This window comes from Capra hircus, chromosome 19 (genome assembly GCF_001704415.2).
Source record: "Capra hircus breed San Clemente chromosome 19, ASM170441v1, whole genome shotgun sequence".
NCBI classification, from domain to species: domain Eukaryota; kingdom Metazoa; phylum Chordata; class Mammalia; order Artiodactyla; family Bovidae; genus Capra; species Capra hircus.
In genome coordinates, this window is record NC_030826.1 from 36,980,409 (window position 1) to 37,124,587 (window position 144,179).

At 45.6% G+C, this 144,179-nt stretch overlaps 4 protein-coding genes and 1 non-coding gene across 11 annotated transcripts; 2 read left to right on the forward strand and 3 right to left on the reverse strand.

The window, feature by feature from the left end:
• On the forward strand, positions 5,852-12,667 carry PHOSPHO1 (phosphoethanolamine/phosphocholine phosphatase). 6 transcript variants are annotated; one of them, XM_018064921.1, is made up of 4 exons: positions 5,852-6,195; positions 7,329-7,416; positions 9,169-9,279; positions 10,915-12,667. In XM_018064921.1, exon 4 carries the CDS (start codon positions 10,922-10,924, stop codon positions 11,792-11,794), a length of 873 nt encoding a protein of 290 aa, XP_017920410.1. In that variant the 5' UTR covers positions 5,852-6,195; positions 7,329-7,416; positions 9,169-9,279; positions 10,915-10,921; the 3' UTR covers positions 11,795-12,667. The 6 variants fall into 6 exon arrangements, with proteins under 6 accessions (XP_017920410.1, XP_017920414.1, XP_017920411.1 ...); XM_018064925.1 differs by having other exon boundaries at positions 11,036-12,667; XM_018064922.1 differs by lacking the exon at positions 9,169-9,279.
• ABI3 (ABI family member 3) lies at positions 12,830-22,461 on the reverse strand. Its single transcript, XM_018064920.1, has 8 exons — positions 22,029-22,461; positions 17,777-17,944; positions 16,526-16,702; positions 15,030-15,115; positions 14,743-14,838; positions 14,457-14,584; positions 13,787-13,924; positions 12,830-13,478 (listed from the first exon to the last, which is right to left on the reverse strand). The coding sequence occupies exons 1-8, from the start codon at positions 22,143-22,145 to the stop codon at positions 13,315-13,317; spliced, it is 1,074 nt and encodes a 357-aa protein (XP_017920409.1). The 5' UTR covers positions 22,146-22,461; the 3' UTR covers positions 12,830-13,314.
• Positions 22,594-27,435, forward strand: GNGT2 (G protein subunit gamma transducin 2). 2 transcript variants are annotated; one of them, XM_005693694.3, is made up of 3 exons: positions 22,594-22,975; positions 25,118-25,223; positions 25,685-27,435. In XM_005693694.3, exons 2-3 carry the CDS (start codon positions 25,140-25,142, stop codon positions 25,808-25,810), a joined length of 210 nt encoding a protein of 69 aa, XP_005693751.1. In that variant the 5' UTR covers positions 22,594-22,975; positions 25,118-25,139; the 3' UTR covers positions 25,811-27,435. The 2 variants fall into 2 exon arrangements, with proteins under 2 accessions (XP_005693751.1, XP_005693750.1); XM_005693693.3 differs by having other exon boundaries at positions 22,594-22,798; positions 25,685-27,430.
• TRNAQ-UUG lies at positions 38,366-38,437 on the reverse strand. The gene has a single exon. It is a non-coding gene; the product is annotated as a tRNA-Gln (tRNA).
• On the reverse strand, positions 53,046-92,038 carry B4GALNT2 (beta-1,4-N-acetyl-galactosaminyltransferase 2; the record flags this gene model as incomplete). Its single annotated transcript, NM_001314262.1, is given in 10 exon segments — positions 53,046-53,251; positions 53,797-54,016; positions 55,838-55,978; positions 56,730-56,917; positions 64,726-64,812; positions 65,797-65,977; positions 70,224-70,261; positions 71,415-71,521; positions 90,349-90,486; positions 91,837-92,038. Coding segments are annotated over 10 exon segments (1,508 nt in total), but the record flags the coding sequence as incomplete, so codon positions are not given.

Here is a 144,179-nt window from a genome sequence, read left to right on the forward strand (position 1 = left end):
GTGACTCCTGCATTGCAGGCAGAGTCTTTACCATTTCAATCACCAGGGAAGCCCAGTGTGAGGAGAGGGATACAAGACCCAACCACGGACACAAGGCAGACAGAGACTAAATCACTTTGTTCTCTTTAATGTGACATCTTGCAAAAACGAAGAGACAGGAGTGGCACATTTCAAGTTTCTGAAGCTGCTTTACAGGAGGGTCTGAGAAGCGAATTGAGAGGAAATACCCAACAAGTGGGATCTGAATCAGACAGCGCGGACTTCTGGCCCAGAGGAGGCCCTGCGGGATTATTTTGTCCCCACTACAGGGGATCTGCCACAGAGGAGAAAGAGTGCTTGCTTATTTTCTTCTCTGCCCTGTGGACCCTGCCCCCTTACTCCCCATCCTTCCTGCTAAGTGAAAGAGGACAGCTCAGTCAGGGTGAGCCTGTTGTATGGAGAAGGAGCTGGGGCTGGGGAAGGAAGTGGGGTAAATTTTACCTGAAAATCTATCTGATTTCGCCTCTTGGCTGGTGAGAAGCCAGACGTAACCAAACCAAAGAGCATGAGAAAGAAGGGTTAATTACTTGCAACTAGTAAGGAGAACACTAGGGATCTTTCCCAAAGCAGTGAATTTTTAAGCTAATGGTAAATGCCTATTCTTGAAGGGGCTTGGGCAGTATATGCACATTCTGGAAGAGGCTTGAGCAGAGATTCAGCATAGAATTCAGCAAAGGTGGACAGAGTTCAAGCTTTAGTTGACTGAAGTCAGAAAAGATCAGCACCATCACTCCTCTTGAACTCAGCATGTAGTTATCATTCTTCACCTGGGTGGGGGCCTTAGTTACTGCAGAACTCAAAGACATGGACCAGATTGTTATGTATATTCCTTAAGGAGGAATTAGATCTCTTTTATCTCTGAGCTATTATTTCTGTTCCTTTGTTTCTGCCCTTAATCTCAATGACTAAGACCTGTTTACTAGCATTCATTGTGACCAGGCTTAGATCACAAAATGGTCTAAGGCCAAAAATGACCTCTCTGATGTCAAGAAAGCCAGGTCTGATTCTCTTTCTCCAAGGAACCCCTACCTATCTGCTTACAGAAAAATGCAAGGGTAGAGAAGTGTTCTAGGGTATCTCCAGGCTGTTCAGGGAAGGCAGAAAAGAGAGGGAAGGGGACAGCCAGCAGGAACTGGGGTGGGCCAGGGAAGGAGAGTGGTCAGGATGGAGCATCTCTGGGGGATCCTAGCCCTGGATTATGAGTCTCTTCTTTTTCCTGAAGGGACCTCAGGTTCCAGTCGCCTTACCTGCTGAAGGACAAGACAGAATGGCTTGACAGTCACAAATAGGACAGATCTGCCGGTTGTCCTCTGACACTCTGACACTCCTTTTTTTTGGCCAGGCCACATAATACACATGGCACGTGGAATCTTGGTTCCCTGACCAGGAATGAAACCCATGCCCCCTGCAGTGGAAGCACGGAGTCCTAACCACTGGACTGCCAAGGAATTCCCTCTGACACCCTTTTGGAAAGAACTATTTGCTCGTCTGGGTCTTCTCTGTAACTTATAACTCCTGGATGGCAGGGTCTCTGTCTTGTTCAATGTCATATCTCCCCGTACTGGATGCAGATATTTGTTGAATGAATGAAAGCACAAACACAGGAATACTGTATTGTAGTGGTGATTTGGAGAGCAGGAGTCAGCCGGCAGCTGCTGATGTGACCTTACTGAAGATCTGAGCCTTGATCTATGTTATCACCAGATTCCTCCAAGGATGGGGGAAGAATCTATAAAAGAGCAATTCAAAACTCAAGAGACTTTTAATGCAAGTCATGTAACGTTCTGATTAAGAATAGAGACCGGCAGCTGACTGCCTGGGTTCAAGTCCTGTTTCTGCCTCTTCCTAGCTCTATTGACATAGGACAAATTACATACCACTCTGTGCCTCACTTTTCTCATCTGTAAAAAGGAAGAACTAATAGATCACAGGCTTGATGTGAGAATGAAGAAAGCTGAGGCTTTTGGAACACTGCTTGGCACACAGTGCACTCCATCAATGTCAGTAATTGTTGTCTAGGAAGGAAATGAGACACCTGGAAAGAAATCTGTCCAGCTCTGATCCCTAAGCCCCAGCACAATGCCTTAGACACTGAGCACCTACAATGCCTGAATGGGGTCACTCCCAGTAGTTTCTTCCACTGAGCCCACTAGCATCAGTTGTCAGATCCCCAAGGGCCCTGTGCCTTCTGCAGACAGAGAAATGCTGACCTGAACACTGGGGCTGACCACGATTGGGGTTGCTACACAGTGTCCTTGGGCAAGTTCTTTCTTAACGTGCTTCTGGTTTCTTGTTTGTAAGATAGAAATGCTAAAACCCATCTGCCAGGATTGATGTGGGGATTATGTGCCCGGCACCAGTTGGTGCCTGGTGTCTGAAACACAACTCTCCCAGTGGTGATCTGCTCCTCTCTCTGGTCTGTGGCCCTCCTGCCCACCAAGCTGACTGGAGAATCAGAGGCCACATTCCTGGCCTTCTGACCGCCCCAGCTCTACCACGGAAGCCTCCGGCAAGAATCACACCCTCTTTGTGAGCACCAGCTGGAAAGCTCCCTCCCTGGCTGCCTGAGTCAGAGTTCATCAGGGACTCCTGTCCCTGTCACCTCAGATGACTCCTGTCCCCACAAATTCTCTGCCAGATGGACTAGCCTGAGTTCTAAGGTGAACCCCATAGTGGGGGAGGAAGTTCAGCAGCCCGAACGCTGGGCAGAGGCCTCAACCTGCTGGGGGCAGGGATAGGGTGGGGCAGCAGGTAGGACTTCCCATTCCTTCTGTCCCCATCTTTAGACACATGACTGATCATCCAACTTGCTGACTCATTGGCACGATGAGAGGAGAAAGTTTAAAGAGAAATAGATTTGTGTCCTGAAATTGTTAGTGTAGGGAGAACTAGGAATTTCCACATTTATTCCACAAAGGCACTTTGCAGGAAGCCGCCATGAGCTTTGGTATTCCCAGCTAGTTCTCTCTACTTTCTTGACAGAGTAAGTTCTCTGTCCATCCCTCCCTCAGCCCCAGGGGTGAATCTGGAAACAAGATTAAAAGGGCTAATTGCATCAAGAGCCTCCTGGGAGCATGTGACCCTGGACAAGTCATCTGATCTCAATTTCCTGTTGTAAATAGGGAATAAATCTGAAGGGACCCTGGTGTGAAGAGTTAAGGAGGGAACATAAATGGACCACTAACATTGAGACAAGAACACAGCAGGGGATTTGTTTCATCCAATAACAAATATCCAAGGCCTACGGTGCCAGGGTCTATATTCTAGGGACTGCTAAGTCGCTTCAGTTGTGTCCAACTCTGTGCAACCCCATAGATAGCAGCCCACCAGGCTCCCCCGTCCCTGGGATTCTCCAGGCAAGAACACTGGAGTGGGTTGTCATTTCCCTCTCCAATGCATGAATGTGAAAAGTGAAAGTGAAGTCACTCAGTCGTGTCCGACTCTTAGTGACCCCATGGACTGCAGCCTACCAGGCTCCTCCATCCATGGGATTTTCCAGGCAAGAGTACTGGAGTGGGGTGCCATTGCCTTCTCCGATATTCTAGGGACTAGGAGACATTAAGAAATAAGATGAACTTGGTCTCCTTATGTCTCCTGTAGGAGAAGCAGGGTGGCAGACACTAAATGAGAAGGGATAGTGTGGGGTGATGATTAGGGCAATTAGGTTGGAGGCCCAGTGCCACCATTCACCAGCTGGGTGGCCCTGGCTCTTGATGCACTCTGTGCCTTGACTTCCCAACAGTAAAGTAAGCCATGCGCCCACTTCATAAAGTGGTAAGGATTCCATTAATTGACACATGGAAAAATATGTTACCTGAAAACTCTTGGTGGGTGTGGAACCACTAGACACAATCAAGCCAAAGAGAGGAAGAAGGAAAGATTTATTACTTACAGCAAGCAAGGAGATCTTTCCCAAAGCAGTGTCTCTCCGATCAGCAAAACTGGAGAAGTTTTAAGCTAAGGGTACATGTGTTCTTGAAGGGGTTTGTCTGGTATATGAGTATTCATGAAGGGGCTTGAGCAGAGGAGATTCAGCATAGAGTTGGGGCAAAGGTCAACAGAGTTCAAGCTGTACTTGATTGAAGTCAGAAGGGTCAACACCATCATTCCATCCTCCACCTGGGTTGGGGCCATAGTTCCTGCAGAACTCAAAGATATGTATCAGATTGCTATGTATCCCTTGAGGAGGAACTTGGACTCTGTTTTATCACTGAACTATTTTTTCTTGACTGCTTTTCCTGTGTTCTTTCCTTAAGCTCGTTAATTACTGAGACCTATCAGTGATAATCATTGTGGCCAGGCTAAGATCACAAAATGGCTTAGGAAAAAATGGCCTCTCAAAAAAAAAAAAAAAAGTGGCCTCTCACGTCAAGAAGGCCATGCCTGATCTCCTTCTCTGGGGCCCCCCTACCCTATGTGCTTACACTTGTGGCATCTACTACGTGGTCTGTTAGTACACATGTGGTCAGTATAATGAAAGGGGCTGCAGGATGCATAACAGGGCAAGAGATGATGTCCAGGCTGAGCTCCTTCAGCAAGTGGGGTGGACGTGGTCCTGAGGAGAGGGCCCCAACAGGAGAGCAAGAGAAAAAGGTGAGGTGTGAAGACAGGGATGTGAGATGCAGTGAAGCAGCCAATCAGTTGAAGGAGCTGGGACACTGGGAGCTACTGGTAAGAGTGTCAAGGGTCAGGTTTGGAGCTTTAAAGCGTTCGTTTCCTTTTGTATATATGGAAGCATGGCACGCATTTGTCCTGTTCATTGGTGAACCCCTGGCCCCTGGCACAGAGATTAGGGTACTCCCTGACTGACCCTGCTACCTCTGGTTTCCAGGCTTACCAGCTCCCAGATGACTCAGGCCCTTTGCATTTGCTCCTTCTCTTCTTCCAAGAGTGGAGCCAGGGAGACTAGGGAGGACTGAAGTTAGACCCAGGCACGGGGTGCCCACCTTCTTCCTAGCTAACACAGTCCTGTTGTGACCCCGTTTGAGTTAGCTGTGCGGGGGTTTGAACTCAATTTCTCCTGCTGTCAACATTCAACCGTTAAGTGCTGTGACCTAGTACTACACCGGGTTCATAGTGTGTTTTCAGTAAATTTATTTCCTCTCTAAACATGATCTCTACTCCTCACCAGGGTGGGAGGGCATAAGGGTGGAGCGGGTGTGGCCGGGAAAGGACTCAAGAAGCGAGGAGAAAGTCGGGGTTTTTATTTACAACGCTACTTGCAAAGGGGCAGAGTCTGGTCCCCAACTCAGTGCATACAGGATAGGAGAGCGGGAAAGTCCGCAGGCCTCTGTAACCTGTAACCGGGGCAAGGGTCCCAAGTAGCGGGGCGAAGCGACTGCGCCTGGAGGGCAGAGGGCACCCAGCCAGCCCAGCTTTGCGCACAGGGGAGAGGAACTGCTTTTCCCTGGGCGGGGTCAGCCGAAGCCTGCCCTCGGGCTTAGGAGCGCAGAACAGAATGAGGGCTGGAGGTGGGAGTGCATTTTTGCAAGTCCGGGGGATCTGAGCTCTAGAGGCGGGGGTGGAGAAAGTCCATTGCCCTGGCACCTCCAGGTGTGTGGGCGGGACTTACCTAGAGCCCAGGAGCCGCTCTAATGAGGGTGCCCCCCACCCACGCTCCTCTGAAGGGATGCACTACATCTTCACCCTCCTACCCTTCCCGGCGGCGCCCAATCCCACCTTCGCTCGCGCTCCGGGAGCCTGTGGAGCAGCCGGGAGGCGTGGCCTACCGGCGGCCCGCCCCTTTGATGTGCTCCGACGCCGCTGTGATTGGACAACCGCTTGTGACGTGCGGAGACTGCGGTGGGCTCCGGTGCTGCGGCAGCCGCAGCGCCAGCCGCGGCTCCGGCTCCGGCTCCCCGGTATTTAAAGGGGACGCGGTGGCGGCCCGGGGGGATGGGGGGCAAGTGGAGGGGACGGCCCAGACGCATATCATCCACGGCCCCTCCGGACTGGAGGGACTCGTGAGAGCCGAAGCCCAGAAATCCGGGGGTGGATAAGACACCGCATCCCCTCCAATTCCTGTAAGCACCCCTTGCTCCATCCTGAGCCCAAATACCTCAGCTAGCCCGTGTCCCCCTACTCTTCACACTCCAAACTCAGCCGGGACAGACCTCTGCCGCCGCCGCTCCCCACGTGAGTCCTGGACTCGCCGAGGTAGGGGAAGGCTGGGGTCTCAGCGTGGGGTGGGGGCTGCGCTGGGTCTGAGAGCGCTCCTTCACGCGCGTGTCCGTAGGGGAGTCGCTGGAGCAGAGGCATGAGTTCCTCTCCTACCCAAGGGACTAGGTGTCTGGCTATCGCTCCATTCCCGACACAGACAAGGCGAAGGAATCCGTGCTTCCTTGCTCCCTGCCACCCACGAGTCCCCTGGGCTCCCGAACTGTCCCCCCTCCACCACCCCCCGCCGCCCCGCACTGGAGCGAAGCACCGGCCAGCTGGGGGTGTGCCAGAGTGCCTGCTTTCCAGCCACCTCTAAAAATATCTCTCCCCAGACTCCACCGGCAGCTGCCACCTCCTTGCCCACTGAAGATCCCCTCCTAGCTTGTCTACCCAGGCAGGGAAACACAGAGGTGACTCCTGCTCCTATCTTTCTCACTGGCACCAGAGCTCCAGGACTTCAACTCCTGGTCCTATCTTTCTCACTGGCACCAGAGCTCCAGGACGTCAACCCAGCTGTCAGGACAACAAGCTCACAACCCAGGGGAATCTCCAAGGCAATAGAGGAAGTTCTGGCTGCAGTTTTCCCAAGAGGCAGCAGAGACCCTTGAGTTCTAGTTCTAATCCTGATTCTGATGCTGTGTGACCCAGGATGTTAGCTTGACCTCTCTGGGCTTTTGTTTTTCTTATTCACTGCTAGTGGTGAAGGAAGAGACCAAGGAAGAAACCATGGTGAAGTTGGGAGTGCTGTCTGGGGGAGGGGGAGAATTCCACCTTAGTGGTGGAAAGTGATTTCTAGTGATTGATGCTAGGAGACCTAGTCTTAAGCAGAGGACTTGTTACTGTAGTATTTCTGGGATCCTTGCCCTTGCCACATCCTTATCCTGCAGTTTCTTGTGGAACACTGCCCTGTGGCCTCCAACCATCCATTAATGGGAATTTTCAAACTCTGTTTCCCCATCCCAAAGGTGTCCTCCCATCCTATTCCCATGGATATAATGTGACAGCACTTGTGTAAAAAGGTGCAGGGGTGCGAGGGGCCAGTGTGGGGGTGGGGGAAACACTGGTTTTAGGTAGAACTAGAATATGGACTCCCTGCCAGCCCAATGAAACCCTTCTGTCGTTTGCTCTAGCCTGCTGGAAAAGCTCAGAGGTCCTGTCCCCCTTTTCCTATTCGGTGACCACAAGAGGATTCAATCACTCAGGAGAAAGCTTCCAGAGGTGAGTGACCTCTCTGAATGTCCCAAGAGCCAGATTTCAGCGGGGCCTGGGGTGCCTCTGACTATTGTGGGCTAGGGGTGGGTGTTGCAGCATGGCCTTCTCAATTTCGACGGGAAGACCTCTAGGGACTAAAACAAGGGCAACTCACCAACAATCTGGTTTCCCTGAATACTAGTATTAGATGAAAAGAACCTAACTTTTGCTGAGAAGTTTTAAACATGATTAAAAACAAGTAGACTATTCCACCAAATTAAAAAAAAAAAAAGAATCAAGGGCAAAGAAATGAAAGCTGGTCTCTGGGTGATTCCTGGAGATCCTTTTATCTTCATATCATTCTGGCATGTGTCTGTCCATGTTTGCTTTTACAAGGGGTGTGGCATCCTTTGACCTTTCCTCTTTGGACTCACCTGTCCCCTGGGGGACATACAATATCAGCCAGGATTCTGGAAGGCTGAAAGTCCATCTAGATGGGACCTGGGACAGCCCTTCCACCTCTAACCCCCCAAACATGCCCTTCTTTTACCTCACATGCCTCCCTCCCCTTCTCTCCCATATTTTTGACCTGTGTCTCCTCTCCCAATCCCTTCCCTCTTTTTGCCCACTGTCCCATTCAGCTTTGTCCACAACTAGATTCCTAGACTACAAATTCTTAGGGAAAAGTCTGAAATCCACATTGCATGTGTAGCCAGGGAGTGGGGACAGATGGGGTATCTCAAGATGGAGGAAGCCCTTCCTCTAACTGGTGCCCTGCTCCTGCGAAGTTCCCGTCTCTTTCTTGAGAAGCTGTTGCTTCTCCTTGCTGTCCTGGGATGGTCTGGGGAGAGTCACCTTGACAAAGTCAGAGGGGTACCCAGTGTCACCCACTTTCACCACCAGAGGGCAGCAGCCAGCCAGACCTTTGCTCCTTCCCCTGTCTAGTCTCCTGGCTCACAGTCGCCGTCCAGCTGTGTCCCAGCTGCATCTAGTCTCTCATTTAAACCCAGGGTGGAGGGCAGCAACAGGGACTTGTAGGTTTGAAGCAGCATTGGGGAAGCCCCCATGAAGCCGAATCCTGTCCCCAAAGTCACATAGCAAAATCTGGCAGAAATTTCAACCTGACTCCTAGCGGACTGCCAGTCTCTGGAAGCACCAGGGAGTGAGACAGTCCTAGATCACCTGTGGTACCCAGGGGTCCTAGCCCTCCAGCTGCAGTGGATGCCCATCCCTGGGCATCTGCCTCTTCCTTTTTTGAGGACAGAGGGCAGGCAAGGCTGTGGCCAGGAGTTCACAAACCAGGCTTTGCCCCAAGGAAACATCGTAGCCTTGGGCAAGTTATTTAATCTCTGAGTCCTTTTCATCTGCTGAATCCATGGAATTGTGATGAGCAAGGACAGAATATAAGTGAAGCTGATTTGTAAACCATGATGAACCATACGCAAGAAAGGGGCAATGAACATATAGAGAAAAAAAACACTGGTCTCAGACTCTGAGATCTGGTTTTGAGATCTGTCTCTGCCATATATAGTGGGTGATGTTTGTACAAGTTGGTTACCCTTTCTAGGTCTTCAATAATATCTGTAACCTTTCCAGCATCATGAGGGATTGTTAAGAGGATGCCTAGCAAGGGCCTTGTGGTCCTTAGCTTATTTGATGGGCTATTTTTACTGAGTGGTTCCTGAGGCTCAGGAGAGGGGATAGGATCAGGTGGATGTTGGTGGTAGAAACAACACCACCTGACCGGGCACCCTCACACGGACCTTGTATGGTTGTCAGGAGCTCTGGACCGACGGCTGGAGGCCAACAATCCCTACAGGTGGTGCTCAGGGTGATGTACTGACAATGAGCGGGTGTTTTCCAGTTGCTGGCCTCCGATGCCTGTCTAGGGTAAGTGGGTCCCTCCAGGGGTCTCTTAGGATGAGGCCTCAGCTCCATGTTCCCATCATAGGGTGGGAGGAGCCCTATCCAGCCTCTTTTAAGCCTGCTCTCACCTCTATTGAGCCTCCACTAATGCCTGAAAGCTTCCATCTCAAGCATGGGTCCCTGATGCTCTCTATCCTCAACTCCAGGAATCCTGGGCCACTGAAACTCAGATAGATGTTGGTGAGACCAGAGAGTGACTGCATGAAATTGAAGGGACAGTTCTGTTAGGGAGGCAGATAGCCAGGTTCAAATCCCAACTCAGAAGTTAGGAGCCTTGGACTTTCATTTTACAGGATGTGCCAGGCTGTAAACATCACAGGAATATTGGAAAGGGAGTTAGGAAGAAACTAGAAAGAGGAGTGGTTTTGTCTCAACTAATTGGGGTGGAATGCTGAGAGGGAGAAGACAACACAGTGATACTCGGAAGCTGTGCAGTCTGCTTGCTGTCCCTCTGGTGGGGGGGGGGGGCAAGCTGCAGAGGGTTTCTGCTCTCCACATGCTTGCCTTCGTGCCCTCACCCTTGCCATGTTGCCCCGCATCCTCTCCCTTATCCCCCATTAACATGACCATCCCAAGGTCTTGACTTCCTGGAGCTCCCCACCCCCACTCTTCCTGTCCCTTCTGCCCTGTGCTCCCCTAGCATGACGTCCTCCTGTCCCTCGTCTTCCCCAGCCCTTCCTCATCCCCTCCACCCCAGCCATGCCCCTACTCCCTCTCCTTCTGCCTTCTCAGCCACTGCCGCTCTCTTTCCTCTTCCTTACCCATCTCCCAGGTGTGTCGTGGCCTGGTGCGGGAGGCTCCTACTTCCCCAAGTCCCACTGCTTCTCCTGCTGCCTGCTTGCTTCGGACTCTGGCAGAAACCCCATCCGCTGACAAGTTCCTCCCAGGGAACTGGCAAGTGATTAGTGATGAGCTGTCAGACAGGGCCCTGAAACTCCCCAGAGAAGTTGTGTCCCATCCTTGGACCCCTGCCCAGGGCCACCTGGCTGGAAGCAGCTCACAGACCCTGCCTGGATTTTGGGTGGTCAATCCACCTAACTGGTTCCTCCAAGAGCTAAAATCCAGTTCTCTGGTCAATGCGGAAGCCCAGGCACGTCACTCTCCAGGTCTGGCACTGATTGCCCACATGCCTTGGGTAGTGCCAACAAGTCTTCCCTGGTTTCTACCGTCCATCACAGTCCTACAAGCCATCGGCTCTACATGGCTGAAAAGTGGAATGACAGATCTACTCCAGTTGAATGAATGAATGAATAGGGAAGAGGAGTGGAGAGTCCCTCCCACCTTCCCTGTGTCCACCACCAACAAGGGGTCACTGGAAGTCTCTAGAATGGTCTAGTCCAGAAACCTTCCCAACGGAGTGACTCCTTGGAAGCTGCTCTTCCACTCTCCTGAACCTTGGTTAAGCCCCCATGGCTCCAGATGAGAGTAGAAGGAAGGTGCCAAAGAAGCCCTTCAGGGTTCAGGAGGATGGTCCCCTGAGGATAAACCCCAGAGCAGTTAACACAGAAGTGCAAGAGGGTGGACAGGGAAGGCAGGGGTGGGGACGCCGGCGTTGCTTAACCAGCTTAACCAGCCTAACCAGCCTTGGGTCCTCCTCAGGTCTTCGATGTGCCAGCATCTCTGGCCGTGGCCCGCTAACCTGCCTCTCCCGGGCCGGCTCCTGCCGCGCCCCCTCTCGCTTGCTCCCTCCTCCTCCTGCTCCTCTCTCCCCTGCTCCCAGGACGGCGGGATGGCTGCGCAGGGCTCGCCGCGCTTCCTCCTGACCTTCGACTTTGATGAGACTATCGTGGACGAAAACAGCGACGACTCGATCGTGCGCGTGGCGCCGGGCCAGCGGCTCCCGGAGAGCCTGCGTGCCACCTACCGCGAGGGCTTCTACAACGAGTACATGCAGCGCGTCTTCCAGTACCTGGGCGACCAGGGCGTGCGGCCGCGAGACCTGCGCGCCGTCTACGAGTCCATCCCGCTATCTCCCGGCATGGGCGAACTGCTGCAGTTTGTGGCCAAGCAGGGTTCCTGCTTTGAGGTTATTCTCATCTCAGACGCCAACACCTTTGGCGTGGAGAGCGCGCTGCGCGCCGCCGGCCACCAAGGCCTGTTCCGCCGCATCTTCAGCAACCCTTCCGGGCCCGACGCTCGGGGGCTGCTGGCGCTGCGGCCCTTCCACTCACACAGCTGCGCGCGCTGCCCCGCCAACATGTGCAAGCACAAGGTGCTCAGCGACTACCTGCGCGAGCGGGCCCACGACGGCGTGCACTTCGAGCGCCTTTTCTACGTGGGCGACGGAGCCAACGACTTCTGTCCCATGGGGCTGCTGGCCGGTGGCGATGTGGCCTTCCCTCGCCGCGGCTACCCCATGCACCGCCTTATCCAGGAGGCACAGAAGGCTGACCCCAGCTCCTTCCGCGCCAGCGTGGTACCCTGGGAAAATGCCACCGAAGTGCGCCTCCATCTGCAGCAGGTGCTGAAGACGTGCTGAGGACGCGGCCTGCAGGGGGCGCCCGGCGGGAAGGGGGCTGGGGACAGGGAAAGACAAACCTAGTTTTATTATCCCCTTCCCCTTTCGTTTTGGTGGGTCCCTCCGGGAATTTCCGGAATCCGGAGCTCGTCCGTTTGGGGGCTGGAGGAGAGAGTTCGGAGCTGTCCCCATCTATGCAGTTAACCCAGCTTGGCTGTCTCCCCCAATTCCACTGCCAGCGAATTCTGGTTTGGCCCCGCTAGGGTGGTGCGCAGACCCAAGCAGGCAGCAGTGTTTTCCAAAAACCTTGTCCCCTCCCAACTGGGAGGAAAGGGTTGCCTTGCAGGGTAGAGAAGGAACATCTCCCACTGTGTTTCATTAACTGTTGCCTTGGGCCGCATGACTTCCTTCCCCTAGACTTCTGTCAGGGGGACCCAGGTCCTGAAATTCCTCTCCCCGTCCCTTCAGCCTCGCACTCCCCGCGGAGAGATGGTGCTCTCCACGGACGCCAGTCTCAGGCCTAGGTCTTGCTTTACCTTCTGTGACCCTACACTACACTCCTGCCTCCCCCAACGCACGCTGTCGGAGTTCCCACAGGAAGAAATGCCAGAGGGAACAGTCGCCTCCTGGTGGTGGAATGAGGTAGTACACTGTCCAGGGCTCGGGTCCGGCCAGCCAGGGACCTCAGAGAACGCGACGACGTCTCCTCCTCGCACCCCAGCCTCTTCTATGCAGCAAGAAACCAGGGACTTAACCAAAGTCGCCCCGCCAGCTGGACCCTCTGAACCCCTCCCCTCCCATATGGAACAGAAAGCCATGATGTTTTAAAGCACAGCCACTGAAACCCGACCCCCGCCCCTTTTGGTGTTTCAGAGCTATAAAGGAGGAAAAGGGGCAGAGGTGACTGAGATCTCTCGCGCCGCAGTCTGAGGGATGAGGGTGAGATGATCTCTCAGAAAGCCCCACTTAAGTGAGGGAGCTGGGCTCCACTCTTGGAGGAGTGTCCAGTTTGGGGAACCAAGACTGAATTCATAAAGCAAGGAACAGGCAAAAGAGCAGGGTGCAGCCTGTCTTCACAGAGTGGCACAAGGGTCTCATGGAGAGGGCTCAAGCAGGGAGGAGACGGGAGATATTCCTGCTTAGGGCAGGCAAAGGGACTCAGTCCCCGGGAGCCTAAAAACCGGGTTACCTTTCAATCTTTTGGCACACCCCGCACCCCACCCTGCAGGGCAATCATCAAGAGGTCACCAGTTTTATTCCAAGTTGGCACTTGCAGCTGGAGACCCTGTCTTGCATGGTCCAAGGGTCTCCTGTGGATAAGATCACCAAACACCTTGGCTTCCAGTTCTTTCCTGTCTCTAGCAGGCTTCTGGGTACCTCTCCCAGGACCCCCTCCCACTGCAGTGGGGGGAAGGGATAGACAACAGTTAACAGCCCAGAGGTGTGCAAGCCTGGTCCAGTCTTGAGTGAAGCTGGCTTTGGTGTGGGACTCAGGCTCACTCAAGGCAGTGCTTTGAATCAGCATCGCAGAGACCAGGCTGTCAGCTGATGGGCTCCACATAGTTCCCAGGGAAGAATCCAGACCCCTCGGAGCAGACACCCTCACACCATCCATCAGAGTAGCGGCGGGTGATGCAGATAACTGTGCCCTCAGAGAAGGAGAGCTCGTTGTCCTTCTGGCGGGTGTATGGGTACAGTGTCACCACTGGAGGGAGAGAGGAGAGGGTGCTGTGGGATGTGCCTCCTGCTGCACCCTGGGATGCTGGGGCCTACACCCTGAACTCTAGAGAGCACCATGGGGACTGGGGCAGGAGATGCCTTCTACCAAGCCCTGGGCTTCTCCCCAGCTGAGCTAATACTCAGTATCAGGCCAGCTGCTTTTCTGTGTGGGTGTGTGTGAGGAATAACAGGGTCACACCTTTGCAAATGGAAGGGAGAATGGCTCTGGGCTAGAAGAGTGGGGGGAAACCTGACCCCACGATCTGTTGCCCTTCAGTCCCAGGACTCAAGTACCTTTCTCCAAGTATGCATCAGGGACCCAGCTGGGCTCTTCGGACCCAAAGCCTGGTGGGGGTGGAGGTGGCAGCTCCAGATCATCTACATCCAGGGGTGGAGGAGGGGGCAGGTCGAGGGGCATGGGCAGCTCTGGGGCTGGGAGAGAAGCAGAAAGGCTGCAAGCGTGACACAGGCAACCCCATCCACTCCAAGAAACTTCACTGTTGGAGAGCAGGGCCCCGGGATCTACCCATTCAATGCACTCTGCCTGCAGCCCTTGTTCATCCTGCTCCTCCCACAGTGCCTCTAGCGGGTGGTAGGTGTTCAGTAAACACAGCAGTGTTGAACAGTGTAGGGTGATCAGACTCTGCCACTTGGCTGGGCAAGCCTTGAGCAAGTCACTTAATTTAACTTCACAGGCTCAGTTTCTTCATCTGTTGAATGGGAGTGTGAAGATCCTAAGCGGTCAAATTTACGCAAGAAAATGGATGAGAAGCTTTGACTTGGTAAAAAGCAGGGGCTCAATTATGTTAGCTTGCTTCCTCTGCTTTCTTCCTGTCCTACCTTGGACAAAGTATTCACTGACATAGGCCCAGCTGGATCCAACTAGGGTGAGGTGGGGTGGGAAGTCTCGAGAGGTGAGAAAACAACCCCAAACGTTGAGATAGGAGAAGGCGGGGCTCCTTACCCGGTGGGGGCAAAGACAGTTTCTCCAACGAAGGGGGTAGCAGGAAGAAGTCAGGGGCAACAGGGGGTGGAGGTGGGGGGGCGGGCTGCCCCTTGGCCATGGAGACCCCACCAACACCTTCGGCGCTGCTGAAGACCAGAGAGAGAGGGGCTTTGCTAGGCTGGGGGACAACTTCCTACTCAGTACCCAAGCTGACCCCGCCCCTTCAATCACAAGCTCCGCCCTTGTGGCCCGCAGTCTTAATCCACCTTCATGACCGCCCCAACCTAAAGCCTGTGGGGCTCACCAGGCCGAGGCCAGTGAGGAGGCAGAGGAGGCGGCGGAGAGTCTGCCGTCGGGCACCACGGGGGGCTGCACGGGTTCGGGGATCCGGGGCGCTCTCCTGGGGTGGGGAGATAGGAGGGGTGAAGTGACGTCGAGGGAGAAGGCATCAGGCGAGCAGGGGTTCGGGCAGGCGGGCTGTCGCAGGAGGAAGTTTGGCGCCCGGCTTGAAGGGGCGGGTGGTGGGGAGTAGTTTCTGGTTGAGGGGAGGGAGAGGAGGCGGGGCAGGTTACGACTGTGGGGAGACCTCACCCTAGGGTGGCGGAGGCGGGAGTAGCAGGTGCCTTGATGCTCTTACGAGACAAGGTCCCGGTCCGCGACAGCTGCGTGCTCAGATCCTGCGGGGGGAGCAGGGGGCGGGCGCTGACACCCACAGGGGCCTGCAACGGCGCCCCTGCATCCCAGAGAGGAAATGGGGGAGGGGCAGACGCGAACTGGGAGAGTGGGGAGGAGGGAGAGCAAGTGCCGACTTCCACTGCCCAGCCGGCTCTCCCACCCCACCCCTCTCAGTCTTGCTCTTGGCAGACCGGGCCTTAAATCTGCCATAGGCTCAGGCAGACAGGATCTGAAGGCCACTTCCTCTTGCAGGGCCTCAGCAGCTGAGCCCCACTCTCACCCAAAGATGCTGAGCGCTCGGCTTTGTGGGCCTTAACTCTGAGAAACCCCAGCTCCAGCCCACGGCTGAGGGGGTAGAGGTTGAGGTAGAAACCTCCCACCTGTCAATTTCGTGGGCCTGAGGAACTGGCCGTGGGGAGTTCAGGGCAGAGAGGAGCAGAAACTACAGTGTACAAGTGACAAGCTGTGAACTCATGTGCAAGAGAGCACTTCAGTTGGTGATGGAGTTTCCCTAAGAATAGGTACATGAGGAATGATGTCCTCTGCTATCCTCCCCTAGGGACAAGACAAAAGGGACCTGAACTCAGGCATAAAGAATTTAGGTTGGATAAAAGGAAGAGCTTACTGGTAAGAGGGTCTGGCGACTGAAGGAGGGAGTGTGCTTTCTGTTTTGGAGGGAGATGTGTTAAGGAAATCAAGGGGCCGTTTAGCTACAGGAGAGCAGCCAGTCTAATCTGGAATGTTGAAGTGTGGGGACAAGGAATGGATAAAATGGGATTAAGGGTGTGTCCTCTCCCACCTCGCAGAAGAAGGTGGGCTGTGAAGAAAATGCCAGTCTTCAGCATGTCCTCATTTGAGTGCCTGCATCCCCCGCCCTCCCCACCCCACAGCAACTCTGGGTGACTGTTCAGCACAGTGACCTCAAACCTCCAGACAGAGGAAGTTGCTGTGGCTGGGGAACCATTCTCATGCACCCTGACATTTCCCTGTCCGCTCTTCCCCTTCACACACACACCCCCATCCTGTACCCACAAGTGTGTATGTGTGAGCCCAGGTGGCATTGTCAGCAGGTCATGTGATAAGGGGAAAGGTCAGTTATTAAAAGAAAGGTTGTGATGAATTTTAAAGGAAGAAGATGGGCCCCCTCTCCTATAAGGGGGCCCCATGGGGAGCAGCAGAGCCTCTTAGGGCGATGGCTTCAGGGAATGAGGAAGGAAAGGGGCTGCAGGGTGGGACGAGAACTCGGTCCTGGAAGAGAACTGAGGCTCTAGAGAGAAGGGAGTCATGAGGCAGAAGAGGGTGGGGGACTTCCCTGCATGGGGCATGGACTGGAGGAACAAAATCCCCATGAGGTGTGGCCTTAAAAAAACAGAGGCTGTGCTGTGGAGAAAGAGGAGGGCCCCTCTCTCTACCTTGATCCCATGGCCAATGTCATCCAGGCAACTGAAGTTGAGGGGTCTCCGGTAGTAGGGCGTGAGGTGAGGCAGGTTCTCAGGGGCGATGATTTTCTGGCCAGGAGGCAGCCGCTGGATAGTGGCTAAGGTGCCAATCTCCCTTCGGGCCACTTTCTCCATATGCATGTTCACCATCTGTGTGACAGAGTTGGAGGTGACAGCGCTCTTTCCCTTAAGACTTTGGGGACGGGGAGAGGCCATGGGAGGCAGTGAGGTGCGGAGAAAGAGTGAGTTTTGTCCCTAAGGTCGCATAGCATTTGGGATAACAGTTGCCAGGAGAGGATGGAGCCACTTTGGAGCCACTTCCAGTGGAAGAGAACAAGAGCTATTATTAGCTGAGCAGGAACTAGAGGAAAAGAGAAAACACAGCATCCTTAAGGGGTGCTGGGAAGAGACTGGGCCAGTTTGGGAGCAGAGGGAGATAACATGGAGAATCGTGGCTGAACCAGCTCTCCCTCTTGCTGCTAAGTCACGTCAGTCGCATCCGACTCTGTGCGACCCCATAGATGGCATCCCACCAGGCTTCTGTCCCTGAGATTCTCCAGGCAAGAATGCTGGAATGGGTTGCCTTGGGGGACAATGCAAGCGAATCAACTTCCTCTTGTAATGTTCTTTGGAGAAACCTACATCTCTGAGAGGGTGGGAACTTCAATCTGGTGGGGTGAGAGAAAAAGACACACTCACACTGAACATGTGAGTGATGCACAGGCTGACGTGTAGCTTCGTGCATGTGGTTTATGGGGTAATTCCTCGGCCAAGGATTCAGGAAGGAAGGAGGAGGGTGTATATGCGAGATGGGGTGGGGCGCTGTGTGGTCATGGCAGTGCTTCCAGGGCTGAGAATGACCTTGCCAAGCAAGCAGTCTGACTTTGGGATATTTATAAAGTCACCGCCTGTGTTTAGATGAAAACAGGGTCCATTTGCCTCTTTTCTGTGCTATGTAGCCACTGTGATAGGGAGAGCGTACTTTCTATCATGTAGGAAGGAATTCAGAAAGAGTTCTGCCATCAGGGAGTTCCTGGTCCGAAGGGGCAGCAAGGCCCACCCCTGAGACACAAGGAAGCTCAAAAAGCTTGGCAAGTGCCAACTTTCTGGGATAGAGGTGGGTGTTTGGATGTAGAGGAAGGCAGGAAAGAACTTTTGCTACAGATGTCCTGGTGGGGCTGAAGAGTTAGGGGCTGAGGCGAGCAGCCTTTCCCCAGCTCTTACCTGGCCCAGTGTGCTCACGCGGGCTTCCACCTGCCGCAGGGCAGCCGCCTGAAGATCCAGCATACGCAGGGTGTGTCCAGCCAGGTTGCCCACCTGGTAGGCCACGCTGGCCAGGGCCTGGGTGGTGAAAGCCATGGTCTCCTCCAGTGCTTTTCGCTTGTCGGTGGCCTGAAATACACACAGCCCTCGCATGTTCCACTGGGTCCTTGGCTGTGGGCTGGGATGGGATAGGGTATGAAGAAGTTGGGGGCTGAGTTGGGAGAAGGCGATTACCGTCAGATGTTTGAGGAGGTTTCTGTAAGAACGACGCAGTAAGAAGGACTCAAGGGGTGTTAGGAAAGTGAACCTGCAGCCCTGGGAACTGGGTCCAAGGGGAGGTAAAGATACCCTTCTCAGATAGTCACACTGAGGATTAGCCCTACCACCCTCCTGAAGATATTTTGTTTAGGAGGATCATAAATGGTGAACAGTAGAAAGGAAAGAGGAAGTCAACACTGGCTGGAAAAGATATTATTGGACTTGAAAACCAAACAACCAACCTCAGGCCCTCATCCCAGACCTTCTAACCAGAATCCCCTGGGCATGCAGCCAGTGAGTCTGTACCTTGGAAAGCTCCTTAGGTGACTCCTGAGCTCCTGGCTTAGCTCTGGTCTGCAAGGTGGTGTTTGGGAACCAGTAATTTGGTCCATTTTATAGATAAGAAACTGAAGCCCAGAGGGGTAGGATAAAGCAACTTCTAACTGTAGCTTATATAGTGAAAGTGTTAGTTGCTCAGTTGTGTCCGACTCTTTGTGACCCCATGGCCTGTAGCCCACCAGGCTTCTCTGTCTGTGGAATTTTCCAGGCAAGAATACTGGAGTGGGTTGCCATTCCCTTCTCCAGGGAATCTTCCTGACCCAGGGATCAAACCCAGGTCTCTTGCATTGCAGGCAGATTCTTTACTGTCTGAGCCACCAGGGAAGTGTAGCCTGTATAACCAGAGCCTATATAGGGTCCCACAAGGCTGGCTCCTGTTTGTCTCCTCACCCTCATCCCCGTCCTCTCTCCCTCTCACTCATGGTCCTCCAGCCACATTGGCTGTTGGGTCTCAGTTCCTGATCAAGCTGAGATTGCTTGTACCTCAGGGCCTTTGCACTTGTTATACTCAGGTCTTCAGAGACACTTGCCCTCATCACCCTAAGATCTCCCCTAGCCCCCTTCTGTATTGACTTTGTATTAGATTCACTGTTTTCTTCATAGCACTTAGTACCATCTGAAATTTTTTATCTATGAACGTTATTATCTATCCCCGCATACACACACACACACACACACACACACACATCCACACACACTAGAATGTAAGCCCTAAGAGCAAAGGGAGCTCATCTGTTTTATTCTGTATCCTATCCTGGAATAGTTAGTGCCCAACATACAGATGAAACTTGATGAATATGCATTTGTGAATTAATCAGTGGGTTGAATGCAAACCCAAACACTTGCTGGCCATCTTCCTACTGCCTGCCAGGCACTGTGCCCGGTGCTGGCTAGGGTCACACTTCCAGGCAGTGGTGGTGGGGTGGACAGGGAGTGTCTGAAGACTGAAGAGAGTTTGTTTCTCTAGTCATTTGGTTCCCCAGGCAGCTTCCTCATCTCAGGTTGGGACACGAGGGTAGGGGCCAATCCAGGGCAAGTCTGGGGAGAGGCCAGCAGACTGATCAGTAAGGCTGCACCCTGAGGTCTCCTTGTTAAGGGCCTTCAGTTGCTCCTCAGGGCCTGTAGTGGAGAACAGACCTAGAATCTATCTAAGTAGGGTGCTCAAAGAGACCTGGAAGCATCCAGTGTAGCCCAGTGAAACTTGAACCAAAGGGTGGGCCCAGAACCAGACCCTCAGGTGCTTCTCCATGCCTTTCTGTTCCAGAGAGGCTAAGAACTGCTTATTTGCATCCAATTTACATCTCATCAACATACATAACTGAGTGCCTTGAAAAGGCAAAGAAATCAACCCAGAAAGAATAACAGGTCTAATTCTAGTTCAAGACTGTCCTTTAGTAGATGAGGAAATGAAGGCCCAGAACGGAGCAGTGACTACTCTGTATTAGCTGGCCTCTCTTGTACTCACCCCTCCCTGGACTGGCATGTGGAATTCATCACTGGATTTTTCCTGTCGGTCCAAACAGGAAACATGTCTGCTTGGGCCCAGCTCTGTCAGAGCCTGGATACCTACCGACCCCTGGCTTTGGTCTTAACCCAAAGTCAGGTCTAGAGAAACAAAGGTCTGGGATCCATCTTCATGGCTGACTATTTATTCATCATGCAAATTACCCTGTCTACAAACTCAATGGACCCTGACAGAGAACTCTGCAGTTGACCCCAGCCTGCCCCCCCCCATTCCCTAAGGGTTTCCTGACACCTGCTTGAGATGGAGGGGGCGGTGTGAGGAAGAGGGGGAGATTGTGGGAACCAGGTCTTATTTAAGACCAATTTTGAGAAGTCATCTAAATCCTTCCTAGGCATTTGCTCCTCAGAAAATCCTCGGAGAAGTCAGGGGAGGTAACTGGCTCTGTAGTCTAGTAGTTAGTGTTCTTCATGAAGGAAGCTGAAATCCAAGGATTCTGACCTGGGTCAGGGCTTCTGATGCTCTGAGGGTTTTTGCAAGGGCTGCTTCACCTCACTAGAATTAACTTTGAATATCTATATTTGTCTTTCATCCATCTGATGAAAGATGCTGATGATACTAACAGCTGCCATTTATCCTGCCCTTCTTAAGGGAGAAACACTGGGCTAAATGTGCTAATACATTATTACGTTTAACCCATGTGAACACTGTGATAAAAGGTATAAGAATCACAAGGGAAACTTGCCCCATGTCTAGGAGCTGGAAATTGGACTCAGGTCTTTCTGACCTCAAATTCTGTGTGCACACCATGTGTGCAAATGAGAACACACCCAGAAGTGCTTTCAGATGTGCACAAGTTATTGAAGGAATGGGAAGGAGGGCCTCCATCCTAGTCCATAGGAGGAGCTTGCCTTCCAGTGCTGGGGAAATGCAACTAATTCACAAGCCACATTCCAGCTCAGTTTCAGTACCCACAGTCACTCAATATCCACAGCGGGAGTAGCATTTTCAGCTAGAAGTTTGGGGGGGGGAATGCTCTGGAGTCAAAGTTGCTTGTTCAAATCCGGGTTCTACCATTAGCTTGGAGACCCTGGGAAAGTAAGTTAATCTTTCTGAAGCTCAGCCTCCTGACTGTGAAGTGGGAGTGGTCCTCACCTCACAGACTTGGGTGAGGACTGAAGGGAGCAATGAAGCCAGTTCAGGTGCAAAGCACTTTAACTGCTGTTACCATTATCTCTCTTTAAGCTGCCATTTTCTCATAAGCATTTTCTCCTTTTATTTATTTATTTATTTTCAACACTCACTCCTACGGAGCTGGGAGGTCCCAGTGCAAATAAACTGTCTTAAAATCATACAGCATGTCAGAGGGAAAGGCAGAGAGGAGAGGGTTCAGCTTCAGAAGTCAGGAAGGCTAGGCTGATGCCCAGCTCTGCCATTGCCAAGCAATGTGACCTTGGACAAGTCACCTTGCCTCCCTGAACTGCTGTCTCTTCATCTATGAAACAGGAATAATGATACTGTCTCACAAGGCTGTTATAAAGGCTGTCCTCTTGTGTTCATCCAAGCACCTACTCTCCGTCCTGGGACAACCCCACAATTTAGAAAACTGTTCTAAAATGCCACTCTCCTTGCATTTTGCTGGTAGTCTGCTGCATGCCGTCATATTGTCCATCCCCCTGCCTCTGAGTCAAACTCCATCTCTTTAACCCAACATAGTGGGACATCTCTCAGCTCTCCCTCAGATATCAGGGACAGTTTTCTCTCGTCCATCTCAAGTTCAGGACAATGTTTGGGAAGTTCTTCTGCAGTCTCACCTAGAGCCAGCATGAACACGGAATGATGGCACCAACAGGTGTGTGAGGACAAGTCTTTAGGCCTCTGGATCTGAGCGGGAGGTTCGGAAGGAGAGGAGCCTGGGGTGAAGCCTATAGCAGGATGGGGTAGCACTGCCTTCCCTGGGCATCTCTGAGGCTCTGGGAAAGAGGAGTACAGGAGGCCCTGGGAACACGCGTCAGCATGAGAATTTAAGGGCCTGGGATGAAGCCGACCTGGAGTGGGAGGATAGCTCAGCCAATGCCCAGGCCCAGCACCTGTCAGGATGGGCTCTGGGCCCCTGGGGGGCTGTGGTGCCAGGCCTGCACCCGCTCCACTTACCTGCACGTAGTTGTTCTCACAGTAGTCCGCGACTCGAAGCAGGGCGCTGTGGTTGCCCCTCAGGGCCTCCCGGCCCGTGGGGATCTCAAACTCCTGCAGTTGCTGTAGCTCCGCCATGGCCCCTGGCCTCTGCCCGGCTCCCCGGGGAGCCTGCCGGTTTTGCACCTCACTCTGCCCTTGATTGGTTGCTCTGCCTTCCCTCCCTCTCACTGCTTTTGGTTTCCTCTTCGTGAGAGACCCAAACCTGCTAGCAAGGGGCAGGCATGCTCATACGGGGACAAGAGGAAGTTAGTCCCCACTCCCTGAGCCTGTGCCACTCTGTCCCCTGCCCAGAGGAAGGGAGAAAATGGGGGGGCCCAGCCCCCCAATCCCTCCTAGCAGAGGAAGCCAAGGTTGGGGCGGCTGTGATTGCTGCCTGGGCCTGGAGAGGAAGCTGTGGCGGGGGCTGGGGTGGGAGACAGGAGGAAGGGGGCTGGCCTGCTCTGGGAGGTGGAGATGGATTTTCCACTCATGGAAGGGGAGGAAAGGGCAGAGGGTGGGGGCTTCCTTGGGAAGCTCGGGATGAGTCACCAAGAGACAGGGGACTGGAGGGTGGAGAGGATATGGAGACGGGTCATGCTGGGGGCCCATAGGGCGGTGGTGCCACAACAGTGGAAAACAGCCTGTGCAGCAGCCAGAGGAACCAGGCAGGACACTGAGAAGATACAACCAGAGGTCCCCTGAGAAGTGTTATCAAGTCTCCGAAGGGTTACCTGCAATGAAGATCTGGTGTATGTATATGATCTGGGCCTGGTGGAGGCAGGACAAGATGAAATTGACCAAGTGGAGCGTAAGGGACTCAGACTAGACAACAGGAAGGACTTGGCTTTGAGGAGCGCCAGCTTTAGATTCCAGATTAACAGTCATAGGAAGCGGCAGTGGCCAGAGCACCGAGCCTACTTCAGGAGGTATGTGCTCCATTTCCTGAATTCACAAGAGACTCAGACTGGATGATGTCCGGGGTCCTGTCCTGATCTCAAACTCTTAGAGCTCAGAGCTGTCAATGGGACTTGATTCCTGGAGTAAGGGAAGTTAGGAGGGACTCTGGGCCTCCTCCCTGCCCCTCTTACTGGGGAGTCTGTCATTCTGAAGTCAAGAAAAAAAAAGAATCCCTCACTGACCACATTGGTCCCTTAATATCTGCTCCTTGAGAGGGTCTCTTGCCACTGGACAGGCGTCAGGCTGAGCAGAAGCTCAGTGACTGTTAAATGACATAGCCCTTGGGTGCTCCTGGGAGGAGACCAAGAGAGAGATCAGGATGTGAGCCCTGTGCTCAGGGACTGCTGAGGGAGACACGTGTGCCGGGCTCAGAGGGAGGCATGGAGACAAAGAAGCATGGACATGGGTGTTGGCAGTGGCCGTGGCCCCTAGCTGATGGGCATAGCATCCTGAGTACATTTTCATGGAACGGGTGATGAAATTTGAGCTCGGAGAACCTTGTAAGGTGAAATGGTGGGGCTTGAGTGAGGGACACAAAGGCTTCTCGGATGAGGGAAGGTAGGAGGTGGTGTAGGACTTGCCTCATTGGAAATAGCCTCAGAGCAGGCTCAGATGTACGGGAGGAGAGGGCTTGAGGGAGAAGACTGGGGAAGGGGAGCAGGCAGGCCTGGAGGGTAAGAACGGGGAAATGAGCTCTAAGCCAGAGGGGTCACTATAGGAGAGGGGCTGATTGCGGGGGGGCGGGGCAGGTTGCCTGCAGTGGTGGTAGTCTGGAAGGCTCAAGCTGCTGGATGGGCTTAGAACCTTGAGCCTATGATCAGCTTAGGCATCAGAGATTTGGGCTTCCAGACCATCTGCTTTGTCTAAAGACTTTCAGCTGATGAGGAGCTAGGAGGCTCAAACGCCTTCGTCTGGGTCTTGAAGTGCACGCTCTTGCTTAGCAGGTGAGAGGGGCTGAGGTTGCACTGGACTGGGATCTAGTCTTAGAATTATTGAGGTTAGGAACCAGGCAGGCCTTCCTGATAACCCTGTGGCAGTGATAATGATGATAAACACATTGTGTTTATTACATGCCAGGCAGTGTGTTAAAATATTTCACAGACATTATTTTCTTAATCCTCACAATAATCATATAAGGTAGGTACCATTATTATACCATTTTGCAGATGGGGAGACGAAGGTTGAAGGAGGATGAGCACCAGCTTGGAAGCTGCCGAGTCACCGTCGAACTGGAGTCTGGCAGACTCCAGAGCCTTTCTCTTAATCACTAGGGTAGTCTTTCTTCTGGCAGGACCTGAATTTTCCTGAAAACTGCCTCATGAACTACCTGTGTTTGTGCAACAATAACTTTGCTTCCCGAATCTGTCTCACTGAAAGAAACTGCTCTCCTCTCCCTTCTCCATGCTCTTCCCGTGTTGAGTGTATGTTGCTTGGTTCTGTGTCTCGTCACAACAATGATTTGGAGTCTTGGATAAACCGCGTTATAGCTCTCAGGTCGCGAAAGGACCGTGTTAGAGCTCTTAGACAAATCAGTGCTACAGCTCAGAGTTACAGCTCTATTTTATTTAGAAGATAGCAAGAAAATCTATCTTCAAGGCATGAGGGCACGTCGATCCACAGATGCGAAGAGAAGAGCTCCCCAGCGTGCGGGAGAGAGCGAGCTAGCTTTGGCTCCTCTTTTTATGTTTTTCTCTCCCTGGGCCTGTCCTATGTAAATTGGGCCAGCCAGGAGTGTTGTTTGTTTTACCTGAGGTCTTCACTCTGGTCCTCGGACCTTTCTTTGTTCTATTTTCGCAGGCTTTTCCCTTCTTTGTCTTTTAGCCACCGCCACTTTGGGCTCCTTTTCCCTATTCTACCTACCTAACACTCTGATCCCCATTTTCTCCATAGACAGATCTTATCTAAGGGCAAAGACTGTGTGTGCCTGCCCCATCCTCTCCACCTGAGTCTAGCTCACAGTGGGGTAGGGCCAGGAGCTGCAGTGAATCCGTGGTGAGTGATGAGAATCTACGGTGAGCAGGGACGAAGTTAGAAGTTGAGGTATGGCAAGTACAGAGGAGGAGCTGGGGGTGAACAAGGGATTTAAAGTCCTGGCTGTGGATGCTTTCCAGGGCCTGGTCTCTCCAGGACAGGATGGCCCAGGAGCTCAGCGAGAAGGAGCTCTTAAAGATGGAGGTAGAGCAGCTGAAGAAGGAAGTGAAGAACCCAAGAGCTCCGGTGAGCCTCCTCGTTCACTCCCTGCTGCCTCTTCTCTATCCCTTTCTGGTCCTCATGGAGACGGGATGCAAAGGAAGGTGTGATGAACAGCAGGGTGGTGGGACCTTTCCAGGGCAGTAGAAAGAGTAAGAGGTGCCCCTGGAATGGGCTGGGAGGTGGGAGGAGGCAGGGTTTGATCCCACAAAAGTGCACAAGAGATAACCTCAGAGCCTGGAGGGCTTGGTGTGTCCAATTCGGTCCCTGGACTGAATATCCTGGCCAAAAATCCCTCACAGGTGAGAGTCAGGCTTTCTGGTTCTGGCCAAGGAACTCATACCCCTCTCACAGCTGCCTGTGCCTCTTGTCTTTCTCCTCTCTGGCCTCTATCCCCACCCTGCCCAGAAGCCTGTTTTGGGGGTCTGAGCAAATCATGAATCCTGAGCAAGAGAAAAGGGCTAGAACCACACTCTGCTTTCTCCCAGATTTCCAAAACAGGAAAGGAAATCAAGGATTATGTGGAGGCTGAAGCAGGAAATGACCCTCTTCTTAAAGGCATTCCTGAGGACAAGAATCCCTTCAAGGAAAAAGGCGGTTGTATGATAAGCTGATGGTGCTGGAGCCCCTCACCTTGAACGCCTGCCCCTCCTCAGCCCTCTCCCTACCAGAACCAAGTACCCTGGGATGTGCAGGGAAGCACTGGATGTTCACTCTCTCTTAGTCACAGGATGAGTAAAGAGGCCTGGCTGTACCCATTGTGAATCCATTCCCCAGTTCCACTGTGAACTCTTTCTCTCCCATTACCTCCATCACCTGCTGGCTCACTGCTGACCCCACCTGGAACTGCTCCCAGGAGAGCCTCCCTGGCTCAGGACGCAATTCCCTGAGAGCCTGGACAGTCCTTGGGAAACAGTTACTCCTCTTTAAAACTCCTATTTCCCCGTCCACTGCCTGCCTGGGAACCAGCGTTTCCATCAAGAGCTTCTGGGTTAAGGATTGGAGTTGGCGGGGGCCGGTGGGGGGGGTCTTTTGCCCCCACCTCATGTCTGGTCCTATGGAACTCCTCTCAGTCATTTAGATAACCCGAGATTGGCCTGGTGACAAAAAGAGCTTGTAAAGTCATGATGTCATGATTTATTGAATATTACTGAATGTCTGTTCCATGTTGGGCTAGAATAGAAGAGCAAGGAAAATTCAAGTGGCTCTTATTGTCATGGAATCTAGCAGAGAAGACACGAAACAGAGTTACAATTAAATCAGTAAGTGCTACAGTGGCAAAGAGGGAGTCGAGGCTGGTGTAGGAACACACAGCAGAGGGACATTCAGGGCAATGAACAAGGTCAAAGTGAACTGTTGCAGACAGTTGGGAGGGGATGGTGAGGACAAAGCCAGCAGGGGTAAAACATGGGGCTGGAGAGGAAGATGAAGTCCAGTCTAAAGGACTTTGCTGTGAGCTCAGGTAAGAACTTTCTTTTTCATTCTCATTGCAACAGAGAGCTGATGAAGGTATTTAAGCAGCAGAAGGCCAGGCTTTGATTAGCATAAGGGAGGTTGGATCCTGCTTAGAGCTGAAAGACTAATTCCTAGGCCTTGTTAGCAAGAAGATTACTGTCTAAAGAAGCCACAGACAGACATTCATGATACAATGTGTTCAGTGCAATGTCAGAGAAGTCTGTGTGGAGTATGAAGGGGACATAGGAAGACTACAGAATCCAGCTGAGTGGCTGCATTGCATCCTGGGAGAGAGTAAGATAGATGGGCCCCAGGCTGAACAGTTTCTCCCCTGTGGACAGAAATTCCGTAATACCAGAAAATCCATAAATGCAGGATGATAGAGGAGGCTGGGCCCTGCCCAGATAGGAGATAAAAAACCACATATTCCTCATTCTTCAAATTAAGGAGACCTCCCAGCCTGCACATGCATAGAAAGGCTCCTTGGAGGTCGAAAGAGAAGGGACATCACCTCATAGTAAGTGATGCAACTACCCATAGGCCTCTTCACTAAAATCTACCTTGGCTAAAAGATGTCTATACACACACGGGAAGACGCTGAGATATCCCAAATACAGACTCAGAACCCGGCAAAGCAATATGACGACCAAAGGAAACCCGAAAGAAATGCCTCATAAGTGATTGAAGCTCCCACGGAGGTGTGACTCTCTCTCTGAGCCCACCATGTGTCTATCCACATGTACTGGACTCCCTCCTAATAAACACTAACTGTTTCACTACTTTCCATCTCTATGTGGAAATTCATTTTTACACAGCTGATGGGCCAGGGCCTTGTCACTGGCTGCTGGTTTCTGGTGGTCTAGTGGCCAGGATTTAGCGCTCACTGCCACTGCCTGACCTGTCTCTGGCTGGGAGCTGAAACCCTGCTTCAGGCTGCTGTAGGCCAAGGCCACCTGAGATCGAGAGGACAGGAAAGACCTCAAAAAGGAGGTGATATTTGCAGCTGAGTCCTACAGGATTAAGTTGTAAATGGGTGATATAAATCTGGCTGAAGGGACAGTATTAACAGAAGAAAAGATGAAAAGAACAAAGGTTTGAACGCAAACACTCTTCAGGTCAGAGTTGTTGGAATGTCAAGGGAAAGGCCTAGATATTTAGGATCTGCTGCTAGAGAGGTGGAGTTGCAGGTGATCAGAGGATCTTGTTTGTGATACTAAACCACCATATCTGCTGGGAGTGAATTGGTAATGTTTGCATTTAGAAGGGTTTTGACAAGGCTTTTGACAAGATTGAAAGGGCAAAGAGTAGAATCAGAGAATTAAGGAGATGATTGGGAGAAGTGGGCTAGGGCAGAGGCTGTAAGTCTAGAGGGGAAGGTGGGATGAAGGGTTCTTTGGGAAATGAAGTTTTCAGATCTTGACATCTCATTAAGTGCTGGGCGAGGGACAGGAAGTGGTCAAGGATACCACTTCCGGGGTGAGAGAGAAGGATTGAAAACAAGTATTTGCAAACAAACCTAACATAATACATTCATCTGATTCAGAGCTGCAAACTCCCTCAGCCCCTCCCCAGTGGGCCATAGCCCTGGGGCTGTTCTGCTACTGGTAAGTTCATGGGCCACTGGTCAGAATTCAAGGTCTCCCAGGGACTGTCCACTTCTTTCCCAATTCCACAGTAACCCTGCTTCACCATTCTGCAATCTCAATAATAAATGCAGCCACTCCAATACACTCCCCAAGAGCAGGAAAAGAAGAGAGGTGAGAAAGAGAAAATATTTAAATACATCTTCTAATTTTTTAAAATGAAGAAGTGTTAATATTCCAGTAAGAAGGGAAAAACAGATGGGGGCTACAGTCACATGGGTGTAGATCATTGATTATAGCCTCCTTCTTGGTTGGAGTTCTTGGTTCAGGGGGCTGACTCCAACCTTCATTCCTCAGGGCTCTGAACCCTTATTGAGGATCCAGGTAGAGCAGTGGTTTCTTCTGCTAGCCTGTGTTACCCAAAAAACCCAGTCCACCTCTTGGTCAAGCTAAAAGATGTAACTAAGCCAAAGAGCAGGAGAAGGATTTATTACTTACAGCACAGTAAAAGAGAACACCAGGGATCTTTCCCAAAACAGAAATTGGAGAATTTTTAAACTAAGGATACATGCACATTTATGAAGTATCCACAAAAATCCAAGCCTGAGTTAACTGAAGTCACAAGGGTCAGAAAATGTCAACATCATCACCTCTTAGGTTCCAGTTGATCTGGTGGTTTGAGCGCTTAAGGCTAACTTTAACAGTGAAACAGACCTGGAAATCTTTACAACTGATATATTATCTTTACTATGGTAACTTCTCTAGCCTGATAATAGTCATTTGTTGTTGCATTCTTCTGTTCCCTTGAGATATTTAATTCAGGAGACCTGTCCAAAGGCAAGCATTGTGACCAGGTTTAGATCACAAAATAGCTCAGGCCAAAAACGGCTTCTCTTATGTCAAGACAGCCATCCCTGGTTCTCTTTCTCTGGAGACTCCCTACCTATCTTATACCTTACTCAGGGCTCAGTGCCCCAGGGGTTCTCTTGATTCCACCTATGCCCTTCTGACCCCCTAAGATATGATGACAATCATAGGACATCAAGGTCAGTGATAGGCCCAACACCCTGACCCCCTTGTGTTTTCCTAGAGCCAGAGGAGCATTCAGTGGCTGAGGGCAATCCCAGCTTTCACTTGGAAGGAATCAGTATTTTGTGCCCTGGTGGCAGCATTCCTTCCTTCATATTAGGAAGTTCAGCAGAGGAGAGTTTGGTGTTCTGAGAGGGTGGGTCATTGAAGTAATCTGAGCCACCCCTCTCCAGTTCCATCCCACAGATTCCTGAGCCTTTTGGCTGAAAGGAAGCCCCTGATGGATGTTGTTACCAGTTCAGGTCAGAGCACACCCAGGAGCCCTCTTCACCACCCCTTACTCTGTGGGCCCACCAAGTGTCCCGATGATGGACACATGATGAGACCAGCAAAACCCTAGGGACCTTTGCTTCACTGAAATGGAGGAACAGGGCAGTGAAAAAGCCAAGCAGGGTGGGTCAGAGGTATAAGGACTCCAAGCAGAGATGGAATCGCTGAAATTCTGATGACCCTGAGGAGTAAAATGATGCCAGGAAAAGGGGCAGGAGGGATGCCCTTGAACTCCTGGTTTCCAGGTCAGCTAACATCAAGCTGAGTGATTCCCAAGTTTCAAATTCTCTATCACCCTTCTTCCACACTGCACATTCACCAGGGGCTCCCAGAATGGGATTCCCAGGCATCAGAAGGAGGAGAGGGGAAGTGGGGACAGATGACTAGTTCATTCCGGACTCAGCTTCTAGGACTGCCTGCAGCTTGAAATCCTGCCTAGTGGATCAGGCAGCTTCACCTCGCACCCCCCTCCCCCCACCCCCCACCCCCCCGCACTCCCCTCCCCCCACTCCCCGTCCCCCCCAAATGCTCTCTTCTGGATGTCACTCCTGCACCCCTAGGGAGTGGAGTGGGGGTGGGGTCTATCTGCTTGGCATGTTGGGGCCTCAGGCAGAGAGCAATTACCCAATCTGGACCTCAGGGCCTCTGGGAAAGTTAGTCAAAGCCCCTGCTGCCTCCTACCAGTTCCCCACCTGAACCTAAGACCTGGAGACTAGACCAGCTTTGTGGGTGTATTATTCTACCTGAGCCGTCACACAGGGCCTCCTGCTTAGGAAGGCCCTTGCTTGGTTTAACACTCTGTTGCCTCCATCTCGAAATTCTTAATTTTTGACTGCAGGTCCTACACTTTCATTGCAGGTCTTGGAGCCACAGATTACGCGTCCGGCTCTGTGTGGGGAGACAGAGGCCTCCGCCTAGTGGAGAAGGCAGGACGCTTATCCAGGAGCAAGGTTTAAAGTGGGGTTTAAAATAGTGTCAAAATGCTGCTACTCCTGGCCCTCCTCGACCAGTTCAGAGGGTTAGAAGCCAGGGGTGGGCCGGTAGTGGAGGCGACTCTGCAGTAGTGTCTCAGCGTCCCCTTGGCCCCTCTGAATTTTCTCTATCAGACCACGGAAATGGGTGAAGTGGATGACATCACCTGCAGCATCAGAGCTGAGGAAACAAACCAGAGAGGCCAAGAGAGGACAGAAAGGCCTAGAAGAGCTGCAGACTGTGCCCACTCCCCCGTGCTGTGTAATCAGATGCAAATTCTTAAAGAGTCTACCTTCTACCTCCTTCACACATTGCTCTGTTTATCCCTTGGCTCCAACAGCCTCGCACAGAGCTCCCCTCACCCTGTCCCCTCCACCCCCACCCCTTGGCTGCTGTGTTTCTCTGTGGCTGTCTTGCTTACCTCCTGTAAAACCAAGCCAAGACTTGTGGTTTTAGCACCAAGGCCCGTCGTCCCACACCATAGGGTTGGGGAGGAGGGCCCTGCTTGCCCTTGGGCCTCAGCTCTCCCCACTGCTCCCCCCACCTGTCCCCAGGGCTCCATCAGTGGAGCTTTTCTTAATTTCTCCACCAGCTCATGCTGTGCTTGAGATACTGTCTGTATCCAGCTAATTCAGGTAGAGTCACACTGCTTTCCCATAATCTCTCCTTTATGGCTTAATGAATAAGTCATTCAAAATTAGGTAGTTCATGGAATCCCCTCCAGCTGTTATGAAACAGGAGGGGAGGGGTCAGGGTTCAACCTTTGAAAGAATGACATAGCCTAGGGGCACAACATAAATTAATTAGAACCAAATGGGTCCAAGATGGCAGACAAGTCAACCTGACTAGATCTTGATCCTCAGTGTACACTCATTTTAACACAGCAGGAAGCTAAAAGACACACCCAGAGGCACCATGACAGTTCCAAGGTCGACCATCAAAGACCAAAAAGCGGGCAGTGGCCGGACCCCTGGAAATCCCCGCCCCTTCCCCAAGTAACTGGAACAATTCTTCCACTCATTACCCTATGAAATTACCCAGCTCATAAAAGCTAACCACACCACATTTCAGGGCTACCGCACTCACCCTCTGCAATGGCCCACACTCTGTGAAGTGTGTTTCTCTCTGCATAAAATCCACTTCTTACCTATCACTTGGTCTCTCATTGAATTCTTTCTGCTATGAGATACAAAGAACCTGGACCTCAGTAAGTCCAGACACCAAGTGAGTGATCCTAATGAAAAAAATCACAGGTTCAAGTCCCAGGCAGGGTTTCGGCTGGATTTGAGTCCTGGCCTCCTCCGTTCGAGTGTCAGATTAGGTTTTGGCTGGGCTCAAGTGCTGGCACATGGGTTGAAGCCCCAACCTGAGATAAATGGTTTCAGTTAGGACTTTGTGCTCCCATTGCAGGGGCATGAGTTCCCTCCCTGGTAGGGGAACTAAGATCCCACGTGCCATGCGGCACAACCAAAGAAGACAAGAGAATTAGGTAGTGTAGGATTTGAGAGGTGTAAAAGGCATGCTATGAACAATCCCTCCCTCCTTTTCTCCTAGACTCCTTCCTGGAGAAACCAATGTTACCCACGTATCAGGTGTGCCCTTCGAGATCTTTTATGCATATGCAAGCCAACACATATAAACATTCTCCCCTTTTTCACACAAATGGTAGCATTTATATACTGTTCTCAGCTTTGGTCTGGATTTCCCTGTTTTTAACCTTACCTGGATGGATTTCATCTACCTTTGTGTCCACATGTACCCCCGAGCCTATAATCTTTCATTTTACTCTCATGTATTTTACATATTTATTTATTTGGCTGTGCTAGGTCTCAGCTGTGGCATGCAGGATCTTTGATCTTTAGTTGTGGCATGTGGGATCTAGTTCCCTGACCAGGGATCGAACCCAGGCCCCATGCATTGGGAGCAGGGAGTCTTAGCCACTGGACCAACAGTGAAGTCCCTCATTTTATGCTTTTAATCTTCCATTTATTAGTCAAGTTTTAAGCTCCTTGAGGGCAGGTATCAAGTCTTTCACTTTTTTGTTTTCCAGCACCTAGAACATAGTAGGTGCTCAACGAATGGGCGTGGAATAACTGTGTGGCTCTACTTTATAGGCTTATTATGGGCCAGGCATTGTGTGTTGACTACACACTATGTCATGTACAAATGAATAAACCAGATAATGAATGGACAGCCCTGGGCATCTAACAGAAGGAGTAGGCCGGCCTAGGCACAGACCTGCCTTCCCTGGAGGTCCTGAAGCTCTGCTGGTCCCTCTGCTGGTCACTCCAGGCAAGGACATCCTATAGGCAATATGTTCCAGACAGTGCTATCCTTAGGGGCCCTTCACTGGAATAAAACCAAGGGGAAGGGCTCCTTAGACTGTTGGAGAGGCGGAGAGAGTTCTCTCAGATATTGGGACTGGAAAGGGAAGGAAATGTGGGGCAGGGGGTGGGGTTGTCTCAGCAAAGCTGAGCTAGCAGGGGAAGAGGGGATGGTGGTGGGTTCAGAACCATTAGTGAGTAGTTGTGACATCAACTTAGTAGATTGTGATAAGCTTTAAAAAATAAAAACCATAGAAAATATCAGAGTGTACTTTTACATGAAATAAAGGTAAATATTGTTTCTCAAACTTCTATTTCCGCTTCGTGTATGGGTGAACTGGTTGGCAATATAAAACACCTTACTGAGGATCTTGGTAGAAACAAAAACATGGTGAAAGTCACCAGAGAAATGATGAGATAGGTCCTGGTGAGTAAGTCCTGAGTGGGTGCAAGGATTCACAGCAGAATCAGACCTTAGGGTGGAAGGCAGGGCACCTCTACTTCAGTGCAGCGTCCTCCTACACCCCTGAGTTTCCAGGCACCAAAAGCTCAAAATTTCTCAAGCCTGTTCCATTGATGGACAGCTCAGATTGTTAGAAAGTTCTTCCCATTTGCCCCTTTCTCTCCTTCTCTTTCTCTCTGCCTCTGTTACAACCAAGACTAGGAATAACTAGGCAAATGAACTGGCAACCAACAAGTGTCCTCTAAATTTTATTTTCCTTCCCATAAGAGTATTTATTCTTTTCTCAAGAGTCTGAGTTTTTATTATTCTGGTTATCTTTCTAGCAGTTATCGTTACTAAATCTATCATGGATGGGACACAGAGAAAAGGACTTTTTGCTTACAGTTTTACTAACTCTCACAGCACTGCTAGGTAAAAGCCACTGTTACTATCCTTTTACGGATGAGGCACAGAATATTGTTTCCAGCTTTATTGAGATATAATTGAAATATAACAATGTGTAAGTTCTAGGTGTACAACAGTCATGATTTTATCTATTATATACTGCCAGATGATTATCACAATAATTTTAGTTAACACATTTATCACCTCACATAGTTACAACTTCAGAGCATTTCAACTTCTTACCCAAATGCAGTCACCCAGGTAGCAGCAGGATGAAATTTATCAGTGCTTTTGTGTGATCCCTAGAATCGAAACCGATCCTCTGAATATGGTTCAGATGGCTCAGAACAGAGACAGTAGCTTTCTCCTGACTCCCTCTCTGTGGACAAACTTTGATCTCAGATTCCTTATCTATGACCAGGGCAGAAACACGTCTCTAGGCAGGGACTTTTTGACTTTTTTGTTTATTGTCTTGTTTTTTGATTTATTTCGTTGAAGCATAGTTGATTTACAATGTTAATTTCTGCTGTATAGCAAAGTGATTTAGTTACCCACATATATATGAATACATTTTTTTCCATATTCTTTTCCACTATGGTTTATCACAGGATACATTTTTTAAATGCTTTTGTTGATCTTTGGCTGTGCCTGGGCTTCATTGCTGCCCAGGCTTTTCTCTAGCTGCTGCAAGTGGGGGCTACTCTCTAGTTGCACTGTGTGGGCTTCTCATTGTGGCGGCTTCTCTTGTTGAGGTGGCCTGTGGTCTCAACAGTTGCTGTTCTGGGAGCTCTAGGGTTAAAGGCTCAGCGGCTGTGCCACACGGGCTTAGTTGCTCCACGGCATGTGGGATCTTCCCAGACCAGGGATCAAACCCGTATCTCCTGCACTGGCAGGAGGATTCTTTACCACTGAGCCACCAGGGAAGCCCCTACCACAGGATATGAATCTAGGTCCCTTGCTATACAGTAGGACCTTGCTGCTTATCTCACTTTTTGGCTTTCTAAATTGAGAAATATACCACAAGTTCAGAATAGTGCATACAACATAATGTCCATTTTAACAAAAATCTGTAAGTGAACAATTTATGTAACTTCCACCCAAGGACAAAAAATACAACAGTATTAGTACCCCTGGAAGACTGCTGGTGGCCCCCTTCCAACCACAGCCCTCTCTCTTCCCCAAAATATTCCATACCCTCACTTACATGTGAATTACTTCTTCGCTTTGCTGGATAATTTTACTATTTAAGTTTGCAGCTCTAGACAATAAAAAAGTTTTTCCTGTTTAGAAATTGTAAACAAATGGAATAATTTGATTTTCCTACCTATCTCCTTTTGTTCAACATATTTTGAAAAAATTATGCATCCATTTTGTTGCATGGAGTTGGCCATTTGTTTTGTTGCTGTGTGATATCCCATCGTGTGGCCTTACTGCAAATTATTCATCCATTCTACTGTAGGTGGACATTTGAGTTCCAATTTTGGCTATTATGTTGACAAAAACACTTTTACACGTCTCTTAGTGCACAGAAGCAAACATTTCTGTGGCTATATGTTGCTGTTGTTCAGTCACTAAGTGGTGTATGACTCTTTGTTACCCCATGGACTGCAGCTAGACTTCCATGTCCTTCACTATCTCCTGGAGTTTGCTCAAACTCATGTCCACTGAGTTGATGATACCATCCAACCATCTCATCCTCTGTTGTCCCAACCCCTTCTCCTCCTGTCCTCAATCTTTCCTGGCATCAGGGTCTTTTCCAATGATTTGGCTCTTCGCATCAGGTGGCCAAAGTATTGGAGCTTCAGCTCCAGCATCAGTCCTTCCAATGAACCCCTGAAGGGTTGATTTCCTTTAGTATTGACTGGTTTGATTTCTCTGCTATCCAAGGGACTCTCAAGAGTCTTCTCCAGCACCACGATTTGAAAGCATCAATTCTTCCATGTTCAGCCTTCTTTACAGTCCAACTCTCACATCCATACATGACTACAGGAAAAACCATAGCTTTGACTATACAGATCTTTGGAAGCAAAGTGATGTCTGCATTTTAAAATGCTGTCTTGGAGTGAATACACTGTCTAGGGCTTCCCTGGTGGCAGAGATGGTAAAGAATCCACCTGCAATTTGGGAGACCTGGGCTCAATGCCTGGGTTGGAAAGATCCCCTGGAGAAGGGAACGGCTCCCCATTCTGTGTTCTTGCCTGGAGAATTCCATGAACAGGAGACCCTGCAAGGTTAGAGTCCATGGGGTCACAAAGAGTTGGACACGACTGAGAGACCTTCACTTTTTTCAGGAGTAGAATTGGGCTTCCCAGGTGGCACTAATGCTAAAGAACTTGCCTGCCAATGCAGGAGATGTAAGAGACTCAGGTTTGATTCCTGGGTTGGGAAGATCCCCTGGAGTAACACACACCAGCATCCTTACCGGAAGAATCCCACGGACTGAGGAGTCCCCTGAGGTGGCTACAGTCCATAGGGTCACAAACAATCAGACACGACTGAAGCTACTTAACACACACACAAGTAAAACTGTAAGATTATAGGGTAGGATACCTTCAACTTCTCACCAACTTACACTCCTCTGAGAATTCACAGTATTCCATAATCTCGGTAGCATTCAGCACGTGCTGTATGTTTAGTCGCTCAGTCAAGTCCAACTTCAGGCAAGAATACTGGAGTGGGTTGCCATAGCCCTCCTCCAGGGCATCTTCCCAATCCAGTGATTGAACTCTGGTCTCCCCCATTGCAGGCAGTGGATTCTTTGCCATCTGAGCCACCAGGGAAACCCAACATTCAGCATTGCCAATCTGGTAAGTGTGTAATAGTATCTCACTGGGCTTTTAATTTGCATTTTCTTGATGATTGATGTGTTGCATCTTCTCATGTATTGGTTATTTTGGATTTCCTTTTTTTTTTTTAATGAAGTGCCAGTTCAAGTCTTTTGTAATTTTCCATTAGGGTTTTTTTTTTTTTTCTTATTGAGTTTTAGGAGTTTTTAATATACTCTAGATACAAATTGTCAGTTATGCATTACAAATATATTTTCCTTTTCTATGGCTTAATTTTTCACTTCCATATTGGGGTCTTTGGATAAGAACATAGAATATCATATTACTATGGTGATACATATCAAGCTTTTAGAATCTTTTGTGTCTTAAGAAGACTTTCTCTGCCCTGAGGTCATGAAGGCATTCTCCTGCGTTGTATTCCAAAACTTTATCGCTTTTTCACATTAAAGTCTATAATTCATCTAGAATGTATCGCTGTGTTATTGTAAACTGGGAGGAATTTGATTTCATATTTTTCCATATGGACACTCAATGATCCCAGAATAATTTAATGAAAAAAAGGCCCCTTTCCCACTGCTCTGTTGTACTATATTTATCATAAATCACTGTCCAAGTATGTGTGCGCCTGAATCCGGCCTCTCTATTCTGTTCGACTCGTATGCTTTCTCTGCCCTAGTACCACACTGTCTTAATTCCTACAGCTTAAGAGTTGATAATAAACTTTAATATTTGATAGTGCAGGTCCTCCCACATCTCATGCCTAGGTATTTTTGAAGCTGGGATCGCCCATACACACAAATCCATTCCAATGTTTAAGCAGTGTGTGCGGCGGGTTGGGGAGGAAGGGTGCTCAGGATGAGAGAAAGGAAGAGCAGAGCGAGTATTCTGTTTCCATGGCATTCTCCCAAGGCGCGCGACCACATAATCACAGTGCCAGCCACCCCGTAGGGAGATCACAAATGCGTCAGCGGGCTCCCTCGTCACTTATTCCCGAGAGACAGACAGCTCTTAAAACCCAGATACCAAGCCAGAAGACAACACTCCATTCCCTTCTCTTCGCGGCTATCTCAGAGGTACAACCTTTCCTGCAAATCACGTGCGCGTGCTCGGCACCCAAATACCGACCCTGGGAAAATTCGCCGAAAAAGATTCGCTCAGCCTTGTGGGTGAATCCCACGGTGATCCCTAGCGTCTGCTTGGGAGAAACAGCCCGTCGATACGACGAGAAAGCGCTAGCAGATAGCCTGACCGGCCGAAACGGACTGAAGAACGAATTCCTTGACAGGGATTTTTTTTTTTTTTTTTCGACTGAAAGACACAAACAACCTCGAAGTCTGCTCCCCGTGTGGCGGACAATCCAGACAGACAGATTTCAGTATCGGACCGGCTTCCGGGCGGAGCGATCCCCAAACGCCAGTTATTCCCTCGCCCTCGGCTCGCTCGGGCCACTTAGTTCCCAGCTACCGAGCAGAATGTTTGGCACGTTAGCCAATGGGAAGAAGGATTCCAGGCAGCTTGCGCGGGCAGGGGGCGTCTCCCAGCCCCGAAGCCTGCTGCGGTTCCCCGCCGGAAGCAGGATGCTGGAGACCCTCCGGGCGCCGTTGGCAGTCCCTGTGAGCTAAAGTCCCGCTCCGAGTCCCACAGACGCGCTTACTTTTCCGCCCGGGCTCTTGCGCATGCGTGCGGCAACCTTCTGGCCGACCCTGAAATGGAAGCATCTTGAGAAAGACCGAGGGAGCCTAAACCACGGTCCGACAGGTCACTGGGGAGAAGCCACAGCACGAGATAGGCACTACCGCCGGAGGCCTCCAAAATAGGAATTAAAGAACCAAAAGGCTTAGAGAGGTCCCACCGAGATTTGAACTCGGATCGCTGGATTCAAAGTCCAGAGTGCTAACCATTACACCATGGGACCTGCTGGCTGCTTTAGGCGGCCGGGAGTCTTCTCAAGCCACATAGCGGGCGCGTGAGGCTGCCTTTAGAAAGCAGCAGTAGATGCCTAGTGTCCGCCGGCGCTGAACTGTGGGCTCTCGGCCCCGAGCCGCAGGAGCGGGCCGAAGCGGAGCGGCGAGGGCTTCTGCATCCCCGGCGTCCCATACATTCCCGGTCCCGGGGTGTCATTTCTTGTCGCCTCTCTCTCTGCTGTCCCCCAGGGGTCCTCACCGGGTTTGGGGAAGCACGGAGTGCGGCAGGCTGGCGGGATCGGTCTTAGCAATGCTGGACCAGAGAGGGCCGGCCCTGACCTCCAGCTCACGAGCAGGAGGCTCGGCGCTCCCACCCTGGGCTTCTTATTGTTTATTTATTTACACAAAGGGTGCTCTAGAGAGGTTATCTTGGCGGAGCCGGGAGGGAAGCCGACTGGCGCGTGGGGCGAATGCGGTTCAAGGCCCTGGTGCCCCGAGCGCGAATCGCGGCCAGGAAGTGCGCCCCACCTGATTCCTTGGCGTTCCACGTGGCTAGAGCGCCAAGAAATTAGCCCAGAACGTCTCACTTCCATTTCCCTCTCCTGCTACTTGGTGGCTGGTTCCTTCTAACAAAATTAGAAGCAGATCAGTGAAAGACTGTCGATTTTGGACTTTCTCATAAGTTTTAGTTAAGGTGTAAATGGATAATGTCTCTTAAGGTCGATCTGGGGACAGATAATTTTATAGGCCATTTGCTTAGCAGTTTCACTTTTGGAACTTTATCCTTAGGGACTACTAGGATGAGTGCCAGTTGGTCAAGAATGTTCTCAGCTGTGTGGTTTATAATAGTAAAGAATAAAAATAAATGTCCATCGTGTGAAAATTGATTAAATAAATATTGACAATATCTATACAATACATACTGTACAAGAATTTAGGGGAAAAATTATTGTATTGGCATGGAAAGATACACTGTCCTAAACAAACCAAAACAAAAATCTACTTACCAATTAGTGTGTATAATAAAATCTCACTTCCACACAAACAGAAGAGCTGAATGCATACAATGCAATGAGTATTTTCCCTGGGCCCTACGATTTCTTGAGGGATTCAACGCTGGATGGGACTGGGTGACTGCAGAGCTGTGCGACATACTCTCTCTCCAGGCTCTTGGCTGCCAGAGTGAAAGTATGTGTCCTTACCCTAGTCACTTGGACTTAGAATCCAGAAGCAGGAACATTTTAGAACTTAGCTGGCTGCTGGTGGTGGCTGTGACGCCGAGTCCCAGAGGCAGTGATGGCAGCCATGCCATGTCCACTGGCAGCAGAGGCGGCATCCTTAGTAGATTGTGCAGGATCCTGACCTTGGCAGGTTCCTGGTTGCCTAGTTTCCCTTCATTCTTGCCCATCTTTCTGAGTTTGCTTTCCCTCTGCTGTTATGAACTATGTAAGATCCTCCTAATAAGCCCCTTTTCTATGTAAGGTACCTAGCGTCCTTTTCTGTTACATATAGTGAAGAACCTGCTTAGTCCAAATCCAAAAAGGTCTGTTGATGACAGTTATCTCCTGGGAATAAATTTATGAAGGCCTTTTCTTTTCTTTGTTTTGGTATATAACTCTTGTATATTGTTAGAAGAAACATTAACGATTTTCCTTTTTGAAGAAATAACCAAATTCCCTTTGAGTTTCTATGGTGAGATAAGGATATCCCTCTCTTGAGGCTGGAATGACATAAAAATATCAACTTGACTTAACAGCAAATGACTTGGGCAGCTCTGGACCTCAGCCTTCCCTTTCTAGTTTCTTCTTGAAAGGGTTCATACAGGCTAAAGTGTATTGCAAGTAATTTTTCAAAAGCTACTGCAGAAACTACTAAAGGGTGATGATTATATCCTTGGAAAATATACGCATAGTTCCCTCTCCAGTGTGAAGGAGGATTGACTGCCTTCCTATTCCCACTTCTCCCTGCTCTACTCCCTAGTTCTTCCTTTGCAGTTCCCCCCGCCTTCTTTCTCAGCTTGAACAAAAGCTTACTTTCTCATTCCCCAGGAGATGTAAAAGAATCACCTCGCTTACAACTTTTGTCACGACTCATTGGAATCATAAGAAATTTTGTTCTGTGTCTTGGTCTCTCCTATCTTCCCTCCCTCTCCTCCTTGGTCGGGCTATGAATTCCTTGGGACTTGCTTATCTTTGAGTGTGGCTAGTGCCTTAACAGGCATGTTCCCTGAACCCCATTAGAGGGCACAGGGGAACTTAGGAGGAAGAAATGACAATCGAGTTTTGTGTTCAGAGACCCTTTAGCATCACACATATATACACACTATATATAGATATATTTAATATATCTATTATACACTTAAAAAATATATATGTATGATAACAGAGACAACATGTAATCTCCCTGCCCCAGTATAATTCATGTCATCTTTGAGGATGGACTCTCAGGTGGCTCCTGAGCTAGGGGAGTTCAGGGCTCTGTCGGAGGTGGGGTTAGCGTAGCTTCAGCTGTGGCACCTGTGACTGAGGGCAGACTGTACCCCAGAAAGTACAATGAGGCCAGGGTTTAAGAAAACAGGGGTGAAGTCCAGGATTAGGAACTTTAAAGATGTTCTCCCACTTCTTATGAGCCTGTAAATGAACAGACCATGGAGTAGGGACGATAATGCTTTGAGTAGTCAAGGTGGAAAGTATTCATATTCACTCAAGGCTGTGTTCAGTCCGTTTCCTGACCATGTTAGGATGCTCACAGTTAACTGGGATAGAATGAGCCTGGCTCTTTTCTCTGGCCACCCAGGATAGGTGAGATCTGCCACAAGTCACTGTCTTGCCTTGCGAACCCTGATTATGCCGGGGAAGCCACCAGTGTCGACTTGTGCAGGGTGACATGCCCTGAGTCTCCACTAGCCACATCCCAACCCGTACTGTCCAGCCTCCTGCTCTGAGCCTGGCATTCCCCAGGCTCTGATGAGGAAATCTGAGCTATTTCATTCGTTTTGGCTGCCCTGGGTCTTCACTGCTGCATGTTGGCTTTCTCTAGTTGCAGCAAGTGGGGGCTGCTCTAGTTGTGGTGTGCGGACTTCTTTTTGTGGTGGCTTTTGTTGCTTTAGGGCACGCGGGCTTCAGTAGTTGTGGTTCCCTGGCTCCAGAGTACAAGCGCAATAGTTGTGGTATGTGGGTTTAGTCACTCTGTGGCGTGTGGGATCTTCCCAGATCAGGGATCGAATACGTGTATCCTGCTTTGGCAGGTGGATTCTTCACCACTGAGCCACCAGGGAAGCGCTCCATCTCACTTTTAAAAAATCATTTTATTGAGATATTATTTATGTTAAGAAAAATGCACATACCTTAACTGAAGAAATCAATTATTGCTTACAAACGTATACATTTGCATGATCGCCGACTAGATCAAGATATAGGGCATTTCCACCACTCCAGAAAGTTCTCTGATCCTTTTTTCCAGTCTTTACTGAAATCACTACTCTGGTTTCTATTGCCAGAAATTAGCTGTGCCTATTATTATAGCATACATATACTGTTTTGCAGTATCTTTTGTGTCTGGCTTCCCTGGTGGCTCAGATAGTAAAGAATCTGCCTGCAACGCAGGAGACCAGGGTTCAATCCCTGGGTTGGGAAGACCCTGGAGGAGGAAATGGCAACCCACTCCAGTATTCTTGCCTGGAGAATCCTATGGACAGAGGAGCCTGGCAGGCTGCAGTCCATGGGGTCACAAAGAGTCAGAGACGACTGTGCAATTACCACTTCACTTCACTGTTGTTAAAGATTTTTTCAAGATTCATGCATGTCATTTTATATACCAGCAGTATGTTTTTCAGTGCTGAGTGTTCCATTCTATGAGTGGACCACAGTTTGTTCATTCGTTTTTCAGTTGACGGACAGTTGGGTTGTTACCAGTTTGAACCTAATGTATCTGGATCCTTTGTCAAATATTTATACTGAAGATATTTTCTTCCAGTCTATGGCTTATTTTTCTACATTCTTAATAGTGTCTTTTTGGGAATTCCCTGGTGGTCCAGTGGTTACGACTCTACCTTTTCACTGCTGAATGCATGGGTTTGATCCCTGATCGAGGAACTAAGATCCCACAAGCCACACAACCAAGGAAAAATAGTGCCTTTTGTTTAGCAGAAGGTTTTAATTTCAATCAAGTCAAAATTATTCTTTTTATTAGTACCTGTGTTCTTGCATACAGAGATCAGGGATATTTCCAAGCACATGGGATAGAGGGGCTTGTGCAGTTATACAGACTACTCAATCACATAATGAAAACTTTGATAATATCTTGGTAAAATTTAAAGAGGTTTGAGGGATATAGGTTTTATATAGCAGACTTGTCTGAAGCTGGAACAGGGAGGCTGAAGGACAGAAAGGTGGCTGAAGCATCCAAGCAAAGGATTAAGAAAAAGAGCTGTATATAGACAAGAACACTGTGAAGGTCATTAGGTGTAGGTTTGAGCAGAAAAACTGGGGTAGACAGCAGTGACTTCCTTGGAAGCTGATCCTGAAATTGTTGCTGGGGTCTGGAACACAGACTATGGGCCTAGCAAGACTGTAGGATATCAATAATGGCAAATGGTATGAAAAAAACAGGATGTTGGCATGTGTTTGTGATTTTCATGCCGTCTTCATGATGGTCCTATGGAGACAGAGGAGTTTTAGGCTGAGGCAGCCTGTCTTAAAGCAGGTGTACTATGGCTTTGCTAAGAGTCGCTTGAAATCCAAGTTTACTGGATGTCCTATAATGTGGAGCCTTCAGGACTAGAAAAACTGAAATCTCCCACCCAAGAGAAAGCACAGCAGAGACAGAAGACTTAGCAGCAGACCAACTGGAGCAAAAGCCTAGCCTAACACATTGCAATCCTTTAAACATTTTCTACCCATGAAGAGGAAAGACCTGGGGGCAAAGAGATTATAGACGGTCTGTCTTGTACCTTTCAGTTCAGTTCAGTTCAGTCTCTCAGTTCTGCCTGACTTTTTGTGACCCCATGAATTGCAGCACGCCAGGCCTCCCGGAGTTCACAACTCCCGGAGTTCACTCAAACTCATGTCCATCGAGTCAGTGATGCCATCCAGCCATCTCATCCTCTGTCATCCCCTTCTCCTCATGCCCCCAATTCCTCCCAGCATCAGAGTCTTTTCCAATGAGTCAACTCTTCGCATGAGGTGGCCAAAGTACTGGAGTTTCAGCTTTAGCATCATTCCTTCCAAAGAACACCCAGGACTGATCTCCTTTAGAATGGACTGCTTGGATCTCCTTGCAGTCCAAGGGACTCTCAAGAGTCTTCTCCAACACCACAGTTCAAAAGCATCAATTCTTTGGCGCTCAGCTTTCTTCACAGTCCAACTCTCACATCCATACAGGACCACTGGAAAAACCATAGCCTTGACTAGACGGACCTTTGTTGGCAAAGTAATGTCTTTGCTTTTGAATATGCTATCTAGGTTGGTCATAACTTTCATTTCACGGAGTAAGGATCTTTTAATTTCATGGCTGCAATCACCATCTGCAGTGATTTTGGAGCCCCCCAAATTAAAGTCTGACACTGTTTCCACTGTTTCCCCATCTATTTTCCATGAAGTGATAGGACCAGATGCCATGATCTTCGTTTTCTGAATGTTGAGCTTTAAGCCAACTTTTTCACTCTCCTCTTTCAGTTTCATCAAGAGGCTTTTTAGTTCCTCTTCACTTTCTGCCATAAGGGGGGTGTCATCTGCATATCTGAGGTTATTGATATTTCTCCCAGCAATCTTGATTCCAGCTTGTGCTTCTTCCAGTCCAGCGTTTCTCATGATGTACTCTGCATAGAAGTTAAATAAGCAGGGTGACAATATACAGCCTTGCCGTACTCCTTTTCCTTTTTGGAACCAGTCTGTTGTCCCATGTCCAGTTCTAACTGTTGCTTCCTGACCTGCATACAGATTTCTCAAGAGGCAGGTCAGGTGGTCTGGTATTCCCATCTCTTTCAGAATTTTCCACAGTTTCTTGTGATCCACACAGTCAAAGGCTTTGGCATAGTCAATTAGATGACTGTAACTTAGATGACAGCATCACGGCAAAGGCCAGGTGTGGAGACCTGTGGTTACCAGAATGGATTTCCTAGTCTCCAAGACTATGTTTAGACAAGATGTCTGGACTGAAATAAAAGAAAGGAATTGCCAATGAGATCTCATTGGCAATCAAGTTTCCTTTAAAATCTGATGGATAACAGCTAGTGTGTTTTAACTCCTGTGGCCAATCCTGGGCTTGTGAACAGCACTAGCAGGAAGTAGGCAGTTATGGTTGTGGAGGCCTCAGAAAGGTCACCCTGCCCAATGCTCAATCAGATGGGGAACAGGAAGGTAATGGACACGGTGGCTCCTCTTAGAAGAACATGGATTGTCCTGGGTGGTGCTAGATGGGCTAAGCAAGGCGCCCCCTCCACTGCCAGGGCTGGGAATCCCTAGCGCCTGTTCCTATCAGTGACAGGAAACCTGTGGTCTGCTCCACCTCCGGGCTTCAAACTGTGTATGAGACAGTTTAAGACAGTTTGGGTCAAGTTTCTGGTACATGCAGACAAATGCATTCCCATAGATACCCTTTATAGTGGCTTGTTCTATTAGTACAAATCACTAGAAGTTTTCAACCATACATAATTTAAAAACATTCAATTCAATGGCTTCTTGTCCTTTAATGTAATCTGATAGATTTATTTTTTCCCCAACAAAAACCAACAGGATTGAGAGCAGAGTTTAATTGTGGTGTGATATACATAACATAAAACTTACCATTTTTAATCAGTTTTAAATGTACAGTTTAGTGCAGCATAAGATTTTAAATTCAGTTGTGTTTCCTCTTAGTTATTTGTCTCTGTTATGTTTTCAAGGTGAATTATTCTTTAGCATTTGTGACAAGAGGCGAATAACACTTCTAGGTTTTTTAAGAGCACATTAAGGTGGAAGTCGGAGAAGGCAATGGCCCCCCCACTCCAGTACTCTTGCCTGGAAAATCCCATGGACGGAGGAGGCTGGTGGGCTGCCATCCATGGGGTCGTGAAGAGTCGGACACAACTGAGCGACTTCACTTTCACTTTTCACTTTCATGCATTGGAGAAGGAAATGGCAACCCACTCCAGTGTTCTTGCCTGGAGAATCCCAGGGACAGTAGAGCCTGGTGGGCTGCCGTCTATGGGGTCTCACAGAGTCGGACAGGACTGAAGCGACTTAGCAGCAGCAGCATAGTGGCTTGTATATATTGTTGGTCAATCGATAATCAAAAAACAGTTGGGGAGATACCTTCTTGAGTCAGGGAGAGTATCCAAAAGGAGGCAAACCCCAGTCCCATGAAATGGACACATGTATGCAAGAAAAAGGCCACTAACCCAGTAGCCAACAGGATTCCTCTTTCTGAAACTCATGGAAATTTTCCTTTCCAGAGCTGGGAAATGGACTGGACCTGAGCTCCCCCTGGAGGCCCACACAATTATTTGCACCAATTTGTCCCCGGGCTTTGCAGGTGGGCTAGTGGTAAAGAACCCACCTGCCAATGAATGAGACCTAACAGACACAGGTTCAATCCCTGGGTCAGGAAGATCCCCTGGAGGAGGTTATGGCAACCCACTCTTTTTTCTTTTAATATAAATTTATTTATTTTAATTGGAGGTTAATTACTTTACAATATTGTATTGGTTTTGCCGTATATCAACATGAATCTGCCACAGGTATACACGTGTTCCCCATCCTGAACCCCCCTCCCTCCTCCCTCCCCGTACCATCCCTCTGGGTCGTCTCAGTTCACCAGCCCCAAGCATCCAGTATCATGCATTGAACCTGGACTGGCGATTCGTTTCATATATGATATTATACATGTTTCAATGCCATTCTCCCACATCATCCCACCCTCGCCCTCTCCCACAGAGTCCAAAAGACTGTTCTATGCATCTGTGTCTCTTTTGCTGTCTCGCATACAGGGTTATTGTTACCATCTTTCTAAATTCCATATATGTGCGTTAGTATACTGTATTGGTGTTTTTCTTTCTGGCTTACTTCACTCTGTATAATAGGCTCCAGTTTCATCCACTTCAGTAGAACTGATTCAAATGTACACTCTAGTATTCTTGACTGGAGAATCCCATGGACAGAGGAGCTACAGTCCACAGGGTCACAAAGCATCAGATACGACTGGAGCAAGTTAGCACGCGAGCATGTCCATGAGTCCAGGAATTTGTAATTTAGCAGGAAGTAGCAGAGGCTCTTCACTGTCCTGAAAGGATACCTTTGTTATTGGTTTGATCCAGGCTGCTCTTGGATCAAATTGTGTCTGAAATTTAAGACTGGAGGGAGGCCCATGCAGGGGTTATTCCCTATGACCTGATTTTTGCTTCCAAACTACCCAAAGAGAAAACATTTTATTTATGCCTGTTTTGAAAACACACAGATACACAGGATAGTTGTATTATTTAGGACACTTTGCTTGTAAGTCACAGGAACCAACTCAAGTTAAGAAAAAAGGAAAATTATAAGGATATAGTGTTTCACAAAACCCCAGGGCAGGACCATAGCCAGACCTCAGGAAAGAACCAGAAGGCTGCCAGAAGTCTCTCATTTCAGCTTCTCTTTGTGCTTATGTTGAATTCCTTTTCTCACTGCAGACTAGCCTTTTCTGCTCCCCAGTCCATATAGCATATGGGAGCACTCTGCTGTCCAGTCACCCACTTGATGGTTTCAGGTCTGATTCACATTCCAAGAGAGACAATTGCCTTGGGTAGCGGTTCAGCTTCTCTTGGTCCAGTATAGTAAGACCATGATGTGGAGTCACATACTCTCTGGGAAGTTGATCTATTCCTAGAGAAATTTTCTTGGAGAACTGGCTCATGGTTTAAGCAAACATCCTCCATTTTAAGAACTCCTCTTGGAGTCTTGGTTGGAGTAGATGGTTCCAGATCTTGGGAACAGGGAAGATTTTCCTGGAACCTACTGATGGTAACTGCAGCACATCACAACAGTCCCTGCTGGAGGATGCTGAAAGATGCTACAGTTGCCATGACCTCTATCTCCCTGTATCAAGAATGCAAGAGACCTACCTGGTGGTCCGCTGGTTAAGACTCCATGCTTCCACTGCAGGGGACAAAGTTTTGATCCCTGATCAGGGAACTAAGACTCCACATGCCATGCTGCAAGCAATTCATGAGAAAGACAGACTTTTTGCAGGAGGGTGGGGAACCAGGCCTGGGACAAATTAAATATGTCCCAGTATTTAAATATTAAGTATATTTTAATTATTTTTCTATATGTAAAAGCTATAATAACTAAAGCTAGCAAACTGTTAAAGTAAATGTTTCCCAGATAGCTCAGCTGGTAAAGAATCTGCCTGCAGTGCAGGAGACCCTGGCTCGATTCCTGGGTCCAGAAGATCTGCTGGAGAAGGGATAGGCTACCCACTCCAGTATTCTTGTCTTCCCTTGTGGCTCAGCTGGTAGAGAATCTGCCTGCAATGTGGGAGACTTGAGTCTGAGCCCTGGGTTGGGAAGATCTCCTTGAGAAGGGCAAAGCATAACTCCAGTATTCTGGCCTGGAGAATTTCATGGACTGTATAGTCCATGGCGTTGCAAAGAGTCAGACATGACTGAGTGACTTTCACTATCCTCTTACTTTGACAAATTTATCTTTAAAAGGCAAAATCCAAAATATTGTAAAGCTGTGGTTTTTATATTTAGATTTAAGTTTTGAAAACTTAACCATGATACAGCTAGAACCACATGTATAAAAATTGAAGAGTAATAAAAATTGCTTACTATTTTCAAATGTTCTGGGCTTCCCTGGTGGCTCAGAGGTTAAAGCGTTCTGCCTGGAATGCAGGAGACCTGGGTTCGATCCCTTGGTCGGGAAGATCCCCTGGAGAAGGAAATGGCAACCCACTCCAGTACTCTTGCCTGGAGAATCCCATGGAGGGAGGAGCCTGGTAGGCTACAGTCCATGGGGTCACAAAGAGTCGGACACGACTGAGCAACTTCACTTCACTTCACTTTAAATGTTCTTAAGCCACACATGCAGTTGTGAACAGCACACTAATTTTCTAGTACTTTTGTAACCATGCATTGAAAGGCAAGAAAATACACACTAGGTGGTGAGCAAGACTTTATTGTTATTTATTTTGAGAGGAAGAATTTGACAAATTTTAAAATGTGTCTTTTTCTTTTACCTAAGCACTTTGCCGCTCAAATCGTACCTACGTTTCAAAGTATTGTCCACAGATTTTCAGCGCATTTGGATGCAACTGTCTTTTGTTTTGAGAACACAGGGCAAGAGGAATAGAGAAGCATTTCTCTGGGGCCTGGACAGCGTCTAGTCTCAGAGGAGATATTTAGGGAAACAGGTTATGCTGTCCTGGTGCTGAGCACTAGATCCCGAGTGACAGAGATGCTCATCAGGAGTAAACGCATGTGTTTGTTCTTTTCCTTCAGCTTTATTGAGATATAACTGACCAACAGCACTGTAACAGTTGAGGAAGTAGGGAAAACCACTAGGCCATTCAGGTATGACCTAAACCAAATCCTGTACAATTATACAGTGGAAGTGACAAATAGATTCAAGGAATTAGACCTGATAGACAGAGTGCATGAAGAACTATGGCGGAGGTTCATAACATCACGCAGAGGTGGTGATCAAAACCATCCCCAAGAAAAAGAAACACAAAAGGGCAGAATGGTTGTCTGAGGAGGCCTTACAAATAGCTGAGAAAAGAAGAGAAATAAAAGACAAAGGAGAAAAAGATATCCATCTGAATGCAGAGTTCCAAGGAATAGCAAAGAGAGATAAGAAAGCCTTCCTCGGTGAACAAGGTAAAGAAATAGAGGGAAACAATAGAATGGGAAAGACTAGAGATCTCTTCAAGAAAATTAGAGATACCAAGAGAAAATTTCATGCACAGATGAGCACAATAAAGGACAGAAACGATATGGACCTAACAGAACCAGAAGATAATAAAAAGAGGTGGCAAGAATACACAGAGGAACTATACAAGTTCATTAAGATCTCTTAATGACCCGGATAACTACGATAGAATGATCACGCACCTAGAACCAGACATGTTGGAGTGTGAGGTCAAGTGGGCCTTAGGAAGCATCGCTATGATCAAAGCTAGTGGAGGTGATGGAATTCTACCTGAGCTATCTCAAATCCTAAAAGATGATGCTGTTAAAGTGCTGCGCTCAACATGCCAGCAAATTTGGAAAATTCATTCTAATCTCAAAGAAGGACAAGGTCAAAGAATGTTCAAACTACTGCACAATTGCATTCATTTCACATGTTAATAAGGTATTGCTCAAAATTCTTCAAGCTAGGCTTCAGTAGTCTGTGAACCCAGAATTTCCAGATGTACAAGCTGGTTTTAGAAAAGGCAAAGGAACCAGAGATCAAATTACCACAATCCGTTGAATCACAGAAAAAGCAAGAGAAATCCAGAAAAATATCTACTTCTGTTTCATTGACTACACTAAAGCCTTTGACTGTGTGGATCACAGCAAACTGTGGAAGATTCTTATAGAGATAGGAATACCAGACCAACTTACCTGCCTCCTGAGAAACCTGTATGCAGGACAAGAAGCAACAGTTAGAACTGGACACGGAACAACATACTGGTTCCAAATTGGGAAAGGAGTATGTGAAGGCTGTATGTTGTCACCTTGCATACTAAACTTACATGCAGAGTACATCATGCAAAATGCCAGCCTGGATGAAGCACAAGCTGAAATCCAGATTGCCAAGAGAAATATCAATAACCTCAGATAGGCAGATGACACCACCCTTACGGCAGAAAGTAAAGAGGAGCTAAAGAGTCTCCTGATGAAAGTGAGAGGAGAGTGAAAAAGCTGACTTAAAACTCAACATTCAAAAAACTAAGATCATGGCATCTGGTCCCATCACTTCATGGCAAACAGAAGGGGAAACAATGGAAACAATGACAGACTTTATTTTCTTGGGCTCCAAAATCACTGCAGACGGTGACTGCAGTCATGAAATTAGACACTTGCTCCTTGGAAGTAAAGCTATGACAAACATAGATAGGCATATTAAAAAGCAGAGACATTACTTTGCTGACAAAGATCCACATAGTCAAAGCTATGGTTTTTCTTCTAGTCATGTATGGATGTGAGAGTTGGACCATAAAGAAAGCTGAGTGCCGAAGAATTAATGCTTTTGAATTGTAGTGCTGGAGAAGACTCTTGAGAGTCCCTCGGACTGCAAGGAGACCAAAACAATCAATCCTAAAGGAAATCGACCTTGAAAATTCATTGAAGGACTGATGCTGAAGCTGAAGCTCCAATACTTTGGCCACCTAATGCGAAGAGCCAAGTCATTGGAAAAGACCCTGATTCTGGGAAAGACTGTAGGCAGGAGGAGAAGGGGACAACAGAGGGCTAGATGATTGGATGGCATCACCAACTCAATGGACATGAATTTGTGCAAACTCTGGGAGATGGTAAAGGGCTGGGAAGCCTGGTGTGCTGCAATTTATGGGGTGGCAAGGAGTTGGACACAACTGAGTGACTGAACAAAAACATCAGCTACAACTGTTTAAGTTTAAAACATAGAACATAATGACTGGACTCCCATATATCATGAAATGATTATCACCATAAGTTTAGTGAATATCTATCATCTCATATAGATACAAAATTAAAGAAATAGAAAAATAATATTTTTTCTTATGATGAGAACTCTTAGGATTTACTCTCTTAACTATTTTCATATATAATACACAGTAGAAGGAAATGGAAACCCACTCCAGGGTTCTTGCCTGGAGAATCCCAGGGACGGGGGAGCCTGGTGGGCTGCTGTCTATGGGGTCGCACAGAATCGGACACGACTGAAGCGACTTAGCAGCAGCAGCAGCGTTACTTATATTTATCATGCTGTATACTACAGCCCTCATACTTATTTATTTTATAACTGGAAATCTATACCTGCTGACTACCTTCATCCAGTTTTCCCTTCCACCACCTGCCTCTGGTAACTACAAATCTGATCTCTTCTGTGAGTTTGTTTGGTTTTTAAAATAAATACATGTGTCTGTGATATGCAGAGTTCTCTAAAGCACAGGCAGGAGCTCATCTTGCCTGGGTCTAAGGACAGTACTGAATAGACCAAGCCAACATTGCCTCCCTTTATAGCTATGATGTTATACACAAAATAAATATACTATTGTACTAAATGGTTATGCACATTAATTAAAGTTATAAAACTTTTGCAACAGAGGCATTATGATATATACAATGGAATGAGGTATGTGCTTTATATTCGTGTTTGGGAGAACAAAAAAATGATGGCCAGTCTGTATCTGTATCTGAGAAATGCTGAATAGACGTTAAGTCAATTTCTTCACAGCAGGACTTCTCAGAGCCTTGAATATACTAATAGGAATTGTGACTGTCAAAGAGGGAGATAGAGCACGCAGTACTTTTTAAATTTATTTGACTACCAAAACATGTTTCATGAATTAACATCTCACACATTTTTCAGAGATTTTGACCTACCATGGCTGTCTTTAGTAGGAAAGAGTAGAAACAAAAAGGCAGCGCAGCAGTGGGAGAATCCACTGGCTCCCAAGGTGACAGAGAAAACCCCCGTCATCATGACCGCTCCATTCTGCAGATGACGGCCGTCTTGAGTAGTAAGCAACTGATCTTAAGGCCCTGGAATTTAGTGGCTTGGCCACTGCGCTTACAAGGTACAAGGTCCAAGTTCAATCCCAGGCATTCTGGAATGTGTCTTTATGGTAGGTATCTGATGCCGGGGAAAGCTTTATCCCAGCACTGAGTGGACTACCCCAGTGATCTCTGCCCTCCACCTTCCTGCATCCCATCCATGTGCTGGACTCCAGGTGAGCTGACTCCACAGAGCCCTCCTCATCTGCATGGGCGCTTGTGAGTTCTCCCCACGCTCTGATCCTCTAAGCCTGGCTGCCCAGTGCTACTAGTGGAATGAACTGAACCAGACTGCCACTTCCTCAAGGAAAGGACTCTGGGTTATTCACATTATTTGAGTCCACAAAGTAGGACCAAATCAAAATTTGTGGATGATAATTCATGCTAGAGATGATCTGTGATGTAACACCCACCACATAACCCTCAAGGACCCAGAGAATACCGATCCTTTTGATCCTTTTGATCAAGGATACCAGTCCATCATGTGCTCTTTTGCATGAGACGATGTGAGACGAAAGTTGGACACGACTTATTGCCTAAACCACCACCACCACCATTATATGTACAGTTCATTGTACAGTTCAGTCACTGTCATGTCCAGCTCTTTGTGACCCCATGAACTGCAGCAAACTCCCGGAGTTTACCCAAACTCATGTCCATCAAGTCGGTGATGCCATCTAACCATCTCATCCTCTGTCGTCCCCTTCTCCTCCTGCCTTCCATCTTTCCCAGCGTTAGGGTCTTTTCCAATGGGTCAGCTCTTCACATCAGGTGTGTACAGTGATTCACAAATGGTAAGACACCAAACAATAATTATTATTAATACAATCGCCATTGCCCTGATCAGTGATTGGTCCATTTCTAATGACCTACAGTAACTGAGCCAGACCTAGCACTCTGCCAAAGTCCAAGCATCTTTATGTGGTACATTGGAGATGGTTCTTGAAGTAGTGGAGAGCTAGCTTGAACTGGACCTTATCATTGGTGTTGGCCCGGTATCTGCCGTAGGTCTTCTCCAGGGCTGCCAGCTCTGGGTCCGCCACTGAAGAATGGGGCTGGTGACCTATAATCACATCTGAGCAGGACCCCACGAGCAGACTCCCGAGCCCATCAATAAAGAACTCTGCCAAGAGAGGGGAAGCATGAGAAGGAAATGTGACCTTCAAGCCACAGACCTAGGGTCCTATTGCAGGTCCGGAAGGAGAGTCAGGGGGAAGGGACACGGTTTACATCCTTGGGGTGATTCCACCCATGTGAAGCCACCTGCCCAGGCTAATGAGTTGGAAGGACAGACAGACACAGATTAGCTTCCAACTAAACGGAACTGTGGACTCCAGGACTGAGGGCAATTTAAGACAGGAAGTTCACCAGCTGCAGTTACAGAGGAAAGGAAGTCTGGAAATGCAGGTGCAGCAGCAGGTAGGGGCCAGAGCTGTGGGGAGAGGAAGGGGAAGGGTATCTCAGAAAAGTAGAAACAGCCTGATGGAGGCAAGAAGGCAGAGAGAGTGGAAGGAGGCAGGGGAAACTGGGGGCTCCCCAATTTGGGGAGAATGGGCAAGCTGCCTGATCCGTGGCACACGGCCCTTCCTCCCAACCCCCTTGGGGGAGAGCAGACTTCTGAGGTCAGTCCACAGCCCAGCTCCCTCTTCACTCTCCCAGCCTCCCCACCTGAGTGAGCCACTCGCTGCAGGCGGGGGTCAAAGCCAACTCTTTGGAGCCGCTCTGTGTGGGCCAGGAAGAAGTTAACGACACCGCTGGTCACCACGCAGTTGGGGAAGCCATCCAGGGGCCCGAAAGATCCTGTCCGCCGATGGAGACAGTCCCCATTCTTAGTGTGCTCCAGGAACAGCTTAAACTGGAACGTATTTCCAAGCACACTGCCACCTACCTAGCCAATGGACGGAGAAACCTGCATTAGAGAACAGACGATATCCATGTAGCCCCTGCCAGGAAGCCTTACTGAATTGAACCTGTTATGACAAGAATGACTTCCCTGGTGGCTCAGATGGTAAAGCATCTGTCTACAATGCGGGAGACCTGGGTTCAATCCCTGGGTTGGGAAGATCTCCTGGAGAAGGAAATGGCAATCCACTCCAGTACCATTGCCTGGAAAATCCCATGGACGGAGGAGCCTGGAAGGCTACAGCCCATGGGGTCGCAAAGAGTTGGACACGACTGAGTGACTTCACTTCACTTCTTCATGACAAGAATAACACCCTTTCTCTATCTACCCTTCATACTAGGCCTACCCCAAGTCAAAAGGGCAGACAACTCTGCTGTGCTTACCCTCCTGCAAGCTCACTCTTTCCACGTGGCTCACTCCCTTCTGGTATGAGAAGCAGTGTTTGGGTGCAGGTGAGAGGCAGCCTGCATATGCAAGCGTCCCTATATGGACTTCCTGCAGCCAGCCGTCTGTCTCAAGCTCCTTCCTCCCATTCTCTGTTCTTGGCTCACCTCTCTGCGCTGCCTGTCCCTGCACTCATGGGAGATGAGTGCATCTCTATGTTGGAGCCTAGGCGAAACAGGACAAGCAAGTATATCTGTTCCTGAAACATCATAATCACCCAGAGGGACACAGCAGTCTGCTGTCCCCTGTTCTTTCTCTCCTCCTCTTAGTAAATGGACTGAGTTTTGATGGACTAAATTAAGATCTAGCTACTATCCCACCAAAGTTGAAAATTTCCCACTTCCCTTGCAAGTTTTGACCATGTGTCTAAGTCCTGGCTGAAAGGATGTGATTTAGAACAGATGCTTGCTACTTTTATAAATGTCACACTCTTAAAAGAAAACTGCTTGTCTTTCAATTCCCCTCTTTCCCCATTTCTTCTGACCATACAGCCGAGGACAACAAAAATGGATGAACAACGGGGAATGGAGCTGGTCCAGGATGTCTCTGGAAGGAGAGTCCAGCACCAGCTCTCATTACAGGGGCAGGAACTGCACCCTCTATGTCATTTACGCTACTGTGATTGGGTCTCTAGAGATATCTTAGTCAAGCCAGATGCTTTGGGGACTGTCCACTTGGAGTAAGAGATAACCATGGTCACTGTGCTACTTCTTATCCATTTTCTTTCTTTTTAACAGCTTTTTCTTTGACATATTAAAATTGTATATTTTGAGGTTATACATCTTGATGTTTTGATGGATGTATACATTGCGAAAAGATCACCGCACTCAAGCTAATGAACAGATCCATCATCTCTACACAGTATGGTTATCTCTGCAAATTTCAAGATACAACGCAGTATTATTTCCTGTCACATTTTTCCTCTCTTCCCTATATGTGAATGGATTTTTGATGTTTTTGTTATTTTTTCTAACTCTCATTAAGGCTACACGTGCTTTCACAGCTTTGTCCCATTTGCATGTTTGTAAGGGTGTGTGACAGCCAGAGCCACGCTTGCCTTCTCCCATCACTGCAGGGAGGAAGTCAGAAGGGATGCATAAACACGACATTTCAAAGACGGAACAATGGTGCGTTTGGGGATGGGGGTTGGTGTAATTTGCTCAAAGAAAAGTAAGAATGGCGGCAGAAGCAGAACTTCCACATCTGACTCCCATGTGAAGGTCTCAGCCCCAGCGGCTCCTCATCTCCTCCTGCACTGCCCCCCACCCCCACCTCCCCTGAACACTTGCCTCTCTGCCCTTCTCCTTCCCTTCCCCCCTGGCTTGTCACACAGAGGAGATAGAACCAGCAGCTCCCCCTTACCACATCCAGTTCGGTCTTCTCTAGGACATCCACCAGCACCTCAATCTTGGTCTTCTCATTGAAGAGAAAGTCATCGTCCACCCAGAGAACGTATTTGGTGGTGACCTGAGATATGGCCAGGTTCCTACCGGCAAACCAACCCTGTGAGTAGAGTGAGGTTAGATGGTGGTGGCCTCCCCTGCTACCTACCAGCGTTGCTTGGCAGCTTTCTCAGTTGCCAAGAGCCGCTGCACTGCACCCCAAACAGTGCTCAGGAACCTCTAGGTTAAAGGGAGTCCATGCCTCAGAGACACTGGGAGAAGGCCAGGGGCTCTCTGGGTCAGACTGAGACCAAGAAAGGTGAGAGAGTCCCTCCTTGGCCCTGTGGCCAATATGGACTGATGGAAGTCTCTTTTCACCTGGCAGAGTCTCTCTCTGGGGCTCTCAAGCCCTTTCCCCTCATGGAGCCTGGAAGCTATTGCGGGGGAAGAGGCACTCTGGTGAGTGTCACGTCCACCTCCTCCTTTGTTTGAAGGAAGGTGAATGGAGGAGATGTGTCAGAGAGGGTGAAATGATAGGGATGAGCGGTTTCTCTGCTCTTGGACCTGCAAGCCAGGAAACTAGACTGTCAGACACTGCAAGTCACTTAGAAGGATCCCATCAATTTCTAAACCACGCATGAGAAAAGGTGGATTAACTACCCTGTTAATGCAGAAAAGGGAAAGTGACCTGATTTCTTTGTGAATTTGAAGTCAGCAAAAGGATTCAGAGGAGAATCCCACACCCTCCCATGCCAAGATCTTGCTGCCTTGCGAAGTCTACTGAAGCTGGCCCCTCCAGGGTAAGGACCTGACTCTGACTGAGGCCCTCTTGTCCCAGGATTCAGGTGTCTCCCCACCCAGGAGGGACATACCTTGCCGTAGGGCATGGTGTAATACTCCACATGGCTGTCATTAATTTCCAGGGGCTCCTTGCTGTCATCAGCCACGATCACAGTCAAGTCTGGGTAATACTCACGAATGCTCCGGAGCATGGTCTTGAGCTTGTGGGGACGGAGGAAAGTTTTGGTGGCAATGGACACCAGGTTTCTGAGCTTCCTCTCTGAGCAAGAAAGGGTAGACATCAGAGTTCTGTCTTTGGGAAGCCTCACTGTCTTGACTTGTGTCGTTCTGAGGGTTTCTCTATATCATGACTTCTCAAGTGCTTAATAAGAGTTGGTTAGTTGGTTTAGAAAAATATATTTAAATATACCCTATTTGTTTTTCATGGCATCTGGTTCCATCATCTCAAATAGAGGGGGGCAAATAGATGGGGGAAAAGTGCAAGCAGTCTTGGGCTCCAAAATCACTGCAGATAGTGACTGCATGAAAGTAAAAGACACTTGCTCCTTGGAAGAAAAGCTATGACAAACCTAGACAGTGTATTAAAAAGCAGAGACTTCACTTTGCTAACAAAGATCTGTATAGTCACAGCTGTGGTTTTTCCAGTAGTCATGTACAGATGTGAGAGTTGGACCATAAAGAAGGTTGAGCACCAAAGAACTGATGCTTTCAAATTGTGGTGTTGGAGAAGACTCTTGAGAGTCCTCCCTTCAACTGTAAGGAGATCAAACCAGTCAATCCTAAAAGAAATCAACTCTGAATATTCATTGGAAGGACTGATGCTGAAGCTCCAATACTTTGGCAACATGATGCTAAGAGCCAAGTCATTGGAAAAGACCCTGATGCTGGGAAAGATTGAGGGCAGGAGGAGAAGGGAATGACAGAGGATGAGATGGTTGGATGGCATCACCAACTCGATGGACATGAGTTTGAGCAAGCTCCAGGAGATGGTAAAGGACAGGAAAGCCTGGCATGTTGCAGTTCATGGGGTTGCAAAATGTCAAACATAACTTAGCAACTGAAAAACAATGATAACGATTTGTTTAAATTTTGTCTGTGTTCTATTCTAAAGTCTCTTCCCTGGTTCTGTTGGTTCCGTTCTGGTGTTTCCTACTATCTACCTGGACATTTCATTTTATGCTTGCCTGTCTGTACTGGGCTTGTATCCTGCTTTCATACTAGGAGCTGAGATGCATAGAGCCTTGCCCATCAAGGGATTCGCTATGTAGAGTCACAGGTCCCAGGAAGAGGAGAAAAGCTCTAAAGGACTTGAGACCTGCTCTGTCATCAGCTGCACTCTTACGGAGAAACTTGCCTGATCTTTATCCTCTGGAAGATGTAAGAGGAAACAGGTCCACTTGGAGATCGGAAGAGGGTTAGACCAGGTTGTATGATTTATAGAAACAGTTAGAGAAAGGACAGCCTTTCTATGGAAGTGACCCTTGGGTCAAACAACAGTAGCTGCTGGTGTGTTTAGGAGATCTAGCCACAGAATGGAGCCATGCCAGCTGATAGGTAGGTGGGTCGTCTGGTGGGGTGGGATCAGCTGGAGTAAACACATGCTGACGGTCACACCCCACCAACTGTTTGTGCATGAGTGCAACAGAACCCCACTGCAGAGCCACCTTCTCAGAATGACAAAAGTCAGAGGTCATTCTGTCGCACCATTACCCAGCTCCTCCTGAGTCTTTGGGAGTGAGTGGAAGTAAGACAGGAAGACAATAGTACAGTCACTTCAGAAAAAGACTGGCCTTGGGCCCTTGGGGTCCAAGTCCCGGGGGGGAGAAACCAGGATCACAGGAATAAAAGATTAACGTTACTTTTGGTCCACTACTGAGTACACCTAGTTGCCACAAGACAAGAAGCTCAACTGTAAATTTTAACCATATCTGTTCCTGGGCTTTCTTGTAGAAAATTCTCATGCATTTCTTCCCCTGCACAGAAACACTCTCTATTCCTGACAGCCATCATGCAGCCACCTGCTGCTGATCCAAGAAATTTGATGATTTCTGGAAATTATCAGTGATCATGAGACAAACCATCCCTTTTGCTATAAAAGCAACTCACCCATTTTACCCAGGGAGCTGGCATTTTCCCTGCCTTCTCTCTTATGCACAAACTATCTCTGTGAATAAAAGGCTTTGCATGCTGAAGAGTTGTGGAAGTGATTTTCATTTCTGTGGGGTGGTATGGTATGGTCTGAGAATCTGGAAAGGGCTCAGTAACAGAAAGGGTCATGTAAATCAGGTTCAAGAGCGTGTCGAATGAAAGCTCTATCTTTTCTCTTCTCAGGCCACGTGACAAGTTTGGTTCTTTCATTACAGTAAAGACAGAATCAGGAGCCTGAGTTACCATAGGAGGTAGTCAAGATGGGAGACTCCTGGCCAGGTGGGTGGTATAGCATTCTACTTTGATATTGTTTATTGTTCCAAACACAGAGCAATGATGAAGAAATATGCAAAGACAGAGCCATGTTCAAAAACAAATGACATTTCTTCCAAGGAACAGGAATCAAAAGCAGTGAGCAGAGCTGGAGCTGGGTCTGCTGCTATCTGGGGTCAGAACAGCAGAGGCTGGGAGGCAGAGTTTGATTGTTAATGGAATAAAAGTGTCTCACGAAGTATGTGGGTCCACAACCAGGCTTTTTGCTAGAAACCATGGACTGGAGCCAGGCTGCACTCCCTCCAGCTCTCATGACATATAACCCACTGGGCAAGGAACCTCAAAGAGCCATCATCCCCAAACACATCTCTGGGTTCAGAGATGACACCATCTCACACAGCCATGTCCTGTGCCAAGCCACCCTCAGGCCCAGCAACTGGCTCTTTGGTGATGCCCATATCACTAGGGGACAGGGACCCCAAGACTGTTGTATATAATGATGGGCTGAGAATCTGTGGTAACTGTAAAGCTGTGAGATGGGAAGGAATCAGGAGAGAGAAAGAGGGAGAGAGGAGAAAACAAAACAAGCTTGTAAAGCCTCGTATTCAAGATGAGCCACCAGCAAAAATCCCAAGACATTCAGAGAAAACTAGTTTGAAAGAACAGCGGGCAAATCCACCCTGTGCTAGAAGTATCCACTCTAGACAGATAAACAACAGACGAATCTGAAAGGGATTTAAAGTGAGAATTTAAAATCTTTAAGGTGATAAATCACAGAATCACATATATGAAAAAGAAAATATGAAACAAAACAGGCATAAAAGAAATGAGAATATTTAGATATGAAACCAACTTAAAATTATTTAAGATATATACAAAAAATCAAAAGGGAGACATGACTTAAGATATTTAAAAAATTTTTAACAAGCATAAGAGAATTCTATGAACAACTTTATGACGAAAAAAAAAGACAATTTACGTTAACTTTAAGACAACTTTATAGAAACATTTAAAAAATTGACTCAATGTACATATAGATCAATAACCATTGAAGTGGTAGAACTGTTAGTTTTAAATTTCTTCCCTTTCTCTTACTCTTTCCCATTCACATTCCTGCCCCAACCACCTTCCCCAAAACTTGGACCAAAAAAAAAAAAAAAGACAAAAGGACAGACAAGTTTTAATAAAACCCCAAGAGACATTGCTGCTGCTGCTGCTAAGTCACTTCAGTCGTGTCTGACTCTGTGTGACCCCACAGACGGCAGCCCACCAGGCTCCCGAGTCCCTGGGATTCTCCAGGCAAGAACACTGGAGTGGGTTGCCATTTCCTTCTCCAATGCATGAAAGTGAAAAGTGAAAATGAATTCGTTCAGTCGTGCCCGACTCTTAGCGACCCCATGGACTGCAGCCTACCAGGCTCCTCCATCCATGGGATTTTCCAGGCAAGAGTACTGGAGTGGGGTGCCATTGCCTTCTCCAAAGAGACATTCCTATTTTATTACAATTCAATTCATTTCAACCAACAGTGAACAAAAGAAAGGTATCTAACTTGTCTTATGAGACTTGTATAATATTGATAACAAAACTGAGCAAAGACATTACAGAAAAAGACAGTCTCAGTTTTGAATACAGATATAAGAATCATCTATAAAAAGAGCAACAAATTTAATTCAGCATTTAATCAAATAACCCACTGCAATCAAGATGGGTTAATCCCCAAAATGCAAGAGCAATTTCAACAGCAGAAAATCAATGTGGTGGATTCATGTCAATGTAGGGCAAAACCAATACAGTATTGTAAAGTGAAATAAAGTAAAAATTAAAATTAAAAAATAAATAAATAAATAAAAAGAAAATCAATGTAAGTCACTCCGTGAACCGAGTTAAAGGAGAAAAATTATTTCAGTGGGTACAGACAATTTCTTTGATAAAATTCAATACTTATTTATATAAATATGAAAACTCTCAGCAAGGAAATAGAAAGTAGAAATAGAAAAATTCTTAGAACAGAAGGAAAGAAGGAAACTTTCTTACCCTGACACCACACTCCTGCCCAGCAAACGAGAATAGTGGCATAACATTGGAATGGTCTTAGAGTCAGGAACAAGCGAAAGCGTGTGCTACCACTGCTACTATTCAACACTGTACTGAAGATTTTACCAAAACGCATTAAGACAAAAAAAAGAAACAAATGATGAGAATTGTAAAGGAAGAGATAAAAAAATCATTATTTGTTTAACAGACTCTATGTGTTAAAAAAAAATCACTAATATGTGTGCAAGAAGGATGCCTATTAAGTCCAACATTCAAAAATCACTAATGTCTTATATACTAACATCAGTTAATACGTAGAACAAAATCCAATTTATAAAAGTAAAATAAAATATAAACTACCTAAGACCAAATCCAATAAAATGTACAATTCCTTTACAAATAGGACTACAAAATAAATTACTGAAGAACCTGTGAAGAGACTATGACATGGAGAGATACAGCAGATTCATGGTTGTGAATATTCAACCTCATAAAACTGTCAGTTCATCTCTAATTAATCAACAAATTTTAGAAAATTCTAATCAAAATCTCAAGGCATTTTGGAGGATCTTGATGAGCTGATGCTAAAACTCTAATGAAAAAGTAAATGACCAAGAAGAGCTAAGAAAATTTCACTAAATGAAGTACGGTCATCCTGCAACACAGAATTTATCTGCACTAGATAGAAAACCTGTTATAAAGCATATAGAAATGTAAAATGAGCCCCAGGATACAGATCAAAGTGCCTTAACAAAGGCTGGTTCAAACTCCTACATGCAAGAAGCTGTGTGTGTGAGGGGCTGGCTGTTCAAGCGGGGACAAGGCTGGACCACTTGGTCCATGGTGGCGGGACAGTAGGCACTCCATGTGTAAAATATTAGGTCCCTATCACATGCCATGCATAAACATAACTTCTAGGTGGATTAAGTATCTAAATGTGAGAAAAAAGCATATGTAACTTTTGAAAAAACATACAGGAGAATATCTTTACGGCTTCAGTGTAGGGAAGAATTTCTTGAATTAAGGCAAAAGAGCAAAAGCTAGAAAAAAACAATGAATCCATTTTATTAAAGGATAAAGTTTTATAACACAAAAGACCCCAGAAGCAAAACCAAGAGACAAGCCATGGACTGAGGAAAGGCCAGAAACTAGAATTTTATGCCATACAATGTGATAAATTTTATGAAAAGTTCAAAAATGCATGGTACCTCTATGTGTGCACATGTGTGTAGGAATAGAAATCTACATATTAAAATGTACAGAAACCAGGAAAAGAAAGACCATGACTGTTGGAAGGAGACAGGGAACTAGGACTATGGAGATTTCCATTTCATGGGTAATACTTCACCTTTAAGACAAATCTGAAGCCAAAACAGCTTTTTTTGTGAACTTCTTGTGCTGATTTATTTTTGAGATAGTTATGATGATATGAAGCACCTACTGTAAATTCCTCTCCGTAGATATTTAATCCTATTGCTTTTAAATAAGTTATATTTTTAATAGAATCTATCTGAATACGTTACATTTTGAATATATAGGAAATATCATAAAAAATGCCAATGAGCTCAAAATTCCAAATATACTGAAAGTTATACCATGAAAATACTTCTTCCCATCTCTGTCCCCAACATTTTGGTTCCTCCCCAGGAGATTACCAGGTATTACTAACTTCTTGTTTATTTTTCTGTAATCAAGCAGTTATGTCTTCTTTACCCCTTTCTTTTCACAGAAATAGTAGCTTACTTTTCACTCTTTTCTGTACCTTGCTTACATCTTGGAAAGCATTTTGTATCAATATAAAAAACACTTGCGGCTCATGTTTTCCTCCTCTGTCCTTCTGAATGTCATTGCGTGGCATTTCATTATACCCATGGACCACACTTGGTTTAAGCCCTGGTGACTCAGATGGTAAAGAATCTGCTTGCAATAAGGGAGACTCAGTTTCGATCCCTGGGTCGAGAAGATCCCCTGGAGAAGGGAATGGCAACTCACTCCAGCACTCTTGCCTGGAGAATCCCACGAGGTCGCAAAGGGTCAGACATGTCTGAGCGACTAACACACACAACCATTTTTTAAGGTTTTTGTCATTGCAAATAATGCTGCAATAAACAAACAAATGTCTTTTCACACAGATGCAAGCATCTATAGGATAACTCATACAAGTGGAATCGCTGACCCAACGTGCGTATACATTTAAAATGTTGACAGACGTTGCTAAGTTGCTCCAGAAGGGTTGTGCCAATTTATATTCCTACTGGCACTTTAAAAGAATGTTTCCTCACTCCTCCTCCAATACTTTTTGATATGGATGTAGTTTTCATTTGCACTTAGTGTGAGACTGAACATATATTTTAATGACTGAAAGTATTCTTGAATTTAACTTTTTGTGAACTGGCTTATTCTTCTCTTATTTGTTCTTTTCTTATTGATTCACAGCATCACCGATTCAGTGAACACGAGTGAGCAAACTCCGGGAGATAGTGAAGAACAGAAAAGCCTGGCATGCCCAGTCTACGGGGTCACAAACAGTCAGACATGACACAGCGACTAAAAAACAACCTACTTGATAGGACTACAGTGAGAATTTCTTCATGTATTTGGCCACACTGTGCAGCGTGTGGGATCTTAGTTCCCTGATCAGCGGTCAAACCAGTACCCCCTGCACTGTGAGCATGGAGGCTTAACTGCAGGACAGCAAGGAAAGTCCTCACAAGTGCTCTTAAGTAAAATTAGATCTTTGACTTTGTGTTGAAGGTATTTTTCCCCCAGTTTGTCCTTTGACTTTGCATATGGTAGATTTCTGTCCAAAAAAAAGGTATTAAAAATTGGGAATACCCTGGCAGTCCAGTGGTTAGGACTCCATGCTGTCACTGCTGAGGGACCAGATTTGATCCCTGATCAGAGAACTGAAATCCCACAAGCCGTGTCAGAGGCCACAAAAAAGAAAAACAATTAAAAATTGTTATGTATATTTCCAGTCTGTTATGGCCTTTGGGTTTTGTGTAACATTTAGAAAAATCTTATAATCCAAAGTTATTTTTAAATTCCTTTTTTTTCTTTCTAGCTATTGTTTAGTTGCTAACTCTTTGGGACCCCATGAACTATAGCCTGCAAGGCTCCTCTGTCCATGGGATTTCCCAGACAAGAATACTGGAGTGGGTTGCCATTTCCTTCTCCAGGGGATCTGCACAACCCAGAGATCAAACCAGGGTCTCCCGCTTGGCAGGTGATTCTGAGCCACCAGGGGAGCCCTTTTTTTTGAATACTTATAAAAAAAAATTAGGATTTTCTCTATTGGGAATTTATCTTGATGTGAGCTGTGAGATATATTCAACTTGTCATTCTCCATATAGCTACACAGTTATCCCACATGATTTCTTGAATAATCCATCTTTCCCCCCCTTTAATTTGAAAAATTACCTTTATCATATGGTAAAATTTCAACTTGTCTATTTCTAGATTTCTAATTTGATGCTTTGATATATCTATTCCTCCTCCAGTACCACTCTGTTTTTATAATTATTCTCCCACTCTGTCTCAGAGAGGATCCCTTCGGAATTTCATCAGTAGTCTATAGGACCCACTACGGAGCCCCAGGAACAAGGGCCTTACCTGGTCCAGGGTCATATAACTTAGGCATAACAGGAAAGCGGATGGTCACTGGAAACTTGGCCACTGAGGAGTTGGACTCCAGACTCACTGGAGGGAGAAATAAGGTCAGAGTTGTGTACTGCGTGTGGGTCACTCCCTATGCTGCCCAGGAAGCCAGCGAGATGGGGGAATGAGAGATTGGTGGGAGGAGATTGAGGACAGCGTAGAGGCTATGGCATTTGAGCTTCTGAAATCACTGTGTGTCCCTGGGGCAACCCACTGACTGCCTCTGAAACTCACATTTCTTCCCCGTGCGGCTCTGTAGGGTGAAGTGGGCTTGGAATCAGAGGGGTGGGTTAAGTTTGACTTTGTTATTTATTATCTGAAATACCTTGCGTAAATCATTCATCTCCTTCACCATCTACAAAACCAGGAAAACTCTACCTGCCTCATTTGACCTCTCAGGGTCATTCTGTGATAAGAAACATTTGAACACCTGAAGATGGAGGGAACTCTCTCCCTAGTCTGTGTTCCTGGGAAATCTGTCCCACAGTTCATTTTGTGTGTGTGTGGGTGTCCTGAGAATGCATCCTGTGGAGCTGCTCAAAATGGGAAACAGTGCCTTTAATTCATCCCGAAAGAAATTGGGGCTGCACTTAGTCTCAGCAATTATTCTCCCAGGAATTCTGGGGCTGGGATGGGAGGAGGAAGACAAAGCTTCTGCCCTCCTCACTGCAGGTTTCCTCACACCCCACTTTCCGGTTAGTGCCCAGGACAAGACGCTGGGGCACAGACTGCACCCTCTCTACTGCAGCTGAAATCTTCAGCTCTGCTTGCTGCTGAGAATGAGGAACAGAGCTGGGCACATAGCAAGAATGATCTGCCTTCATGGAGAAACAAGCGGGCGTTTGCCTGTCCTGTGGGGTCAATGGCAATGGGTGGATATTACTGGATACAGTAATTGGAAAGTTCAGTATTTAGAGTTAGAAATAGAAGCCAGGGAGGCAGGCTTCTGGGAGGAGGAAGACTTTGAGGGCTGGTGGTGTTTTTCTGGGTCCCTAAGCATTTTGTCATCCAAGGAGAGGCTCTCACCCACATCCACCCTGGGGTGCTGGTACTCTGTGCTGGTGTATGTCACGTGCTGGAGGATGAAATTCAAAACCGTCCGGCTACTGGTCAAAATGGTCAGCTCCTTCTGGCCTCTGCCCTGCACCACAGTGTCTGGGGTGTCAGCGAGGGTGTTCAGTGTCCCCAGAGAAGCTTTCAGGGTGACCTAGGGTGGATGAGACACCAAGACTAAATGCAAAGAATAGCACATACCCAGGATGGCCAGCAGGGGGCAGAGCACATAAGGATGAGAGGATAGATAATGCCCCTGAAATTTAGGGTCTGTCTCTGCAGGAGTTACTGCCTCAGCTTCAGTAAGGAAGAATCTAGACCTAAGACTTGGTGTGTTCAAGGGACACTTCTGAAACATTCTTAACTCTTGCCGTGCAGGATACCATGTTTTTTTTTAAACTAGTTTATTTTTATTGTAATTAAGTATTTTTGCCTGCGCAGGGTCTTTGTTGCTGGGCGTGGGCTTTCTCCAGGTACAGCAAGTGGGGGCTACTCTTCGACGCTGTGGGTGGGCTTCTCACTGCAGTGGCTTCTCTTGTGGAGCATGGGCTCAGTGGCACACAGGGCTTAGCTGCCCCGAGGCATGTGTGATCTTCCCAGACCAGGATCAAACCAGTGTCCCCTGTATTGCAAGGCAGATTCTTAACCACTGGGCCACTAGGGAAGTCTCAGGATACCATCCTTAAAGATTTCTTCCTACCCCTGCTGGCAGCTCCTTGAATTCCGCTTGCTAATTCCTCCTCATCCATCAGACCTCCAAAGAGAGTTTTTCAGGGCTTGGTTCGAGTCCTTTTCCCTTCTTTATCTTTTCCCTTCTTAACTTTTCCCATTTCAGTTGGGCTATTCCAAATTCTAAAAGATGATGCTGTGAAAGTGCTGCACTCAATATGCCAGCAAATTTGGAAAACTCAGCAGTGGCCACAGGACTGGAAAAGGCCAGTTTTCATTCCAATTCCAAAGAAAGGTAATGCCAAAGAATGCTCAAACTACTGCACAGTTGCACTAATCTCACACACTAATAAAGTAGTGCTCAAAATTCTCCAAGCCAGGCTTCAATAGTATGTGAACTGTGAACTTCCAGATGTTCAAGCTGGTTTTAGAAAAGGCAGAGGAACCAGAAATCAAATTGCCAACATCCACTGGATCATTGAAAAAGCAAGACAGTTCCAGAAAAACATCTATTTCTGCTTTATTGACAATGTCAAAGCCTTTGACTGTGTGGATCACAATAAACTGTGGAAAATTCTGAAAGAGATGGGACTATCAGACCATCTGACCTGCCTCTTGAGAAACCTGTTTGCAACTCAGGAAACAACAGTTAGAATTAGACATGGAACAACAGACTGGTTCCAAATAGGAAAAGGAGTACGTCAAGGCTGTATATTGTCACCCTGCTTATTTAACTTATATGCAGAGTACATCATGAGAAACGCTGGACTGGAAGAAGCACAAGCTTCAATCAAGATTGCCGAGAGAAATATCAATAACCTCAGATATGCAGCTGACACCCCCCTTATGGCAGAAAGTGAAGAGGAACTAAAGAGCCTCTTGATGGAAGTGAAAGAGAAGAGTGAAAAAGTTGGCTTAAGGCTCAACATTCAGAAAACAAAGATCATGACACCTGGTCTCATCACTTCATCGCAAATAGATGGGGAAACAGTGAAAACAATGGCTTACTTTTTTGGTGGGGGCTCCAAAATCACTGCAGATGGTGACCACAGCCATGAAATTAAAAGACGCTTACTCCTTGGAAGAAAAGTTATGACCAACCTAGACAGCATATTAAAAAGCAGAGACATCACTTTGCCAACAAAGGTCCATCTAGTCAAGGCTATGGTTTTTCCAGTAGTCATGTATGGATGTAAGAGTTGGACTACAAAGAAAGCTGAGTGCCAAAGAATTGATGCTTTTGAACTGAGGTGTTGGAGAAGACTCTTGAGAGTCCCTTGGACTGCAAGGAGATCCAACGAGTCCATCCTAAAGGAGATCAGTCCTGGATGTTCATTGGAAGGACTGATGTTGAAGCTGAAACTCCAATACTTTGGGCACCTGATGTGAAGAACTGACATTTGAAAAGACCCTGATACCAGAAAAGATTGAGGGCAAGAGGAAAAGGGGACGACAGAGGATGAGATGGTTGGATGGCATCACTAACTCAGTGGACATGAGTTTGAGTAAACTCTGGGAGTTGGTGATGGACAGGGAGGCCTGGGTGCTGCAGTCCATGGGGTCGCAGAGAGTTGGACATGACTGAGCGACTGAACTGAACTGAACTGAACCTTTCTCACTAGAGGCATTGGCTTTAATACCATTCATATGCTGATGCTTTGAAGATGCACACCTTTAGCTCCTATCTCTCTGAGATCCAGCTGCCTGGCTGATTGCTCTGCTAGGAAGTTTCATGATCTTCAAAACTTGAACTAAAGATTGTTTTCAATAAACCTGTTTTCCACCCCATCCATGGTTTTCCCTACCTTGTGAATAGCACCTGTACCCACTCAGCTGTTCAAGTCCCCAACAGAAGTCACTCCTGTCCTGCTGTTTCCCTGACACCTGCAGTTTCCCTGACACCTGAAATCTATGAGTGAGTCCTGTTGGGTCCACTTTCAACATGTAGCTAAAATCCATTTGCTTCTCTTCATCCCCACTGCTATTCTCTTCCTTTGCCTCCTTGTTTTCTGCAACAGCCAGTTATCTTTAGGAAAAGTAACCTAGATAACTTATATGCAGAGTACATTATGTGAAATGCCAAGCTGGATGAAGCTCAAGCTGGTATCAAGATTGCCAGGAGAAATATCAACAGCCTCTGATATGCAGATGACACCACCCTAATGGCAGAAAGTGAAGAGGAATTAAAGAGCGTCTTGATGAAAGTGAAAGAGGAGAGTGAAAAATCTGGCTTAAAACTCAACATTCAAAAGATGAAGATCATGGCATCCCATCCCATCCCTTCATGGCATCCCATCCCATCCCTTCATGGCAAATAAAAGGGGAAATACTGGAAACAGTGACAGATTTTATTTTCTTGTGCTCCAAAATCACTGCAGATGGTGACTGCAGCCACTAAATTAAAAGACGCTTGCTCCTTGGAAGAAAAGTTATGACAGACCTAGACAGCATATGAAAAGGCAGAGACATCACTTTACCTACAAAGGTCTGTATTTTCAAAGCTATCGTTTTTCCATAGTCATGTACGGATGTGAGAGTTGGACTGTAAAGAATGCTGAATGCTGAAGAATTGATGCTTTTGAACCGTGGTGTTGGAGAAGACTCTTGAGAGTCCCTTGGACTGCAAGGAGATCCAACCAGTCCATCCTAAAGGAAATCAGTCCTGAATATTCATTGGAAGGACTGATGCTGAAGATGACGCTCCAATACTTTGGCCACCTGATGCGAAGAGCCAAGTCATTGGAAAAGACCCTGATGTTGGGAAAGATTGAAGGCAGGAGGAGAAGGGGACGACAGAGGAAGAGATGGTTGGATTGCATCATCGACTCAATAGACATGAATTCGAGCAAACTCTGGGAGATACTGAAGAACAGGGAAGCCTGGTGTGCTGTGGTCCACGGGGTCACAAAGAGTGGGACATGACTGAGCCACTGCTCCACAGCAACCTGGATAATGTCATTCCTGCTGAAAATGCTTTAGTCAATCAACAGATACTCTGAGATCCAAACTACAGGTGCTGGGAAAAGAGCAGACTGACTTCCTGCCTACAAAAAGCTCACGTTCTAGTGGGGAAGAGTGGCCATAAACACATCATGACACATATAAAGTACTCCAGGTATGATAAGAGCCATGGAGAAAGTGACACAGTAGAAAGTGACGAAGGCGGGGGAGGGAGGAGGGGGGTGAGGGTACTTGGGAGCGAGGTGGGCAGAGATGTCCTCTGGAGAACAGAGCAGCTCCATCACCACCCATTCCGGCCTCTGCCTGGGAAAACTGAAACTACACTTCCCAGACTCCTTTTCAGTTAGGATTCTGGATGCAATTTGCATCCCACCCCTCAGACATGCTTGCAGATACCTTAATTTGGAGCTATGTTAAGCAGCGAAAGAAGGACAGGCCACAGAGCATCCACCTTGCTGGTGCTGACCCAAACAGAGGCAACACAGCCCAGCTGTGGCAGCAGCTTCCCCTTGAGCTGAAGCCAGAAGGAGCCTTGGTGGTCGCTTCTTTGGAAGTCCTCCCTGGAACTTCAACCACCCCATGGCTGGAAAACTCATGACTTCTATAGGCACCCTTCCCCCACTCCCCACCACGGGCTCATGTCTTATACTTAATCAGGATAGAGGTTCTGTCAAAATCTGAGTTCAGCCACCACTGGAGGAAGAAAGCATAGGTAGTGAGACGAGGACAGGATGCCAAGAGCTAAAGGAAGCTGGGAAGGGGACTCTTGCCTTATAGATGGGAGCGTCTGGTCCTTCAAACTGGACACCTGGAGGACACAATGAAAAGGACAATCAACACCATTTGAGAGGATGCCCTCACCTTCCTGTCCGACTCCTACATGTCCCTCCAGAGTCATCTCAAGTGTCACCTACCCAGAGTGTTTGCTGGCCACCCCTCCTTCCCTGGGCTCCATTAGATGGTTTCCCATGGTCCTCCTCAAACTCTGGTGGTGCTAAAGCCTCTGCTGCCCACCATCAGTTTTGGATGGGTGCTGTGAATTAATCCAGTCCCTTCCAGATATCTCTGATACTGAAGGGAAGAAAGCGATAGATGAATAATGAATCATCCATATATGAGTTTCCCTAAATAGTCAAATTCAGAGAGACAGAAAATAGAATGGTGGTTGCCAGGGGCTGAGGGGGAAAAGGGAGTTAATGTTAAATGGATACAGAGTTTCTGTTGGGAAGGTGAAACGTTCTAGAGATTGATGCTGGTTGGAGAACAATGTAAATATACTTAATGCCGCAGAACTGGACACTTAAAAATGGGTAAAATGGTGAATTTTATGTTATGTGTATTTACCCACAATAAAAGAAAAAGAACTATACGAAATGGCAAATCCCTTTAAAGTGACTATTCAGACACACTAGCAATTTATCCCAAATGGTTTTCACTTTAGCATCTACCTCTATTCTTATAATAGGACTAATTCAAGTTCTAATTCAAACATATCCTCCCTATGCGCTCTTAGATAACTTACTAAACTCATCTGTGAAGTTGGCAAAATAATATTTGCCTCACAGAGAAGTGATGCTGAGCTAACTAGAAGAGTGTGTAAAAACCACTCGTGGAGGGGAGTTTTAACTGGCATAGACATCCTTTTCCTATGCACTCCATGGAGACGGACTCATGCTTTGATGCTGGAGGACACCAAGCAGTCCATTACTCCCTAAGGTTCCTCAAGGCACCTAGGTTTCCGTCCTCTTCTATGTTATCTCAGATGCCCATGGAGGTCACAGCTACTAAGGGTGATTTCCAGTGATGGAAAGAGTGAGACCAACATTAAATGAAATCATGTCAAGCTTGGTGCATTGTGCTGGATACACGGCATGGATGACTGTTGCCTTCTGCTCCCACCTTTTGCTTGAGAAGGAAGAAGAAGAAAGTTGTTTCAGTCTTCTGAATGGAGAGGCACCTACCTGGGATGGGAATTGTGTTCAGGGGCATCACTTCCACCCCGTGGATGGGGTACCCAAAGGGGAGGTTGGCCTGAGCCAGCAGGGGCGGTGGGCGAGGCAGCCCTTCTCTGTAGGGAAATAAAACCATTAGCAGCTGCCTTGACATCTGTCCCTGGTTAGTTCTTAAAGTGATGTCTGTACCCAGAGCTTTGTGCTGCCAATGGGGAGGAATCATTCATAGATGCTCCCAATCTGCCCTCCATTCTCTCGCCTCCTTTATTTCTGCTCCTCTCTCCAACCTGTAACTCCACAAAGAATTGAAGCAGATTAAAACAAAGCACCTTCAAAATCAAAACCACAACTAGCAGGACTTTCCTGGGGGTAAAGAATCTGCCTGTCGGTGCAGGGGACTCGGATTTAACACCTGGTCTACGTGCCACAGGGCAACGAAGTCCATGTGCCCCAACTACTGATTTCACACTCCCTAGAGCCCATGCCACCACAATAAGAACCCCACACACCGCATGTAGAGAGTAGCCCCGCGCACCACAACTAGAGAAAACCCCATGTAGAAATGAAGAACCAACACAGCCAAAGCAAAACAAAACAAAAAAAGGTGAAAGGGAATTCCTTGGTGGTCCACTGGTTAGCACTCTCAAACTGCCGATGGTCCAGGTTCAATCCCTAGGTGGGGAAATAAATTCCACACGCCACCAAGAATGGCATAAGAATAATATGGGCACTCAGCATTTGCAGCTATTACTGAGGTATCATCACCAATGCAATGAACACGAACTTGGGCAAACTTCAGGAGATAGTGAGGGACAGGGAGGCCTGGTGTGCTGCAGTCTATGGGGTTGCAAAGAGTTGGACACGACTATGTGACCGAACAACAAAAATTCCTGAGGCAGCAGGCATCCCAGGCAGTATCAGTGGCACCACCAGGCTCCTTTCCCAGGAACTACACACAGCATCTCTGCATCAAGCTGCTGCAGCTTTGGCATCTGTGGTTTATCTCAACTTATTTCGTGCATTCCATTAGCAAGATGCGTCCAGAGGTAGTTGTTTCTTCGCTTTACACCATTTCATTTTATGAAAAATTTCATAGAAACTGTCTACATTCAGATAGCAAGGGAAACTTGTATATGTATAGAAGGATATTGTTGTTTAGCCCTTAAGTCATGTCTGACTCTTTTGTGACTTCATGGACTGTAGCCCACCAGGCTCCTCTCTCCATGGGATTCTCCAGGCAAGAATACTGGAGTGGGCTGCCATTTCCTTCTCCAGGGGATCTTCCCAACCCAAGGATCCAACCCAGATCTCCTATATTGCAGGCTGATTCTTTTTTTTTTTTTTAATATTTATTTATTTGGCTACACCAGGTCTTAATTGCAGCATGTGAGATCTTCAGTCTTTAGTTGCAGCATGTGGGATCTAGTTCCCTGACCAGGGCTTGAACAGGGGCCCTCTGCATTATGGATGCAGAGTCTTAGCCACTGGACCACCAGGGAAGTCCCCTGCAGGCTGATTCTTTACCGTCTGAGCCACCAGGGAACACTCCTGAGAAGCCAGGGCAGCCCATAGAGAATGGTACCTTTGGTATAAAAGAAATATTCTCAACCACAGATAAGATTAAGAAAGGAGGGGAGAATTAGGAGTAGATAGAAAGAAAACTAAACAAATGAAAGAATGAGACAGTTAATTCCAGGCAAACCGAAACATTACATACAAAAGGAAATGTAAGAAAGGAAATGCAATTATAGTACAACAACCTCAGATAAGCAGATGATACCACTCTAATGGCAGAAAGTGAAGAGAAACTGCATAGTCTCCTGATGAAGGTGAAAGATCAGAAGAGTGAAAAAGCTGGCTTAAAGCTTAACATTCAATCCCTTGAAGGAGGGCATGGCAACTCGCTCCAGTATTCTTGCCTAGAGAATCCCCATGGACAGAGGAGCTGGGTGGGCTACAGTCCATGGGGTCACAAAGAGTCAGACATGACTGAGTGACTAAGCATGCGTGCATGCACACACACACACACACTTTTTCCTGTAGTCATATACACATGTGAGAGTTTGACCATAAAGAAGGCTGACAGCTGAAGAATTTATTCTTTCAAACTGTGGTGCCAGAGAAGACTGTTGAGAATCTCTTAAACTTCAAGGATGAAATCAGACCAGTCCATCCTAAAGGAAATCAACCCTGAATATTCACTGCAAGGACTGATGCTGAAGCTCCAATACTTTGGTCATCTGACGTGAGGAGCTGACTCACTGGAAAAGACCTTGATGGTTGGAAAGATTGAAGGCAGAAGGAGAAGGGGACGGCAGAGGATGAGATGGTTAGACAGCATCACTGACTCGATGGACACAAATCTAAGCAAACTCTAGGAGACAGTGAAGGCTAGGAGAGCATTCCATGGGGTCACAAAGTCTGACATGACTTAGGACTGAATAGCAAACAGCAACAACATGTGGCTTAACTGGGAGTCCTGGTCATTCAGTCATAAAATGGAAATATTAAATGTTGAATTAACCAAAAATTATGTGGAGTGTGAGAGTGTACAAGAGGAGAAATCAAGAACTGAAGGGGGCTCTATGTTCATCTGCTATAACAAGTAAAATGGATTATGTCTAATGTTGAGAAATTTGGAGTCAACGGTATAAGCTTTTTACTTAGAAATATGGTGGTAATTCCAGAGGAAACAGCTCGAAATGCTAGATGAGAATAGTGGCCTCTGAGGAGTAGGGCTGGGAAGTAGGGAGTGGGGTTGGGCCTTTTAGCATCATTTGCCTTGAAACACTATACACATATTATTTGACTTTTAAAAAATGCTTTTTAATTAAAAAAAAAAGGAAAAGAAAAGAATAGGAGACTCCATACTAGCAGCAAAAGCTAGCAGAGTGTGAAGAAAATTGGGGAACCCCCTTCTGTTCTCACTTTGTCAAACCACATTCTATGACCCTAATTTCATCAAAGACTGCACAGAGGGGAATATTACTGGCAATTATTTGACCACATCCTGAAATGTCTTGGTTTTTTAAAAAAACAGAACAAGGTCTTAGCTGGTGGTCCAGTGGCTAAGACTCCTCATTCCCAATGCAGGCGAGGGGTCTGAGTTTGATCCCTGGTCAGGGAATGCTGCAACTAAAAAAAAAAAAAAAGAATCCCACATGTGGCAACTAAGACTCCACGCAGCCAAATAAATAAATATATTTAAAATAAAATAAAAATAAAGCAGAACAAGAACTTAAGTTGGGTTCTCCAGGAAGCAGACGCCAAGCAGCTTTTGAGGACATAGTGTTATTGGGTGACAATTCTAAGAAGCATGGGCAGAGGCAGGGTGAGGGGAGGAAGCCAACAAAGGTGAGTTATGAGCTGATGGGGCTGCTGTGGGCAGTTGGATTCAGTCCTGAACAGAACCCGTCTCAGAGTTCTCCTAACCACGAATGAGGCAGCTGGGGTATTTATCCACTAACTCCCACCCACCATCAACTGAGGGCCACCCCCAGAGCTGTTCATTCCCAACCGCTGCCCGTTTTTAGCCCACCCCAAGGAGGCCAGCATGCTTCCACAGCAGAGCGGGTCTCAGTGGGAGGGTGCAGGTGTGTGAGGTAAAGACCTGTCGGTGTGGAAGGGAAGGTCCATGAGGGCAGAGTGGATGTGCAGGGGACACAGGGGAGTGCTGACGCTCTCTGCCTCAGGACTGAAAGGAGCAGAGCCTGCCTTTCCTTTGTCCAGGGCTGGTTTCTCAAGAAGGGGCTGGGATGCCCTGTACTGTGTGTCCTCCAAGAGGGAAAAGGGGAGAGAACTGAGGGGGCAGAGGAAGCTGAGTGAGAGGCACCGTCCACGTTAAACACCCTCCCGTCTAAGGCCCAGGACGGGAACATCCTTCCCTTGTATGGTCTGAGGGAACACACAAGACAGGATTACTGCCTGCTTTTTCCCACTCTGCTGCTCTTTCGAGTTCCTTTCTTCATTGTGGCCTGGTGTGTGTTTCGTGAAGGGAAGATAGGACCATCAGCAGACAGGGGTCTTCTGTTGCTCTTGTTTTCAGTCACTCAGTTGTGTCTGACTCTTTGCAGCCCCATGGACTGCAGCAGGCCAGGCTTCCCTGTGCTCCATCATTTCCCGGAACTTGCTCAAACTCATGTCCCCCGAGTCGGTGATGCCATCCAACCATCCCACCCTCTGTCATGCCCTTCTCCTCCTGCCTTCAATCTCTCCCAGCATCAAGGTCTTTTCCAATTAGTCAGCTCTTCTCATCAGGTGGCCAAAGTATTGGAGCTTCAGCTTCAGCATCAGTCCTTCCAATGAATATTCAGGACTGATTTCCTTTAGGATGGACTGGTTGGATCTCCTTGCAGTCCAAGGGACCCTCAAGAGTCTTCTCCAACACCACGGTTCAAAAGCATCAATTCTTCAGCATTCAGCATTCTTTACAGTCCGACTCTCACATCCGTACATGACTGCTAGAAAAACCATAGCTTTGACTAAACAGACCTTTGTTGGCAAAGTGATGTCTCTGCTTTTTAATATGCTGTCTAGGTTGGTCATAACTTTTCTTCCAAGGAGCAAGCATCCTTTAATTTAATGGCTGCAGTCACTACCTGCAGTGATTTTGGAGTCCAAGAAAAGAAAGTCTGTCACTGTTTCCATTGTTTCCCCATCTATTTGCCATTAAGTGATGGGACCAGATGCCATGATCTTAGCTTTTTGAATGTTAAGTTTTAAAGCAACTTTTTCTCTCTTCTCTTTCACCTTCATCAAGAGGCTCTTTAATTCCTCCTGGCTTTCTGCCATTAGGGTGGTGTCATATGCCTATCTGAGGTTATTGGTATTTCTCTCAGCAATCTTGATTCCAGCTTGTGCTTCATTTTGCATGATGTACTCTGCCTATAAGTTAAATGAGCAGGGTGATAATATACAGCCTTGATACACTCCTTTCCCAATTTGGAACCAGTCTGTTGTTCCATGTCCGGTTCTAATTGTTGCTTCTTGGCCTGCATACAAGTTTCCTGGGAGGCAGGCAAGGTGGTCTGGTATTCCCATCTCTTTCAGAATTTTCCACAGTTTATTGTGATCCACACAGTCAAAGGCTTTAGTATACTCAATGAAGCAGAAGTAGATGTTTTTCTGGAATTCTCTTGCTTTTTCTATGACCCAACAGATGTTGGCAATTTGATGTCTGGTTCTCCTGCTTTTTCTAAATTCAGTTTGTTCACATACTGTTGAAGCCTAGCTTGAAGAATTTTGAGCATTACTTTGCTAGCATGTGAAATGAGTACAGTTGTGTGTTAATTTAAACATTCTTTGACATTGCCCTTCCTTGCGACTGGAATGAAAACTGACCTTTTCTAGTCCTGTGGCCACTGCTGAGTTTTCCAAAGTTGCTGGCATACTGAGTGCAGCACTTTCACAGCATCATCTTTCAGGATTTGAAATAGATCAACTGGAATTCCATCACCTCCACTAGGTTTGTTTGTAGTGATGCTTCCTAAGGCCCACTTGACTTTACACTCCCAAGATGTCTGGCTCTAGGTGAGCAATCACACCATTGTGGTTATCTGGGTCATTAAGATCTTTTTTGTATAGTTCTTTGTGTGTTCTTGCCACCTCTTCTTAATATCTTCTGCTTCTGTTAGGTCCATACCCATTTCTGTCTTTTATTGAGCCCATCTTTGCATGAAATGTTCCCTTGGTATCTCTAATTTTCTTGAAGAGATCTCTAGTAGTCTTTTCCCGTTCTATTGTTTTCCTCTATTTCTTTGCATTGTTCACTTAAGAAGGCTTTCTTATCTCTCCTTGCTGTTCTTTAGAACTGTGCATTCAGATGGGTATATCTTTTCTTTTCTCCTTTGCCTTTCACTTTTCATCTTTTCTTTGCTATTTGTAAGGCCTCCTCAGACAACCACTTTGCCTTTTTGCATTTCTTTTTTCTTGGAGATGGTTTTGATCACTGCCTCCTGTACAGTGTTGTGAAACTTCATCCATAGTTCTTCAGGCACCCTGTCAGATCTAATCCCTTGAATCTGTCACTTCCACTGCATAATTGTAAGGGATTTGATTTAGATCATATCTGAACGGTCTAGTGGTTTTCCCTACTTTCTTCTATTGAAGTCTGAATTTTGCAATAAGAATTTCATGATCTGAGCTACATCTTTAACTCTGTTAGCCTTTGCCCTGGTTCATTTTGTACTCCAAAGCCAAACCTGCCTGTTACTCTAGATATCTGTTGACTTTGCCTGTTATCCAGGTATCCTACTTTCAAATTCCAGTCCCCTAGGATGAAAAGGACATTTTTGGGGGGTGTTAACTCTAGAAGGTCTTGTAGGTTTTCACAGAACTGTTTAACTTCAGCTTCTTCAGCATTAATGGTTGGGGCATAGACTTGGATTGCTGTGATATGGAATGGTTCGCCTTGGAAACAAACAGAGATCATTCTGTCATTTTTGAGATGGCAACCAAGTACTACATTTCTCTTTTGTTGACTATGAGGGCCACTCCATTTCTTCTAAGGGATTCTTCCCCATGGTAGTAGATATAATGGTCATCTGAATTAAATTCGCCCATTCCTGTCCATTTTAGTTCACTGATTGCTAAAATGTCGATGTTCACTCTTGCTATCTCCTGTTTGACCACATCCAGTTTACCTTGATTCATGGACATAATATTCCAGGTTCCTATGCAATATTGTTCTTTATAGCATTGGACTTTACTTTCGCCAGTAGTTACATCCACAACTGGGACTGTTTCTGCTTTGGCTCAGCCTCTTCATTCCTTCTGGAGCTATTTCTCTGCTCTTTTCCAGTAGCATATTGGACACCTACCAACCTGGGGGGTTCATCTTCCAGTGTCGTATCTTTTTGCCTTTTCATACTGTTCATGGGGTTCTCAAGGCACAAATGCTAAAATGGCTTACCTTTCCCTTCTCCAGTGGACCACATTTTGTCAGAACTCTCCACCATGACCCATCCATTTTGGGTGACCCTGCACGGCGTGGCTCACAGTTTCACTGAGTCAGACAAGGCTGTGATCCGTGTGATCAGTTTGGTTAGTTTTCTGTTTGGTTAGTCTTCTGGTGAGATAGCCAAATTTCTAGGTTGAATACCTGCTAGTTACCCCTTGATGGTGTCAGCTTTGCCTGAAGACTTTCTTCTGTCACGGCCACGAGGCAAGTACAGCAGTTCCAGGCATAAATTCCAACAACAACACCCAGTGTAAGAATGTTTATTTATCCTTTCGATCCAAAGTGGGGAAGATCCCTTGGAGGAGGAAATGGCAACCTGCTCCAGGCCTGGAGAACTTCATGAACAGAGGAGCCTGGTTGGCTACAGTCCACAGAGTCCCCAGAAAAACCAGCTGCCAATACAGGGGGACACATTTTCCATCCCTGATCTGGGAATTTCCCACATGCCTTGGAGCAACTAAGCCCCTGTGCCGCAACTACTGAGGCCACGTGCCTAGAGCATGCACTTCACAAGAGAAACCACCACAATGAGAAGCCTGTGCATTGCAACTAGAGAGCATATGCCCCGCCCTCCACAACCAGAGAAAGCCCACATGCAGCCACAAAGACCCAGCACAGCCAAAATAAATAAAATTTTTTTAATTAAAAAAAATCACAACCAATGAAGAAGAAAAAAACGATTAGGTCATATCAGTCAAGCCAGCTTTTTTTGGAAATACCAAAGTCACATAGAATTTCCTGGTAGCCAGGGTACAAAGTAATTGACAATCAATGTGCTGGATTTATTATCAAAAGGACAAAGCAGACCAACTGAATGGGGTCAAACTTCCTGGCACTGAACTAAAAAATAAAATATGTCACAAACTTTATCTCAGAGTTGATAATGTCTAAATATGTTCAGAGCAAACACAGTGACAATTTTCAGATGGTTTTGTTGTCAAGGACATAACACAACCTTCAGTCAAGGATATAGGACAGCCCAATGATACTGACTATTTGAGGGACTAAAGTAATCCAGTTGAAATGGAGGCTTCAGGGATCCGCTTAAACATGGAAATCATCGAGATTATCTGGAAGAGAGATTAGACTACTTAAGTATTTACGAGAACATGCAGAAGCCAGAATTTAAAAGGTGAAAGAGACAGAAATAGGTAATTAACAGAAGAAGAAATACAAATGGCCAGTAAATATATGGAACACATTCAACTTTAATATTAGTCACGGAAATGAAACTTTAAGAAAACAACAAGGCAGGCTCCCCTGGTGGCGCAGTAGATAAGAATTCTGCCACAGGGAACAGAAGGTCCATCCCCGGTCGGGGAAGATTTCACATGCTGCGGGGCAACTGAACCTGTGAGCTGCAACTGCTGAACCTGTCTGAACCTGTACGTCACAACAACACAATAACACCCATGCACTGCAACAAAGAGTAGCCCGCACTAGCCGTAACTAGAGAAAGCCCCACACAAAGCAACAAAGTCCCGGCACAGCCCTAAATAAATAAATAATTTGTAAAAAAGAGGACTTCCCTGATGGTCCAGTGGTTAAGAATCTGCAGGGGATATGGGTTCAATCCCTAGTCAGGGAACTAAGAACCCATGCCATGGGGTAACTAAACTCGAAAGCAGCAACTACCGAGCAGGCACATTATGGAGATGGTGAGTCAAATGAATAAATAAAAACCAGTACCTTTTCCTTGAAGTTTTATAATTTGATAATAATGAGAGTTGATTAGGCAGAAGGTATATATATAAACCGGAGAAGGCAATGGCACCCTACTCCAGTACTCTTGCCTGGAAAATCCCATGGAAGGAGGAGCCTGGAAGGCTGCAGTCCATGGGGTCGCTGAGGGTCGAACACGACTGAGCGACTTCACTTTCATGCACTGGAGAAGGAAATGGCAACCCACTCCAGTGTTCTTGCCTTGAGAATCCCAGGGACGGGGAGCCTGGTGGGCTGCCGTATATGGGGTCGCACAGAGTCGGACACGACTGAAGCAACTTAGCAGCAGCAGCAGCAGCATATATATAAATAGGGCTTCACAGGTGGCGCTAGTGGTAAAGAACCCGCCTGCCAATGCATGAGACTTAAGAGACGTGGGTTCCATCCCTGAGCTGGGAAGATCCCCTTAAGGAGGGCATGGCAACCCACTCCAGTATTCTTGCCTAGAGAATCCCATGGACAGAGGTGCCTAGCGGGCTACAGTCCATAGGGTCGCAAAGAGTCAGACATGACTGAAGTGATTTAGCCCGCAAGCATGTATATAAACAAGGCACTACATTTATCAACTCTTCATTAAAGTGTCAATTAATATAGGTCCTCTTGAGGGCAATCTGGCATATTTACTAAAAGCAGAAATAAGCATATCCTGTGGTTGAACAATTCAGATGCTATAGGTAGCGGGAGAAACCTGCAGTTGTCAACAGCAGGACATGCATAAAAGGAGGTTTGTTTCAGCACTGTCTGAAATGAACATCCTTATACACATCTTAATAAATGAAGGAAAGAATGTAAGTACAATGTAAGATCATAAATTATGAAATTGCATTCATGAAAATTTTATAAAAATCGGAGTCTCTTTCAATAGGGCAATGGCTTAATAAAATTCAATGCATTCATACTCATAGCTATATAGCAATTAAAAAGAACAAACTAGATGTATAGATAACAATTAAAAATATATCAGACTCTCCTGGTGCTTCTTACTTCCTCTTTTGAAAAGCAGCAACAGGAGACTCAGAGCTGACCCACAAAAATCCCAAGGAAGGAGCCAAAGCTGAGAACTGGCAATCATGTGGTTTGAAGGAGGCGGGCCGTTTGAGACGAAGAGGCACACACCACTCAGCAAACCAGTGGAAGTTTATGTGACTGGCAGGGTTTGTCCACAAGGCAGATCAGACTCTGATTTGATGGGCAGCCAATCAATGAGAAAAACGCACACAGCTGGATACAGAGGCTGGAGATACCACTGAAGCATCCCAGTAGCAGACAGGGGCTGTCCACTAGAAAGGAAACCTGCTGCTTTGTTCCTCCAGACCAAGGAGCCATTGCAGAAATCAGAGAAACTGCAATTTGGTTCTACCACCTCCTGATCACTACAGTACTGTTTTCTTTATTCTTTCATTTTCCCCTTCTCCATTCCTGGTGTGTGTGCACATGCACGCTTACTTATTTGTTTGCTTGTTTGTTTATTGTTGAAATGAGGGGATTGTGGGATCTTAGTTCCCTTACCAGAGATGGCACCTAGGCCACTTTAGTGGAAGTATGAAGCCTTAACTACTGGACCACCCAAGGAATTCCCCCGTGTTGAATTTTTTAAAATTAAATAGCCAATACCATGTTTTGATCAACATCAAATGGAGATGGGATGGGGAAATACTGGTTATGAGAAAATATCCCTTTCTCCATTAGCAGCAGGCTCACTCAGCTCTTGTCTTTATATTCAGTAAGTTATTTTGCTTTCGAAGTTTAACACAAGACAGAAGTCGTTGCATACTTTGACCTATTGGAGAATTTTATTTTTTAATTTTCATTGATTTGGCTGCTTCGGGTCTTAGTGGTGTCATGCAGGATCTTTGTTGTGGCACATGGACACGGACTCGCTCGTTGTGGTGCACAGGCTCAGTAATTGCAGCAAGCGAGCTTAGCTTCTCTGCAGCATGTAGGATCTTAGTTCCCTGACCAGGGATTAAACTCATGTCCCCTGCATTGCAAGGTGGATTCTTAACTGCTGGACTACCAGGGAAGTCCCTCTATCGGAGAATTTTAATGTTTTCATTTATCATCGTAAAATCAAGGATAATTTTATGATTCTTTTATACATAGCTGTTACAGGTAGAGCAATCTGTATTTAAGGAAGGATGAATCACTAGAAAAGAAATGAATCTTGGATAGTTTTCCACCAAGTCAAACATCTTGTTGTTTCTTTTTATTTATTTATGGTTGTGCTGGGTCTTTGCTGCATTATGGCGCCTGGGCTTAGTTGCCCCGTGGTATGTGGAATCTACCTAGACCAGGGATCGAATGCATGCCTCCTGCATTGGCAGACAGCTTTATAACCACTGGACCATCAGGGAAGTCCAGAAATCTTATCATTTAAATAAACTTCCTGTTTAAAATGGGAAAAAAAATCATTGAAGGAAAAAGCAAATTTCAGAGTGATTTGTTCTTATGGTACTAATTACATTAAAAATATACAACTGAGTCCTAGAGCTGCAACTGATGAAGTCTGGGCACCTAGAGCCTGTGCTCTGCAACAGAGAAGCCACTGCAGTGAGAAGCCTGCCCGCCGCAGCCAGGAGTAGCCCCCACTCACTGCTGCTAGCAAACCTGGAAGACTCAGCAGTGGCCACAGGGCTGGCAAAGGTCAGTCTTCATTCCAATCCCAAAGGCAATGCCAAAGACAGTTCAAACTACAACACAGTTGCACTCATCTCACACGTGAGCAGAGTAATGCTCAAAATTCTCCAAGCCAGGCTTCAACAGTACAGGAACGGAGAACTACCAGATGTTCAAGCTGGATTTAGAAAAGGCAGAGGAACCAGAGATTAAATTGCCAACATCCGTTGGATCATAGAAAAAGCAAGGGAGTTCCAGAAAAACATCTACTTCTGCTTTATTGACTACGCCAAAGCCTTTGACTGTGTGGATCACAACAAACTGGAAAATTCTTCAAGAGATGGGAATATTAGACCACCTTACCTGCCTCCTGAGAAATCTGTATGCAGGTGAAGCAGCAATAGCTAGAACCAGACATGGAATGGACTGGTTCCAAATTGGAAAAGGAATACGTCAAGGATGTATATTGTCACCCTGCTTATTTAACTTCTATGCAGAGTACATCATGAGAAACACTGGGCTGGAAGCACAAGCCGGAACCAAGATTGCTGGGAGAAATATCAATAACCTCAGATACACAGATGATACCACCCTTATGGCAGAAAGTGAAGAACTAAAGAGCCTTTTGATGAAAGTAAAAGAGGAGAGTGAAAAAGTTGGCTTACAATTCTACATTCAAGAGACGAAGATTATGGCATGTGGTCCCATCATTTCATGGCAAATAGATGGGGAAACTATGGAAACAGTGACAGACTTTCTTTTCTTGGGCTCCAAAATCACTGCAGATAGTGACTCCAGCCATTAAATTAAAAGATGCTTGCTTCTTGGAAGAAAAGTTATGACTAACCTGCTGCTGCTAAGTCGCTTCAGTCTAGCCCGACTCTGTGCGACGCCATAGATGGCAGCCCACCAAGGCTCCCCTGTCCTTGGGATTCTCCAGGCAAGAACACTGGAGTGGGTTGCCATTTCCTTCTCCAATGCATGCAAGTGAAAAGTGAAAGTGAAGTCACTCAGTCGTGTCTGACTCCTAGCTAGACAGCATGTTAAAAAGCAGAAACATTACTTTGCCGACAAAGGTCCATCTAGTCAAAGCTATGGTTTTTCCAGCAGTCATGTATGCACGTTAAGAGTTGGACCATAAAGAAAGCTGAGCACTGAAAAATTGATGCTTTTGAACTGTGGTGTTGGAGAAGACTCTTGAGAGTCCCTTGAATTGCAAGGAGATCCAACCAATCCATCCTAAAGGAAATCAGTCCTGAATATTCATTGGAAGGACTGATGCTGAAGCTGAAACTCCAATACTTTGGCTACCTAATGCGAAGAACTGACTCACTGGAAAAGACCTTAATGCTGGGAAAGGTTGAAGGCAGGAGGAGAAGGGGATGACAGAGGATGAGATAGTTGGATGGCATCACCAATTCAATGGACCTGAGTTTGAGTAAGCTCTGGGAGCTGGTGATGGACAGGGAAGCCTGGCATGCTGCAGTCCATGTGGTTGCAGAGTCAGACAGGACTGTGCAACTGAACTGAAACGAACTGAACTGCAACTAGAGAAAGCCTGCACAAAGCAACAAAGATCCAGTGCAACTAAAAATAAATAAATAAATATATATATATATACAAAACCTGTAGCCTACCAGGCTCCTCTGTCCATGGGATTTTCCAGGCAAGAGTACTGGAGTGGATTGCCATTTCCTTCTCCAGGGGATCTTCCCGACCCAGGGATCGAACCCGGGTCTCCTGCATTGTAGACAGACAGAGTTGGTCTGAGCCACCAGGGAAGTCACAAAACCCCAGTAGTATATATTTATATATGTATACACACACATAAATATGTGATTATGTGTGCTTATCTGTGTAACGATATAAAAATTATATGGAATAACATCTTTTTTATTACCCAGCTCCCCCACAGCACCCCCAGAAAAATCTCTACGTGCTGTTACCAAAGAGCTGTAGAGTCCCCTATTTCCGTCGGTGTGCTGGGACAGAAAGTCTTTGGGGAACCTGACCTTGGGCAGACAAGTTTGTATTTGCTGCATTGAGAGAGGCAGGTTTCTAGCCTTGAAGATGACAAATGAAACTCAGAGGAAGAGAGTGTGTGAAACAGAGAATGTGAAAGCAATGTGTGCTAACTGATGTGTTTTGCTACGAACAGGGCTAGGAGGGTCTGGGTAGGCCCTTAGAGTGTCTTTGTCCAGGCTCCGGCCTGAGAGTCGGCTGGTCCCACTCAGCTGCTATCTACTGGAATGCAGCACCCAAGTTCTGATAGCTTGGCTTACGCCCGTATTGATACATTAAAAACCCGGGGCTGAGTCCTATCCATCCCGCAAGCTCCAGACCGGCCTCATTCCAGCAAGAAGCCACTGGACTGTCAGCAGTGTGGAAAGGAACAGTGAGACAGCAAGTGCCTCTGCCAGTAGTTTATCCAGAGTGTAATTACAGCTGAGGCCGGGGGGGTGGGAATCCCTCAGACTGGAGGGGGAACCGAGCCCTAGAAGGACTTGGGCGAGGAGAAGGACACTGCTAGCCTCAGGCAGGATCTTTCTTTCTGAGGGGATTGAATAGCAGAAAACTCTTCCCAGAGTTGGGGCTCTTGGATACCCCTAAATTGGTAGCCAGCATACCGGCCACTGAATACGAGTGCCTCAGTGACTTGGCCCAGTCCACTGTCCATCAGGAAGCTTGGAAACTGTGTGTGAAAAGGGCTTGTGAGGCAAAATCGCCTGCCTACCACAAAGGGACACCGAGCCATTGATATTCATGTGTAACAGTGGTGTGGGAGAGCCGGCCTGTACCCACACAGGGCAGTCAACTGTTGAATTTTCAGAATTTTTGCAAGCCAGCTTTTAAATGCAGTCATTAACAAAAATTAAATTATGGGAACACAGCTGAAAAGCAGTCAAAACTCACCACTTCCTAATTATTTTACTACATCTTCCTATTATCTCTGCTCTGCAGGTTATTTTCATCTATCGTATCTAAATGGTGGAGATATTTTATAACCGGAATCCAGTGATATCTTGTCCATAGCTTGAAATCAGCCACAGTGTGGCTGTTGAACCACAGAAATTAGCAAACGCTGCAAGCTACTATCAAAAGCCCACTGTTACACACCATCACTGTCCACCCTTCTCCCTTCAACATATATAAACATGTCTCCGCACACATACAATCACAGAAACACTCCCTCCTCCTTTAAGCACAAATGTAACACACTGAACAAACCGTCTGCATCTTGCTTTTTTGACTAAATAAATGAAGGGAGCTCTTTCCCCTTTCTCATTTAATGCCTGAAGCTTCATCCTCCAAATTGCTTTTCTTCCCTCAAGGAGTGAGCCACACCCAAAGCTCGGTCTAGAGTCACACATCACCCCTTGCCTCTTATTCATTTCTTCCTTGACTTGCCCAGCCTTGTGCTAAACCCAGGACAAAGATATCAGTAAAGTCCCTTTCTGCGAAGGGTGAGAACCCAGAGCCAAAGTCCAATAACTAGAACACAATGTTATCGGTTCAGTAAAAGAGGGCAGGCCAGCTTGAATGTCACCTTCTTCCTGAATGTTCTTTTTTTAATTCTCAGACCTCCCTCCTAAACCCTACCACATCCCTCCCTTTGACTGCTATTATCATTGAGCTGGGGATGGAACTCTTGAGTTCCATGCAATTTGCTGAAAACACTCCCCAGGCCACAGACTGCCCATGTGCACTCAATGCTGTGTTCTTCGCACCCAGATAATGGTGGTGCAGGGAGGCTGTAACTCAGAGAGTAGCCACTTGACCCCAGGGGAGGACACACTCTATAATCCTCTATAATCCTCTATAATCCTATAAGTTCAGTGTGAGATGTTAAAGCAGAGACATTACTTTGCCGACTAAGGTCCGTCTAGTCAAGGCTATGGTTTTTCCAGTAGTCATGTATGGATGTGAGAGTTGGACTGTGAAGAAGGCTGAGCACTGAAGAACTGATGCTTTTGAACTGTGGTGAGAGTCCCTTGGACTGCAAGGAGATCCAACCAGTCCATTCTGAAGATCAGCCCTGGGATTTCTTTGGAAGGAATGATGCTGAAGCTGGAACTCCAGTACTTTGGCCACCTCATGCAAAGAGTTGACTCATTGGAAAAGACTTTGATGCTGGGAGGGATTGGGGGCAGGAGGAGAAGGGGACGACAGAGGATGAGATGGCTGGATGGCATCACTGACTCGATGAACGTGAGTCTGAGTGAACTCCGGGAGTTGGTAATGGACAGGGAGGCCTGGCGTGCTGCGATTCATGGGGTTGCAAAGAGTCGGACACGACTGAGTGACTGACCTGAACTGAACTGAACAGATCTTTGTACATGACTCAGTGCCTTGCCCTGCGCTGAATCTCCCCACCCAGCTACTTCCTTCCTGGCCTGAGACCCAGTTCACGTCAATTATCATTATCGGACCACTTTTGTTCATACCTGGATTGCCAGGTATAATCCCAAGAGAGCTGGGCATTTCAAACAGGCAAAGGAGGGGAAGGTGAGAACACAGCCAGTCCTTGGCCTTTCCTGTTTGGAATCTGTTCCTTCTGTGATTCCTTCGGCACTGATTCCTCCAGACGAGCCCACACTCCCAACTAGTACCTCCTCTTATCCCTTCCTATCCCCATCTTACCGGCTCTGATCTCTTCAAAGTTCCCTTCCTGCTCTCCCTTCCCCCACTATGCACTGTGCGCACCTGGAGCCCTCTCCTGAGGGCTCTGTGACTTCTCTCTCTTTCTCTCTCTGCAGTCCTGTGCCGTCCCAGACAGAGATGGAGCCGTCTTACGTGTTTCCCCTCCCACCATTCACTAATTCTACAGATGCCTGATAGCCTTGCTCTGTGCCAGGAGCTAACAGTCCCTGAGCACAGGGACCTCACAGACAGTGACACTCCCTTACTACCCTATAATTTCACTGAGGTTGTTCAGGCCTTTCATGGATCACCTTACTAAACGTCAACCTGAGGCGCTATCACCATTCCACCCCGTACCTCTGGCCCCCACACAGAGGAAGTTAAACTGCTTGCCCATGGTCACCGATCTGAGACATGGAGGACGCAGCTGGTCTGCCTCCCTTGGCAGCACTGTTAACCACTGAGCCCCACGCTCCTCGCATAGCCGTGGGGGCCCAGGGCTCAAACCCCAGCCAGGATCACCTGCACACTGCACTGGCTTCCTGACCTCCAACACTCCCTTCTGCTGCTCTTCCGTCTTCTGGGGAGTCTTCCGTTTGTATGGAGTCTGGGGTAGCGACTCATTCTAGAAATCAAACCTGCAAGGGCGAGAGTCCCCTTTTCCCTTCCTTAATTCAAGACTTAGGCTCAGTGAACTGAGCAGTAAAGCCTGGGGACTGGTCATTAAAGCGGCACATATAATTGTCGCAGCAGTAGAAAATGTTTAGCTTCTTCCCAGCACCTCAACTGATGTCCCTGCCCTCCCTTTACCTTCCCTCCAGCTTATCCTCCACAGAAAAGCCACAGTGGTATTTACATATGAAAGTATCTCATAGAATGGGCTGGTGGTGGTAAAGAACCTACCAACACAGGAGATGTAAGAGACACAGGTTCAGTCCCTGAGTCTGGAAGATCCCCTGGAGGAGGGCATGGCAACCCACTCCAGTATTCTTGCCTGGAGAATCCCATGGACAGTGAGGCCTGGCAGGCTACAGTCCATGGGGTCGCAAAGAGTCAGACACAACTGAAGCAACTTAGCATGCACCTGTCTCATAGAATAAGTTGCCAGTTTTAAAAACTGTTCAAGGATTTCCCTGGTGGTACAGTGGTTAGGAACCCACCTGCCAGTGCAGGGGACACGGGTTGGATGTCTGGTCCGGGAAGATTCCACACGCAGCAGTGCAACTAACCCTGTGCACAACTGTTGAGCCTGTGAGCTGCAGCTACTGGAGCCCATGCGCTCTGGAGCCTGCGCTCCACAATGAGAAGGCACCACAAGGAGAAGTCAGAGCAACGAATAGCACCTGCTCACCGGAAATAGAGAGTGCCTACACGCAGCAAGGAAGACCCAGTGCAACCCAAATAAATTATAAGCAAATAAAGAAAAACTGTTCAATTCTTTGCATTACCCAGAAAGCAAAATGCACACTCCACCTGCTGGCTTACCATGGCTGCCACCAATGGCCTCTCTGGGCTCAAACCTCAAGCCTCCCCTTGACACGCTAGGCCATAACGGTCCTGGCCTGCTTTCCTGTCATGCAGCCATCAGGAAAGGACTGTTTTCCTGTCATGTAACTCACTCTGGCTTTGGACATTGTTAATTCTTCCTTCTGGAATGCTCTTTTATGGGGGATCGTGATAGACAATAAAAGATAACACAAATCGGAGTTCAAAGTAACCTTCTTTCATTGTCCCATTAAACTTTATGCCATCGACCATGATATTTTAATTTATCTCCCATAGCATTGATAACAATCTACTATTTAGGTTATTTATGTGTTTTGTTTCTTTTTGGCTATACTGCACAACATGTAGGATGTGGTCTTAGTTCCCAAACCAGGGGTCACACATGTGCCCCCTAAAGTGGAAGCGTGGAGTTTTAATCACTGGAGCATCAAGGAAGTCCCTCTTACTGTATCCTGTACTGCCCATGAAGAACTGTAAGAATAATAATGTCAATAATAAACCAAGCAAAACAGGTAATATTTTTGCAGAGCTTCTATACGTCAGGCCCTGTATGAGTTGCTAGCTGCATGTGAACAGTTTTTCTGACGAATAATCTATTACAGTAATAAACTGTTATTACTGTAATAAACTCTTATTACTGCAATAAACTGTTACAGTTTTTCATATGAAGATACGGAAGTCTGTGACATTAAGCAACTTGCCATCCAGCCTGTTCCACAGTTCAAGTCCTTAAATGGTATTATTTATTACAGTACGCTTGCCACTGTAACTCACAAATGATTCCTAGGGGAAGAAAGAGAAAACCTGCCCAGCCATTCTGTGCTCCCCTGGGTCTTGATTTCCCAACCTGGTCATCCTACCACCTATGGATATGGGAAAGTACCAACATCTTTTCTACAGATTCCCTCTTAACATAACCCAGCCAGAATCCATTTCTCCTGTTTTCAACCAACAATCCTGGTCAACACATCCCCAAAGTTTAACTCTGGGCTTTGCACACAGCAGAGGAACAGTACATTCTCAACATATGAATGAATCAGAGTGCAACGTGGCGAGACTAAAGGCTCTGATGGCCTGGGTGCATGGAGGCTGTGCCACCAACATCGCACTGATGTTTCAGGCTTTTCCTTCCTTTGCTCTTTCTTTATTATGAAATGCTTGAGACATGTCAAGTGTCTTGGGGTTTCTTTGGTTTGTGTGCTTGTTATTGGCCTCACAATGTGGCTTGTAGCCTCTTCGCTCCCCAGCCAGGGATCAAACCCAGGCCCCAGCAATGAAAGTCCCCCACTAGACTGCCAGGGAATTTCCAAGTTTTATAAATATTCACTGAAGGACTATTTCCCCAGTTCTCTTTACTTGGCTTATTCTTAGGAGTTCCTTCCAGGGACCCTGCAAGAGTGGGAGTGCCTTTCTTCTCTCCCTGGCCCTACACCCTCAGGAGAGAGCAGGGAGAGCTTCCACACCACCTCAGGGCCCAAGAGCCCCCGTGATCTGCATTACCTTCTCTGAAAGTGTTCAAATTCAGCTTGTCTCCTCATTTTCACCGCAGGGAGTTCAGTTTGGCCATAAGCATTTTCAAAGTAGTAGCTTTGCTGAAGTTTCCAGGCTTCACATTTGCACTGGTTTTTCGGGAAGAGCCTAAAACAAAATGAGGATTAAGATCACAGACTGGGTGGGCTGGTAGGTGAGGCAGGCACTTGAAGTCTAACCCACTGTGCTGTTCCCCCCAGACTCTCCTTTCTCACAGCCACCATCCAGGTTGGGTTGAGACTCTAGAATCCCAGCAGTAGCCATTCCCAAAGACACAGTGAGGGGAAGGGATAAGAAGGCCCCCTCTCAAAACCAACTTATAGTGATCAAAGCAGACATGTGGCAGGAGGAGGGATAGGAACTTGGGATTAACATACACACACTACTGTATATAAAACAGATAACCAACAAAGACCTACTGTATGGCATAGGGAAATCTACACAATAATATGTAATAACCCACATGGGCAAAGAATCTGAAAAAGAATGAATATAGGTACATGTATAACTGAATCGCTTTGCTGTACACCTGAAACTAACCCATCATTGAAGGTCATTATACTCCAATAAATTGTTTTAAATAATAAAAAATAAATTTTGTAATTAAAAAAAAAACCCACCCCTCTCTTAAATCATCTCCTGCACCAAACTTCTACTTAAGATCCCACAAGCCATGTGGCTTGTGCGATCTTAGTTCTCTGATCAGGGATTGAACCCAGGCTCAGCAGTGAAAGCTCCAAGTCCTAACCACTGGGCTGCCAGGGAATTCCCTAAACTTCTTTATGTGTGTGTGTGTGTGTTTAATAATTTTCATTTATTTATTTTTGGTTGTTGCTGGGTCTTCATCGCTGTGCAGGCTTTCTCTAGTTGCCACGAGCAGGAAGTAACTGTAGTTGCGGAGCTGGGGCTTCTCATTGCGGTGGCTTCTCTTGTTGCAGGGCACACGCTCTAGGCGCATGCGCTCACTAGTTGCGGCTCACAGGCTCTAGAGCACTGGCTCAGTAATTGTGGCACAGGCTTAGTTGCTCAGCGGCATGTGGGATCTTCCTAGAATGCGGGATCAAACCCTTGTCTCCTGCATTGGCAAGCAGATTCTTTACCGCTGAGCCACCAGGGAAGCCCTCTCCAAACTTCTTTAAACTTGAGAGTCACAATGGCATCTCAGTCCCACCCCCTTGAAGAGGAGGCCAAAGGGACAGAAAGGCAACGTCTTTCCTGTAGTTTGGGTTAAACGGGCCCTCCAAAATCGCCAGGGACTTTGCTGGGTGTTGTAGGGAACAGAGTCTCTGCCCTGCAGACCGAGAGCTTTTCTGGTCCTGTAGTTTGGAATCACATTCACAATCAGCACAGGTGCAGGAAGGTACGGAACTGGCTGTAAGGTGGGCACAATAGAACACTCAGCCACAGGAGGAGGGAGGGGGAGAGGTCAGACCAAGGGGGAATAACTGGCTGTCTCACCAGATTCCATCGTGGGTAAAGAGGCTCTTGATGTGTTTCTCAGGGAGAAGCTTCAGCATTCCGGCAGCCACACTAGGCTGAAGGAGTGGTGCTTTGTAGATGCTGAATTCTGAATACAGGGACACACTTCTGAACATAAATAATACAATGCCCAGGGCCAAGAATAAGACGGACATCTTGAGGATCCACAGATATCTAGAGCTGTTAGGACACAAAAGAGCAAATGCTGTGTAAATCTTTTTTCCTTGATTACATAGGACCTGATTGTATAATATAGATGGGAACAGTAACTGCAGGGAAAAGGTCAATTAAACCTACATCTTCTACTACTTGCCAAGACTGATTTCTGATAAACAAAAGAGAAAAGAATTAAGTTGCAACAGACACTCAGAAAAATCACAAATAAAAGAATGTGCTAAAGCCCAAGGAGGGAGAGTGGAAGAGTAAGGCTTGCAGTATTAATGTCGACATAGTTGAATTTGAGGCCAAAAACAAAAAAATTAAATGGGGCTAAAAGGATCACTTACTGTGATGTCATGAGTGATCTACAAAACAGATGTAGATCATGTAGTGGTCATGAACGGTATCCACTAGAAAACAGCATTATTTAAGCAAAGAATGGCAGAATATGGGAGGAGAAAGATTACAAATCCAAAGGTGGTCATGGATTCTAACATCTCATTCCCTAACAAATCAAGTCTCAGAAATATATAAAGCAAGAAAGCAACTAATTTTTTTAAAATCAATGTATTTTATTTATTTTGGGTTGCACTAGGCCTTCATTGCTGCAGGAAGGCTTTCTCTAGTTGCGGCGAGTAAGGGCTACTCTTCATCGCAGTGTGTGAGTTTCTCATTGCGGGGGCTTCTCTTGTTTCAGGGCGTGGGCTCTAGAGCTTCGGCTCAGTAGTTGCGGGTCCTGGACTCTAAAGCACAGTCTCAACAGTTGTGGTGCACGGGCTTAGCCGCTCCGTGGCATGTGGAATCTTCCCGGACCAGGGGTTGAAACCACATTCCCTGCATTGGCAGGCAGATTCCTATCCACTGTACCACCAGGGGAGTCTGCAGCCAAATTTTAGATCTCATATTCTGTTAAAGAGCTTTTAGGACATTTACAAAAGTTGGCCACTTATTTGAACACAAAGAAAATCATAATAAAGTAGAAGTCATACAGATTATACACTCCACACACTGACAAGTGCAATCAAAATGTAACCGACAGGGGCTTCCCTGGTGGTTCAGTGGTAAAGAATCTGCCTGCTAATGTAGGAGACACGGGTTCGATCCCTGGTCAGGGAAGATTCCACATGCTGTGGAGCAATTAAGCCTGTTCACCACAACTAGTGAGTCTGCGCTCTAGAATCCAAGAGCCACAACTAGTGAAGCCTGCGTGCCCTAGAGCCTTTGCTCTGCAACAAGAGAAGCCGCCACAATGAGAAGCCCGCGCTCTGCAAGGAACGGTGGCCCCTGCTCACTGCAGCTAGAGAAAAGCGAAGCGAAGAAGACTCAGCACAGCCAAATATAAATACATAAATAATTTAAATATAACCTATAAGAATAGTAAGCCCCCTCTTCCACAACTTGGAAAAAACGATTTTAAGCTTTCCAAAGCAACGGTTTGAGTCAAGGACAACATCAGAACAAAATTATAAAGATAATGAAGATACTACATACAAAACTATGGGCAACACTAAAATTATGCTGAGTGGAAATTTACAAATTTCAGATCACAAGACATAAAATTAATAGATTAAACAATCAAATAAGTTTGAAAATGGATAGCAAAATGAATCTAAGAAAAGTAGAAACAAGAACCTAATAACAACGCAAATGGAAAGTGGCAAATTAGAAAACATCTGAAATGGAATAATTATTAAACCCAAGCACGGAGGAGACAACTTTTGAGATATCTGCCTACTTAATAACCTCCCTGCTTTAAGACTCTTCTCCTCCCTGACCCACAGAGGTCACACCTATGAGCTGGTTGTATCACATGATTCTCCCCTGATCATTGGCTGATTGGACCAAAGGCGAACACCTCTGAGGTGGGCCAATCAGCCAGAATTTCTTTCCCTGGAATTGGTAAGCAGAGATCAGCTAAATCTGGCCCCTTGAACTGAGAATAGAGGAAAGGAAAGAAGGAAGAGAAGATAGAATAAGGTAAGAGACACAAGGAGAAGCCTAGATCTTGAATACCTAGATGAAAGAGATGATATACACAGATCCACTAGAGTGAAAAAAAAACAAGGAAGTTGTCAAAGGCCTCACAAAATCCGAAATCCCTATTTCATAAGTAAACAATTCCATGCCAATTTACAGAAACCAGTTTTACAGTGATGCAAGTATAAGTACTGAAGAATAATGCTGTAAGTATGCTGAACAAATATTAGCAAATAGAGTGTAATGGCATGCTAAGTGAAAGATTCATCACTAACAAATGAAGTTCTTCTAGGAGAGCAAGGATGACTCAGTCCTATGGTGTGGCTGAACCACTCTGACTTTATCCTAGGCCCACAATCCTACCTCTTTTCTTTTTTTTTTTTTTAAGAATAACAGTGTCATCAAGTTCATTACACAATTTTCAACCTAACAGAAAGAAACAAATCAAGAACAACAGAGGGATGTGGTCTTGGTCTCTTTGAGGGTTTGGTTCTTTTCCTTCTGCTAGCTGGAGAAGGCAATGGCAACCCACTGCCTGGAAAATCCCATGGACGGAGGAGCCTGGTAGGCTGCAGTCCATGGGGTGGCTAGGAGTTGGACACGACTGAGCGACTTCACTTTCACTTTTCACTTGCATGCACTGGAGAAGGAAATGGCAACCCACTCCAGTGTTCTTGCGTGGAGAATCCCAGGGATAGGGGAACCTGGTGGGCTGCCATCTATGGGGTCACACAGAGTCGGACACGACTGAAGCGACTTAGCAGCAACAGCAGGAAATGAAACTGTGTGTCATTGAGTGAAAACAAAACAAAATGAGGAGAAAAAAATTCTCTGGGTAAATGACTTTCCTTGTATTCCATATAATTTTTTTCTCCTTAAACTGTTACCTGCTCCCCTTTCTGCAAGACAGAGCTTTAGCCTACTCACAAGAAATGTGCCTAAGCCAGGGGAGTTTCCTATTAAGTTTTCCCCTGGCCTTCATCTGACATGAAAACTGCAAGAATGCCTTTCGCTGATGTGAATGGTTAATGGTCATGAGAACCTCCCCCTAACATACACAAAGGGAGTGAAAAACACCCATTTCCCATTGATATGGACGTGATTCTCCCTAGTAGTCAGATTTTATTTTCAGCTTTGGTCTTTTAAATCTTCTGTACCCTTTTCTGCAGCTTTGAATGCCTCTGGATCGTCTCCCAGCTCCTGCCCATGTGCAAGTCACCCACAATAAACTTCAGAATTGTTCTTCATGCAGTTGCCTGTTTTGTTTTTGGGTCTCAAAGTTCCTTCTCAGTTAGGAAGATATTATTCCATATCTCTGCCTTCCAATAATTATACAATTTATTAATAAATTTCACCATGTGGAAATTCAGGTCAGGAGAACACCCAATATGATTATATTGACAGATGATTTTTAAATCACTTAATAAAATTATCCATTCTTTTTTAAAATTTTATTTACTTTTTAATTGAAGGATAATTGATAAATGATCAGAATTTTGTTGGTTTCTGCCAAACATCAACATGAATCAGCCAGTGCAGGAGACTCAGTTTGATCCCTGGTCGGGGAATTAAGCTCCCACATAGTGCTGGGCAACTAAGCCCATGCACCACAACTACTGAGCCTGCACGACACAACTAGAAAAAGCCCACACGCTGCAACAAAGGCCCAGCACAGTCAAAAGAAAAAAAAGAAAAAGAAACTAAAAATATAGCTACCATACGATCCAGCAGTCCCACTCCTGGGCATTTATTCACACAAAACTATAATTCAAAAATATATATGCACCATGTTCACAGTAGCATTATTTACAATACCCAAGACACGGAAGCAACCTAACTGTCCATGAATGGATAAAGGTCTGGTACACCTTTATACAGTGGAATATTACTCAGCCATGAAAAGAAAATAATGCCTTTTGCAGCAAATTGGATGGACCTAGAAATTATCATTGGAGAAGGCAATGGCAACCCACTCCAGTACTCTTGCCTGGAAAATCCCATGGACGGAGGAGCCTGGTGGGCTGCAGTCCATGGGGTTGCTAAGAGTCAGACACAACTGAGCGACTTCACTTTCACTTTTCACTTTCATGCATTGGAGAAGGAAATGGCAACCCATTCCAGTGTTCCTGCCTGGAGAATCCCAGGGATAGGGGAGCCTGGTGGGCTGCTGTCTATGGGGGTCGCACAGAGTCGGACACAACTGAAGCGACTTAGCAGCAGCAGCAGCAGCAGAAATTATCATACTAAGCAAAGTCAAAAAGAGAAAGACAAATACCATATTATATCACTTATATGCATAATCTAAAATACAACAAATGAACATATCTGCAAAACAGAAAAAGGCACAGAGAATAAACGTGGTTGCCAAGGGAGGGAGGGTGAGAGAGGGAAGAACTGGGAGTTTGGGATTAGCAGACATACACCATTAGAATGGATAAACAACAAGGTCCTACCCTATAGCACTGGGAACTATATTCCATATCTTGTGGCAAACCATAATGGAAAAAATAGGAAAAAGTATATATATATAAATATGTATAACTGAATCACGTTGCTGCACAGCAGAAACTGACACACAGTAAATCAACCATGCTCCAACAAATTTTTTTTAAAAGGGAAGAACCTGGAAGAAATGATACCACACTAATAATTATGAGCCACATCTAACATCTGGATCTTGGTTTACATACAGCATTCCCCTCTAAAGAAAATCAGAGCCCCTTACAGAAATGGCTGATTCTGGCTTTGGGTTAGGAAAATTCAAAGCAAGTCTAGAATATCCTGTGATGCCAGAAGGGAAGGGGGCGATCTAAGAAGACCACAGTTATATCCATGAAAGAGGAGCCAGTTTAAAGGGTCTTCTACCAGTCATATTTGAGATAGTTGATACATCAACAAGAACAATGACTATAATTAACTATAACATATTAAATAAAATAAAACCCATAAAGTTAATGATACTCCAAGGGAAAAATGCAAGGGGTGATCAGGGTACTTAAAAAAAAACTTTTTAATTATAGAGAAAAATCCGAAGTACATACAAAAAATAAAAAGAACAATAAAATGAATTTTATTATACCCATTACCTACCTTCTACTCCTGGACAAAATGGATTTATCTGTTTCTTCACCTATTCCCTCACTTCTCAAATCATTTTGAAGAAAATCTTGACATCTTATCCTTTCATCAGTAAATATTCTATCTTTGAAGGGTAATGTGGCAGTTTTGTACTCAGATGAACCAAGCTGGAATTCCCTTCCCTGTGTAATGCCACGTTAGGGATGGCCACAGAGAAATTTGCATGAGATTCAGAGGCAGTGCAGACGCTGGCAAGTTCTAGCCACCTGGTCCTCTTTCCCTAAATTCTGTGTCCAGCCCTCCTTCCCAACAACTGGCCCTGCTGACCAACTACCTCAGGTTCACTATAAGAACTTTCTCTGAGAACTCACAGTAGTGGTAACCATGAGGAACAAACAACCTTTCATAGACTTCCCCCAGCAACTCTCTTTGTGGCTGTACTCCAGAAAACAGATGTTTCTGAATTCTTCCCAGTTCCAGCTCATTCACCTGTGATGAGTCACCTGACTGGTGACTTTTCTCTAATTTTTTTTTTTAATTCATCCCAAAATTGTGTTAATTCCTATAATAAATTTCTTATTGTGCAATCCTCATTGAAGTTCTGCTTCTTTGCTTAAAGCTTGGGGGATTCAGATAAAGGTTCTTACACACACAGAGACACCCAATACCATTATCAGCTAAAAATCTAACAATCAGTCTTTATTACCATCACATGTGCACAGAGTTCCCTTCTGTCTTTTTTTATTTTTTATTTTTGTACAGACTGAAATAGGTCGGAAGGAGAAAAACAAATACCGTATATTAAGGCATATATATGGAACCTAGAAAAATGATGCTGATGAACTTATTTGCTGGAGAGGAAGAGACTCAGACATAGAAAACAGACTTGTGGACACAGAGTGGAAGAAGAGGATGGGACAAACTGAGAGAGTAGCATTTGGCATATATAGAGAACCATGCATAAAATAAATAGCTAGTGGGAAGCTGCTGTATAGCACAGAGTTCAGCCTGGTGCTCTGTGACAACCTAGAGGGGTGGAGTGGGTGTGGTGGGGTGGGAGGCAGGCTGAAGAAGGAAGGGATATATGTATACATAGAGCTGATTCACGTGGCTGTACACAGAAACTGACACTACATTGTAAATCAATTATACTCCAATTAAAAATAGAATCAAAGCAGAATCTAAATAAGAGCCACACAATGGTTGATATGTTTCATCAGTTCCTTTTAATACAAACATTCCTCTGTATCTCTTCTTAGCAACATACTTGTTTAAGGAACCACGTTGTTTATCCTACATAATTTGGATTTTCCACATCTGGACTGTGCTGATTTCAGCCCCCTCCCCCCACTTCCCTCCCCTCCCCCGAGCCATGTTCCTTTGTTCCCTGAAATATCTATAAATCTGTAGTTATATCAAGAGGCTTGATCAGATCCAGGTTTGATTTCTGAGAAAATCCCTTCATAGGTGATGGTGTGTGCCCCTCCATCAGAGAGGCTAGGCACAGCATTTCTTTTGCGGAATATTAGTAGGCATTTGATGACTGCCCAGATCATTGGTTCTGAGTATTCTGGGGCTCAGGATCTGTATTCTTTAAAAAAAATTGTTTTTGATGTAGACCATTTTTAAAGTTTTTATTTAATTTGTTACAATATTTCTTCTGCTTTATGTTTTGGGTTTTTAAAGCCATGAAGCATGTGGGATCTTAAAGCCTCCACCAGGGATCACACGCCCTGCACTGAAAGGCGAAATCTTAACCACTGGACCGTCAGGGAAGTCCCTGGACCTCTTCATAATCTTAAAAATTACTGAGGACTCCCAAAGAGCTTTTGTTTTTGTGGGTTATATCTGTCAATGTTTACCATTTTGGAAATTAAATTTGAGACGTTTTTAAAAGTATAATAAGTTTTAAAAGTTTTGAAACATGATAAGCCCATTAAAAGCTAACACAAATAACATGTTTTTATGAAAAATAATTACATTTTTCCAAACAAAAAGTAGTGAGAAAAATGGCTTCATTTTACATTTTCGCCTATCTCTGTAATATTTAGCTTAATAGATAAAATGAATTCTTATATTGTTTCTGCATTCAATCTGTTACGCTGTTTGGTTGAAACATGTGAGGAAAATACAACCCCACACAGATATACAAGTGGAAAAAAGATAATTGTGGATATTCATCTTTGATACCATGCAAAAAAACAAATAGTAGCAGTTTAAAGGTTAACAGCAATGTGGAATCTGAAACCTTATCAATGAACTTTTTTCATTGGTATGATCTGGACTTTGAATGGGTCTTTTACCTACACTTGATTTTATAACACCATGCATCATTCATATGGAAAATATCGGTTCATTGAGCTATGCTGAGCCCCCAAATGCATTTTTAATGCAATACAGAGAATTCATTCATTAATATCAACACCAGTCTCATCAGAAAGGTCTCTAAATAATATGACTTTCAAACTCATTGCAGTAGAAATAAGTTTTACAAAGTTCTAATTTTTTGGAAAGCTTGAATTTTATGATTGGTAACAAATACTACCAGTTGTTTTCTTCAAATGGACAAGATCACTTGGTTGATTTTTTTAAAAAGATATCTACCAAAAACAGAAGTCTGAATAACCAGCTTATTCTTCATTTTCATTCATTCTTTAAACAAAAAATATTTCAATTAAAAAGCAGCTAGTTCAACTTGATGGCATAAATCAAAGCAAGATCCTCTATGATCCACCTCCTAGAGTAATGGAAGTAAAAACAAAAATAAACAAGTGGAACCTAATTAAACTTAAAAGCTTTTGAACAGCAAAGGAAACTATAAACAAGGTGAAGACAACTCTCAGAATAGGAGAAAATAACAGCAAATGAAACAACTGACAAAGGATTAATTTCCAAAATACACAAGCAGCCCATACAAGTCAATACCAGAAAAACAAACAACTCAATCAAAAAGTGTGAAAAAGATCAAACAGACATTTCTCCAAAGACATACAGATGGCTAACAAACACATGAAAAGATGTTCAACGCTGCTCATTATTAGAAAAATGCAAATAAAAACTACAATGAGATAGCACCTCACACCAGTCAGAACTGTTAAAATCAAAAAGTCTACAAACAATAAATGAGGGAGAGGGTGTGGAGAAAAGGGAATTCTCTTGCACTGTATAAACTGATACAGCCATTATGGAAGACGGTATGGAGATTACTTTAAAAATCTAGAAATAAAACCACCATTTGACCCAGCAATCCCACCACTAGGCATATACCCTGAGGACACCAAAACTGAAAAAGACAATGTACCCCAGTGTTCATTGCAACGTTATTTACAATAGCTAGAACATGGAAACAACCTAGATGTCCATCAACAAATGAATAGATAAAGAAGCTGTGGTACATATATGCAATGGAATATTCCTCAGCCATAAAAAGGAATGCATTAGTCAGTTCTAATGAGGTGGATGAACCTAGAGCCTATTTATACAGAGTGAAGTACATCAGAAAGAGAAAGATAAATATTGTATACTAACACATATATGTGGAATCTAGAAAAATAGTACTGATGAATTTATTCGAAGGGCAGCAATAGAGGAACAGACAGAGAGAACAGACTTATGGACATGGCGGGGATGGGGAGGAGGGAGTGGGTGAGATATACATATAGAGTGTAACATGGAAACTTACATTACCATATGCAAAATGGATAAGCAATGGGAATTTGCTGTATGACTCAGAACTCAAACAGGGGCTCTGTAACAACTTAGAGGGTGGGGTGGGGAGGGAGGCTCAACAGAGAGGGGACATACATATACCTGTGGCTGATTCATATTGATATGTGGCAGAAAACAACAAAATTCTGTAAAGCAATTATCCTTCAGTTAAAAAATAAAAACTTAAAAAGTGGTTATTAAAAAAAAGGCAGTTAGTTCAGCTCCCTGCTCAAATTACACAAGCACTTTTTCTTGAGGCAACAACTGCACTTCAGTCTGTAGTAGGAATGTTTTACTGTTCATCAAAAAATATATCTTAAATTGTTTGTTTTTTCTTCATGCCACATGCAGGATCTTCATTCCCCCACCAGGGATTGAACCCTCACCCCCTGCAATGGAACTACAAAGCCTTAACCACTGGACTGCCAGGTAAGTCCAAATTGGTATTTTTTTAAAAAATCAATTGATTTAACCATTTCATCAAGGATATTCTGAAGTTTCCCCTGGGTGTGGTGGGAAGAATGCAACTCCCACCAGTTCAAGCGAAGGTACGAGCAGCAGTTTTCCATCATTGCCCCTGCATCATCAGTGTCCAAGTCAGCATAGTGAAAAAGGCAACTAGCATCTTAATACTATCATGAAACAGTTCTGACCTTACAGACTCCCTGAGGAGGTCATTGGGGCCCTCAAGAGTCTCTGGCCCACAATTGAAGAAGCCCTGCTCTAGCCTTTTCTTCTACAAGGGTTCTCTCCCTGATTTTAGGAGCTCTTGATGTTCCTGTAACAGAGCAGGAAGAGCACAGCCCTTAGCAGGTAGCCATTGCTGTGCCTTATTACTCTGCTCCCCCCACCAACCCCCTCCCCCCCGTTACTAGGCATCAGGTCTTGCTCAGCCATTGCTCTGTGCCTCAGTGGGCCCTGCCCACAGCAACCAACCATCAGTGAGTGACCGTTAGTTATCTTGCTCAGCTATTGGTCAGGGCTGCAGTGTGCCCCGCCCACTGGTACCTGTCAATCATTGTGGAGGTGACTGGGTCAACAGCGATGGTGTGGTGGTCGTCTGGTGGAGAGTGACAGAAGAGGCAGATTCAGGCCTTCTCCTGGAGGCCCTCCAGCTTACCCAGACTTGGGCCAGAAGGTGAGTTGGACAGCCCAGGGAACAGACTGGAGACTATGTCCTGTAGGGCTCCAGAGCTCTCACTAAGGCCCCTTCCACTAGCCTTGGCTCAGCCCTTGAGGCAGCAGTGAACCTCTCCCCCATCTCTGTCTCTGCAACCTAATAGCAGTGGCCATCTGTGTGAGCTGCAGTCTGAGAGACCTGGTCTCCCCATTTGGGTGGCCTGAGCAAACTGAGGGCCAATTGGGTTGGATGCCTGGCTCCCTCAGGGGTGACAGCTGGGCAGGATGTGGGAACTTGGCCCTGAAAGAGCTGCCAACTGAGATCTGCCTCCTCTTAGCAAGGACTGGGGCTTTGGAGTGAAAGTTGTGCCTTGGGACTTAGTCCTTTCTTGTCAGGACAGACAATAACATTTATCTGGTAAAGATTTACAGGAACATAGTTACCTGACCATGACTGGGCCTCAAGAACAAAGGATCTGACAAGGAGAAGTCTGTAACAACTAACCACACCCATCCCTCACCTTTTGCTTTTAAAGGGACTTGCTGAAAGCTTTCAGTAACTTTGGGGATCTTAGGGCATGAGCCACTCATCTCCTACGAATCTGTAATAAACCTTTCTCTATTCCAGACTCTAATGTTGGATATTGATGGGCCTCACTGCGCATCAGGCATATGGACTTGCAATTTCAGTAACAATAGCTTTGACTATATGGACCTTGGTCGGTAAAGTGATGTCTCTTTTTAAAACGCTATCTAGGTTGGAAACAGCTTTTCTTCCAATGAGTAAGTGTCTTTTAGATTCATGACTGCAGTCACAGTCCGAAGTGATTCTGGAGCCCAAGAAAATAAAATCTGTCACTGCTTCCCCACTTTTCCCCCCATCTATTTGCATGAAGTGATGGGACCAGATGCCATGATATTAGTTTTCTGAATGTTGAATTTTAAGTCAACTTTTTCACTTTTCTCTTTCACCCTCATAGGGGGCTCTTTAGTTCCTCTTCACTTTCTGCCATTAGAGTGGTATCATTTGCATATGTGACGTTTTGATATTTCCCCCAGCAATCTTGATTCCAGCTTGTGCTTCACCCAGCCCAGCATTTTGCATGATGTGCTCTACATATAAGTTAAATAAGCAGAGTGACAATATACAGTCTTGAGGCCCATCAATATCCAACATTAGAGTTTGGAATACAGAAAGGTTTATTACAGATTCATAGGAGATGAGTGGCTCATGCCCTAAGATCCCCAAAGTTACTGAGAGCTTTCCTAATTTTGAACCAGTCTGCTGTTCCATGGACGGTTCTAACTGTTACTTCTTGACCAGCATACAGGTTTCTCAGGAGGCAGGCAATGTGGCCTGGTATTCCCATCTCTTTAAGAACTTTTCACAGTTTGTTGTGATTCACACAGTCAAAGGATTTAGGGTAGTCAATAAAGCAGAAGTAGTTTTTTGTGTGGAATTCCCTTTTTCTCTATGATCCAACAGATGTTCTCAATTTGGTCTCTGGTTCCTTTGCCTTTTCTTTTTTTTCAATATTTATTTATTTTATTTATTTGGCTGTTCCCAGCCTTAGCTGCAGCATGTGGGATCAAGTTCCCTGACATGGGATTGAACCCTGACCTCCTGCATTGGGAGCACAGAGTCTTAGCCGCTGGACCACCAGGGAAGTCCCTCCTTTGCCTTTTCTAACCCCAGCTTGTACATCTGGAAGTTCTCAGTTCACGTACTGCTAAAGCCTAGCCTGAAGGATTTTGAGCGTTACCTTGCTAGCATGTAAAATGAGTGCAACTGTGTGGTAGTCTGAACATTCTTTGGTATTGCCTTTCTTTGGGATTGGAATTAAAACTGACCTTTTCTAGTCCTGTGGCTACTGCTGAGTTTTCCAAATTTTCTGACATATTGAGTACAGCACTTTCACAGCATCATCTTTTAGGATTTGAAATAGCTCAGCTGGAATTCCATCACCTCCACTAGCTTTGTTTATAGTAATGCTCTCTAAGGCCCACTTGACTTCACACTCCAGGACGTCTGGCTCTAGAGAGTGACCAGACCATCATGATTATCCAGGTCATTAAGACCTTTTTGTATAGTTCTTCTGTGTATCCTTACCTCCGCCTCTTAATCGCTTCTGCTTCTGTTAGGTCCTTCTGGTTTCTGTCCTTTATTGTGCCCATCTTTGCATGAAATGTTCCCTTGTTATCTCCCAGTTTTCTCAAAGAGATCTCCAGTCTTTTCCATTCTATTGTTTTTCTCTATTTCTTTGCACTGTTCACTTAAGAAGGTTTTCTTATCTCTTTGCTATTCTCTGGAACTCTGCATTCACTTGGGTATATCCTTCCCTTTCTCCTTTGCCTTTTGCTTCCCAAACAAAAAATTGGAGAATATAAAAAGAGACAGAAATTTTAGAAATAAAAAAATAACAGTACTGAAAACTTAAGTAGATGAATTTAACAGAGAATTTGACAAGACTGGAAGATAGGTCAGACTATAACTACCAAGGAAGGGGACAGATAAATTAGGAACTGGGATTAATAGATAAACACTGTTATATATAAAATAGGTAAACAGCAAGGATTTACTGTATAGCACAAGGAACTATATTCAGTATCTTGTAATAGCCTATAGTGGAAAAGAATCTGCAAAAGAATAGATACATATGTATGCTAGTGCTAGCGCTAAGCTGCTTCAGTCGTGTCTGACTCTTTGCAGCCCCATGGACTATAGCCCGCCAGGCTCCTCTGTCCATGGGATTCTCCAGGCAAGAATACTGGAGTGATTGCCATTTCTTACTCCAGGGGATCTTCCCAACCCAGGGATTGAACCGCATCTCCTGTGTCTTCTGCATTAGCAGCTGGGTTCTTTACCACTAGGGCCAACTGGGAGGCCCATTACAGGCCCTTCATAACCTAATATCCAAGCTACCATTTTCTAAGCTAATCTGCATCTACTACCTCCAAACATTCTCACAGAGCTTGCTATGACATTCTTAGGATACCAGTTTATCTACCTTGGGATTTCTCTGATAGCTCAGTTGGTAAAGAATCTGCCTGCAGTGCAGGAGATCCCAGTTTGATTTCTGGGTCAGGAAGATCCGCTGGAAAAGGGATAGGCTACCCACTCCAGTATTCTTGGGCTTCCCTTGTGGCTCAGTCTGTAAAGAATCTGCCTGCAATACAGGAGACCTGGGTTCAATCTCTGGGTTGGAAAGATCCCCTAGAGAAAGGAAAGGCTACCCAACTCCAGTATTCTGACCTGGAGAATTCCATGAACTGTATAGTCCATGGGGTTGCAAGAGTCGGTCATGACTGAGTGACTTTCACTTCAATCCACTTATCTACCTTATTGGTTTTCCAGCTCTACTTTTTTATGTATGTATATGTATTCAGTTCAGTTCAGTCGCACAGTCGTGTCTGAATCTTTGCGACCCCATGAATCGCAGCATGCCAGGCCTCCCTGTCCATCACCAACTCCCGGAGTTCACTCAGACTCATGTCCATCGAGTCAGTGATGCCATCCAGCCATCTCATCCTGGGTCGTACACTTCTCCTCCTGCCCCCAATCCCTCCCAGCATCAGAGTCTTTTCCAATGAGTCAACTCTTCGCAGGAGGTGGCCAAAGTACTGGAGTTTCAGCTTTAGCATCATTTCTTCCAAAGAAATCCCAGGGCTGATCTCCTTCAGAATGGACTGGTTGGATCTCCTTGCAGTCCAAGGGACTCTCAAGAGTCTTCTCCAACACCACAGTTCAAACGCATCAATTCTCCAGCACTCGGCCTTCTTTACAGTCCAATTCTCACATCCATACATGACCACAGGAAAAACCATAGCCTTGACTAGATGGACCTTAGTTGGCAAAGTAATGTCCATTTTGCTGTATACCTGAAACATTGTAAATCAACTATACTTCAATAAAAAATAAAATAAAATAACTACCAAAATGGATAATATAGGAACAAAAGATCTCAAATTACTAAAAGAATCAAAGACACAGAGGAAACAGTAAGTATTCGAGTACTGGAGAAGAGAGACCGGGACAGAGGAATACTTGAAGAAAGATGACTGAAAATTTTCAGAATTAATGAAGGAGCTTTTGTGAAGTTCTATTTAAGCCACAAGGAAGAAAATTAAACATAAATACACATCAAAATGCATTATAGTAAAAATTAAAACACAAGGAGAATCAGGGCTAGAGTCACGCTTGGGTGTCAGTTACTGCCTGAGTGCAGTGGAGTCCTCCAAAAGTAACTGCTGACCTTAGTCACTGGCTGTGGCCCTCATGACACAGTCACCAGGTTAGTGACGTGCATCAGACTGACCTACACAACTGTTAGATCCATGCATGTCTGCAAATTAGGGGGAGGTTTAGGAGACCACTGTTACAGGAGTAACAGCTGTAGAAGCTATCAAGGGACCTGAATTCTAGCCTTGGCACTGCCTCTGATCTTCTCAGTGACTTACTCTGGTTCCATGAAAAAACTAGTCTTTTCCACTTGATAGCTTCGGTGGCTTTTTAGAGATCTGTTTTATTTGAAAAGTGGAGTAATTGCTATGTCACTCTTTTGCATGAGTGAACAGCTTGCACTGTAATGGGGGAGATGGGCTGTGAAGATGATAAACACAGCTTTTTAATCGTAGTGAAGTAATGACAATGGTTGCCTTCTCTCCCCAGTCACGCAAAATTGGTGAGGCATTACTACTTAAAGAGGAACCAGAGCTTCTGCCCAACTGTCAACCTTGATAAAACGTGGATCTCAGTCAGTGAGCAGACACAGGTAAACGCTGCCAAGAACAAGACTGGGGTGAGTCCTAGCATGGATGCGGTGCAACTGGGCTACTTCCCCCTTCTGGGGAAGGGGAAGTTCCCAAAGCAGCCTGTCATGACGGCCAAATTCTTCAGCAGAAGAGCCGAGGAGATTTAAGATGTGGGTGGGGCTTTTGTCCTGGTAGCTTGAAGCCATATGGTGGGAGAGGCATAAAGTTAAACAAGTGCTTTTCAAAAAACAAATAAAATACAAGAAGATAATCTTAAAAGCAGCCATAAAAGATTACCTTTAAAAGAAGTTGCTAGTTAATTTTCCAACAGAATATATGGGAAGCCAGAGATGCTGAAATATCTTTGATATCACCAGGACTATTCAAAAATGAAGGTGCCCATAAAGGTGTTTCTAGACAAGCAACATTTGAGGGAACTGATCACCAGCATACTTGTACTAAAATAACTACTAAAGGTAGATTTCTCCAGAAGGAAGATCATAAAGAAATAAGGAAGAGAAATAAAACTGAAAAGTGGGTAAGTCTAGATGCTACTGACTATATAAAATAATACTGTTTTGTTTAGCACAAAACAATAAGAAAATAATAAAACACAACAGAACCAAAAAAGGGTAAAGTAATGACACGTAAGTCAGGAAAGGAGTAAGCAGACTAAAAGTGTTCCAAGGTCTTTACATTCCCTGGGAAGAAGATTTAAAAAACCAAGTGAGGACTTCCCTGGTGGTCCAGCGGTTAAGACTCTGCTCTTAAAATGTAGGCAGCATAAGTTTGATCACTGGTTGGGGAATTAATATCCCACATGCCACACACCACAGCCGAAAAATGAAAATAAATAAAATAAGAATTAAATAATTTTTAAAAACAACATTTTAGACTTTGATAGGTCAAGAATCTTATAATCTATAGTGTAACTATTGCAGAAATAAAATACAAATAATAAAGCTAATAGACAGGAAAATGGGATAATAAAAAAAAAAATTCCAAAAGTGCAAGAAGAGAGAAAAGAATATAGACCAGGCAGAACAAATAGAAAGCACTCACTGAGATGTTAGATTTAAACCAACTATATCAATAATTGTTGCTATTCAGTCACTAAGTCATGTCCAACTCTTTGTGACCCCCATGGACTGCAGCACGCCAGGTTTCTCTGTCCTCCACTACTCCCCAAGTTTGCTCAAATTCATGTTCAATGAGTCAGTGATGCTATCCAACCATCTCATCCAATAATTACATAAATTGATTAAATGCTCCAATTAAAACCTAAGGTAATCAGACTAGATGGAAAAAAGAAATCCAAATATATGTGATTTGCAAGAGATACATCGAAACGATATAGAAATGTTGAGAGTAAAAAGGAAGTTAAATACACTAAGTGTAACCAAGATAAAGTTGCTCTCTATATTAATATTAAAGGAAGTTGACTTAATTAATATCAAGGGACGCCTACTTCATGTGACATTAATATAGAGATATAAAGCAAAACCACAGATAGAGGAATACCTCAAGTTATAAAATACTCAGCTCACAGAAAGAGATAACAATTCTTTATCGTAATAACATACCGTTAAAACATTTAAGGCAAAATACTGAAAGAATTACAAGGAGAAACAGACGTATTCACAATCATGGTGAGAGAGATTTTAACCTGATCAACAAAGCAATCAAAAAATTAATAAGCATTTAGATGATTTGAAGCAGACAATCAGCAAACTTGATATAAATGGACTATATAAAACCCTACATATAATGACTGCAGAATATGAATTTCTTCCAAACATACACAGAACATTTACAAAAACTGAACATATGCTGGGTTATAAAACAAGTGTCCAAAATTTCAAAGAATTTCAGTAATATAGAGTATATTTTCTAACCCTGATGCAATTAAGTTGGCAGTGAACAATAAAAAGATAACTAGAAAATCCTTGCTTTTAAAAATTCAGAAATGCCCTTCTAAATAACCATGGGTCAAAGAAAACATCACGATGGAAATTAACTTTCATTTGAATTACATGACAGTGAAAATACCACAAATCAACACCACTGGAAAGCAGCTAAAAAGTAATACTCACAAAGAAATTTACGCCTTTGAATATCTCTATTAGAAAAGAAGAAAATCTGAGAGTCAGAAAGTCAAGCATCTACCTCAGAAATTAGAAAAAGATCAGTTAAATTAGGCTCAAAATTAGAAAAATATCAGTAAATTAGGCTCTAAATAAAGTAGGAAGAAGAAAATAATAAATATGAGAGCAGAAAATAATGTAATAGGGAACATATACTTTAAAGTATCAGCGAAGCCAAAAGCTGTTTTACTTTAAAAGTTTAAGTGTTAGTTCGACTCTTTGTGATCCCCATGGACTGTAGCCCACCAGACTCCTCTGTCCATGGGATTCTCCAGGCAAGAATACTGGAGTGGGTTGCCATTCCCTTCTCCAGGGGATCTCCCCTGGATCGAACCTGGGTCTCCTGCACCGCAGATGGATTCTTTACCATCTAGCCACCAGGGAAGCCTTTATAAAAGGAATAAGCTCATTGGAAGGAATTGAGATCAAAACACAAGCAGGCGCAAATCACCAAAGTCAGGAATGTCAGGAGCATCGCTTGAAACTTAAGACTACTAAGGAAGTAATAAGAGAATATAAATGAGTAATTTTATGACACTAAACTTGAAAATTTAGAGAAAATAAGCAAGTTCTTAGAGAAGAATACAGCTTTTACAAACTGACACAGGGAAAAATAGAAAATTCTGAATAATTCTATCAGCCAAATTTTCATTTGCAGTTGACTTCCTATTCTTCCAAAGACTAGGGAAAAAACTACAACTTAGGAAACAGCATAAACATTTCACCAAAACCTTACAAAGGTATAAGAAAGAAAGAGGGACTTTCCTGGTGGTCCTGTGGCTAAGACTTTAAGCTCCCAATGCAGGAGACCCAAGTTTGATCCCTGCTGGGGGAATGAGATTCCACATGCCACAACTAACAGCTCTAATGTCACAACTAAGGCCCAGAGCAGCCAAATAAATAAAAGCAAATATTTTTAAAAATTTTTTAAAGAAAAAAATCACAGGCAGTCTCATTCATGAAAATAAACACCAAAGTCCCGTGGTAGCCAGTCTCCTGGGTGGCCTTTGGGTGGTCTCAGCTTCCAAGCAGTCACACCTTTGCGTAACCCTTTCCACCCTGGGCAAAACAGCACAGAGTGGAAGAAGCCCCTTCTCACACGAGTCTGGGTGGCCAATATGAAAACAACATATGTCACTTCTGAGACTGCTAATTTGACTATCACCTTGGTGACACATTCTCAGAGGATCTGCTCTGGAAAAGCCCACTGCTATGCTGTGAGTTGCCCATGCAGAACCACGTGGAGAGGAACTAAAGTCCCCAGCCAACAGGCACTTGAGTGAGCTAGGAAGTAGATCCAGCCATCAGCCCCAGTAGAGTCTTCAACTCATCACAGTTATTTCATCAAAATCTGTTATGTTTCCATTGGATAGGTTTATGATTATTATTTTTAGTGGCTTTATGTATTTTTAGATTTTTCACAGCTTTAATTTTTAATATGGTGATAGGAATAGATACAACCCACCTAAACAAAAGTTCTCTGGGGTCCTCAATAATTTCTAAGCATTGAAAGGGTCCTGAGACCAAAAAGATCAAGAACTGCTGATCTAAGTTCTAAGCAATTACTATGGTTCTTGATAATATAGATGAGCTTTTACAAGGACTTATAGTACAATACAGGGAATATAGCCAATATTTTATAATAAATATAAATGGAATATAATCTTTAAAATTCGTCAGTCACTGTAGAAAAGACCCCTGATGCTGGGAAAGATTGGAGAAGCGGATGACAAAGGACAAGATGGTTGGGTGGCATCACCAACTCAATGGACATGAGTCCAGCAAGCTCTGGGAGGTAGTGAAGGACAGGAAAGCCTGGCATGCTTCAGTCCCTGGGGTACGAAAGAGTCAGACACCACTGAGGAACTGAACAACAAAATGTTGCACACTTGAAACTTACTGTACATCAACTATACCTCAATAAAAATTTTAGTAAGACAATAATAATACAGATGACCTTTTAATTAGCACATTACTTATCCTTTAATAAAAGTTATGTTCTATGTGCAAGTTAATCTGAAGAACTCACAGGCACAGGCACAGGCACAGCTGGTTTCCAACACATACCTGGCTCAGCTACATAGATTCACAGGAGTAAACGTGCAATCAGAATAAGTATTCAGAATTGCTCAAGCCCATTTCTTCATGTAAGCAACAGACGTAAAATAGACACTAATAGCACAATGATTTTAAAGACACAACCAAGTGTCTGGTTACTTCTATCTTTAGTGGTGACCACTTGAGTTTTTCATTTCTGTTTAAAATTTGAAATAGCAAAAACAGTGCAAACTGCCAAGTATATCTTGTTTGGTATGAATTTACCAAAACTAAGATCATGGCATCTGGTCCCATCACTTCATAGGAAATAGATGGGGAAACAGTGGAAACAGTGTCAGATTTTATTTTGGGGGCTCCAAAATCACTGCAGATGGTGATTGCAGCCATGAAATTAAAAGACGCTTACTCCTTGGAAGGAAAGTTATGACCAACCTAAGTAGCATATTAAAAAGCAGAGACATTACTTTGCCAACAAAGGTCCATCTAGTCAAGGCTACGGTTTTTCCTGTGGTCATATATGGATGTGAGAGTTGGACTGTGAAGAAAGCTGAGTGCCGAAGAATTGATGCTTTTGAACTGTGGTGTTGGAGAAGACTCTTGAGAGTCCCTTGGACTGCAAGGAGATCCAACCAGTCCATTCTAAAGGAGATCAGCCCTGGGTGTTCTTTGGGTGCTAAAGCTGAAACTCCAGTACTTTGGCCACCTCCTGCAAAGAGTTGACTCATTGGAAAAGACTCTGATGCTGGGAGGGATTGGGGGCAGGAGGAGAAGGGGATGACCCAGGATGAGATGGCTGGATGGCATCACCGACTCAATGGACATGAGTTTGGGTGAACTCCGGGAGTTGGTGATGGACAGGGAGGCCTGGTGTGCTGCAATTCATGGGGTCACAGAGTCAGACAGGACTGAGCGACTGAACTGAACTGAATTAATTCATATATAAATTATTTTACCCAATTTGAATATCTTAAAAAATTGTTTATTTTTAATTGTCTGCAAATGAAAAGAAAGCATGACAATAGTAATTATCATTGGTATTATATATTATTACTGAAGATAATTCTGTAGAGAAGGGTATTAAAAAATGATCAACTGATGATGTCAAATATGCTAGAGTCATAACTTCTCCAAGAGGTCAGGACAGTTGTGTTCCCCGTACCTGGTATAATGCCTCTCACATGGTAAGATTATCAAACTTTCGTGGAATGAAATGCTATGAGTAAATCAAAAAAGTACTGACTATCCTCAGAGTTAGAGTCCAACCTGCTCCTTTCAATGTAGCCCTTGGACAACCTTTAGTCTCCATTTCCACAACTGTAGTTTGGACATGACACTTCAAAGAGAGCTGAGGTGAACGCTAGTGGTACCATCTAGAACAGCGCCTATTGATAACAAATAAGTGCTCCACAGTGGATGAAGGGAATTTACCGACCCACATTTCCTGAGTTTTACCGCATGCTGCTATAGCAACTGTTTCTTGGGTAGGTAGGGTGTGTTGGAGTGAACTATCCTATCACAGAGGGACAAAAATCAGAAATATCTATTTCAGAATCAGGTCTTTTTTAAGTAAAAAAGAAAAAAAGGCAAAGAAAAGGTTAAAAGACAGTTTCTTCTGAGGAAGAAACTTAGTTCCCCAAGGCCACACGAGTCAGCAGCCTTACGATTACAGAGATATAAACATAGCAAAAATATCAGGCAAAACCCAGACCTTTTGTTCACAATTCCAGCGGTCCATATGTGAAGGGAAAGTCAAGTTTGTTGAGGACTTGCCAGCTTTAAATTCCTTGGCACCACTTGGGAGCCTGGTGCCAGGGCTCCTTCATCAAGGAATGTGGGATGAGGGAATCCTCTGGCTAAGAAAGGGGAGAGGTCTTTCTGCGATGAAAGGGCTACCTCCTCCCCTCCATCAGCCACAAAAGTGAACGTAAAATTGTTAGTCATTCAGTTGTGTCCGATTTCTTGCGACCCCCATGGACGAGGCTCCTCTGTCCGTGGGATTCCCCAGGCAAGAATATCGGAGTGGGTAGCTATTCCTTTCTCCAGGGGGTTTTCCCCACCCAGAGATCGAACCTGGGTCTCCAGCATTGAAAGCGGATACTTTACCATCTGAGCCACCAGGGAAACCCTTACAAACTGTGCTTCATGTTAATGCCCGTAGACCATCATCCCACCAACACGTTTTTGCATTGCCGGGAGACGCCTTCCTTGTTAGCATTAAATGATCGTTTTAGTTTTGAAATATACAAAGAAAGTAAACTTTGGGGATAAAAAGGCACAAATTGTATTTCTGATCCTTCTTCCTGGTTTATAAAAACTAAAGGAGCCCTCCAAGTCTATTTTTTCCCCTGTTAATTATTAGGCTATTCCTTAGAGGATTTAGCACCCGGAGCCACAAAACAAACACTCTGCCTCGAGACTGTCGCCTGGATCTGAGAATCGGCTTTTCAAAATCTCTGACTCCTAAACCCCAGGCTGTTTTCTGAAGCTGCGTAAGGGACGCAGCCGCAGTTTCCGACAGCACAGAGCTGGCGCTTTCCGCGCCGGGGACCCACACCTTCAAGCCCTGATCAGAGCCTTCGGGTTCCAGGCCGCTCCCGCATGCTGGCCAACACCGCGCTACGCACTCCAGGCTCGAGAAGCAACCTCCACGTCAAATTTTCCATTTCCACCTCTAAAACCAGTGTTCCCCAGAGCGCAGCGGTCGAGAACAAGCAAGGGTTCTCATCAGCGTCCCCAGGCACTGTCTCCTAGTCGCCCCGCCTAGGTAGGGGGCGGAATGGACTTAATTTAGAGACCGGCTGCCCCCTCCCTTGACCCTGGCATCCGCGGATCCGGCACTTGGCCGCTCTCCGAAGGCGCGTCTGGCTGGCCAAGACTGCCCTCTGCGCCGGAGACACTCACCCGAACGAAGTCATCACGAATCCCGCCGCCTCGGACGCCCTGGGCTGGTGGAGCCGGGCAGCCTCCCAGCCGATTGTCCAGCCCTAGGCACCAACCCGGGGTAGAGAAAGCCGCTAGAGCTTGGGTCGAACCCGCCCACTTCACCACCAACCCCCGCCCATCTCCTGGGTCTTGTCCTGAGCACAGCTTGGCGCCAGCATCTTTGTGGTCTTTGGGGGACAACTGAACCTTTTAGGATCTTAGATCCCCGATCAGGGATGGAACTCAATGTCCCTTCCAACGGAAGCTCCAAAGTCCCAAACACTGGCTGCTGTGCTGCTGCTGCTAAGTCGCTTCAGTCGTGTCCGACTCTGTGCGACCCCCTAGACTGCTGCCCCCCAGGCTCCCCCATCCCTGGGGATTCTCCAGGCAAGAACACTGGAGTGGGCTGCCATTTCCTTCTCCAATGCACGAAAGTGAGAAGTGAAAGTGAAGTCGCTCAGTCGTGTCCAACTCTTAGCGACCCCATGGACTGAAGCCTACCAGGCTGCTCTGTCCCTGCGATTTTCCAGGCAAAAGAGTACTGGAGTGGATGCCATTGCCTTCTCCGCCTAACCACTGGACCACCAAGGAATTTCCGAGGTGACAGTAATGACATAGTCCCTGCCTATGATAGATATTAGGCACAAACGCTTTATTTACGTGGTACCATTTATTCGTCACAACAGCCCTAAGAGACCAGTGCAGTTATTAGCCCCACTTTTAGGACGGGGAAGCTGGGGCGAAGTAGGGCGGTCAGTTGAATGGAAGAGCTGGGATTTGAACGGAGTCTGGGTGACTCGGAAGCCCCTGACGAGTGGTGCAGTTTCTGTCCCTTGGACGCGGAGCCCCCAAGCCGGCCAGACTTCATCTTGTTGGCCCGAGTTGATAAAAAAAAGGGGGGGGGGGCTCTCCATGGAGAGCCGCGTGGACTCAATGATTTTTGCCCGTGGCACCCGCACTTCCCTTCTCCTGCCAAGGTCACCTGCCCCGGGCTGTCGGAGCCCGTCCTTGCACCGCGTCCCTCCCAATCTCTCACTCCCGATCTCTGTGACACTTCTCGTTGGGTAAACGGAGCTCCGTCTCCACCAGAAAGAATAAAATCCCCGCGCCCACCTCTAGCCTCCTACGACCGCGGCCTCTCACTTTCCGCCTTGTTGAAACGGTATCCATCCACCCGTCCGCGAGCCTCACAACCTCCCGCGCAGCTCACATTTGAGTTCGCGGAGATCCGTCTTGCCCCACCTCCACCGCGCTCCGCACTCCACACCCCCGCTCCACCTGAACTGTTCTGGCGAAAGGTCGCGGGAGGAAAACTGCAGTTGGTCAAGTCCCTTTAACACTCTTGTACAGCCACGTAATGCCTGTGTCTGGAAGAGTCTGGTGGATTTCAGGTGAAATTAACATTTGCCCATCCCTTTTCAGACAGGTGCGGTGCTGGGCGGCTCCTTGTAGTTCACCTCAAGTGTGATTGTCTTTTAGTATGATCCAGTATTTAAATCACGAACGTAACCTTGTTTTAAACTAGACAAAACAATGGCATTAATAATGCCATTGCAAAATGATCGATTTTCTGTCCATGTAAGTTCCCAAAAGGAATTTAAGACAGACATAAAATCAAACACACCCAGACAATCAGTGAAACCCAAAAAGTCTGGGAAGAGATCTACAACCAGAGAGGTCTACAGCCTTGGTGTAGCTGAGTCCCAAAGTCAGCTCAAAGCTTCTCAGCAGCCAGCAAAAAAGAGAAACCCTGCTGGAGGGAGTTCTGGAGGGAGTTCTGGAATGGCTCTTGCAGATAACTTTCCCACCAACGTTGCAGGAAGGGGGCTCCTTCCAGGGCCCGAAAATGGGCTCTTGTCTAACACTTGGAAGTGAATTGTCAGAGGAGACAGTACATACTGACAAAGCAAGCGACTTTATTGGGAAGGGGCGCCCAGGCGGAGAGCAGTAGGGTAAGGGAACACAGAAGAACTGCTCTGCCTGGCAGCTCAACTCGCAGTGGCTCAGCTTGCAGTCTTGGCTTTTGGTAAGGGCGTTAGTTTCCGGGTTGTCTTTGGCCAATCATTCTGACTCAGAATCCTTCCTATTGGCTCAGGCATTGCTCAGCCAAGATGGGTGCCAGAAAGAAGGCTTCTGGGAGGTGGTAGGGCACATAGTGTCTCCTTTTACCTTTGTGGAACTCTTCTGGTTGGTGGTGGCTTATTAGTTCCTCCTTCCTTTCTAGAACCTCCTATCTTAAAATACCTCATGCATATTGTTACTATGGTGCCCGGCCTTGGTGGGCGGTTTCAGTCAGTTTGCTTCAGTTAGAATAGCTGTAAACCAGAGACAAGAGTAATCAGCAAGACATCGTAGCACTTGCAGGTACATGAAGTAAAAACACCCCATTGTTTACCAAGGGCTTTCATATACATTGTACTCCTTAATTCTACTCAACTCTCATAATGTACCACTTTGCGGTTGTGAAGACCCAGCCTGGGAGAGATTTCACGACTTGTTCAAACTTTCGTTGCCAGCATCTGAGTGAAGACTTGCACCCTGGCGTTGTATCTCTAAGGTCAGTGCACCTTACTGCACCTGCCCCCTGGTTGTGTCTAAGAGGGGAGCTCTTCTGACTTAGACATGAAAGTGAAAGTGTTAGTTGCTCAGTCATGTTCGACTTTTTGCGAGCCCATGGACTGTAGTCTGCCGGGCTCCTCTGTCCATAATATTATCCAGGCAAGAATACTAGAGTAGGTTGCCATTTCCTTCTCCAGGGGATCTTCCCAACCTAGGGATCGAATCCAGGTCTCCTGCATTGCAGGCAGATTCTTTACCACCTAAGCCACCAGGGAAGCCTGACTTGGAGATGGGACCAGGTTTATTTAGCCATGACTCTTGCCTCACAGAAATATTATGCAAACTGAGCAGGACCCTGTGGAATCCTCCTGGGCACAAAAGCCTTTTTGGGTCCCCCATTTCTGTCTTTTCTTTTTAATTTGTAATTATTTTATTTTATTGGAGTATAGTTCATCAGGTCCCTTTTTTCTGATTTGCAGGATAAAGTCTTCAGCCTCTTGATCTTCCCTCAGTACCAAAGGAGAGATTCAACAAGGAAATAGCGAATGCAAAAACAAAGGAGGAACAATCAGGAAACTATAGTGCTGATGAGCAAGGTCCTGGTTCCTCCTCAGGGAATATACTCAACAATCACCTTTCAGTTCTTCCGGAACTAAGGCCCCACCCAAGTGAAGGTGCAAATGGTGACTGCAGCCGTGAAATAAAAAGACGCTTACTCCTTGGAAGAGAAGTTCTGACCAACCTAGAGGGAAAAAGCAGAGACATTACTTTGCCAACAAAAGTCCATCTAGTCAAGGCTATGATTTTTCCTGTGGTTATGTATGGATGTGAGAGTTGGACTGTAAAGAAAGCTGAGCACCGAAGAGTCGATGCTTCTGAACTGTGGTGTTGGAGAAGACTCTTGAGAGTCCCTTGAACTGCAAGGAAATCCAACCAGTCCTTCCTAAAGGAGATTAGTTCTGAATGTTCATTGGAAGGACTGATGCTGAAGCTGAAACTCCAGTACTTTGGCCACCTGATGCAAAGAACTGACTCATTGGAAAAGACCCTGATGCTGGGAAAGATTGAAGGCAGGAGGAGAAGGGGATGACAGAGGATGAGATGGTTGGATGGCATCACTGACTCAATGGACATGAGTTTGAGTAAACTCTGTGAGTTGGTGATGGACAGGGAAGCCTGGCGTGCTGCAGTCCATGGGGTCGCAAAGAGTCGGACACGACTGAGCAACTGAACTGAACTGAACTGATTAGTGAAGGTGGTAACTTCAGAGTGAACCCAAGATTCTGATGTCCTCCAGGGTTCTTGACCTTCTCCTATCAATAGAAATTGATAAAAGATCAGACAAGAAATTCAGGCAAGGCTTTATTGGGGTCCCTGCTGCAGTAGGGGAGAATCGAAAACGAATAACAAATTACCTTGTTCCCTCCACATAAGGAACGACCTGGTTCCTTATTTGGGGTGAGGGTAGGGGTGTGTCTAGGCGCAAGCCTGAGGGATGGCGTCGGTGGTTTGCCCACTTCTTTGGCAGTGTTGAGTGCAAGGCATGCACATTACCCTACTTTTGCTTCCAGTTCTTCAGAAGTGGCAGTTGGGGGTTTTGGTTTGCTTTTTTTCTTTTTGTCTTTTTATGTCTTGTTGTCCATAACCTCTCCCAAGCATGCATGCTGTTAGTTTTATTCTCTTATAATTTAGTTTCTTTGTATTTTGTTGCTTGAGACATTTGCCCAGGTGTAAGCCCTGCAGCAAAGGGTCCCAGGTCCCAAGTCCCAGCCTCTCAAGTCCTATAACACCAACCTGTTACTTCACCACCAGCCAATCAGAAGTAAGTCACAAACTCTGCAGCCTTCACTCCAAATTTTGCCTAAAAAAATTTTTCCCTGAACGCCTTTGGGAAGTTCAGGGTTTTTGAGCACGAGCTGCTCTTTCTCCTTGCTTGGCCCTGAAATAAACGTTTCTTTTCTCCAAACTCCAAAGTCTCAGTTTGGCCTCATTGTGCATTGAACACAAGAACTTTTGTTCAGTAACATTGCGACCTGTGATTTTGGTTCCAGTGTACATTCTCTGTGGTTGGCAGGAAGGGAAAGTTACCTAAGTAAGGATGTTTGCTTTTTTTCAGCTTAATTTAGCCAGAGGCTTAAACACCAGTTCCCCATGGCAAAGTCTGGCTGTGGTCCCTTGGGTGTCTAGACCCAGAGCCAAGCAGTGTTTCCTGCTTCCCTGAGAGGTGAAGAAAGAGCTCCTCCAGTCTACCTGGAGCCCTGACAGGTGACCAGGTCTGAGCACATTTTACTCCACGCTGTCTGGGCTAGCCTGAGGGTAGCCTCTCCCAAGATGACATGAGGCTTTCTCATGGTGGCGGGGGTTGCTATTTTACCACCATGACAAGACCTCCACTTCTCCATATCTGTAGGCCCATTTCTGGCAGTCACCTTGATAAATTAGCAAGTTCTTAAGTCATTTGGCCCTCCTCTGTGCTTGGTTATTCCAGCCACTTCAGTGCCCAATCTATGCACCACCATCACTGGTGACACTGGGCCAAAGGCCAAACTTTTTTTTTTTCTTTTTTTAGTGAAATGTAGGTGATTTATAATCTTGTGATAATCACTGTTGTACAGAAAATTGGCACAGTTATATACACAAACTCTTTCTCTTTGACAATCGAGCTCTTATCTATTTGGGTCTGAGATGCATCCAGAAGATCCTGGTGCCATATCTAAGCCTCCTGAAAAGTGTTCTTGGAAGGTTGATTAAACCAACTCTGCATCCTGGTCCAGTGAGTCAGCCAAGAGGAGGGGTGCTCAGGGGAGAAGTCAAATGATTTCTTTTTCCCAGTTGAAATATAGTTGATGTATAGTATTATGTTAGTTTCAGATGCACCACTTCAGAGTGATTTGACATCTGCATACATTATGAAATGCTCACCGCAGTAAGTGTAGAAATTATCTGTCCCGCACACAAGGATATTACAGTGTTATTGTCCACATTCCTTTTACTGTATATTACATTCCCTGGCTTATTTATTTATAACTGGAGATTCTCTGTTCACCTATTTCACACACACCCCTGAAACCCTCCCCTCTGGCAATCACCCATTTGTTCTCTGTATCTAGGACTGTTTTTGTTTTCCTTGCCTGTTTGTTTTATTTTTTAGATTCTAGATATTAGTGAGATCATATGCTGTGTGTAGTTATCTGTAGTCCTGAGATCTCCCAGGGGCTCACAGGTATGTTGAGTGTCCTCATCTGCTTTCTTTCACAACTTGACTCATTAGTAGTGAATCCAGGAGTCAGGCCCTGGTACCTTGACTGCTGTGGGGGTAGAAAGTATTACAGGGTAGAGGCGCTTCCATGTGGGCTGGAGTTGAGCCTTTGGGGACCCATCTTTCCAGACCTTAATTAGGACTTGAGTCCCTGGAGCATATAGTGGTGGCTCTTTAGACTCTTTTGGATCGTTGTTGACACCCCATAAGCAGATTTCTTCTTGGAATTGCCCAATGGCCATGGTGTAAGATTGGAGGTTGTGAGCCTCTGGATCTAGGAAGAGGTCATTGATATAAACAAAAGGTCTCCCATATAGCATCTCATAATGGCTAAGACTGACCTGTTCCTTAGGGGCACTACGGGTGTGGAGGAGAGCTATTGTTGAAGCCTCCTTGCACCAGAGGGAGATCTCTTGGTTATCTTTTTTATCTCTGATTTTAAGATTTGGTTGGTTCTTTCTACTTTTTCTGAAGACTGAGGCCTCCAGGCACAATGGAGCTAAAAAGTAATGCCCAAGGCTTTAGAGACCCTGTGGGTGACTTTAGAAGTAAATTATGTCTCATTATCACTTTGTAGTGACCTGGGCAGGCTGAATCTTGGCATGATTTCATGGAGCAGTGTTTCTACCACCTCCTTGACCTTCTCAGTCCTGGTGGGAAAGCCTTCAGTCCATCCTGTGAAGGTATCTATCATGACTGGTAGGTATTCATACCCTTGAGAAACTGGCATCTGGGTGAAGTCCATCTGCCAGTCCTCTCCTGGGTAGGTCCCATTCGATTGGATGGGCTGGGCCAGCTGGGGTCTCCAAGCTCCTTGGGGTTGTTTAATTGGCAAGTGAGAGAAGAGGAGACCACTTGCCTTATAGTCGTTGGGAGGCCTGTTCCTCTGAAGGAGCTTTCTAGTAATCTTCGGAGGTCCTTGTCACCCAAATGAGTGGTGGCATATAAGGAGGTAACCAACTTCCATTGGAGGTTCCCAGGCAGAAAAAGGAGTCCCTCCTTTTGGAACCTCCCCGTATGATCTTCTTGAAGCCCTCACTCTTAGCTTTAAGAGTCTCACCTTCAGTACATGACGGAGTTTCTGGGAAATTAGTCTGCAGAACTAGGGTGGTAACCCCTATTAGGTCATTGTTCTGTAATGTTGCCCTCTTAGTTGCCTGATCGGTTGTCTGGTTCCCTCATGCCACTTCTGTGTTCCCTTCTTGCTGTCCTTTACAGTGGGAGACTGAAACCTCAGCAGGCAAATGGACTGCCTCCAAGAGCCTAAGGATTTGATCACCATACTTAATTGGGAACTCTCAGGTGGTCAAGTGGCCTCTTTCTTTCCAAATAGCAGCATGTGCATGTAGCACCAGAAAGGCATACTTGGAGTCCGGGTAAATGGCTACTCTTTTTCCTTTTCCCAGCTCTAAAGCTCAAGTCAGGGTTATGAGCTCAGCCAATTGGGCTGAAGTACCTGGTGGTAAAGGTTTAGCCTCTATGGTCTTGAAATTAGAGACTACTGCATATCCTGCTCTCCTTTTTCCATCTAAGACAAAGCTGCTCCCATCAGTGTACCAGATTTCCTCAGGATTGGTCAGAGGATCTTCTGACAATCCCTCTTGGGGTTTTGTCCAATGGTCCAAAGTTTCTAAGCAGAGTGAAGAAGAGAGAGCCCTCTGGGGTAGGCAGGAGGGTAGCTGGGTTAAGAAGCTCACAAGAGGATACAGTCAAGCCTGGATTTTTTGAGGATTCTTTGATCAGACTTGATATCTGAGGATTCTTTGATCAGACATCCATAAATGGCCTCTCCCATTCAGAAGTTGTTTCACTTGGTGACTGGTAAAAATAGTCTGTCCTCAAGAGAAAGTCGTAAAGCATCTTCTATTAGGACTGCAATAGCTGCAACTCTTCGAAGGCAGGGAGGCTAGCCTTGGGCGGTTGGATCAAGCTTCTTGGGTAAGTAACCTACTGACTGCGGCACAGGTCTCAACCTTTGAGTTAACACTCCCAAGACTCTTCCTTCCTTTTCATGGACATATAGTTGGAATGCGTTTTCTGGGTCTGGCAACCTTAAGGCAAGTGCTTGGGTTAAGGATTGTTTTAGTGTAGTCTCTGTCTCCTTTTGAGGAGATCCCCACATCAGTGGGATTGAATCATCCCATCTCTTTAAGCTTTCGTATAATGGCTGGGTGATTAGGCCGTAGTTGGGTACCCAGATTCTACAAACCCAGTTAGCCCCAGGAAAGCTCACAATTGTTTTTGAGTCATGGGGGAAGGCAACTTGACATATCCATATATACCAGTTTGCATGTGCTAATCTCAGACTCCCAATCCAACCCTCTCCCACCCCCTTCCCCCTTGGCAACTACCTGTCTATTCTCTGATTCTATTTCTGTTTCATAGATAAATTCATTTGTGTCATATTTTAGCTTCCACAGGTAAGTGATATCATATGGTATTTGCCTTTCTCTTTCTGACCAAGTTAATATTGAATTTAGTGGACTCACAAGTACAAGCTCCATATTCAAGGAACAAATCTTATTTTTGGGGGGTGGAATGAATTATGAGTTCCAATACTTTACTCCCCTGTACTAGAGTTTTACATCACATGCTTGCCATGGCCACAGGGTGAGCCAAGCTGAAACTTGGGTTCAGCCAAAACATTCACTTTACCCTGGGGGATATAAACAGAAGCTGAAATATGCATGGATTGCCTTTTTCTCCCTAGTTCCAGCAAACTCTCCTTAGAAGAACATGCCCCAGGTAGCGGATGGCCTTTCAGCCTTGACTCCAGAAGAAACTCCAGGAAGGGGATTCAAACTGAACCCATGGCTGACAAGCAGTCTAAAGCTTGCTGAGCCCAGTCTAGGTCTGCTGAAATCTAGTTTATCTTTGGACCCACAAGCATGAGAATAAATGCTTGTAAGCATTGCTGGGATGGCTTTGACACAGCAGTATTACAACAAAAGTCAACTAAGACATATTTTTTATTAATAAATCCAGTATATTTGAATCCTAAGCTTGAAGAGAAACTCTGATTAATATTTAAACTCCTTATGCTGAGGGACAACTAAGCCCGTGGGCAGCAACCACAGAGCCCACGCTCTAGAGCCCAGGTGCCTCAACTACTGAAGCTTGCATGCTCTAGATCCTGCACTCTGCAACAAGAAAAGCCACCACAACGAGAAGTGCACGCAGTGCCACTAGAGAGTAGCCCTTGCTTGCCACAATTAGAGAAAGCCACCCCACCCCACCCATGCAGCAATAAGACCAGAAGAAGTAAGGCCACTGGTCATCTCTTTGCCAGAAGCCAGGGGAATCTGCTCCTCAGTCAAAAATAAATAAATAAAAATTATTTAAACTTCCTTAAACAATCATATGCATCGATCCATGTCAGCTTCACTGTTGACTCAGTCCAAAGGGTTTGACTGGAGAATTATTTACAGAGATGTGGGTAGTGTTAAGAAATCAAAATGAGATGGTAAAACCCTTGGGCAGTTAGCAGCAGCGAGAAGTTGTTACCATCTTAGGCTGAGGGGCACGAGGTGGGAAGAGGGATATCTGAAGTACCTCCCACTCCAAAGGATATCTGATGGCATTGTCCACCTGTAATCGGACTCCCCTGGAAAAACTGCTTATTTGTATCGGTCCTGTAGCTAACTCAGAGGCCCCCATGGAGACCCAAATGGCCAGGCCAGAGTGGGTAGAGCTTGTTTGCAGTTTTTTTATGAGCACTTTACAAAGGTGCTTCACTCAACCAGGTGAAACTGCATAAGCCTCTGGTTACCTGTAATATCACAGGGTTTATTGGGTACCTGATAGCAAACCCAGGCATGGGAGCAGCATACACACCAAATGAAGCAGTGAACTGGGCCTGTCATCTGGTAGACCAGCTACACCACCACCACCACCAACATATGAGCTACACTGTCATCTCTGAGGGCTTCCCTGGTGGCTCAGATGGTAACGAATCCACTTGCAGTGTGGGAGACCTGCGTTCAACCCCTGGGTTGGGAAGATCCCCTGGAGGAGGGCATGGCAACCCACTTCAGTATTCTTCCCTGGAGAATCCCCCTAGACAGAGGAGCCTGGCGGGCTACAGTCCATGAGGCAGCAAAGAGTCTGACACAACTGAGTGACTGAACACACTTTTCTTTGAATCACCTGTGAAATAATATTCTTCCCTTAGCCTGATTCTGGCTATTGGTAGAAGAAGGTGGAGAATTTAAGAGTCTCTACATATCACAGGGACAAGATGGGGCAAAAGAAATTAAGACCCAGAAAGGCGACCTGACCTTCTCAAGGACACACAGAGAAGGGCACGGCTGGAGCTTTAGTCAGAACTGGATCTCTTGCATCTTGGATTAGGTTTCTGTCACCTCCACCCTGTTGATGCTGATAGCCCCAGTGATCACTGTGGAGTCTTAAAAGTGCCTCTTTGTCCTTCATTCCACATCCAGTGTGTCACCTATGGGTGTGAATCTAATAGCTGGACAAACTCCAGGGTCCTATCAAGATTAAGATTGTGACTTTTTTTCAGCCTCAGGTAACACCTGGCTAAAAGGGCTTAAGAAGCAAGGCCATTGGTCATCTCTTTGCCAGAAGCCAGGAGAGCCTGCTTCTCAGAATTTTCAGTGACTCACCAATGTCACAGAAGTCCCAAACGCATGCTCCTCCACTGTTCCTACAAGTACTGTCTTCATGGTGGAAAGACTAAAGCAGCAGCTCCTCAAATGGGGAGAGTGGAGCAGGTGCCCCCCACTTACATTACTCTCACACCAGAGGCCCCAGCATCCTCCCCGTAAGCTTCTTCCCAGCCCCAGGCCAAGCCTTTATCCTAAGAGGGGATGTTCCAAGGATTTTGTATTAGTCAGAGTTCTCCAGAGAAACAAAACAAAAAGACCCCTAGGGTATCTACATATCTTTATCGAAATAGACAGATTTATTATGAGGGATTGGCTCATGTGATTATGGAGACTAAGATGTCCCAAGATCTGTAATCAGACAGCTGGAGATTCAAGAGGGCTGATGGAATAGTTCAGGTCAGTGACTGAGTCTGAAAGACCAAGAAAAAGGATTTCCCAAGTGTGAAGACAGTCAGAGAGAGAATTCTCTCTCACTCAGCCTTTTTGTTCTATTCTGGATTTGAACAGATCAGATGGGGCCCACCCACATTGGGGAGGGCAATCTGTTTTTTTTACCTACGGATTCAGATGTTAATCTTGTACAGAAACACCTCCACAGACACATGCAGAATAATACTTTAACCAAATATCTGGGCAACCCATGGCTTAGTCATGCTGATGCAAAAAAGTCAACCAGTACAGTCTCTAAACAATTCCAGACCTTCTGATCCAAGACTAGAATTGGTGGTACTTACTTTCACAGCAACAATGTTGAGGGAATCTAGTGACGACTGAGTTGATTCTGGTGAAATGTGTGGGACTAAATATCCAAGGGGCACACAGATCCAAAATACTGATGCTCCATGGCAGGAAAAGGAACTCAGAGGAGCATACTACACCTGCTGTGGAAAAGATGGGGGAGTCAGTTTCTTCTCTAAGTTTATTATGAGTCAAGAGTGGGACCTGGTGGTGTCCCTCCTCCTCCCTATAATGCAAGTCTCCCCTGTTTCCTGGGTCCCTCCATGCCCCCTTTTCCAGGCCTTGCCCTATCGGTCACCTCCTCTACCTCTTATATCTCCAACTTCTCCCTCTCTACTGGACCCTTATAGGCAACATTTAACAATTTGTGCCTCTTTCATTAAAAAAGAATAATCCTCCTCAGACTGGTCTTCAGCTACTAGTCTCCTTCCTCCCTTCTCAGCTAGATCTCTGAAATGTTGTGTATACTCATTACCACCATTCTTCCACCTGCCACACATGCCTCAATCTCCCCGTTGTGCATTCTACTCCACAATATCACAAAATTAGCTTTAGTTAATATCACCAGTGGCCTTCATGTTGCTAAGCCTAATGTATGCTTTTCAGCTTTCATCTTTCTTGATCTCCCAGCAGTGTCCTCACAATTCTAAGTCTAGAGAATTGGGTTATTTACACCTCCTTTTTTCAACTGCTGATGAACATACCATATATAGTAGATTGCATTGTTGTTCTCAATTATTCACCCTTCTTTATGCCTTTTGTAGTGTGACTTTGCATTTGCTCTGTGCCGCTGCAATCACTATGGGAGAAAAAATGCCCTGGTTCCAGAAAAATGAAACATACATGAGAAGAGCATTTCCAGATGACCCACCGACCCATAAACATGAGTGTGATGGCTAATATGCACTGCTGCGTGCCACTGGATGCAATCTCAAAAACGACAGAATGATCTCTGTTCGTTTCCAAGGCAAACCATTCAATATCATGGTAATCCAAGTCTATGCCCCGACCAGTAACACTGAAGAAGCTGAAGTTGAATGATTCTGTGAAGACCTACAAGACCTTTTAGAATTATCACCCAAAAAAGATGTCCTTTTCATTATAGGGGACTGGAATGCAATGGTAGGAAGTCAAGAAACACCTGGAGTAGCAGGCAAATTCAGCCTTGGAATACGGAATGAAGCAGAGCAAAGACTAATAGAGTTTTGCCAAGAAAATGCATTGGTCATAGTAAACACCCTCTTCCAACAACATAAGAGAAGGCTCTACACATGGACATCACCAGATGGTCAACACTGAAATCAGATTGATTATATTCTTTGCAGCCAAAGATGGAGAAGCTCTATACAGTCAACAAAACCAAGACCAGGAGCTGACTGTGGCTCAGATCATGAATTCCTTATTGCCAAATTCAGACTTAAATTGAAGAAAGTAGGGAAAACCACTAGACCATTCAGGTATGACCTAAATCAAATCCCTTACAATTATACAGTGGAAGTGAGAAATAGATTTAAGGGACTAGATCTGATAGAGTGCCTGATGAACTATGGAATGAGGTTCGTGACATTGTACAGGAGACAGGGATCAAGACCATCCCCATGGAAAAGAAATGCCAAAAAGCAAAATGGCTGTCTGGGGAGGCCTTACAAATAGCTGTGAAAAGAAGAGAAGCGAAAAGCCAAAGAGAAAAGGAAATATACAAGCATCTGAATGCAGAGTTCCAAAGAATAGCAAGAAGAGATAAGAAAGCCTTCCTCAGTGATCAATGCAAAGAAATAGAGGAAACGAACAGAATGGGAAAAACTAGAGATCTCCTTAAGAAAATTAGAGACATCAAGGGAACATTTCATGCAAAGATGAGCTTGATAAAGGACAGACATGGTATGGACCTAACAGAAGCAGAAGATATTAAGAAGAGGTGGCAAGAATACACAGAAGAACTATACAAAAAAGAGCTTCACGACCCAGATAATCACGATGGTGTGATCAATCACTTAGAGCCAGACAACCTGGAATGTGACGTCAAGTGGGCCTTAGGAAGCATCACTATGAACAAACCTAGTGGAGGTGATGGAATTCCAGTTGAGCTATTTCAAATCCTGAAAGATGATGCTGTGAAAGTGCTGCACTCAATATGCCAGCAAATTTGGACAACTCAGCAGTGACCACAGGACTGGAAAAGGTCCGTTTTCATTCCAATCCCAAAGAAAGGCAATGCCAAAGAATGCTCAAACTACTGCACAATTGCACTCATCTCACATGCTAGTAAAGTAATGCTCAAAATTCTCCAAGCCAAGCTTCAGCATTATGTGAACCGTGAACTTCCAGATGATCAAGCTGGTTTTAGAAAAGGCAGAGGAACCAGAGATCAAATTGCCAACATCCACTGGATCATCGAAAAAGCAAGAGAGTTCCAGAAAAACACCTATTTCTGCTTTATTGACTATGCCAAAGCCTTTGACTGTGTGGATCACAAGAAACTGTGGAAAATTCTGAAAGAGATGGGAATACCAGACCACCTGACCTGCCTCTTGAGAAATCTGTATGCAGGTCAGGAAGCAACAGTTAGAACTGGACATGGAACAACAGACTGGTTCCAAATAGGAAAAGGAGTACGTCAAGGCTGTATATTGTCATCCTGCTTATTTAACTTATATGCATAATATATCATGAGAAACACTGGGCTGGAAGAAGCACAAGCTGGAATCAAGCTTTCTGGGAGAAATATCAATAACCTCAGATATGCAGCTGACACCACCCTTATGGCAGAAAGTGAAGAGGAACTAAAAAGCCTCTTGATGAAAGTGAAAGAGGAGAGTGAAAAAGTTAGCTTAAAGCTCAACATTCAGAAAACAAAGATCATGGCATCCAGTCCCATCACTTCATGGGAAATAGATGGAGAAACAGTGGAAACAGTGTCAGACTTTAATTTTGGGGGGCTCCAAAATCACTGCAGATGGTGATTACAGCCATGAAATTAAAAGACGCTTACTCCTTGGAAGAAAAGTCATGACCAACCTAGATAGTATATTGAAAAGCAGAGACATTACTTTGCCAACAAAGGTCCATCTAGTCAAGGCTATGGTTTTTCCAATGGTCATGTATGGATGTGAGAGTTGGACTGTGAAGAAAGCTGAGCGCCAAAGAATTGGTGCTTTTGAACTGTGGTGTTGGAGAAGACTCTTGAGAGTCCCTTGGACTGCAAGGAGGTCCATTCTGAAGGAGATCAGCCCTGGGATTTCTTTGGAAGGAATGATGCTAAAGCTGAAACTCCAGTACTTTGGCCACCTCATGCGAAGAGTTGACTCATTGGCAAAGACTCTGATGCTGGGAGGGATTGGGGGCAGGAGGAGAAGGGGATGACGGAGGATGAGATGGCTGGATGGCATCACTGACTCGATGGACATGAGTCTGAGTGAACTCCAGGAGTTGGTGATGGACAGGGAGGCCTGGCGTGCTGTGATTCATGGGGTCGCAAAGAGTCGGACATGACTGAGTGACTGAACTGAACTGCATGCCACTGGGTTTGGGACTGTTTGTTACACAGCACTGCTGTAGCAGTTACAGCTTGATAATGCTGTGCCTTCCCCACAAAAAAGTCATGGGCCTCAAAATTGGTCAATCTAGACATCAAAGCTGTTCACCAGAGTCTGTCTTAAGGCTCTTCTTCCATTTCTCTTCTTTCTTTGAAGTGAAAGAAGAATGAAAGGTTCTAGGAAGAAGACATGTCAGCTCTTGGAATTTTTATGAGGATCTCATATTTCCATGTCAGAATTTGGAATGGGATCTGTTAGTTTGGACCTTGTGGGAGCTCTTCAAATATTATCAAAGGAATTTGGTCTAGGAACTGCTATGTGGAACTTAAAATAACAAAATTTTGTTTCAATTTTGTATGAATGCTGCTGCTAAGTCACTTCAGTCGTGTCCGACTCTGTGTGACCCCATAGACAGCAGCCCACCAGGCTCCCCCATCCCTGGGATTCTCCAGGCAAGAACACTGGAGTGGGTTGCCATTTCCCTCTCCAATGCATGAAAGGGAAAAGTGAAAGTGAAGTCGCTTAGTTGTGTCCGACCCTCAGCGACCCCATGGGCTGCAGCCTTCCAGGCTCCTCTATCCATGGGATTTTCCAGGCAAGAGTACTGGAGTGGGGTGCCATTGTATGAATGGGTATCCATTTATTTTTTTGGTTTCTATTTATGATCTTAGATTCCTAATGTTCAATGCTTATGGCCATAAATATTAACAGAGTTTCCTATACCTCCAAAAACAGTAAAATGCTCTTTATTAAATTCTAAAATGCCTTCCAACAATTTCTATTATTTTCTGAGTTATGTATCTCTTTGACACTGTCCCTAAAGGTACATCAGCAGCAGTAGTTTTAGTCATATTTCATAGCTAAGTCATCTATAATTTGTTATTTCTATATTATTCTATATTTGTAATGCCAAGCTAGCATAGTTTCTTAATGATCTTTCTCTAATCTCTGTGGCACATCCATGAAAAACTGTGAAGGAGAATTGAATTGGCTCCATAAATATTAATAGGTACCCTTTCTAGGCATGAACTTGAAGTGTCCAGCTCTGAATGGGGCTGGATGAATTAAAAAACCAACTTGGGTTATAATCCTTGTGTCAGAGATCATGAGTGCACATCAGTATCAGCGTTTTCCTCTTCTTCCTGACACACAACTCAATAATAATGTCCCAGCTGTAGTAGGAAGCTACACACATTTTATGATGGGGTTACCCCCGTGAACTCTTCTGTTTGGCTCAATTACCCACTGTAACTGATGCTTCAGCAAGTGCCCACAGCTCCCTCCCACCTCCAGGTGTATTATGGGACCACAGAGTCTTTATGCCATCATGCCCACAAATTCCAGACCATTGCCCAGATTTGGAAAGTCCATTAAATACCCACATTATTCATAAATCCTTAACTCTCCACATATCAATGACTCCAGGTTCTGCTTGTATCACCCACACACGTTAAGGAAATATCTTGGTTTCTTAGAGCTGAGATTCACTTAGGTTCTCTGTTCTGCCCTGTGCACAAGCTCGGACAGAAAGCAAGGGCAGAGATGTTTTAGGCATACTGTTTTGTATCACCTGGAACCAGCATTCTCTTTCTAGAGCAAATACAGAGAACATGGCACGAGGTGAACCAGTCACAGTTACCACTGAAGCTTCATAGGAGGCTCTTGTTTGTGGTTGGAACCATGCACTCATTGCTCTGCGTATCCCCACAGGCTCTCAACTTGTCCAGACTTGTGTGAGCAGGATGATTTTCCACTCCAAAAAACAACTGATGACATTTTCCACCTGTAATCCTTGGGAGAGCTGCTTATTTGCATCATCCTGCAGTCAACTCAGAAGGCCCTTGGAGACCCAAATGGCCAGGTGAGGAGTGGGTGGAGATTGTTTGCAGTTTTTTATGAGCACTTTACAAAGGTGCCTCACTCAACCAGATGGCATCGTGTAAGCCTCAGGTTACCATAGAGTTTAGTTGGGTACCTTGTGGCAGTCCCAGGCCTGGAAGCAGTGTGTGTGTGTGTGTGTGTGTGTGTGTGTGTGTGCTTAGTTGCTCAGTCATGTCCAACTCTTTGTAACCCCATGGACTGTAGCCTGCCAGGCACCTCTGTTCATGGGATTCTCCAGGCAAGAACACTGGAGTGGGTTGCCAAGCCCTTCTCCAGGGGATCTTCCTAACCCAGGGACTGAACCCAGGTCTCCCGCATTGCAGGCAGATTCTTTAAGGGAGCAGTGGAAATACCAAACAGGGGTAGTAAGCCAGAGGGGAGATTTGCCTTAGTCTTCCAATCTAAGCATAGGAAGAGTTCTGGGCACTTCTGACCATACCCCTTTATCTGTAAGTGATTACCAAACCAGGGCTCAGCTATCCAATTATTCAGTGTTTTATATACTTTCTCTTAGCTTACACACATATCCTCCAGATCTTAAGCCCCTTCTGGCATTCAGTCACTTACAAGAAAACTGCTGGAGCCCCAGTCAAGCTGTCCATATACCAGGCAGCAGGCAGGAAATACATTGAATCTGTTGGGAACTGAAATCTTCTGCAAGAAATAAAGACTCTCAAAAGTGTGGCTTGAACAAAATAAAAGTTTTATTTACCTTATATAATAAGAAATCCTTTTCTCCTTTGTTTTTCGCCTCTCTTCTTTTCACAGCTATTTGTAAGGCCTCCCCAGACAGCTATTTTGCTTTTTAGCATTTCTTTTCCATGGGATGGTCTTGATCCCTGTCTCCTATACAATGTCACGAACCTCATTCCATAGTTCATCAGGCACTCTATCTGTCAGATCTAGGCCCTTAAATCTGTTTCTCACTTCCACTGTATAATCGTAAGGGATTTGATTTAGGTCATACCTGAATGGTCTAGTGGTTTTCCTTACTTTCTTCAATTTAAGTCTGAATTTGGCAATAAGGAGTTCATGATCTGAGCCACGGTCAGCTCCTGGTCTTGTTTTTGTTGACTGTACAGAGCTTCTCCATCTTTGGCTGCAGAGAATATAATCAATCTAATTTCGGTGTTGACCATCTGGTGATGTCCATGTGTAGAGTCTTCTCTTGTGTTGTTGGAAGAGGGTGTTTGCTATGACCAGTGCATTTTCTTGGCAAAACTCTATTAGTCTTTGCTCTGCTTCATTCCGCATTCCAAGGCTGAATTTGCCTGTTACTCCAGGTGTTTCTTGACTTCCTACTTTTGCATTCCAGTCCCCTATAATGAAAAGGACATCTTTTTTGGGTTAATTCTAAAAGGTCTTATAGGTCTTCATAGAACCGTTCAACTTCAGCTTCTTCAGCATTACTGGTTGGGGCATAGACTTGGATTACTGTGATATTGAATGGTTGGCCTTGGAAACGAACAGAGATCATTCTGTCATTTTTGAGATTGCATCCAAGTACTGCATTTCAGACTCTTTTGTTGACCATGATGGCTACTCCATTTCTTTTGAGGGATTCCTGCCCACAGTAGTAGATATAATGGTCATCTGAGTTAAATTCACCCATTCCAGTCCGTTTTAGTTCACTGATTCCTAGAATGTTGACGTTCACTCTTGCCATCTGTTTGACCACTTCCTATTTGCCTTGATTCATGGACCTGACATTCCAGGTTCCTATGCAATATTGCTCTCTACAGCATCAGACCTTGCATCTATCAGCAGTTACATCCACAGCTGGGTAATGTTTTTGCTTTGGCTCCATCCCTTCATTCTTTCTGGAGTTATTTCTCCACTGATCTCCAATAGCGTGTTGGGCACCTACTGACCTGGGGAGTTCCTCTTTCAGTATCCTATCATTTTGCCTTTTCATACTGTTCATGGGGTTCTCAAGGCAAGAATACTAAAGTGGTTTGCCATTCCCTTCTCCAGTGGACCACATTCTGTCAGACCAAGACCCACACGTCTTGGGTTGCCCCGCAGGCATGGCTTAGTTTCATTGAGTTAGACAAGGCTGGGACTGGAATGCAAAAGTATGAAGTCAAGAAACACCTGGAGTAACAGGCAAATTTGGCCTTGGAATATGGAATGAAGCAGGGCAAAGACTAATAGAGTTTTGCCAAGAAAATGCACTGGTCATAGCAAACACCCTCTTCCAACAATACAACAGAAGACTCTACACATGGACATCACCAGATGGTAAACACTGAAATCAGATTGATCATGTTCTCTGCAGCCAAAGATGGAGAAGCTCTATACAGTCAACAAAAACAAGACCAGGAGCTGACTGTGGCTCAGATCATGAATTCCTTATTGCCAAATTCAGACTTAAATTGAAGAAAGTAGGGAAAACCGCTAGACCATTCAGGTATGAGCTAAATCAAATCCCTTATGATTATACAGTGGAAGTGAGAAATAGATTTAAGGGCCTAGATCTGATAAATAGAGTGCCTGATGATCTATGGAATGAGGTTCGTGACATTGTACAGGAGACAGGGATCAAGACCATCCCCATGGAAAAGAAATGCAAAAAAGCAAAATGGCTGTCTGGGGAGGCCTTACAAATAGCTGTGAAAAGAAGAGAAGCAACAAGCCAAGGAGAAAAGGAAATATATAAGCATCTGAATGCAGAGTTCCAAAGAATAGCAAGAAGAGATAAGAAAGCCTTCCTCAGTGATCACTGCAAAGAAATAGAGGAAAAGAACAGAATGGGAAAGACTAGAGATCTCTTCAAGAAAACTACAGACATCAAGGGAACATTTCATGCAAAGATGGGCTCGATAAAGGACAGACATGGTATGGACCTAACAGAAGCAGAAGATACTAAGAAGAGATGGCAAGAATACACAGAAGAACTGTACAAAAAGGATCTTCATGACCCGGATAATCACGATGGTGTGATCATTCATCTAGAGCCAGATATCCTGCAATGTGAAGTCAAGTGGGCCTTAGAAAGCATCACTACAAACAAACCTAGTGGAGGTGATGGAATTCCAGTTGAGCTATTTCAAATCCTGAAAGATGATGCTGTGAAAGTGCTGCACACCATATGCCAGCAAATTTGGAAAACTCAGCAGTGGCCACAGGACTGGAAAAGGTCCGTTTTCATTCCAATCCCAAAGAAAGGCAATGCCAAAGAATGCTCAAACTACTGCACAATTGCACTCATCTCACACGCTAGTAAAGTAACGCTCAAAATTCTCCAAGCCAGGCTTCAGCATTATGTGAACCGTGAACTTCCAGATGTTCAAGCTGGTTTTAGAAAAGGCAGAGGAACCAGAGATCAAATTGCCAACATCTGCTGGATCATCGAAAAAGCAAGACAGTTCCAGAAAAACATCTATTTCTGCTTTATTGACTATGCCAAAGCCTTTGACTGTGTGGATCACAAGAAACTGTGGAAAATTCTGAAAGAGATGGGAATACCAGAGCATCTGACCTGCCTCTTGAGAAATCTGTATTCAGGTCAGGAAGCAACAGTTAGAACGGGACATGGAACAACAGACTGGTTCCAAATAGGAAAAGGAGTACGTCAAGGCTGTATATTGTCACCCTGCTTATTTAACTTATATGCAGAGTACATCATGAGAAACGCTGGACTGGAAGGAACACAAGCTGGAATCAAGATTGCTGGGAGAAATAGCAATAACCTCAGATATGTAGATGACACTACCCTTATGGCAGAAAGTGAAGAGGAACTAAAAAGCCTCTTGATGAAAGTGAAAGAGGAGAGTGAAAAAGTTGGCTTAAAGCTCAACATTCAGAAAACAAAGATCATGGCATCCAGTCCCATCACTTCATGGGAAATAGATGGGGAAACAATGGAAACAGTGTCAGACTTTAATTTTGAGGGGCTCCAAAATCACCGCAGATGGTGATTACAGCCATGAAATTAAAAGACACTTATTCCTTGGAAGAAAAGTTATGACCAACCTAGACAGCATATTGAAAAGCAGAGACATTACTTTGCTGACTAAGGTCTGTCTAGTCAAGGCTATGGTTTTTCCAGTGGTCATGTATGGATGTGAGAGTTGGACTGTGAAGAAGGCTGAGGGCCGAAGAATTGATGCTTTTGAACTGTGGTGTTGGAGAGGACTTTTGAGAGTCCCTTGGACTGCAAGGAGATCCAACCAATCCATTCTGAAGGAGATCAGCCCTGGGATTTCTCGGGAAGGAATGATGCTAAAGCTGAAACTCCAGTACTTTGGCCACCTCATGCGAAGAGTTGACTCATTGGAAAAGACTCTGATGCTGGGAGGGATTGGGGGCAGGAGGAGAAGGGGACGACAGAGGATGAGATGGCTGGAAGGCATCACTGACTTGATGAATGTGAGTCTGAGTGAACTCCAGGAGTTGGTGATGGACAGGGAGGCCTGGCGTGCTGCAATTCATGGGGTTACAAAGAGTCAGACAGACCTGAGAGACTGAAATGAACTGAACTGAATAAGAAATCCAGAGAAAGGTAATCCAGAACTGGAATGATGGCTTTACATCACCAGGAACCCAGATTCCTCTGGTGCCCAGTCTGCTATTCCTAGGGTGAGTTTTCATCCTTCTGCTCACATAATGGCTGCTAAGGTTGGAGCCATCAATTCCACATTCCTGGGATTGGGGAAGGAAGGACCAAGTATACAAAGAGGAAACTACCAGTGGAGTTTGCCCCCCTTAATAAGCCAGAGTCTTCCACTGACATCTTATTGGCCAAAATTGTGTCACATGACCACCCCTAACTTTAAGATAGGCTGGAAAATGTGGAGTTTTTTTTCAGCCAAACTTATTGACATCCTGAATACAACTGAGGTTCTACTATGAAGAAAAAAGGCGTGGAATGGATATTGGAAAGCACCCCGCAGTTCCTATCACACCCAGAGAACGCTGCCATTTGAACTTGGATATGCATGCAACACCCAAGAGGAACCTACCCTAATTCCCCTAATGGAAGATGTCTATTTTTAGTTCAAGGCAGGTCTTGAATTTGAGCCATTTATTGAACCTCCTCCTTTTTCTATAAAGACAACTAAGTAAATTTCTTTGATTAATAGCTGTCACTGACTGTTTGTACTGCTTACCTGTGGAAACTCCCAGGTGACAAATTAATGTAAACCTGATTCAGAACAAGTGTTTGTTTCTCTATTTTTACTGGAGTATAGTTGATTTACAATGTTGTGTTAGTTTCTGCTGAACATCAAAGTAGATCAGTTATGTTGTTCAGTTGCTAAGTTGTGTCTGACTCTTTGGGTCCCCATGGACTGTAGCACACAAGGCTCCTCTGTCCTCCACTGTCTCATGGAGTTTGTTCAGATCATGTCCTTTGAGTCCATGATGCTATCCAACCATCTCATCCTCTGCTGCTCCCTTCTCCTCCTCCTTTGCTTTCATCTTTCCCAGCATCACAGTGTTTTCCAGTGAGTTGGCTCTTCACATCAGGTGGTCAAAGTATTGGAGCTTCAGCTGCAGCAACAGTCCTTCCAAGGAATATTCAGGACTGATTTCCCTTAGGGTGACTGGTTGGATCTCCTTGCAGTCCAAGGACTCTCAAGGGTCTTCTCCAGCACCACAACTCAAAAGCATCAATTCTTCAGCACTCAGCCTTCTTTATGGTCCAACTCTCACATCCATACATGACTACTGGAAAAACCATAGCTCTGACTATACAGTCCTTTGTCAACAAAGTGATGTCTCTGCTTTTAATATGCTGTCTAGGTTTGTCATAGCTTTCCTGCCAAGGAACAAGCATCTTTTAATTTCATGGCTGCAGTCACCATCTGCAGTGATTTTGGATCCCAGGAAAATAAAATCTGTCACTGCTTCCACTTTTCCCCTTCTATTTGCCATAGAGTGATGGGACCAGATGCCATGATCTTAGTTTTCTGAATGTTGAGTTTTAAGCCAGCTTTTCACCCTCCTTTTTCACCCTCATCAAGAGGCTCTTTAGGTCCTCTTCACTTTCTGCCATTAGGGTGTTATCATCTGCATATCTGAGGTTGTTGATATTTCTCCTGGCAGTCTTGATTCCAGCTTCTGATTCACCCAGTCTATCATTTCACATGATGTACTCTGCATACAAGTTAAATAAGCAGGGTGACAATATACAGCCTTGTTGTACTCCTTTCCCAATTTGAACCAGTCAGTTGTTCCATGTCTGGTTCTAACTGTTGCTTCTTGACCTACATACAGGTTTCTCAGGAGACAGGTAAGGTGACTGGTATTCCCATCTCTTTATGAATTTTCCACAGTTTGTTGTGATCCATGCAGTCAATGGATTTAGCATAATCAATGAAGCAGAAGTAGATATTTTTCTGGAATTCCCTTGCTTTCTCCATGATCTAACAAATGTTGACAATTTGATCTCTGGTTCCTATGCCTTTTCTAAACCCAGGTTGTACGTCTGGAAGTTCTCAGTTCACATATTGCTAAAGCCTAGCTTGAAGAATTTTGAGTATAACCTTACTAGCATGTGAAATGAGTCCAGTTGTATGGTTAATACACTGAAATACTAATGATAAAAATGAATGAAATCTTGCCATTTGCAACAACATGGATGGACCTGGTGGGTATTATGAACTAAGTCAGACAGAGCAAGAGAAATACTGTATGTGTTCACTTATATGTTGAATCTAAAAAGCAAAACAAACAAATATTAATATAAGAAAAACAGACACAGATACTGAGACAAATTAGTGGTTACTACAGGGGGAGGGGTGAGGGAGGGGGAAAATAGGTAAAGAGGATTAAGAGGTACAAGCTAGCAGAGGAAACTCAACTTTGAACTTAAAAGAGTTTTGCGATCTCTGTATTGCAAGGCAAGCCAACTCCCATGGTCTAGCATGGTCTTGCATCCCAGGGTCTAGCCCTTTCCCCTTCCAACCACTTCCTTCATCTTTCCATAGATTTTCATAAATTTGCATGAACCAAGCCTTCATATCTCACGTGCTATCTGCTCATTCTGCAAAGAGCTAACCGTTGGCCACTTCGTAAGCCTAGGGATGTATATGCTGACGGTGGTGACACAGGGCTGGAGGAGAGGCCTGTGCAGATTCAGGAAGTGGGCATGGAATTCCAGGGTCCTGGGCACCTAGAGAGTGGCTTGGGTATATATGGGCTCTGGGTTGATACATCCCCTTGGCCCAGACTCCTCCTATCATGAGGACCCCACACCCCTCACAGCAGACACAGAGCGGGGCTTCTGCAGTGCTTGGCTCAAGTCAGGGCCCCTTTTTGCCTCTATCTAACGAGAAGGGGATGACAGAGGATGAGATGGCTGGATGGCATCACCAACTCAATGGACGTGAGTCTGAGTGAACTCCGGGAGTTGGTGATGGACAGCGAGGCCTAGCATGCTGCAATTCATGGGGTCGCAAAGAGTTTGACACGACTGAGCGACTGAACTGAACTGAACTAAATGAGCATATGCTTTAAACCTGTGGCCAACCTTTCTTCCCCTCAGCCTGGAAGCGTGGATTGGAGAAGCATGCTTCATGGATGAAGCAGCCCTCTTACTATTACACATAATAATTTGCTTGAATGATCTTTTTCCCATCCCCCATGACCTTGGGTTTGGGTATGTGAAGGTCCTAGTGAACAAGGAGGAATGCTGACACTGAAATGCACCGTCATGACTTCACTGACTTACAAGCTGAACCAGTCTCCTGGAGGCTTAGGGAGAGAAGCGACTATCCGGGTTGGTTGACCTGTTTTCCTTAGCCTTTCACTTGCCTGTGCTGCCCTGATTTTATCCTGAGGAAATCTGGACAAGGTCTGAGTCACCATAGGTGTGAGTTTATACTCCCACAGTAGCGAGCCTTGAGCTAAACTACTATCTTATACCTTCCACCCACTCCCCAACCCCTAGATTCTTTCACAATCTTTCCGTTTTATGGTATTTTCCCTCCACATTTAGTTCAGCTTATTGGTAAAAACCAGAACCGCACCATAGTTCATGTCTAAATATTTAGAGATTTCCATTGAGATTTCCTCTTTAAGGCACACACTATTTAGAAGTATGTGTCAGTTTCCAAATTAATAAGGTTTTCTGGCCTGTGTATGTGTGTGTAATTCTAACTGTGGTTAGAGAATGTGGTCTATAAGATACCGACTTTTTGGAGATTTTTGAAGGCAGAGTAAAGCATCCATTTTGTAAGTGTGTGTGTGTGCGTGCGTGTGTGTGTGTGTGTGTGTGACATTAAAAAAAAAAAGAACGTGTATTCTCTACCTTTTGGTTATATAAGTATATGTGTATGTGCATATATGTCCATATACATAAGCATACATGGAACAACTGACTGGTTCAAATTGGGAAAAGAGTACAACAAGGCTGTATATTGTCACCCTGCTTATTTAACTTGTATGCAGAGTACATCATGTGAAATGATAGACTGGATGAATCAGAAGCTGGAATCAAGACTGCCAGGAGAAATATCAACAACCTCAGATATGCAGATGATAACACCCTAATGGCAGAAAGTGAAGAGGACCTAAAGAGCCTCTTGATGAGGGTGAAAAAGGAGGGTGAAAAGCTGGCTTAAAACTCAACATTCAGAAAACTAAGATCATGGCATCTGGTCCCATCACTCTATGGCAAATAGAAGGGGAAAAGTGGAAGCAGTGACAGATTTTATTTTCCTGGGCTCCAGAATCACTGCAGATGGTGACTGCAGCCATGAAATTAAAAGATGCTTGTTCCTTGGAAGGAAAGCTATGACAAACCTAGACAGCATATTAAAAGCAGAGACATCACTTTGTTGACAAAGGACTGTATAGTCAGAGCTATGGTTTTTCCAGTAGTCATGTATGGATGTGAGAGTTGGACCATAAAGAAGGCTGAGTGCTGAAGAACTGATGCTTTTGAGTTGTGGTGCTGGAGAAGACCCTTGAGAGTCCTTGGACTGCAAGGAGATCCAACCAGTCACCCTAAGGGAAATCAGTCCTGAATATTCCTTGGAAGGACTGTTGCTGCAGCTGAAGCTCCAATACTTTGACCACCTGATGTGAAGAGCCAACTCACTGGAAAACACTGTGATGCTGGGAAAGATGAAGGCAAAGGAGGAGGAGAAGGGAGCAGCAGAGGATGAGATGGTTGGATAGCATCATGGACTCAAAGGACATGATCTGAACAAACTCCATGAGACAGTGGAGGACAGAGGAGCTACAGTCCATGGGGATCCAAAGAGTCAGACACGACTTAGCAACTGAACAACAATTCCACTGTATGTATATAACACATCTTCTTTATCTATTCATCTGTTGATAGGTACTTAGGTTGCTTTCATCTTTAGGCTGCTGTAAATAATGCTGCAATTAACATATGGATGCATATATCTTTTTGAATTAATGTTTCTGCTTTGAGTGGAGATGCTTTCACTTTCTTCTTCCACTTCCCAGATGTGAAACTGTTGTATCATGATTGTCTTATTTTTAACCTTTTTGAGGAACTTCTATACTGTTTTCCCATAGTAGCTGTACCAGTTTACATTCCCACCAACAGTATATTAGTGTTGTAATGTACAGCACAAGCAATATAGTCAATACTTTGCAATAACTTTATATTAAGTTGCCATGTTATACAACTTAAGCTAATATAATGCTATATGTTAACCATATTTCAATAAAAATAGTACTAAATAGAGAAAAGAGAATCAATGCGCTAAAAAATTGAGTTTCTAATTCATTATGAAGGTGTGTTTGTTAAGGTAGGGAGGCAGAACATATTATATTTGACTATTAACCTCATTTGTAACTTAAAATACGTCTGCCTCTACTTATATTCTTGCCTCAGCCTCACAGTTGGGCCCATGTACTGTGTGCAAGACAGAACCCCAAAGGCACAGGTGTTGTCTCACAGCTAGTGTGTGACTGTGTCTTCAGCAAACCTTCCTACTGTTCTGTTAAGCCATTGCTTCTGTGACAGGGCCACTTGTTATGACCAGGAATTCTGTGAGCATGAGCTCATTGTCATACCTAGTCAGTCAATTCAGTCGCTCAGTCATGTCCAACTCTTTGTGACCCCATGGACTGCAGCACATCAGGCTTCCCTGTCCATCACCAACTCCCAGAGCTTACTCAAACTCATGCGCATTGAGTCAGTGATGCCATCCAACCATCTCATCCTCTGTTGTCCCTTTCTCCTCCTGCCTTCAGTCTTTCCCAGCACCAGGATCTTTTCCAGTGAGTCAGTTCTTCGCATCAGGTGGCCAAAGTATTAGAGTTGCAGCTTCAATATCAGTCCTATCAATGAAAATCCAGGACTGATCTCCTTTAGGATGGACTGGTAGGATCTCCTTGCACTCCAAGGGACTCTGAAGAGTCTTCTCCAACACCACAGTTCAAAAGCATCAATCCTTCGGCATTCAGCTTTCTTTATAGTCCAACTCTCATATCCATACATGACTATGGAAAAACCATAGCTTTGACTAGACGGACCTTTGTTGGCAAAATAATGTCTTTGCTTTTTAATATGCTGTCTAGTTTGGTCATAGCTTTTCTTCCAAGGAGCAAGCATCTTTTAATTTCATGGCTGCAATCACCATCTGCAGTGATTTTGGAGCCCAGAAAAATAAAGTCTGTCATTGTTTCCATTGTTTCCCCATCTATCCACCATGAAGTGATGGGACTGGATGCTATGATCTTAGTTTTCTGAATGTTGAGTTTTAAGCCAACTTTTTCACTCTCCTCTCTCACTTTCATCAAGAGGCTCTTTAGTTCTCTTCACTTTCTGCTATAAGGGTGGTGTTATCTGTATATCTGAGTTTATTGCTATTTCTCCCAGCACTCTTGATTCCAGGTTGTGCTTCATCCAGCCTGGCATTTCTCTTGATTTACTCTGCATATAAGTGAAATAAGCAGGGTGATAATATACAGCTTTGACGTACTCCTTTCCCAATTTCCCAACATACAAGATGACGGAGTAGAAGGCCGTGCGCTCATCTTCTCCTGCAAAAACTCCAACATTGCAACTCACTGCTGAATAACCATCAACCGGAGAATGTGGATCCCACCAAAAAAAAAAAAATATATATATATATATATATAGTCATACTTACTTCACCACAAAAAGTGTCCCCTGATTGCCATTCCACATTTTATGAGAGGCATCATGGTAATGGATGATGCATTCTATGCAGGGGGTTCTGGCAGGAGTGCTGAGGGCAGGCAGGCAGGCAAATTTGTACCCAAATGTATCTTACCCCCATGTGGACAAAGCACTGTCCTCCATTATGGGGAAGGGTTGAGTGAAGTCCATCCACCTTGCCTCTAGGTAGCCATCTGATTCCCAGGGAATTTGGGGAGGTTAGTATAGTCTACTTTGGCAGGTTGGGCACTCAGCAGTGGCAGAAGCCAATTCACCCTTGGGAAGGGAGGAATATGTCTCCATTATGGCTGCTTTGTACCTGGGCCCACTGAGCAAGCACTAAGGTGGCTAGGCAGGGAAAACAACCTCATGCTGGCTATTTACATTGATCCTAGTTAGGACCTTCCAGAGCAGAAAGGGTCTGCTGTAATCAACCTGCCTCTGAGTGGCAAGTTGGTCTCCTAGAAATGGGAGACAGCTTAGCCATTGTTTCTGCTGCTGACCAGTCAGACACTCAAAGACAGCAGCAGAAGGTAGATGAGCCTTAAAGTTGGGAGCCCACGCACAGGGCCATGCTTAGCTGCACCTCTGCCATTATAGCTATACTGCTCATGGGCATATTGGCATGCACTGGGCAGGGCTGGAGGGTGGGGAAGGAGAGGCTGGCTGACATCCATTGAATGAGTTAGCATATCCAGCTGGCTGTTGAGCACCTCTGAGATGGATGCCCTTTTAAGGTTACTGATGGAAAACATAAATATACGCACACGGATGCCCACTCCCATGTCCGTTCACACATATCTCTAGACCTCCTCTCTCTAGTCTTTCAATTTTTCTCCTCCCAGACCATCCACCCAAGCTATTCTTTATCATCTGGATGTTCAGTGAGAGGGCAGACCCTTCCCAAGCCTCTGGTTTCGTCACTTTTGCTAATGTACCATTGCACAAAGCAAACCACCTGGCCCAACCTAGATTAAAGGGTGAAACACAGGATCTGTTTTTTCATGGAAAGATTGGCAGTCACAATGAAAGGGGTGTGAATATGGCAATATGTGGCCATAATTGCAATCTACCACAGGGCTTTAGGACAAAGAAAAATCAAGGGTGTGGCTATCACACCCTTATTAAAAGAACTTTGAGAGGATAAAGGCAGTGCCTACAAATTCATTCAGCTAGACAAAAGTGTTCCTGGAATGATTAACTACAAACCAACAGAAGCCTGATATGTCTGTTCTTAAATATTTGATATTAAGACAGAGCATAAAAGAAATGTTTTCATGGCTTTTAGCCCATAAAGTTGTTGGAAATAAAATACATAGGAAACATTCATTTGTGGTAGAATTGTTGGCAAGGTGCCCCCAACTTGGACTGAAAGAGACAGGAGATGTAAAAGGATTCTGATGCCCCCATGTTTCTACTGTGAAAGGAAAATCAAAATGGACTCTGTACTGCTGAGAGCACTCTCCACAACTGAGCCAGGAAGCCACTAGGGAAGTGTGACGTGCACATCTCAGCCTGGATGGAATCTAGCCTTTTGACCTGATGAAGACATGCTGAACATGTGCCAGAAGCTCAAGATAATTATCAGACCCTTACCCTAAAATAACTTCTGATTCCTTGAGGACAAATAGTTTCATCAAATATTTGCATCAGAGTCCATCACAATTCTTGCCAGGTAACTTTTAACAACCCAGGGGCTTGGAACTTTCTTTTGGAGTTACTCAAATCTGCGCCTCTCCGGTTGCAATTCTTAGGATCCCAAATATATAAATAAATTCTTTGCTCATTTGCAGCCCCTGCATTATTATTATTATTATTTTAGTTGACACTGAGGACAAGAAGAAGGCTAACAAATCTTCTCCACCAACACAGAGGGCATATTTTTAATGCCTGCTTCCAAAGTGACCAAGGAGGAGAATCAGAAAGGAAGGATCTTGTGGATACTGAGGTAGATCTTAACCAGAAGGTTGCTAAGGTGGTAAACAGCCTGCTGAGAATGTCATGGTGCCATGATGGTTCCATCTCTACACTCACACTATTTGTCTTCTTGGGAACTGTGAGCACAGTTGGCCACTCCCTCTTTCTGGGTACCCATTCTTTTTTTCGCTTCCACCCTACTACATCTTTCAGGTTTCCCTCCTACATCCTGACAGCTGCTTTCCAGTCTCTTGTACTGGCTCTCTCTCTGCTCAAACTCAAAATGTTGGAGTAATCCAAGGTCATTTCTGAGAGTCCTTTCTCCAACTATACAATATCCCTAGGAAATTTCACTCAGACCCTGACATTAGATACCAACCCCATGCCAATGACCATTAAATCTCTATATCTATCATTTTCTTAAATCCAGACTCGCTGCAATACTGCAATCCAGTTCTGACACTAACTACTCAGAGTTAGCACAGACATTACAGGTTTAAGGGCACAATCTCCCCCAACTGCCCTTACTTCACATGCCAAGTTTAGGGGTGTCATCCCTCTCACATTCAATAATTTGCTGGAATGACTCATAGAACTCAGGAAACTTTATACTTACTATACAGTTTTATTATAAAGGATATAAATCAGGACCAGCCACATGGAGAAATACATAGTGGAAGGTTTTGGAATGAAATTAGATGAGCTATTCTTACTCAGCTGAAGGCTGAGCTAGTTTGCCCTGCATTTCCTGGTTCTGGAACAACTTGATTGTATATG

Bases quoted from the DNA above. Each gene is read 5' to 3' on its own strand.
- PHOSPHO1 (XM_018064921.1), top strand. From the start codon at position 10,922: ATGTGCCAGCATCTCTGGCCGTGGCCCGCTAACCTGCCTCTCCCGGGC.
- ABI3 (XM_018064920.1), bottom strand. From the start codon at position 22,145: ATGGCGGAGCTACAGCAACTGCAGGAGTTTGAGATCCCCACGGGCCGG. The intron at 15,116-16,525 runs GTAGAGAGAGGG...CTCCCCCCGCAG, and splicing joins ACATTGGCCATGGGATCAAG to GATCTGAGCACGCAGCTGTC. The intron at 13,479-13,786 runs GTACTTGAGTCC...CTCTCCCTCCAG, and splicing joins TGATGCATACTTGGAGAAAG to TGGTGACACTGTACCCATAC.
- GNGT2 (XM_005693694.3), top strand. From the start codon at position 25,140: ATGGCCCAGGAGCTCAGCGAGAAGGAGCTCTTAAAGATGGAGGTAGAG. The intron at 25,224-25,684 runs GTGAGCCTCCTC...GCTTTCTCCCAG, and splicing joins TGAAGAACCCAAGAGCTCCG to ATTTCCAAAACAGGAAAGGA.